The 144,179-nt window shown below is 42.1% G+C and overlaps 1 protein-coding gene across 2 annotated transcripts; it reads left to right on the forward strand.

Moving 5' to 3' along the window:
• Positions 1–24,328: 24,328 nt before the first annotated feature.
• On the forward strand, positions 24,329–94,790 carry FAM53A (family with sequence similarity 53 member A). Of its 2 annotated transcripts, none has more exons than XM_066185317.1 (5): positions 24,329–24,408; positions 45,081–45,325; positions 52,127–52,181; positions 55,956–56,758; positions 93,597–94,790. In XM_066185317.1, exons 2-5 carry the CDS (start codon positions 45,248–45,250, stop codon positions 93,918–93,920), a joined length of 1,260 nt encoding a protein of 419 aa, XP_066041414.1. In that variant the 5' UTR covers positions 24,329–24,408; positions 45,081–45,247; the 3' UTR covers positions 93,921–94,790. The 2 variants fall into 2 exon arrangements, with proteins under 2 accessions (XP_066041414.1, XP_066041415.1); XM_066185318.1 differs by having other exon boundaries at positions 55,959–56,758.
• The last annotated feature ends 49,389 nt before the right edge of the window (positions 94,791–144,179 follow it).

The raw sequence follows: 144,179 nt of genomic DNA on the forward strand, positions 1-144,179 counted from the left end.
TTTGTTTGGACTCTTCCCCCTTTCCCCCACCCCTCCCAAATCCCTGAGCACTCACTCCCACGCGCACAGAATATATAAACCATGCAGCAGGGGTATGAGGGTCCTGCTGCATGAGCTTTGCAATTACAGAGAGGAAGGTAAGAAGCTTTTGCTGTACTCCAGGTCACTGTTCTTGTAATTGGAACAAACTGTTAAATCATTGACTTAACCAACTTTTTCCAGAAAAACTTGGGCGTCCCGTGCAGCAGCAGTGCTCTGTTTGCTTTACCAGCAGCCTGCAGTCCAGGGGAAATTGGGAAGCAAAGGGGGACTCCTTGTTAGACCGAGGCTGAGGCTGCAGCACAGCTTATAGCCTTGCTCTGGTTTTTGGGGCGTCATCTGCTTCCACCTCTTCTGGTTCTTACCTCTGTGTTCTTTTATGGGAGGGTGTCTTGTGTAGCCTGAGGACAGTGACGTGAGAAGGGAGAGCGCTCTGCAACATGAGGACAAGAATTACAAGACCTACCAGGTGTTTCCAGTAAAAGAGAATTATGTGCAATGGAGAAGATGCTGGCTGCTGGAAAGCTCCTTGGGGAAGAAAGTAAATCCAGACATCCCCTTCTCACAGCAGTATCCCAGTCAACACACTTGCCCTGTGACGCTGCCAGTTTGCAAGTGATACAATGTGGCACGTCTGGCCAGCTCATGCATTGCCTAGCAGGGAGCAACATGCCTTTATTAATGTCAAATTCCTCACATTTTGGAAGGTGAGCATTTGTTTGATCACCATGGATATACAGGGCTGTGGTTAACTGTGGAATTGGCTCAAATTGTAGGTACTGTCAGGGATTTGACATATAAAAGCTGTGGAGTAAGGTGGTGGCTTAAGCAGGAGTCAGCTGGGCCTTTATCCAGGGTTTGGCTGTGGTTTAGTGCATCTCATCAGCTGAATGTTTCATATTGATAAACAACCCAGTGCTATTTTGTACTTTTTTTCTCATTTTGCTTGCAGAAGACAAACTATCTTTAAAAGGCAAAATACCCAGCTCCATAGTTCTGTAATATTCATATTACTTAAATACCTGATTTCTCCTCTTGTGTGCAGAAAAAGCAAAATTGTACCAAGCAGGGCCAAATAATGAAAAGAAGTGTATTTCCCTTCATCACTTACATGTGCATGACTGGAATAGCCCCACACAACACCAGTCTGGTGTAAAGGTTCTTCCACTCTGTAGATAAAAATAATTGTTCACAGAATAAGTCACGTTCTGTGACAGAGCCTAGATTCTTCTATAAAAAATGCACTTTTGCTGTTGCTGCAATAGCAACAGCCACAAATAGATCTATCCAGAACCAGTTGCACCAGCCAAGCCTCTTCCCCTTAATTAGTGGGCAGAATGTGGGTGAAATGAGATAAGGAGTGCATGGCAAATTGAAATAAAAATGATGCATTGTTCTGTATTTCTGAGGCTTCACTTTCTGCACATGTGCCCTTCGTGCCGTCATCCCATCTTTTCAGGGGAACAATATTCTCACTCCCTCAAAATGCTGATGATGGTCACTCAACCATGGTGAATGTACTTGAATCTTAAGATTTATGATCACAGTCCTGTTATCTACAGTGTCAGGATGATTATCCCAGCAGTCCTGCGGGATCAACCTAAAAATTGTCGGACAAGAAAATTATTTGTCAGAAATTACACCAAGAAGATGATTGGTTCTGAATTTGAAACAGACATAGTTATTTGCAGCTGCTCTGGTTGCCCCCCTCTCATCTTTCCCCTGCTGTCCAAACAAGATGGGATACAGGTTCTTGTTTTGTCAGCACGTGGCTGGAAGAAACTTTTTATATTCTCACTTATTTTTTTTATTTTACAGCTTGAGAATGCAATACCTGCATCAGATATTAAATACAAATAAAAAAAAATTTTTCTTCTGTGTCCAATGATTCAATCAATTGTATTGGGGTGGGCATATTTAATGGAGCAGACATGAAATACAGAGGGGTCCCTTGTGGCTAGGACTCTGAAGTGTCTCTTTGCCGTGCAAAGCTTACCACTGCCTGAGTTCTGATCTTTAACCAAAGAAAGGACAAGCCCAGTGACAACTACACTACCTGTTTCAATATAATTTCTTAAAGCCTCTGTCAACTTTCTGCAGTACTTTCTCAGAAAATAAAAACTGGTCTTCAGACCAATGGAGTACAAAAAACTATTCCTGGCAATAAGACGATCACTTTTTTACTTTTAATTTTATTAAAATTTCTTCTCTAAGCACTCTCCCCTCAACTAAGCCTAGACATCATACTAGAAATCAGCTTAACATCTATACCAATTTGACCAAAGCAGGAAGTTCTACTGACTTCAAGAACTGAAAGATACTTGTATCCCAATGCTCTTTAGATAACTGCTCTGATATAACATCTGCAGTTAATTGAAACCTCCCACTGACTTCAGATGGCTCCCAGATTAGGTGTTTGGGAAGGCCACAAACACCACCTGTGGCAGAGAAGTAATTCATGTGGTGTTATGGCAGGTTTTCTGCCTCTGTCTGACTTCTCATTCTAGGCTATAGCAGTGTGTTAACTGGGCTGGGCTGCTTTTCTGGTGAACTTACTGCGCATGGTTTGTGAACACAGGGCTTCACCAGGCACCCACCTGGCCCATCTGGGGGCTGAGATGAGAATTCTTGCATCTACAGTTGTGATTTGACTGACTTTAGCATCTCCCATGAACATCCAGGGGCAAGGTGAGGATCAGCACACTTCTCGGAAGCTCTGTGATATCTACGTGCACTTGCTCCTTCATCCTTCACAGTTACCTTGGATTGTCAAAGGAGTGCAGCAGAGCAGACTCCTCCTCTGTCCATGTTGCACAGACACTCAGGGCTGGGCTGTGCTGAAGGTCAGAGCCACTTGAAAACTGTTTACTTAAGTCACAACCCAACAGAATTTACAACCTGTTATTTGCTCTTGCATTCTTAGGGTCTGCACTGATCCTTCTAATCTGGCTATAATTTACAACCACATCTGTTTTGGGGAGTGGGGTGGGAGAGGTGAGTCAAATTCAACAGCTGCAACAAGGTCTAAATAATGCCCAACATCATTTAAGGCTGGAGGAGACCCCAAGACAACCACATGGACCCGCTATTTTTGTACCATCACTTGTAGTTGTCAGACCCCTCTTTAGGCCAAATAACTGGTGCATCAGCCAGTTGGTTCAGCTCAGTGAAGGTCACAAAAAGATCCAGAGCCTGTGCAAAAATGGGGGAGCAGGGGGCTGAGAGACTGCACTGGAGATGTACCAGAGATCTTCAGGAGTGGTGGAGCTGTGCCCAAAGGCAGAAGTGTTATTGCAAAAGCAGAGAGAACAGCAGGTCATGGGGAAGGAAAATCTCATTCTTCTGTCTGCTTCCAGCTGTGCTCTCCCTCCCTCTCGTGTGGGCCAGCTCTGGCACACCAAATCAACTGGCTGAGCAGGCAGAAAAGCACACAGGGAATAAAAGAGGCGTGTGCATCTCGAAGGGGTCTGAATGAGTGCGGCAAAGGGTGGGTATGAGGGAGGGGTGAGGACACAGGGGGAGCTGTACCCTCAGTCTGTGGGAGGGGAAGGTCCTGCAGCACGGACAAAGCCCAGGAGTCAATTCCCAGGGAGGGCAGATGAGTGAATCCAAGGGAGCATGCACCATCACTTAGACCAGAGATGTGAGGATCAGGCTGAGAACATGAAGGCAGCACATAGCCAGTGTCCCATCTGTGCTGGGCGCTGGAACAGAAAACAAGGACAGCACTACGTGCTGAGATTTCTCTGGTACACTATCCCACTTTCCAGCTATCCATGGCTTAAAGGCTTCCTGAGTTTAGACATCATGCCTTTGTGTTTCATGGCCCTTGGCATGCCTTCCTCCTGGAAATTTATTTTTCATGTCTTTGAACCCATGTAAGCTCCGGCATGATAATTGATAAAAGATCCTTGGATGAAAAGAGCCACAGTGATATGAAAAAACAGATCTTGCAAGATTTCTCCAGTACGATGAAAAATTCATGTAAACAACACAAATGTTTTTCATAGAATATGTGTGTATATATATATAAAAATGAAAACAAATCCAAAAATATTCAAATATTGGCAAAATCCATATACCTTTTGCAAAATCATTCCTCTGTTTTTCTCTTCACTGAAATAATGAGGATTTTGTTATATTTATGCTGCCCCTACTTGGCCTAAGGGGTTTTGCCCATATTAACAGTGACTCTGTCTCTCTTCCTGCCTTGAGCACTCACAGTGATGGAAATTTAAGAGTGGTGGCTGCTGCTAGAGGGGCGGTAGGTACCATGGTATGGTGCTACAGGTGTAGCTTTGAAGTGCCAGAACCAGCCAGCAGCCACCTACACCCCGACTCCCAGTGCTTACCAAGGCAGGGGAAAGTCAAATGATACCATCACCACCAGCAGAACTTCCACTAACTTCCCAAGCCTAGGGGTGTCCCCAGAGCCAAGACATTTTGGTGTGACCCACAACCAGTGGATGCTAAGAAGCTTTCTGTAGGCTTCCAGTGTCCCATTTGCACTTTCCTGATGGAAAATCTTCTGTGTTGCCCTCTGGAATTGTACTGCACCAACTGGCACCGTTTTGCAGACACACAGGTCTCTTAATATTTTCTTTTTGTCTTCTCTCTTCAGGAAGAGTGGACAACTGGGTAATAGCCAGGTGAATTTACCAGCTGTGTGACTTTGGAACATCAGGGAAGGAGGCTTCAGAAAAGAAATTTCTGCTGTATTTTACTTGAATAAATCAGAATAAATTGACAGGGACTCAAAGCCACCAGACCAAAACTTCACCCTAATGAAAAGGCAGATAGCTTCTACATTAGCTCAGGTAGTTTGGTGTCTTGTATGGTTTAGTTTTGATTATCTCAATGGATGGAGATACCACAATCTCTTTGGCCTCCTGTTTAACTGCTCTCATTAAGTAACTTCTTGGAAATTACTTAATTGATTGGAATTTTGCTGATGGAGATTGCATCTGCTGCCTCTCATCCTCCCCCTAGGCACACGTGAGAGGAGTCTGGCTTCATACTGACAATATTTATACTCATTCAATACTGACAACAGGTGATACAGTCCTTTCCACTTGCTGAAAAGAGGGCAGAACTGTGAAGCAAAAATGTTCTACTGCCATCCCTCTTTTCTTTTTGGGCTTGTTTTCATTGAATAGTGACTTTTTTGTGTGACTTTGGGGTGGTGTTCCTTACAATTCTTTCATTTTTTGGCTCCCACTGACATTGCAGGTTTTTTTCAGGTTTTTTACAGTTGCAGTTTTTTACACTCTACCTGGCTTCTCATATAGCCCCTGCTAACCATGGGATGAAAACACTTGTGTGGCTTTATTACCACCTGCAGGGACACTGGCCAAAAAGTGCAGACCTGCAACAGAGCCCCTGGGTTGGGTGGGAGGTGTGACACCCCCATAACACAGCCCAGCTCAAGGCTCACGGCCCGGGGTGCACGTTGGAAACTCATGAGGAATTTTTTTGGTGAATGTCTGAGCTTGTCCCTGCAGGGAGTGAGCAGCAGAGCTCTGCCAGTGAGAACTCCCTGGCATGATTTGCATTGTTCTGTTCCATGTGTTCCGTAAAACCAGAGCAAACCTGTCCATGGGCGCTCCTTACTTTGGTTTAGTTTCTCACCAGATTAAAGCAAACCGATAGGAGCCTGGGTTTAGCACGGGAGCATCCCTCCCTCTGCTCGCTCCGGGGTTTCTATTAGTTTAATGAATTGGTTTAAATTAACATCTACTTGAATGGGTGCAACTCTTTCATGTAGATTGAGGCCTGAGGCTATGAGATAAACAAGAGATGAGGTGAGAAGACCCTTAAATTATTCACAGCCCAGCAGAAACCCATATGAATGGATTGAGATCTATTTTTGTCTTTGTTCTCCTACCTTTTAAAAGATATCATAAAATGGCTGGAACAACTCTTAGAAGAAAGCCAGGGCCAGGGAGTGGGTGGCGAAGAATGCCAGGAGGTTATGGATGCAAGTTTTGGAGCTTGTACCTGTGAGTGCTTCATCCCAAACAAAGCCAGAGGAGCTGCCAGAGAACTACACATGTGCAGCACATGAATGGGTAAAAAGAGGAAATGCAGGGAAAGGCTGCAGGGCTAACTCCCAATTCCATTTAAAGTCAGTGGCAGAGCTCCACTGACTAAGATTGGCCGTCAGCCCTGATTTCACTTGTTCTGAGGGTTTGCTTGTGCAATTGTTAGTCTGTGCTGATGAACAATAATTGCTACAGGAAGGGAAAAGTGAAGAGGAGGCAGCAGAAAAGCCGTGGAATCTGTCCTGACCCTGCCTGGACACGGCATTTCGCTGCATGGTTTCACTCTGTGCATTGCTGGAGGGGAGCATCCTCCCTTTGCCATTGCCACATCAAAGCGCAGTTTGTGGTGCAGGATTTCAGCATCCGGGGTTGCAGACAGTAACAGCCTGAGCTGCCTGTGAAATGAGCTGGGATATGGGACTGCAGCCGGACAAAGGCCCACATTCCTTCTGGAGTTGTCTGAGGAAATGTGAAACCTCATCAGTCATACAGGGGGATTCAGGAAACTCTTGCTGTAATGAATGTGACATGCAGATTTTACAAACCAGTGCTTCCCCAAGAAGGTGGTTGACATCATCTGAGTGGGTGTAACAGGAGCCCAGCTGTCATTGTCAGGGGTCAGATGTAGTCTGGTGGCCAGGGAGGATTCTCCTGGATGAGATTGTCCTCTATCAATTGTCTTGTAACTCCATCATCTAGCTGGCTTTCTGCTTTGAGGGTTTTTCTCCATCTCTGGCTCTGACGGGCCACTGGCACAAATTCCATGGCCTGGGAGGCAGCACAGGACAACAGCAGCAGTTTCCCACTTTCAAATCTCCATCCCACATGTGGAGGAGCTGGCAAACTCCCATCTTTTATGAATGCCTGAGACTGCATAACTTCTAATCTTGGTTATCTGCTGCATTTTCTTCTCCATATCTTCCATTCCCCCCTCCAGCCAGCCAGCCTTAACATCTGGAGTTGAGTTGGGAAGATTACCAGCATGCAAAGGCTTGAGATTGCTCTAAACCAGACCACTGAGCAGGCTGTCCTGTACTAGTGCTTCCTTTTTTCTCAGAAAAATATCCCATCTAGTGTTTGCTGCAAACAGTAGGTAGCTACTTTTGGTCTCTAATGGGTCTCCTCATCCAGCCTTTATTTTCTAACTGGAATGAAAATAGCAGCATTGCTTTAATTTGCATTAATAATCTTAGCAGCTGAAACATTGGGCAGAACTTCTGCAAATGTTAGTTCAAAGTTTTCAGACTTTTGGTTCTTCAGATAAACACCCAAACCACGTTTTTCTCATGTTCTCTCTCACTCTCATTTCAAGCATTGAAAACATAATAAATATACAACAAATAAAAAATATAGAAAATATCATTAAAAAAAGAAAATATAATTAAAAACTGACTCTTTATTAAACCTACAACCTTCTGATTTACTCAGCAGAGATCCGCCCACTAAAGCAAATTTATCTTCGCATTTTGTATCAAACAGTTTAACAACTAATACTAAACAGCTGTACAGAAGTGTACCAGAGTTTAAAAATTATAGTTTTTATGAAGGAATTACTTAAAATCTTTACATTCTGGTATTTATTTTCTTTGTTTCTGTGATATAACTGTCCTATAACACTTCAGACTCCCAGGCCTGTGTTTCAGAGCTTCTGACAGTGAGGATGCTGTGCTTGGTTTATTTGGTTTACTTGGCAATATTAAGGACGTAGAGGAGTGAAAAAAAGACCTATTGATGATATTTCTGGGTAAATGAGAGGGCAGGGCAAGGAGGGACATTTAAGAGGGTAGAAAAATGAGACAGAATGGGCTCCCAACAGCCACAGAGGGCAGAGCAAGAAGGAGGATGACAGTCATTTGGAAAACTGCAAGCTGGGGAAACAGTGAGGTGCTGGACGCAGGTCCTGGGCATCCTTGCAGAGGCTGATAGCGTTTTAAAAAATGGGAAACATGCTTTCCTCATTGACTGGTTTTCACTTCCACCTCCTCCTGCTCTTGTGCAATAGGAATCGTTTTTCACTGAATGCACTGACCAAAAGTAAGGACTTTTCCTAGATGGATTGTTTTAAATCTTGTGATTTGGGCCTTTCTTACTCTTCTTGCTCTTAATGTATATAACCTCGTAAGGCTGACCCACCCAGTTAGGGAAACTGTTCTTCTATTATATACAACAGGACATTTTCAGAGAAACTTCAATAATTCCTAGTTATAAGAAAAAAAACCTAGAGCTCAGTTTGCCAAGGTGTACTTAGCTTCCATTTGCTCTCCAATGTGTTGTTTCTCTCTTTGTGCACCACTTCCAAACCTGAGCTAATCCATCAAAGGCTCATCTGTGTCTGTGGAGTCAAATATTCCAGTCCTTCAGATGAGATCTCTTTTTCCTCTGCAGTAGCGGGAAAATGCAAATCAAAACGGGAGGACCTAGAGCTCCTGTGGTCTCTTGCTTTGAAGTCTGGGTGGTTTTGCAACTTTTATTCCTTCACACACTGTTTTTCCTTGCCTGGTTACAGCTGAGGGGCAAAGGCCCAAGTGTATGCAAAGGAACTGGTGTTGACAGAGATAAAGGTTACAATCCATCGCCAGACAGATCCATCTCTGGACGGATGGGCAATGTCCCTCACACAGTAATCACACAAGGCATTAATATGCTAATGGATCTCTGTCATTTAGTAGCAGCATTGTAAAATATTTTTTTTTTACTTTTCCATTCGTCCAAGACTTACTTTGGTGCCATCAGCCATTCCTATCCATCTTCTGACCTTCCTGTTCCCTCTGCCTCAACAAACAGAAGAGACCAAGTTTTACACTGTGTTTTAGTGATTCAGATTCAGAGTTAAACTCATAACAGAGTTTATAGTTTAAGACTTTGCCCCCTGATAAGTCCTAGGAGGTGAAAGTGTTCCTTTCTGTGGTGACAGCTATGTTGCTAAATACAACAGAGCAGATGTTGTTTTCAGCCCTACAGAAAAGTGGCACAGCCATTTATGTACTGAAGGTTTGTGGTGCTGTGGTTTGTTCTGTACTGTCCATCCTGCCTTTTAGGAATGCCTGCTATTCCCCAAGCCATGCCAGGCATTCTCTGGGAAGGTACTGATGGGTACAGGGCACAGCTTTATGATGAAAGGCTCTGCCAGTTTAGCAGGGTGCACAGCTATTAGTCCAGAGCTTAAGTTAGATTTGGTTCTGGAATTAGACACACCTGATCTGTCTTCAGTAGAGATGACAGTTATTTTCTGTGTTGTGATTTTGGGTTGTTTTCATCACATGTAATGTTTTGTTAGTGATACAGACTGACCCAGAGCACACAGCAAAATTGCTCATCGCAGGTATTGTGACATTCTGTGGTCAGCTTGTGATGAAAGAGAGGTTTGATGGCGGGATTTTTTCAGGCTTGCTTAAACACCTCCAGCTGCTCAAAAAAACCCCTGCTGAAGTCGTGGGGAATGGAAGTTCTGAGGACTGAGCCTGAAGAAAATATTATTAAGCATTTTGCTGTGCAAGGGAAGAAAAAGGGAGGGGATGGGAAAAGTGAGACAAGGTTTGTCATTCAGAGGAAACACAGAATAGTCTCACCTTAAATCTTTAAATCTGCATCAATTATAATGCCTTGTTCACTTGCAAATTTCACTTTAAGATAAAGAATTATGGCTGGTTTGTTTGCCATTCCTATAGCCAGAGACAAGCTTCACTTACTCCCCTTTTCTTTTCAATGACTAAGACTGAAAGAGCTAAATTACATTTCCTCCCCCCTATGGAAACCTGATGAACCAGTGTGAACCTGCACCTGAGAAGCCCCGGGAACGCCGAGGATTTGGCCACACAGATCGGACAGTTGGATGCTTAATTGCGTTCCGGGCACAAAGCCTGCTTGCATGTGCGTCTTTTATGAAGTGCGTGGGAGGCCAGCACAAAAAAATTAGACCCCAAAAAAGGTGCCAGAAGAAGGAGAGCAGAGCAAAGGCCTTGCAGTGCCTGTCTCTGCTGTGCTGGAGAGCACCAAGCTGCCCGTGCAAGGAGCCCTCTGAAAACTGTAGCCTGAGCGTCAGCCGGGAGCTCATAAGACATAACAATTTGCTGCAGGTGCTGGTGGAGACCTGGATGAACAGTTATTTATGGAGCTGATAAATAAGGCTGGTGCCAGGAGACAAACCTGGAAAGAGAATCAAGCAGAGCACAGGCAGAGCAGTACGTGTACCTGAAGTGTGCTGGGAGCACTTACACCCTACAGTGGAGATGATCCTTCAGTAAAAGGGTTCACCCAGAGATGGAAGTGAAAACTGAATTTTGGTCTAGACAAGGAAGTGAAGAACAAGGACTCACTGCATAATTGGATGAGTTCAGGAAGTGCAAATTTTGTCAGATAAAAGGGCCATGATTTTTCAATTTGCTAAAGGATTAAAATAGCAGTGTATCATCCACTCCAGGTCTGTGTTTGCACTTTCCCAGGCTTTGCAAAAGTAGATGATACAGAGCCTTTTTCTGGATGGGAGCCTCTTTAATCTCTTGCATGAATTGCTGTGGATGCCTGTAGCTGGAGCAAGATCTCTGCCTCCCAGACAAAATAGCCCCTTGTGTCTGCCTCCTCCTACCACCTTGGCCACTTGGTGAAGACACATCATAGTGCTGGCACACAGATGCTTGTGCTTGTTTCAGTCACGACCAAGCATAGTGTGGTATAAACGGACATGTTAATATTTTGAGTTTCAGGACCTTTTCAATCACCTCCTCATTATATTTCGTAGTCGCAACGCAGCTGAAGCACAAAAAGCCAGTATAGTTTGTGTCCAATATATCTTACGGTGCTCACTCAGGATTTGTAACTCGGGGCTGTCCTTGGACTCTAAATCAGGACATGACTGAAGTGCATTGAATGATCCCATTAATATAAATAGCACTAAAGTTAAAAGCAGGGCTCCGTGAAAGGACTTTTGATACACTGGCTGCCGTCGCCCTCGAGTCAGCAGGTGGCATTATAGAACAATCAGGAATGCCCAAACCTTGGCCGCTTCCCGCCCGCAGCCCCAGACCTGAGCCCACGGGGGAATGAGCATGAAACCCGCCTGTTCAGCACAGCTGAAGCCGCACAATGAGCACTTGCCAATTAGGGCCGGGGCTATTGTCTGCGAAAGGTCAAGTGCTGCCCTTGCTGAAATCTTTCAACACCGGCTGCAGCGCGATTGGGACTTAATATATTTCATACAGCTGAAAACTTGCTCGGCCCGACGCAGGGCAGAGCCAGCCTTTTCTCTGCCCTTCCCCCGTATTCCCCAGGCCGGCAATACGTGCTGGGAAACCTCAGCGAGGGAGGAACCTGGCTTTTTAATCTGCTACCACCTCCCTCCCTGTAGGTATTGTGGAAGAATTGAGTTGTTGGCAGGGCGGTAGAAAAGGAGGTGGTTTGGCAACGTGGGCCAGGGGAGGGTGTTTGGGACTGGGTTTGTTTTACCATCTCCCAAGAGATTTTCTTTATAGCTCTGGTGGTACATGTTTTTACAGCTTACTACTTTTAGTATCTGTCACTTGAAAAGAATAGATGGTCTAGATACATGGGGGAAAAAAAAAAAAACAACATGTGCAAGCAGCAACACGTAACCAACAAAAAGAAAATTTTCCCAGGAAATACCCAAGTGATACAGATGTTGCAGGGTGCTTAAGGAACCGCGGGGTAGGGAAAGGCTCCGCGCTTCTGGCTGGCGTCTGGATCCAGAGGCTGCAGATGAGAGCCTTCAATCTCCCTTGGGTTGGATGCCAGATGATCCATCAGCGCAATGGCCATGCCGAGACATGGCACCTTCCAGCAGCTGTATCTGGCAAGGGTCTCTTCCCAGACTCCAAACCAGAAACTGGAACTCCATGTGTGCCTTTAGCCCCAGTGCTGTAATTAACTGCTGCATGGACCAGCATTGCCTGGTGGGGGTCCTGGTGACACGGGGGTTACAGTGGGCACGGAGGCAGAGGTGAGTCCTCTCCCTCCATTCCCAGTGGAAGATGAATTCCTGGTGTTGCTCTTTTGCCCCTTCAGCTGGGGACAGCCCTGTCTAAAGCAGATGGTGGCTTTGATTCCCAGGCCACAGTGATTAGTGACTGGTGTCTCCGCGGGCTCTGGTCTACAATTGTCCCCTTGGGGGTGCAAGTTCAACTTTTAAATCCCTGAGCAGGAGCTGACCTCTGTTTCCACCAGTGGCACAATTAGGATGGACTCAGGGTGGTCCTGGTGAGGACCTCAGCCTCCCTGTAATTGCTGGTGACAACAACCACAGGCCACGTTGGACACAGCCCACATTCTTGTGTTGTCACCACTGCGCACTGTGACTTTATGAGGACGTTTTCCAGGGGGCATTGGCCTGGAGCCAGGCCACAGCCCGAGTTACTGGTTAAACCCATGTTTCTAATGTGCTAATCCCCGAGTTTGAGCTACACGTACTGTGTGGCTGTGTGCGTGTGGTCTTGAAAACTCACCAGTCTACTTGCAAATTAAAAAACAAAACAAAACAAACAAACAAACAAACAAAAAAAAAACCCACCAAAAAACCCCGAAAACACTATAATATTTGCCCATCTGTTGCCGTGGTGATGGAGTGTGGGACAAAAGAAAGATATTCCGGTTGCCCCCGGGCCTGTGAACAAGCAGAATCAGAGTGGGTGAGAATGTGCTGTTAATTGTAACCAGAAATGCAGTAGGTCAGCCACCATCACCGCAAAGTGTTCTTCAAACCTCCTTTCATGTCCCACAACGACATCCTGTAAAAGCTGGTGAAAGCACTGACAGCGGGACTTCCATTGTACCAGGCGAGACTTGGCCCATAAATTAAGCAAACTGAAAACCTAGCCTTGCTCCCTCCAGGTATTCGTTTTCCTCACTCCATCGATAACCTGGCAGGAGCAGATCTTGAACTAAATGTTATCTCGGCGCTGCCAGGACTTGCCGGCAGCTGGAGGGGGAAGGCAGCGCTGCTGACTCCCGGAGATAACAGGTGGAATGCAACAGGCGCTGCTTTTGTCTGCCATAACTTGCACTTCAAGCTCTCGGATGCTGCTGGGTCCTTTGCTGTCCCAGCCTGCAGACTTTCCTGCCAGCCTCGACAAAAGCATGCAAAAGAAATCCGAGGCATTTCACAACTTCCACGTTCTGACAGCATTGAGAAAAATGCATAAAACCCCTATAGAACCCCTTCCCCCATGCATTTGTTGTGTTAAGGAGGCACATTGCTGCTTCTTGTGTACAGAACAGTGGGCTCAGAAATTAACTGTAATTGTTGGTTCTCATTCTGTACGTGCACAACATTTGGCACGAAAAGTGTCTGCATCTTCTGTAAATCCCTGTTCAATTACGTGGAAGTGTTGGGTTTAATTTAAACCATGGCGGCTCCCACCAAGCTTAAAAATAAAATAACATAAAAACAGAACCACCCAAATCAGTCATAGTATCTTGGTCATGTTTATGTTATATATATATATGTTTAAATTTGCTCCTATATAGATGGAAACCTGAAGCCCACTCTCAGAGCTACCTAATTTGTAAAGTTTCAAGAGGCTGTTGGATCCGTGTGTAGTTGGCTCTTCTGAGAAATTATTTTCCTCTCTCAACCTACATTCTTTTATTTGCAAGAACCCAGAAAGTAACGCAACCGTCAGACCAATTCCGCAACTACAAAAAAGCCAGTACCCTTCGTTCATGGCCATAAGGATGCCCAGGCACAATATTTTTAGAGGCAGTGTTAAATAGCTCTTGCTAGGTAAAATGGATTTTTCAGAATTGAAAGAACAGTGCCTTAAAAATCCACCCAAATTAAATGCAGTCTTATTGACATAGTTTTAAACACAAAGCTGGTCAATATAAAGATCACAGAATCTGGCTTACAGTCATCAGAGATGGAAAAATACCTATCAGACAAAGCTCTACAAGGGCAGAATCTGGTCCCTCCCTTAAAAGAGGACTGACTCTCATCTTTCATTGTTCTTTCTTCCATTAACTTGATCTTTGATCTCAGTTCCTATTAGAAATATCTGTAAACAGTCATCAAGTCCTAGGCCATTAACCAGATGTTTAACATTGTGAGATCCCTGCCCCTAACAGACCATCTGATAAAGAAGACAGATATAAGAGCAAATAACTAACAACAACAACAACAACAACAACAACAACAACAACAATAATAATAATAATAATCTTCATTAAAGAAGACACAGCATTTTCATTTCCTGAAGGATCTGTCTGTCACCTTTGAAGCACATCAGGCTGCTGGAAATGTGGTTCATATTTCAGAATCATCCCTTTCAGAATCATCAGGCTCAGGCATCTAAAGCCAAGCTAATGTTTTAGTTTAACAAATATGAGAGTTCTGTTCAACTATATTAATGTGGTACTCAATCCACCACCAAGTCCTAGACCAAAAAGACACTTGAACAGATATTACAGAAACTGACCTTGTAATGGGGTGTTGCAACTACTTTAGTTTAGCCTTTACAGGACTCAAATCCCTGAAGCTTCCAGCCCCACACAGGTGACATGCTGGGAGCTCCTGGACCATGACTAGTGCTGTGGAAAGACTGTTTTCAGGGAGAGCTGCCTGAAAAGTCTTCCCAGAAAAGATCCAGCTTAGCCCAGGCTGATCATGTTCAGGGAAAGCTGCAAAGTGCATTTTTCAATTCATAAAGTCTTCCCCTTTTATGATACATAAACCCACACTGGCAGTGCTCTTCACTGAGGAAGGAAGCAAGGAAAAAAGCCAACAGTTTAAGTTTTTATAGCCCAGTAATTTTGTACAGCATGGTAGGCAATACAGAATGGAAAGGTGTGTGGAACCATCAGGTCAGAGAATTAAATTCTATGTATTATATGGCCATGATTTATAAGGTGCGGGTAAGGCATCATTTCATCCCATCACAATCCTGAGCATTTAAAAGTTAAAGCCTATCACAGCAAAAATGAGGCAGAGAAGGAGATCTGCTTTAAATGTACTCCTAATTACTGCTAGAGAGCTTTTATGAAGAACAGACCACAGCACTTCCTATTGTTTTACATTTTGTCCTGCTTTAGAGCCTCAAGAGTGATGTCATAACAGGGGGAAACTTGTCACGGACACACATTAAACCCTGGACACAAGGAGAAGACCTTTGATAACAGATATTCAGATACATAGATGGGTAATTCAATAAGGGGAGAAAATGCTGAATTAAAGACATTTTTAGAGTTACTTATATGCGTGTCTTGGAAATTCTACCTCTGTTCAGAGAGGCACATGCTGAACTGCAATCAAATTACTATTACTATGTCCAGCTCTGCAATTTTAATCATTTATCCCATTTATAGGGGTCTTTTTGTCTTGAATTAGGCAAAATGTGAGCCCAACAGGAAATTAAGCAACTAAGCAAAATCAGGAAATTCGCTCAAGTGGCTTAGTCAGTGGAATGCCACTGCTATCTTCAAACTAAAACTCCAAAGAAGTTGAACTGCAGTTGGATTTATTTTCAAAGTGGCTAATGTGCTTTTAATTTGTACAAGGTTGGTAACCAAGAAAAAAATACATTGAAGCTTGCCTTTAATTTTTTTCACAGAAGGCCTCAGCATACAGACATACATAATGAGTTTAAAAATGTAAAAAAATCAGAACAGCTATTTTAATGATAAAACTTGAGATGCTTATTTTAAATAAGTACCCGCTGTCTTAAGAACATTAAAAAAGAACTGAAACAGAAAAAATACACTCAGAGATTACACTTCTTCCTCAAAACACATATTTGATGATAGCTCTTGAGGTGGGGAGAGAGGAATTCTTTCAGCTGTTTACACTGCCTCCCTGCATTTGGGATCTACAGATCTGTATACAGAATATTTTAAGTGATTTTTCTGGGAGAACAAGATACATTTTTTGCTTCACAGAAAACATTCCACTGCCCTGAACCCTCAAAATAATTTCTTGCTTGTAGATTACCATTATTATTCATCTACCCAATGTACCTAAGAACTCTAGTGATGGTCCAGGTCCCTGTTGTGCTGGGCAGTTCATCGATACAGAATAAGTGTATAATCCTTGCCAAGAAGCACACAGAAGCCAAGAGGTGTTTTTTTGTAGTTTAAAAAGAAGACAGAGATACCATGGCTGATCTTTATTATAATTCCGGTGGTCCTCATTGTGTCGATCTATTGCAGTTTGAAATCAGACATTTTCTTGTGATTTTAAATAATTATTGCTGCTTGCACAGCAATGCACTGCACTTACCTTTGCTTTAAACCAAGCCATGAGATGCTTCATTAGCTTCAAGAGGAAACCATGGAGCCTCGCCCTGTGGGTTTGGAGCTGGAGGGTTTCACTGCTGCTTTCTGAGCCCAGTACCTGTGCCACACTCCTCCTGCTCAGTTCCTTCTTTCTGGGAACAAATCTTTGTGGGGAGCCTTTGCTGGACTTGTAACAACTCCTGTTCGGTATTCAAATAACAGTTATAATTAAATCTTCTGCCTTTAACCAACAGTATCAGAGAGGAGGGAGGAAAAAAGAATAGATTTATACTAGATATAAGGAAGAACTTTTTTATTATGAAACACTGGCTCAGGTTATCCAGAGGGGGATGCCCTATTCCTGGACACATTGAAGGCCAGGTGGGCTGGAGCTCTGAGCAGTCTGATAAAGTTGAAGACATCCCTGATCATTGCAGGCGGGTTGAACTTTAGAGGCCTTTAGAGGTCCCTTCCATGCCAAGCCACTCTGTGCTTCTGTGATAACACGGAGCCACTGTTGCGTGTCATCTGTGCCTGTCTGTGCATATCTGTACACGATGTAACAGATTTAGAACTAGTTGGGCAACTTCAACTGAATTTGGTAGAGGTTGAGAGACCTTTTGGAGATTGCACAAAATTCATGGAAGTACCCAACTGAATAGAAAACACCCCACAAGTATTTCTGCTGAAGATGAGGCTTCTTAATCAGTTCGTGTGGTCTTAGACAACAGAGAACACATTAAAAGAAAGCACCCAAATTTATGAGGCTCTCTCCTACCCCAAGTGCAGAAAAAGTTTCAGCCAGGACTTGCACCTTAGTCAGTCAGCCTTGAAACACACTCAAAAGACACCAAGTTTTGTTAAAACAGATTTTAAAGTGTACTAGTTCCAATATTATCTCCTCCCTTCTTCAGAAACATCCTAGATGTCTCATAGTTCAAAACACAGAACAGTTCATGTGGGTGCTTAGAGGTGATGAGGAAACCCCTCTTTCTACAGGACTGATGGATGTCTCCTGTTCCCTTGCACAGGGTTGATTGGGGGTCAGGAAGACATTTCCCTCCCAGTCAGGGAAGAAGGGACATGAAGATTAATTTGTCTTTTTTCATGCCTTTCCTCTACAGCCAGCGGCCTGGCTGACCTCCTGAATCATTCAGGTCATCATAAAAAAGCCTCAGGCCACGGTGATCACTCTTGTTTTGTGCTTGTGAAACACAGGTTACCCTCCTGAGAATGAAAATGCTTTAGTTTAATTGAAACCTTTGGGCTTCCTATATGAGTACCTTTGTTAAATGTAAAGGCCTGAGGTAAGCAGAGGTCACACGGGTGCAGTTCAGAGTGTCTGAGGGGCCCGAGAGGCAGAACAGCCTTTGCTTTAGTGAAAGGTAGACAGAGGCACAAACAGGCTGTGAGGGGCTTTGAATGAAAAGACGGTTAGTTTGTGGTTGACACAACTAAAATAGCGCACAAAAACAGAGCCACCAGAGTTAGGAGGAGGAGGCTCATGTGGCTAAAGGACATGCCTGGACAGCCACTGCAACAGCAGTGGGTGGGTCTGGATGGGATGAGATTGTGTTAGTTGAGGGGAAAACTGAGAGAAAATGGAAAGTTCTGTTTGAGTCACAGTGGGCTCGATCTCTCACTTATGTGTCAGGGACAGGATTTTTGACAGGCTCTGATTTCACCCGGAGCAGAGCAGGCAGATCTGGGAGCATGAGTAGAAATGTGGTGCTTGAACTTCTTTCTGCATGGAAAATTATCCAGAAATATAAGATATAAGAGAAAACCCTTGAATACTTGAATATCCCCCATGATTAGTATGCACAGAGCTATGTGAAGAATTCATGGTTAAAATCTTGGGTACATATCACTCTGCTTGGCTGAAACACAAGGAAAATTCATCCCTATATTCCTGTTTTGATTTGAGGATTAAAATAGTCCCTGCTTTATCTAACCAAAGTCAATTTCGGAATGAGATTAAATGACATACAGATATTATTGGCTTGCAATCAATTTGTTCTCCAGTGAAGTTTCACATTTGAAAGATCTTTGTTTCCTGAGAGATTTTAAAAGATATTAAGGCCTGACACTGTGACACTGCCCACCTCACATCTACCACTTCACAGCCAAGTTTGATGCAGAATAAGAGAAAATAATACCTATGCAGGTATAACCAATTCTAACACTAACAAAATATTTATCCAGTGTGTTTCCACAGGGAAGTTAATTTGCTAATTGCTCTCTCAGATTCCTGGGTAAGTAAAAGCAGAAAAGTACCAGAACAGTGCTAACTACCATCTCCTTGAAATGAAAAACAAAATGGAAAAAAAACCCCACAAAAAACCCCCCCTGCACAACAACAACAACAAAACCCAAAAAATGACAACAGCAAAAAAAAACACAAACAAAAAAGAAAACAAAAACCCCAACCAAACAAAAAAACTACCAAACAAAAAAAAAAAAACCAAAAACACCACCAAAACACAGAAAACCCCAAAACAAAACAACAAAACAAAACCCAAAATGAAGTAAAACCAACCAAAACCAGCTCAAACCAAACAAAAAAACCCCCAATCTCAACTCATAAAAATGAGAAGCAGATGAAATGGCTCATACAAAAATACTGTATTAAGGATGGTGAACCATAATAAGTGTGATATGTTGTCCAGAGTGGGCTTTAACTAACAGGGCTTATTAATCAAATTTATTTGTTAGTTATATGTCTTCCCTATGCCTTGCATTGGAAATTGCTGGAGGAGTTTGCAGGAACTCTGCAAGCCCTGTCCTGGCAGAAAAACTGCAAACCTGAGAGCTCCAGCAGCAGGCTGCACGTACCTGATGCACCTGTGCTGCCCCTGGCTTTTTCAAGGAGACACAAACTGGGGAAAAGTTCTGGGTTGAGAAAAAGCTCAGTCAAGAGATGAACAAGCCATTTGGAAAAGCAGACAAGTGTTGGAAAGTCTAGGAAGGAAGTGCTGTATACAGCAAAAAGAACAAGGCACTTGGAAACGTATGTAGGAAGGACTAGAAACTTGAGTAGGCAGAAGATGCTTTGGCTGAACTCTTAATGGTTTAGAGTTCTCAGGAGTGGGGCTGTTCCTCAGGGACTGCAGTGAAAAGCTGAACAATGCTGTATTGGCTCAGCACATGGAGCTTGATTTGCCCTTTTTGAAATCTGGTGGCTAATTCATGCTCTGAAGAAGGAAGTATATCCCGGCCAGTTGGCTCAATTTAAGAAGAAACAGGCAAGTGTGTAGTTGGAATAACAGGTAATGGAGGTGAAAGGCTGAGTGTAGGAAAAGTCAGCTGTGTGCAGGGGGCACGGCATGGAGTCACCCTTTCATGAAATCCAATAAAAACTGATCTGGTCATGATTAACTCAACGTTTTCAAAATCCTTTTAAGAGTTCACAAGGAACATAATATCTAGCCAGCTCGTAGTGGTATGTGAGAGACCCCTGACTCTAATATCCCTGGATGTCAGCCCTCTGCTTGTTTCAGATTTTGATGCTGAACACTTCTCTGCTTCTCAGTTCCAGCTTATTTATTTAGCATTCTTATCGCTTTATCTCATTTATAGCAAGCTTGTGAATGTAAGTAAGGAAAAGTACTTTATACATTAACTTCACCTGTCTGAGCAGTCTGAGCAAGGTCCACATTAAACCCACCAACTGATACATGTAATTAGTGGCAGAACTTCCTCTTGTGCCCAGAGTGTGTGAAACCGCCCAACAGAGAGAATGGAGAAGTGTGAAAAGCAGCTTTGGTGGGGCTCAGCCATGCTTGAACATCCCCTCAAAACAGGAAGAACATCACAGTGAACTCAGTACCCAAGCAGTGTCTCCTGTACCTGCTCTGTGTCAGACTCCAGAGTCAGTCCAGTGTCTTTCTTCACCCCTTGCATGGGGACTCCCTGGGCTGGGAGATGGAATCCACATTGCCCTCTTGCTCCTCAGGGGGAGTGCAAAGCAACCCTGAGGGAAACAGGATCGGTTAAGGATTTTATTGGATCTGGACTCTTTCTGACAGGCCTTCATAAATGTGTCTTTTAAAACAGAGGCCCCTTTGCCACTATTTATATTTCATGGGGAAGCAGATGAATGGCCAACAGTGATTGCTACAAGAAGAGAAATAGCATGATTTGGGGTAAATTTACCTTAGACTTGCTATCCCATCTGAGACCTGCTATCCCAGCCTGCTTGTCGTGCTTCTGTAATTCACTGTTAAAAGAATACTGTTAAAGTATGCAGTAAATACACTAAGTTTTGGTGTTCTAATGTTGACCTAATCAGTGTCCACAGCAAAACACTTTGCAATCAGTTTGAAATAGTGTTGGAAATGCTCATCTGACCTTTACAAGCAGTTGTGCACATTACAGGGTGTCTGAACTATTTTTGCACTTCATGACCTTACATCAAATAGCTGCTGGGCTCCTTGTCTACAAACAGTATGAAAATAATAACAAAAAAAGACCTGAGTTGCACAGTCTCCTCTGCTTCCCTTCCTGATCTTAGGTGGTAATTTGCCTAGATAGGCAGCAGCTTAGTTGTAACACACACCCATAACATTCAGGTCTGTCTGTTGTTTTTGCCTGAGAGGCAATGCCAGAATGTCACTCATGTCTACCTGCCATGCTCTAAGGAGGGGAAAACATTCCCCTTCTTGAAAACCTGGATCCATGACCTGGATGTGGAGACAGGAGGTTAGAGGAGCTGCTATTTCTTTAGCATGGGGGTGAAGATGGGCCAAACTCATCCTGTACTGAAGACTTCCATATTCTTAATGCAGCAGTTTAGGTGCATAAAATAATGCTCAGAAGGACTTCTTAGAGGAGCAATGCCATCCATTGGTTCCCCAGGTGAAAACTTTGTCCTGAGGTTCATTCTGATTGCACCTAGTTCAGCTGGTATTTTATTGTACAGATAGCTTTGTGTCTCTCTTTAGTTTCTTTCCCCCTCTCTATTTTTTTTTCTCTTTTTAATTTAGAAACCTGCCTACATTTGTGTCTCACTGTTTTGTTGGAAACAGATGGCCCTTCCTGAAGACACACAGTTGAGTGAACAGACACGGACCACTTTACCATGTGGTAGCATGTTTGTAATTAGATATTTAAAGTGCTAGACAATTACTATCGAACCTTGTCATGAGGGAAATTTAGGTCTGTGTTTACCAAGATCCGAATTATAAACTGGATCCCTGCCAGGGCTTTACTCTTGGGTATAAAACGAAAGAAGACTCTGGTTGAATACTGAGTGACATTGATTAGAGCTACCACCTGCCCTGTCTCAGACATGATCACTCACTCCTCTCTCCCTCTCTGTCCTGTAGTTTTTGTTGACCATTGTATGTGGTTTCCCCATCTGATAAGTTTTGGGATCATAGGAGGCAGCACCTCTGTAACATCTCTAGCTAAAGGCTCATCTTCCCACGTGGTTTTGGACTACAGAGAGGTAAAAGCAGTTCCATCTGAAAAGAAGCCAGTATAGAGTATTGTCACATTGGGAAAAAAGCAGATAAAGTTGCAGAGGAGAACGGAAAGTGATAAATCAGGGGAGAAATTACAGGGGAGTATTACAGAAGAGGAGAAAGATGTTCAGGGATTTATCTAATGTGTAAGATACTTTAATTCCTGTAAAGTTTTGCCCTAGATGGAAATACCCAGCCTGTGGAAGCTGAGAGCAGCAGCACTGGCTGCTGGGGAAGTGCAGCTGTGCCCCTTTCACATGCCACCCCCAATGATGCAGCCACGGCTGTGACTGAACAGTTGCAATCAAGAAATTTCAATTTCAGATAGACAAAGTTCCCTCTGGTTTTACCTTGCTTGATACAGAAACAGTATAAGAGTCTGGAGGAAAGTATAATGGAAACACAAATGTTTGCAAACTGTGGATATGGCTGAAGGAAAACCACTTTTACGTCAAAGTCTCACACCTGAGCTGCTCTAGTCCAGTGGAATACTTATAATGGTTGTGAAAGACAAATTATATCATGACTTCATTTAAAACAAACAAACAAAAAAAAATGTTAATTCTAAATTTGGATAAGGATTTAGCAATGAAATGCTTCAGGGATAACTTGTTTTCAGTGGGGAATTCTGCGAACAAAAACTGATTACAGGATGGAGCCAAATCCCTGCCAAAGATACTGACAGGATCATGGAAGCAGATGAACTACAATTTCCCATGCACCAGAATCCACAATAAGGCCAGGAGCAAAATGAGCACAATCACAAAGCATTTCAAGAGCCAGGACTGAGCAATGGGAGAAAGCTGTGTACTTTCTTCTGTGTACCTGTAATCTCTTGCAAGATCTTTCTGAAGAGAGGTATGTGTTGAACTTACAGAGAACTAGAACATTGATTTAAATATTCATTTTATAACTAGGGGAAGGAATCTTGGAACACTATGTGAAAAAAGTACTGTGAGGTTGTACAGAGTGCAAAAGACGGGAGGACAGTGATGAAGACCAGCAGTAAAACCTGGTAACGTTGTTTAAAATAAAATTTGGTTTAATTTATTGGTCTCTTAAGGTTCAAATTTGAAAGCAAGCTAGCCAAAGTAAGCATTTCCCAGGAACACAGTTTTGGTTTGGACTCTGCATTGTTACGTTAACTCAGGTATCTCTTGCAGCATTGTCCTGTAATTCAGCAGAAACTCACAGGGAAACAAGGTAAATTCAGCTGAAAAACTCGTGGGTCGAAGGAAAGGTGAGGGAAATACAACTCCACGTGCAAACACAGAAGAACAGGTTGCAGAAGGCTGAAACGACAGATGGTTGTCACAGGGACAAGAACTTGATAACAGTTTACCATGAATAAGAAATACCTGCACCACAGTAATGTTAGGCCCGTGGGCAGCAGTAAATCAGGGTTTGGTTTCTCATGACGTTAAGGATTAGGATTATGCACCCACATAAAGCAGCCTCTGCCCTGACAAGTGCACGGTGTAATTGTTGTCCAAACACATCCCACTTCCTCGCTCCGGCTGACTCACGGCCGCCCTGAGAAACTCCCATAGGAACGGTTCTTGTGGGGCGAGCAGCAGATGCTGGGCGGCTTCCTGCCCTGCATTTTGGGGGCGATGAGGAATTCCCGGCGGCTGTGACTGGGAGCAGGGAGCGGGCAAGCAGAGGGCAGTGTAAGCACATGGACACAGCGCCGGGAAGCGCCGGCTCCAGGGAAGGGAACGGGAGCAGCGGGAGCTCTGGGAGGAGCGGCTCGGACCGGGGGGCTCTGGGGGCAGCCTCAGGTTTCCCGCTGCACCTCGGCCTGCTTGTGAAAGGCAAACACGTTATCATGACTTCATTCTTATTAAAAAAACAACAAAAAAACAACAACAACAACAACAAAAAAACCCACCCAAAAAAATCACCTAACTTTGGATAGGATTTAGTAATGAAATGCTTCAGGGATAACTTGTTTTCAATAGGGAATTCTGAGAGCAAGAACTGATTACAAGGATGGAGCCAAATCCCTGCCAAGGATACGGACAAGGATCGTGGAAGAAGATGAACTACAATTTCCCATACACCAGAATCCACAGCCGAGCCAGGAGCAAAATGAGCACTGACAGAAAGGGTGCCAAGAGCCAGAAGGAGAAGGAAGAGAAATCGGAAGAGGAGGAAAAGAAAGAGGAAGAGGAAAAAGAGGAAGAAGAAGACCAGAAGGAAGATCAGGAGGGAAGGGAGGAGGAGGGTGCGCATCCCCCTTGCGGATCCATCCGGGCACACGATGACGTCATCACTCCCGCGCGCGAAGCGCGTCTTCTCCGCCGCGTGCCCCTGGCCCCTCCGCACGCGCGCTTCCCAGCCAATGACAGCGGCGCGTCACCGCAAGGCCTCCTGGGGGCTGTAGTCCAACGCGCGCTCCCCACCCCACCCGGCACCACAGCTGCGCGTCCCTGCCGCGACCGGGACAGCGCCCGCCCCCCGCCCCTATGTGGGCGGGGCCAGGCCCCACCGCCGGCCAATGGCAGAGCGGGTCAAGGTTCGGCGGGCGGCCGGCGCGGCCAATGGGCGCGGGCGGGCGGTGGAGGGGGCGTGGCCGGCGGTGTTTTGTTCGGTTGCCATTGAGCAGCCCGGTCCATACGCGCGGGGGAGGCGGCACGGCCGCTCAGGTACCGGCGGCCGCCGTGGGGCGGGGGGGGGGGGCACGGAGCGGGGGGTAAGGAGCGCGGCCGGCAGGTACCATTCGGCGGGTAACAGGTAACAGCCGTGTAGGCAACAGCCGGACAGGTAATAAAAGCCCTGCAGGCAGCAGCCGGACAGGCGGCAGCCCCGCTGTCGGCCCGCAGGCAGTGCGGGGCAGAGGGGAGGCGGCCCGGCCATCCGCAGACCCCTTGGCGGAGCCCAGGAGGCCATGCGCACCGCGCAGCTCCGGGCGGGCGGGGCAGCGAGCGCGGCCCGGGGGACCCTGCGGGGCGGGGGTGTCACCCCGAGGCTGCGCTTCCCTGCGGCGGCACCTCCTGCCGCTGCAGGACTGCATGCTGCTCATCCCTCCGGTTACCTCGGCAGATAGGTGAAGCGGTGTGGATATTGTGCATTTTGTTGTTATTGTCCGTGCTCGGCCCGGGCCGCGCTCCCCCCGCACCACCGGAGCTGCTGCCGTGCGCCCGCTGGGAGCTGGAGGCGGCCGCCCTGCCGGGAGGCACAAAACCCATAACCCCCGAAAATGAAGTTATTAGCGTTAATAATAATCCGGGCCGGCTGCGCGGCGCTGCCGTGTTTCCCAGGGGCCTGGCCTGGCCCGGCCGTGCGGGGAAGGGAAGGTGCCCGGCCGCGGCGGGGCTCGGACATTCCTTTGTGCCGCTGCCCTGCAAACACATGTCTGCAGGCACGTACCCCGGCGATTTTGAGGCGATCCCCCCCCCGTCTGGCTCAAGGATAGCGTTACCTCTGTGGAGGTGCCTGTTTTTTCATGATAGCTGCCTTCCGTAATGATTCCTGGGTGGAAAGGGTGGTTATTTTTTTCCTTGCTCTCCCCTCAGCAATAGGAAAGTTGATTTCTAGTTTTTATGGCCCCGAAGTGTAAGGACCAGTTTGGCTCAGTGGGCAAGTGAATGGGCTCTTTGTGTTATCCCAGTTTTTCTAGGAGTAATAGCATGGCTTTGTTCTGGTTGTTTGGCTTATTAGATGTCTTCTGGCCTGCTGGAAGGCTGGCTAGAAATGTCTGGTTGAAATTCTGGGTGCTGTTTCGAGAGGTCGCATTAGGTCCTATGAGATAGGGCAGCCACCCGCTGTGGAGGCTTCTCAGGGTTGGTGTTCAGGGGTCTGAACTCCTGGGGTTGGGATGGTATCGTTCAGGCGTTTTCCCCTTTAGGGAAGGACATCCCCATCCCAACATTCAGGAGCTTTGGAGCAGCACCTCAGCTTTGGGGTTGTAGGGGACTGGGTGTTTCTGTCCCTGGCTTTCACCATGAACGCCAAGTCCTCTGCCTGGGGATGAGTTGAGCCAGCTGGTCAAATCCATTTTCTGTTTCGCTGTGCCTACATTAAAATCAGCTTCTGAGAACAGTTTTTAGAGGCATTGCTGCTGCATTGCCTCGCGTTCATTTGCCTGACTGATAGCAAACATTTTTTGTCATAAAAAATTGCCATTTTTGGCAAGAACCAGTAAGTTTGTATCTCTTGTGGCAAGCTGAAATGTTTCTGGGTGTGTTTTAATTGTGAATGGTCTGCTTGCTCCCAGTCGGGCTTATGAAATGTGGAGCACAATGTTTGCTGAATAGCAGAAACTTTCCTGATGAAGCATGTTACTTGATCTGGTTTTATTGGAGATGCAGTGTACCTGTTGAGGCCCAAAGTGCTTGTATCCTTACGGTTATTGAGCTTCCAAAAATGCCTGGAAGAATTGCGCTCGGAGGCAGGAGACTAAAACATACATTTTAAGTAGCTCTGCATAAGCTTGGTGGAACTGTGAACTAGAAAATGAGTTCACTGCTCAGTCATTTTGAATTTCCTTGAAATACAGTTCATATTAACATGTCTGCTGTTTTTAATGAGCGCTGTTTTTTTTTGCATCGGTAGCAAGATGCTACTCCTCATCATGTGGAAGTAAATGCTGCCTATTAGACACAAACTCAAAACAGCGATCTGCAAGATCAGCCCCCGATGATACGATACGCTTTTGGGATGTTCCTGTGGTGATCTGGCAGTCCTCTAGCGGCCTTTACCTGCCAGTGTGTAACCCATAGTTACTGTCTCTTTAACTGGGGGATAAAAGTTGGTTAAATAATTCTAAAGGGGTATTTTAAATTCAGGATGGTTAAGCTCCCCTGCTTCCATTCAAAAAGCTGTTTTTCTGCAGGGTACTATGATTCAGAAGAATGAGGAGGATGAAAGAAGAAATATTTATATTTGCAACCATTGTGTTAAGGTTTGGAAGTTTAGAAGAGGTGTAAAACTATATTTATGAAAATATGGTGGGCAGATAAACTGAAAGCCTGACTCTAGTGAGAAGACTGCAATTTATTGCATGGATTGCTGTATTTAAAACAAAACCTTGAAGGATTTATTCTTTCCTTTAGGAATTCCTTGAGAGTCTGGTAGCCATTACTGTGGCTCCCTTTTTTTAGTTCCTTCTTTTCCCTTCTCAGTGCTTTCTCCCCCTTCCTCTGTTGCCTCCCCCAATCTACATTCCTTTGTGTTAGCAGTGATGATGGCAGTTCTAGTCACCTCCTGTGGTTTGATAGATTATTCCCTTTAGAATCATGGTGTACTTAAAACTTTCCAAACACAATTCTTTCCTTGCTCCTCCACTGTTTTGTTGCTGGCTTTGATTTTTGTTCTAAAAATTTGTCTTCTGTGGTTCTGCTTTGAGTTGTCCTAAAAATTAGTCTCCTTAAGAAGTCTCCCTAAGCCTTTTGTGGACAATATTAATATTTGTTATGATTTACCTTTCTTTTTGTATATGTTGATGGTCATAATATAAACAGAAATTGTGTTTTTAGGCATCAGGGAACTTCTCTCTCCCCTGCAAGCTCACAAGTTCTGCGCTTTCTTTTTAGATGAAATTTTGCCTGCTTTAAGCTGTAATTTTTATTTTTGTGAAATAAACTTCTTGGACTTCTGTGGTTACTGCATTCTTGAGATCTGGTAGTCATGTTAGAACGATCTTGCAGGTTGTCTCTTTCAAAATGCAAGAGATTCCTGCCCATTGTGGAATTATCTGCAGCTTTAATTTTAGATATTGTAAGTAACATAACCTTACTGGGAGGGGTGAAACTACTCACAGAAACCTGTGGATGGCTTTATGAGCCCCACTGAAGGAAGGGTTAATCAGTGCAGGGAAGCCCAGTTCAATTCTAGGGAAGAAGTTCATGACTAGAAATACAGGTATGTGAAGTCAGTCTGGTGCTTTCTTGGTTGGTAAATTTTAATCTCTTGACTCTCCACACCTGTGAGGGAGCCCTGTATGTGGACAATGTGCCTTTTTGGTTGTCATAAAGTTTGTGTCCTTAATGAGATCTTGGCACTGAAGTATTGCAATCCAGTGATGAGTCTTTAAAAAAAAAAAAAAATCCAACACCTTCACTTTGTTCGTTTCTCTTAACTGTAAAGGCTGTTAGGGGAATTGAGACAGTCATATTTTCAGAAAATGGTTTCTTTAAGGATTTTATTCTCACTCAAGAGGAGGCCTGTAAAAAAAAAAGGAAGGTGTGGTGTATTTTTAACTCCTTTCTAGGCTGCTCTGCAGTTTTATTGTGATGATCCAACTGGATATTTTAGTACTGTTAAGTACAGAGAAACCTGAAATCAAGGTATCCATCAACTCTTAACATAGCCCTTTCTACATTTGGTGTTGGCTGTTGGCTTGCTGTTTTGGCTTTTTTCGTTGTTTTGAGGAATAATATCATTAGCAAGCTGACAAGAAGCTGCTCAGATAACTGCTAATGCTTTGCAGTGGGTGTAAATAACTTCTGAAGGCTATGTTTCTGCTAATTTTTAGGTTGAGGGGAGGAAGTAGGCAGGGTTGTTACTAAATACATTATCTGGGTTATGGCTCTCAGTTTACAGACAGCACTGTTTTTTTAAGCAAGTAGTTGAATATTATGCTTTAAGGTAATATGAAGTGTTTCAATTAGGATATTTACTGAATTATAAAAACAAAACTAATATAATTTGCTTTCTTCTGTTTGAACTTGAGTGTATTCTGGTAAAAGGCAGCTGCCACGTTTTGCAGGTTGGGTGTTAACAGCAAGATCAAGGGTTCTGATCACCTGATGTTCACATCATTGCTCTGAACCTTGTATGACAACTTTGTTTTAAGTTCCTGTGAGAGTTAAAGCGTAGGAAAGCACTGGGGAGAATTGTCAGTGATGTATCAGGCCCAGAGCTTGGGACAGCAGTGCCAGTGATGGCAACTGCTCTTCACTGTGTGTGGGTCTGTCTGTGCCGATAGAGCCAAGGGTGTGAAATCAAACTGTGTTTTGCCTGCAGCTTTCATTAGAAGTGTCATTTGCAAAATTGACAGTGTGTGTATGTACCAAGACCTACACGTCATTGTGGGGAGGGCATTTGAGCTGCAAGAAAGCTGTTTCTGCATTTGCTGAGCTTCAAAATTGGAGCACCTAGCTGGTACAGGAAATAGTTTTAGAAATAACTGCAGCACCACTGTCTAAACCTTTACTTTTGTGCTTTAGCCTGAGATCTATGATGCTGGAAGACAAGATCTGAATTCCATCTTTTAAAGGAATACCTGTTTCTCCTTAAGACTCCCCTCATCCAGCCAGCCTTGACAACCAACTTGCTGTTTATTTGTTAATTCAACTCTAGTTTTCTTGGGTTATGAAAAGTCATTTTTACCTTGCCCAGTTCTACATTAAAGTGAAGGTATTAAAAATTAAGGGAAATGTATACTGTCCTAATAAGACCTCATATAACAGGGCTGTGGCTTTTCTTCTACTGTCACCTCCCCTTCAGCCATCAGTAGGAATAATAGCAACTTCTGTTGGTGTTATATTAACTTTAGGTCCCTAATTTGCATCTCAAATAACATTGTGAACAGCATTAATGCCTTCAAGGGGTTTGGGAGGTTTTTTAATTTGTAGGGTAAATGTATTTTTTTAACCTAATTGGGCAGTTCAGATTATTATTGCAGCATGTTTAATTTTTGCTCTGCACAGCTTGTGTTGATGTCAGTGGCTCTAAATCATTCCTTCAGTCCTGTGCACATGTGTTATGTTTTACCTTCTTAATTGTGGCTTTAGATTTTGTCTTGGTAAAGTTTTCATCCATCTCATACAGTTTACTACTAGATGCCCTCTAATATTTTTGTTCTTTATTCTTCCCTCAAAAGTTTGTTTGCAATGAAAATTCTTCTTTTAAACATTCCTTTGTCTTTTAACTCCCTCTGCTTTCCCAATGAAAAATGCATTTCTCTGTCTTTCTTCAAGGTTTCTGTTGACCTGACCTCCTTTGGTTTTAGAGGGATGGAAGTTTATCATGTTTAAGGAAGGGGACGGGTGACAAAAGCTGTGTGTCATTTGGATCTGTCAAACCCTGTGGCCGTATCAGCTTCCACTGTCCAAAAGGAGTATGCAGAATATGGAAGAGGTTAAAATTTGGAGCCTCAGGTGTGATACAGGTTATGAAACAGAATTGTGGGAACATAGTTGAGGCAGGATGAATGGGTCTGGATCTGGAGTTCTGCCTTCTGCAGCTCAGCATTTCAATATGTAAATGACTGATGAGGTTGCAGGTGGATTTTGTATCATGTTATGTTTTCATAATGTAGGAAACTTCTGATCTGTGGACTGTTTGTGGGTGTGATTTATTGATTTTTTAAGTGCTGGTCTCTGTTTAGATACCTGAGACCTATTTGTATGTTTGAACAGTGTTTTTGATGAACTGGCAGTTAAAATTACAATATATAGTTTAAAAAGAAAAGGAACCTCTTTGCCCAGTTTAGTAGTAGTGGCAAAAAATTCATTGCTATCTGTTGGAATGGAGGGTAGCGGTGTGTGAGCATGCCTGAAGACTACTGCCCTGCTTCAGAGCGTAATTTGATGCAGTATTTAGTAAATGAGAGGAGAGAAGGGTAATGAAAACAGCATTCAAGAACTACTTACGTGAATTGACTAAAGTACAGCATGTATTTCTTATAGTGGGAAGGGGGAAAGGGACAAGTACCCAGCACTTCATCTTTTAATTTCGTAAAAACAATGAAACGAAACTACAGAGTTGAACCTTGATGAATTTGAGAAGTATGAGTAACTTGGAGGCTAAACTGAAGTGCTGCAGCCTGTTGTAAGGGGCTACCAGAGGTTAAGAGACAACAGGGGTGTTGCTGGTTTGGGGATTGTGGTGGCCCTGGAACATGAGCCAGCATGTTCCAGTGCCGGCCTGGTACTTGGCCTGTTCCCTTCTCAGGGTGCATAGCAGTCCCCTTGAGCTTGGCTGCAGATGTGGCTGCTGACTTCATCCTTTTCTTCCATTAGCACCCCATCCTGACCAGACCTTTCTGGTTCAATATTTGGATAAGAAATTGCTGAACTGTGGGGAGGGTAAGGTGGACTGCTGCTGCTCCTGTTTTCATGCTTCACAAATCAGAAGAATGTCATTTAATAAAGCAGGAAAGTACCTGGATAAATATGTGCAGTACCCTACAGAGGATGAAGAAGGATAGTATTTTGTCTTGTTTTATGCTTTTTAGGCCTATTTATGCTTGAGCTCTTAAGAGTTAATTCCTCTGTGCTTTAGTGACTTCAGATTTTGCAGTTTAAATGTGAACTCTGGCTATAACTAATGCTCTTTGCTTCAACTCCTCATCTGTAAAATGCACTTAATGCATATCTTAATTTTTGGTTTGCAGTATTTGGCTGCTGCCTGCAGCATTTTCCATCCTCAGGAAGTCCTAACCCAGCCTGGGGCAGTGGGTGTAAAAGGTGCAGGCACATGTTTGTGTGACAGTGCCTTGACACCGCATCAGTGAAAGCCATTACATCACCCTGCTGGGTTGTTGGAAGGCAAAGCACGCCTGTCTTTCTGAAGTAATAGGCTTCTGGCTTCTCTTGGTCAGAAGAAAGATGCAGCAGGATACTGCAATATTGCTGAAACTTGCATGCTGCCGCAGGACAGGATTGGAGGGGATTTTTTTTCAGTGTGAAGAAAGTATGGGGCAGCTGTAGCTTTTTTTTTGTAATAATCAAATAACCTAATTATGCAAATACTGACATTTTAATTTGAAAAATCAGAAAAGTAACATCTAGTTCATTGAAACTCAAGAAACATTGTGGGAGGATAAGCAAAGGGGGCTTGAAACTGAGCTTGTCATTAAAAAAGAAAAAATAGGGCTATGAAAGGTGTAGGCTGGTTGTGAGTCTCGTGCCCCATACTGGTATTGCACATCTAATGTGATTCATAACAGAAGCCTGAGCAGCTCTTCTTTCTACTTAGTCCAGTGCTTTGCTGTCCTCAGTACTAAAACTTGTTCTGAATATGAAACCAGACATCATCTTACTGCAGGTCAAGCTTATTGCCAAATTCCCTGGATGTAAGGGACAGCTATTCCTTCCCCTGTAGTAAGTAAACTTTAAAAAATATTTGTACTGTTCTTTGCAATGTTCCTGTTTCCTCATGTCTTGCCCTCCACCCTTGTGATACTTTTGTTCTAAATAAAACCTGTGTATTCAGGTCTTCCTGAGGGGTCGTGTTTTTTTCAGCTCTGATCATTCCTGTTGTTCTCTCAAGTTAGTTCACATTAGGCTTCAAGTGTGGTGCTCAAAACCCAAGTCTGTGCTGCAGCTGAGACTTTCTGTGCTGAGTACAGTTGAAAAATGGCTTCATGTGCCCTGGAGCTGATATTCCTGTTTATGCATCCCCATACATTGGACTTCTTTACACCAGCTTAACACTCATTTCAAGGTCAGTCTGTTGATCCCACCTAGCTCACAGCTTTCTTCTGAAGAACTTGCTTTCTGTTTGTTCATTTAATCCTGCCTGAGTGTGCCTTTCAGAACTCACTTGTGTCCTTTTACTTGCAGAACAGTTTTCCAGCTTGTCAAAGTTATGCAGGATTTTAAGGCTGTCTTGCAGTCCTTCCTGCTGTTCTCCTACATCTAACAAGCCTCCTCTGCCAGCAGCAGATCACGGGAAGCACAGAAATGGAACTGAGCTGGGTTCCTGCTCCGTGTGTTCTCCCACACACCACTGGCAGCTGCTCTCTGGCTGTGATTGTCCCCCAGGGACTGCCTTTGCTCACCTCCCAGCAGCACAAGTCTGTAACATTTAGGTGTGTGAGCTCACAGGTTCCTCCCTGTCCCTAAACCCTGTTACACTGATGTCCCAGTGAACCAGGTGGGTGCTGCCCACCTCTAGTGCTCACAAAAGGTTCCTATTCTTCCCAGAGGTTCTGCTTAAATATGGGGGAATTGGAGACTGATTGCATGGATTTAGACCTTTTTCTTAATGCAGACATAGAATGAAGACAGGCCTAACCTCAAACTGATGTCCAAACCTTTTTTTGTTAATTTGTTTTGTTTCTAAAAAGCCCCGGCCATGTCCTGTTTCTGTCTGTATTTAAATATATCACATAACAGCCTAAGTCTAGTACGTTGCAAATAATTCCAGGTGTTAGAGTGACTGAAGTCATCTGTAGTTAGAGTTCTTTGAAGCTGTCCATTCTTGAGATAAAATTGCTCTTTCATTGCAAGCCATGTGTCAAAGTATAAGCTCTACTACTTGGAACAGCTTTTCTTTAGAGTATTTTTCTTGGATTTGTATTTGTAAGTATTTTTTGACATCTCTGTAGGTGAAATTTTCTCTGTTTGAAATCTTAGTTCTTGTGTTATCTCCCCTGTCGAATTTGATGCACATAATGAATCTTGTGCTGCATAGGAATGGATTTATCTGAGCCCTGTCTCTGTTGGGGTTGTTTGACACAGTTCTGTAAGTGCTATTTGTTGTTTTTTCTCCAGCACCTCTTCCTCTAAACTTTCTTTACATCTCTGCCATTCAGTAATTCCCTTAGACTTGCTCTCATTGTTGCCTTATTTACAGTCCCTGCACGTGTAGCAGTTTATTCTCATCATACAGATGTATTTGAGTGTAGCTGGAAGTTTTATTGTGCCTGGCTATAAGCTGGAATAATTAATCTTCCAATCATTCTTTCCACTGGATGCTCTAAGGAGATGGAAAGAAATGCTTTGAAACCATGCTGCAGTGTTAAATTGAGCAGAGGTTTAGCAAGTCTGTTGATCCTCTCTTAAAGATATTGAATGTTTGTTAGATGGGATTGCCTCAAGTGACCGCTCTGAACCCCCAAAATGTTACCAGAACAGTAAGGCAGCATCAGCTGGTGTTGGGAAGTTGAAGGCAATGTGGATGGTGGAATTTGTACTTTAGGTTAATAGTTGTTTGTAAGTTATTACAGACCTTAAACAGGATTATGGGGGAGCTCTGTTCAGAAGAGCTCTTTCATGGTGTGTCCATGGTTGTGGCAGGTTTCTCTATATAAATTGTGATACTCCAATTTAACTAACGTAGTTGAGTGCAAAATGCCATGTATCCTTGAGATTAAACTTTATAGTCCTATTAAATATACAGTCTTAAACCTTGGAACTAGTTTGGGGGGACCTTCCCTTTGTTCTTTTCTCACTGGGGCTCAAGCTGATCAAATATTACCAAACCTATTTCTGAATTCTAAAGTAGCTGTTGAACTGAGCCACACTGCAATGAAGCAAATGCCTGTTGCACCTGCACAAAAGGCTGCAGCTGTCAGAAGCTTGTTTATCACTTCAGTACTTCTTGAGTCCAGGTGCTCAGCCAGTGACTTCCCCTAACAGAGTTATTTGTTTCAGATCTTCAGCAGAAAATATGTAACTGCTTTATGCAGATTATAGTGTGCTTAACCTTTGCATGTGTGAAGGTGCCAGGAACCCAGGTGTGATTTGAGGCTCATTTTAAAGGAATTTAGATGGAGTACACTTTTTGGCAGCATTGAAAGATCATTTGAAAGACCACATCTCTCTTACTGTTGGCTTCATCAGATGAATCTTTACTGTTTTGTGCTTCAGCTGGGTTACCAAAGTTGATCTTGTCAGAATGCTGTCCTCTGTAAAGATGACTGCCCAAGTGGGAGATCCCATTTCCCTTCCAAACTCTCTTGGTCTGGTCCTCCTTTGCACCGTTGCTGTCTGTGAATGTTACGTGCTGGACTTGCCAAGTGACTTACCTGCTGCTAAATTTCTGTCCCAGTCAGGGAGGATTAAAAGTGAAGGCCTTCCTCAACTCTGATTTTTTCTCTCCTGGTGTTTTTGTGCTCAAATAAAATAGTTGTTTTGGTTTATACTGACTGAACTATGTTCTATAGTATTTGTGTACTGATTGGCACCTTGTGCCTGTTTGCGTCCTGTACCAGGGACATGGTTTTACATTCAGGCTTCGTAGCCCATCCTCTGTGAGTAAACTGTAATTTGCAGTTCTGGGGACTTCTGTGAATCCCCTTTGACAAATAAATCTTTCCACAGAATTTGCTTGTAGAAGTTATGAGTTGGTCACTCACCATATCAGGTAGTGTTGAGAAAATACACAGAAAATACTGAGCTTTTCTATCAAGCAAAGGTGATCTTCCAGTATTTAAAGAAAAAGCAATGGTATTAATGTAGCTAAAATAGTTCACTTTTTTTCCTTCTCTGACATGGTGTAACTTTGTTTCGTGGAATTTCATTAGTTGATGTAATTGTTACAAATGCTTATCCTAAATACCTACTGCAGTGTGTACCCCTTGGTTAGTGTCTTGACCTCTAACACAGCATTTCCTGAATCCAGCTGTTCAGTGTGCTGCTCAAGGCTGACTGCATAGAGACACAAAGTATTTATCTGGTTTTTCAAATAGTCTAGTGAACTAGTAAGAGCTGCATAGCTCAAATGAACTAAATTTTATTGAAGTACCTTTAATAGGTCTGGCAAGAGGGATGTCCCTGGTGACACTTGAAGTAATGTCTGAACTGAATGCTGGAAGCACACACAGTATTGATGTGTACTGCCTTTGTCTTTGTATTTCATTCCATTATTTTAATGGGCTTTACTTTGTGGTCATACTTGGGTCATTTGTGGACTGAGAGCTCACATGTAGAGCAGATTATATGTAGGGCAGATCCCTTCAGAGACTTCACCATTCAAAAGCTTGTGGTATGTGAAAAACAGAAGTTGGAAACCAACTATTAAGTTGATAGGAACCGTAGTTTAGCAAAGTAAAGAGCAACAACAAGAAATTCTTCAAACTACCATTCAGTTTTGTTATTTGTAGTGTGATACCAAGACCTCTTTATTGAAAAGAAAATTTTTGCTGCTTGAAAGCTGTGTGGTACTTGGGTTTTATTTTCTGGCTTCTAATGGATCTGGTAACTAGCTGGGTGTTGTGGAACTTGGGATCTTTGTGTGCCACCTCTTGAGGTGGTATCTCCTGCCACATGAATTAGGGTTTCTTCAGTGACAAGTTGCAGATGGTGAGCCATGATAGAGAACAAATTTGGGCCATGAGATGGAACTTGGTTGTCAGCTACACACCATATTTCATATCTGTTCAGTGCATTTCCATGCTCTTTCCACACAGATAATGTAGCAGCAAGCTTTAACTACTTTATGCAAGCCTGCATAGAATTTTTCTGTTGTGTAAACTTAGTGTAATTTACTTTCTTTATGCTTTAGGGTTTTATATGAAAATATGTAAACATTGTACTCATGGACTGCTAAAGTAAGAGTATACACATCCAAATGCTTATTCAGTGTAGTTGCACAATGATCTTCTGCAGAGTTCCAATTTTGAGACAAAGACACTTTCCTTAAACTGCTAAATTGGGCATAATACTTTGTCATGAGAAGGAAATATTACTCATAGCATGAAAAATAAGTACAGCGAGCCTTGGAGAAACATGCTTCATGTTGCTGTAAGCATTGAGATGTATGGATATTTACAGAATACTGCTCAGAACTTGGGTTCTAAATTTAGTGCTATCTGCAGTTCACCAGCTGTACTATTTACTGAAAAATATTTGGACTACCATAGGTTCCTAATTTTTAATTTCCATATATGCATGTATGCAAGCTAATGAAGGGAGACTTTGCTGTGTGCAGATTATATAGCTCATTAGATCCCTGAAATGCCATGAAGTAGCATCTTAACAGAAGTGTTTTTCACCTGGCCTGAGGCCTCCAGCAAGAACATTTCACACTTGGGATCATAAAAACAAACCTACTAGTTGGGCTTTTTATTTCAAACAAGCCAACCAGATGCCTAAAACTCCTCAGAACGAACCTGAAGGCAAGCAGGAGGAGGTTTATTAGCTGTGTGTGTTTTGGGAGCAGGATGTATGGAAGAGATTTGTATAATCCCTCAGCTCCAAGCCCATAGGCTTTGGTAATAGAACGGTACTTCAGTGCTGGTATTATTCCATTCTATCACAGCGAAGCAGGATATGTATGGGGTAATCATTGCTGTCACTGCTATATAAGTTAAGGGTCAGTGCTATTTTTTTTCAGCCCTGGGTATTTTTAAAGTATGCATATGTACCTGTTTTGCTCCTCAGTTTTAAGAAACACTAAGAGAAAGTAGATGATGATACTCATTTTTAAAATTATTTTTATTTTTTTTTTCCTCTGGCTTTTCTAACTGGTGGAGTGAAGCAAATATCTGGGTAGTAGGGCCAGTTGATCTATTTTTTTTTTTATTCTTCAAGCCTTAGAATAAAAATAAACCAAAACAATCTCATGGGTCTTGTACAGTCTGGATCACTTACTTTAGTGGAAGTCTGGTAGATTTCTCCAAACACTAATATTATCAGTACAAATTACTATTTGAGTCTGAATTTTGTATTTTACTGGAGGCTTAGTCTATGAAGTAAATACTTCCATTGGTTTTAAATAGCATATTTATAAAAGCAGTATGTGGAGGTGAAAGTAATTTGTGTAGGACCTGGGCTTTGAGCTTGTAGTAATATACCCTGAAAGTTACAGTAAAGAAGTGGCGATTGCCCACTAGGTTCTGTTCTGAATTGCTTAAACAGGCAATAGCTCTTGATTTGAGTACTGTAGTCTTGAAACAATGACTGTTAGCTCATTTAATTCATAATTACAGCAAAAGCCAAGGGCTTGGTGTTCATGTGTTCAAGCCTCAGTAGATCAGACTTCTGTTCCTCAACATCACATTGTAGCCTTGGGCTTTCTGCAGTAGGGCTGAGGAGAAAGAGTCCAAATCTCACATTGCAGGGAGATGACCGGTCATGGGCCAGCGCTGATGGCGCATTCAAGTAGAGCTCCAAACAGAGTATATGTAAATATTCTTCAGCAAAATTAATGGAATCCTTTCCTGTCATTGTGGTGGATTATTTTAGGAAAGAGCGTAAGTAACATAAGCATCTTGGAACAGCATCTTTGTACTGCATCAGACACAAGGCACAGCTCTTCTGTTGTCCTGTCTGACAAAGATACTTTAAAAGATGCAGGGTGACTTGTCTGTGGTGTGAGTATTTGGTCTTCATTAGGTCTGAAAGACAGGTTTAAACCTGAGAGACTGACTTTGTATTGATATGAGTTGGCATTAAAAAATGCTTTAACCTCTGGCTGAGTTGAGTTCTTAGCCCTAGTTTTCTGTAGTGATATATATCCCCTGCTTTAATTAGGTATGACCTCAAAAAAGTCTCTTGAGCTTACTTCACCACTTCTGTTGCTTTGAGAAGTGTACTTTATAAACTGTGACAAAGGTTTAACATTGCCTATCTCCACCCTTCTTTTTCCTTTCTGGAAGGAGACTCTCTATTATCTTGTTTTAAAACCAAACTCCCAAACCACTGACAGTAACTTAAGGAATAAAAGGGGGTATATTTATTACAGACAAGAGCTCAGCATGTAAAGTATTTTGATTCTAATTCAAAATGTATTAAGTTATTTTAGGTCTTTGTTTTGTATGTGTTCCTCAGCCAAACTGGGTGAACTGTACAGCTAAGGACAGGGGTCAATACCATCAAAGGTAATACTGAAGTGTTATCTTTAACCTCTTTCCAGTGTATCACCTGTCTTTTAAGTAAAGTGGAATCCAAAGGCTGTGTGTGATGGTTGAGTCTTCCCTTCTTTCTCATAGGAGCTGTTGGATCGGAAGTGTGGGAGATGGAGTAGAGGTGAATGTGTAAGATGCAGCTTTATTTTAGTAGCAGTTTATATTTTGTCTCAGCTGCCTCAGTGACCAGTTGGTCGTAATGATGATGCTTTAGGGTCAAAAGAGTAAAATTCTGGGCTCAGTAGTGTTCTTCTGCATTTGAGGTAAGTGGACCTAATATTTATTCTCATCTATCTCTGGGGGCATTAACAACCCAAACCCTAATTTTAACCTTAGAGTGGTGATCTGTAGTTCTACCTTGCACAGTATAGATGATGTTTGTTCTTCAGCAGACAGTTTTGAGCTCTTGATATTCCTTGTGCTTCCAGAGCCTGTGGAATATCTGAAATTTGTCTCCAGTGGCTGTAAGTTGATGTAGAGGTTATCTTCTAGCCTATTTTTCTTGTCCCTTTTTGGAGTTTTGTGCTGGAGTTGACTCAGCCTGAATCCAAGTTTGAACAGCTCATAATGTTGAAGGTTTCCTTTTAATAAAAACTGGCTTATGAAAACACTGCATGGAGAAAGTGAAGAGGTTCTGTAACTCTGTCTTCAGTCCTTTTAGAGAAACTCTAAATTACAAATGTTGAAACTGGCTTCTTTGGTTGTTATGTTCAGAGTTCTAGAATGTGTAGGGTGTGGTGTTAAGGCTTCGTTTTGTCGCATCTGAACTCCAGGGAGAAACAACTGCGATTTAAACAGAATTTTTAGATGGTTGTGAAACAGTTTCTACAGAATGCAAACTAGTATTATAAACTCTCTTCTTTTTGTCCCTTTTGGTCAGAAACTGTTACTCTAATTCACTGCTAAAAACCTTTTTGTAAAGAACCTCAGAAAGTAAAGAAGTGCTAGTTAATGGCATTGAGAGGACTCCTGAAGTATAATATGTTGGAAATGGAGGTGTCCTCATTTAGTACCAATCCCCCAAAACGTTGAGTGATAACTTTATAGCTGTTGGAAGCTTTCTAATTAAAAAGTTTTTTGGTTTTTTTTAAACTTGATGTGGAATTTTGGAAGGTTTGCAGAATAGCCACACTGCAGATTAGTGCTGGAAAGGATAGAGTCCAAATAATTCTCTTTTAAGTGCCCGCTATCAACAACTTTTCTGGGCTAAAAGTTATTAATAATAGACTTATGTTGTAAGGAATGCTTAGCCTTTTTGTGAACTTCTTAGCACTGTAGTAAATAATATGTATTTTTAGAAATAGAATGTTCTCTTCCCTTTTGGTTATTGGAGTTCTGCATTGCAGAAAACTAGGCATTTTGTAGCTTGTCAGATGGCATAAAGTATTAGCCTGGCAGTCTCAGAAAAACTGGTCTTCTAACTTAGTGTTGCTTCAGGGGTAAATGGGATGGGACAGACAATGCCCTGTTAAAACTTGATCTGTTTTGTGTGATGTTTCAATTTTGAAGTACTTCTTGGATACTGCAGAAAGTGCCAGGAGGCTAAAAATCACATCACCTTTCATCTAGAGTCTAGTAGTGAAATCATCTAGATCTGGAGTTAGTACTGCTGCAGTGATTAGCTCCTTTGGCTTGCTGAAGCAGAGATAATATTTTAAAGGACCTACTTATCTGAATTGGAATTTTGACTCCAGCTAATCCTTCTGCTGGGAGCAAGCTAAGTGCATGTATGGGATTGTTGGTAATAAAGGTTCCATGTAGCACTCAGAGCAGAGAGTAGGAAAAAATGTGAAGTAACAGGGGAAACAATCCTCTGTGTTCTCACAGGTCACTTGAATGCCATAGGCAGAAAAATAATGGGATAGTGATCACCAAGAAACACCTACATTTGAGTTATGGGGAAATCATCTAAAAATCTTGTGATCACTTCTTTATCCAAGATAGAACTTCCAGAAACAGAGAAGAATTTGTTAGAAGTGTTTCAAACAAATGTAAATTTGCCCATTGAGATGAGCTGTTGCTGGAACATTTTGTCCTGCAGGATGCAGAGGAGGAGGAGTGGGTTGGAAATGAGTCTGGCTGCCTTACTTTCTTAGAGCCAGGGAGAGATTTTTTTTTTTGTTGGCTTTGTGTTCTTCATCAGGACTCTTCATCTCTTTGAAAGTAACTTGTCAAACTGAATGAGCCTCTGACATCCTTTAATTGACTGGGAGGTTGGATAATCTGTATTTTTAGTAGTCTTCCCCAAAAAAGACACTAGTGATGTCACTGAGAAGATACAGAATTCGTGACATGAGCACTTCTGTTCTATCTCCACTGTTAATTTTGGCAGAGATTTTACAAGTCATTACTACTTGTAGCTAAACTTTTAAAGAAATAATCCCTCTCTCCTTTAGTAGCACTATAGAGAGATAATAATGAATCTTTTCTCAGCCTTCAGAATGAATAGAAAAGAACTTTAAATCAGAGACAATGGTGATGTTGACTCCATCACAGCTCATTCTCCAGCTTTGAGGAATGCTAGCTTTGGCTTGCATTTAGAGTTTCATTTTTATATTCCATTTATTCCTTTTGATTAGTCTACCTTTCAACAACAACAAAAAAAATAACTTCTCTTCCTTCCCACCTCTCACCTCTGCGCCCCAGCTCAAGGAGATCGTAGGAAGATTAATTCTCTCCCAGGACAGAGACTGAGTAACATCTTTTGTTGTGTGTGTTTACCTTGGAGGCCTCAGCTTGCTCACTATCCTACCTAATCAGGCTCCACAAAGGATGGTGTGTTAAGGGAAAGATGGCCATAATCTTGTAGGACTCTATCCAACTTGGAGCTCCAAGGCCCATTGTGATTAGCTCAAGGCTTGGAGGATATTCCTGTTTGAACTGGCAACTCCTGGCTCTGGTGCTGTCTGTGGAGACTTGGTGACAGCAGAGGTGTGTTACCTGTGGGCTGTGCTTCCAGGCTCTGTGGAGACTGGGGCAGGGCTGGATTGTGCCAGGATCTTTGCCATGAAGCTGCTGAAAACATGCAAATTCAGCAAGCATCCTCATTGCCCTGACAGGGATGGTCAAACGGTTCATATTACTGGAAATCCAATTAGTGTGAAGTGCTGAGCAGTTTGAGAGGGATTCAGCCTGATAAGCATAAAGAGTACGATAAGGAGAGATTTAAAAATAAAGTTGGCTGCTTTTAACCAGCTCTAGAAAAACAGCATGGTGGAAAAAGTGCATAAAGTAAACAGCTTACTCTCTTCTCCCTGTGGATCCATTAAATGCATACCGTAGGAGAGAGTCTTGAAATAAACTATAAACTCAACCCTCAAAAACAGGAAAATTGAGGAGCTTCCCTATAGATGGTATGGAGGGACAAAAAGCTTATAAATACACAATAACAAAATTGAAAATGACCACAGTTGGGTGAAGTCATTCTGAAGAATCTTTTGTCTCCTGGCAGACAGTATTAATTATCGAAGATGAGGGAAACAATTCCTTGTAGAGCTTACATAGCTCAAATCAGAGTGAACCAAGAGTTTGGTCACTGAGTTAAGGTGCTGAGGCTGCTGTGAGGATTTCAGATCCCTTTGAGCTGGTAAGTTTGACCCGTCAGAGGAGTACAAATTGGGAAAGGAAGATGGGAGCAAAACACGTGCAAACCATGCTTCAGGAGTAAATGCCTAATTTCTAATTAAAGAAGGATCTGTGTGGTTCAGTGTAGGAAATGCTGATGTTAACTGGCTTTTTTATGTGGTGAATCTTTTTTTTTTCTGATGCTGTAGTTGGACAGGTACTTGGACAAGCAATGTCAGCATCCCACAATGTGCCCACACAAGCATTTGTGTCCAGTTCATGGCAAAGCAGGCTGGGGAGCTGATCCAGCTGGAAAACAGCATTTCCCAGAAACAAAAGGAAGTGTTTTGGTTTCATCCAGCTATAAAAAAATTCCTTGATCTAGTTCTCTGTGATGAGCAGAAACACTTGTGCTGGCACACTGCTGTGGGCCACAAATAGCCAGAGAAGAGAATGTGTTGGCAGTTGTGATGGCAGCTGAGGTACATCAAACTGCAACCTAGAATGGCTTTCAGTGGTAGGAGTGTGATGATGACATTTCAGTGGTAGGAGTGTGTTGGTGACATTTTGACCACTTTAAACATTCATTGTGTCATCCTTAACAAGAACTGCCCAGTAAGAACAGATTTCTAGTGTAAAACAGTTAATACCAATGTACTAATCAAACACATTTAAGAAAGGCGAGAAGGGAATTCACTTGTAAAGTGTGCTTCTGATCTGAACTACAACCCCTGCTATCAGGGTTGTGCTTCATATTGGGAAATGGAATTTACTAGTGCTAGTGGTGGGGAGCAGGAGGAAGTGGGAGCAGATAGATGAAGGCTGTTCAGACTAACAGCACCTTTTCATCCCAGCCCCATACTTAAAAATAAAATACTTGTCAGTGGAGCATGTGTCCATTTGAAAAATTATTATTGTGAGTGTGAGCTGCTAAAAGGAAACTTTTTGGGGTTTTCCACGTTGTGTGTGTTTCAAAACTGGTTGGGTTCCATGCTGTCAGAAAGGGCCTGAATGGTTGCAGTGCTTGAATATTCTTTTTGGTGGCTGGTAGGATTTATGAATGTGGATAACTACAATTCAGCATGGAAGTGCTATGCTCCCGTGGTTTCATTTGCTTTCCTTTTATCCTTTGATTCAGTTGGTTCATTAACTAAAGTCTTAAGATCATTCTGTATAGTCTCTCCTTATTTTAACTTGTATTAAGCTGATTTAAAATTGCAGTGAAACATTTGAAGATTCGAAGTACTAAGCAAAATGTAACTATAATTAACTGATTACAGATCAGTTTTTCTCCCATCTTTGGTAGTTTTATTGGATTTTGAGGTTTTTTTCCTTGAGGGAAATAAAACCCCACAAATTCTTCTGTTGCCTTTTCAAACCGAAGTAACCAAACATGTGCTGAACTTTTCAGCTGGTTCTTAGCAGTATCCTCTTACTCGTGGAAACATTCATCCTTAACATCAATCTGAAAGTCTTTGCACCAGTTATGAAGCTCCTCAGTATGATTTCAATCTGTAAAGGAGCAACATTTGACCTCCAGTCAGCCTTTCTTTCTTGTGACTTCTATTCCAGATTTGCTTTAAACTCCACCAGGTTTAAAAGGGACACAGCAATGTTTGATTGTGCTGCTCTAGATACTGCTGTGTTCACATGCTTGCCCTCAAACTTGGCTTCAGTGTTTCATGAACCACACTCAGCTTTGTCTGCTCAAACAGTGTATGTGCCAGCTTTACCAGGGAGTGTATGAGCTTGAGGGGTTTTTAGTATTTGACCTGATGTAATTTCAGAACAAGATGTAAGTATTTAAAGTTGTGTGCTTTCCTGGAAGATAGGGCACGTGAAGTAAGAACAGACCAGTTGAATTTCCAGCTATCTGGGTAGCCTTATTTGTGGTGCAAGAGCATTTCTAAGCATTCTGTCTTACAGAAAAAAAAAATAGGTAAAAGAACGTGGCCAAAAGTTGGGCAGAAGTGACATTGATGGAGCAGCTCTCAGGCTGAGGGAGGCTGGTGTGTAGCAGACTGCTGTAAAGGTGAAATAGTGCATGGTTAGCATATGAAAATCGTATTTGAGGATGTGCTTAAAGGCAGCAGGTTTAAAAGATAGTGTAACATCACCATTACTACTATTAATATCTTAGTTTTAGGTGGGTTTAATGTGACTCATAGCCTCAAGTTGCTTTTTTTTCCTTGCTACTACTGGTTATTTAAACAGCTAATTAGTAGTGTAGAAGAGGCAATATTTTTATGGAAACATAACTTGAATATAATTTTTCTGGGTTTTTTTAAACTGTAGATGTTAAAACTAGAAAATGTAAGTAAACTTATGGTCCTAGTAGTATCAATGTTCCTTCCCAAAGACTCATGTTTAAAAATGGAAATATCTCTGTGAAGATCTCTTCCCACTTTATATTCTATAAGTGGTCCCTGAATATGCTTGGCCAACTTAAATCATCAAGCATGGTTAATGCAGGTCACCAGAGAGAAAGAAAATATGCAGGGGATGTTTAGGATAAAAAGAGGTAGCTGATGAACCTAGTGCTTTTGATTTAGATGACTGCTCACAGAATAAAGATATCAAAGCTGTTGTCTGTGATACTTTTATGTGTATGGGAATCTGTCCTGGTTACCGGATCTGGTGCTTGCTGTCAGGTAACAATTATGTAACCTTTAAAGAAAAAGATGAAAAAACGCAGGGCAAGATATTAAAAGTAGCTGAGGGTTTGGGAAGTGGGTATGGTGTTTGTCACCCACTGCTTTTCTTTTTAAGAAGGGATTAGTGATGAAAAAATATGGTAGAATGCTTTAACATGCCAAATAATGTTAAATGTGCAGAGCAGTATGGTGGTTAAGTGCCTGTGTCATGTGCTGTTCTATTATACCTGGCTTAGGCTTCAGTAGTTTAAATGAGGGAAAGTTTCCCTCTGCCTTGGATTAAACTCCTAGGTAGAAGCAGTTCAGTGGCAGGAAACAGCCACGTAGCACTCTGATCTTCAGCATTAATGAGTTTCATCTCCTTTCTGAAATTTTTATCAGTGAAACCTCAAATAAGGGAGTATTCTTTCATGAGTAGGGATGTGTAATCTGAAATGCCAGGGCATCAACATTGCTCACAAAGTGATATAGTTGCATGAAGGAGCAGTCCAAACAAGAGTTGTGTTGTTACAATACTAACGATGATATATGCAAGAGTTTTTCTGACTTTTTCCTTTTTTCTAATCCAATTATACAGGAAACCAGACATGATACACTGACAGCATTTGGAAATAAACTTTGGCAGTAAGATGGAAGCATAAATCTCAAGATTCTAGACCGAAACAGAGATGGCTCATGAGTATTAAAAGAAGAGACTGAAGAGCCTCCAACACTTGTGTGAGCAGTGGAAAAGGAACAACTACCATGGTAACACTAATAACAGAAAAGCTGCAGAACCAGAGCTTGGATGATCTGACCTGTAAAACATACAATATTAATCTGGTAAGGACCTACCGAAGCAACATGATATAAATGTGTAATGCTAAGTAACTCACAACTCCAAAACAAATTCAAGAATGCAGATCAGCCAGAATTCAGCTATTTAAGTTAGAACTGGTTTGCAAGGTTGGGTGAGAGTTGTAAGGGGAAGAAGTGGATCTTCAGTGTTAAGTCCCTTTTTGAAGTGATGTTTTTTTACCTTGCTACTGCATTTTAAATAGAAAAAGCCAGTTTTCTTTGTGACATAATCTTCTAATGACTGAAAAGGATTATCCAAGTTGCTCAGGATTCCTTTTTTGCCAGCAAAATGCACACATATTTGTATGGGTTGAAGTTTTCTTCACCCCATATAGACCAGGTGCCTGATATCTTTATATCTGGCAAGAATATTTACTTATAAAAATCCCTACTGCCATGTAGGTAACTATCAGCACTGACCAGAAGGAGAGCAGGTCATCAAGTAAATACAGTTAAACTAAAAGTCAGGTTATTAGTAGACTGTTGTTGATGCTAGTAGAGTGGATCCTTGCTTTTTTGTCTCAGATACCTGGTGCTCTGAAAAACTCTGTTCTTTATGGTGTTTTTCTTGCTGTTTGAATCTCTGGGTACATTGTGTGGTTCAAGCATGCAAATCAGCATGAAGGAATCTATTCTCTTCACATTTCTCTTGTGAATGAAATACCAGCTCCTGAGTGAGTAATGTAGAACAGTCTCTTGTCAGTTCTAGGTGCCTACCTGAGAAGCCCAAAACCATGTTCTGTATGGAATGCAGTAATTTTGTTTTACTGACCTTAATTACAGCAGCACCCTTCTGTAGGTCAAACTTTAATGTTCCAGTGGGACGCAAAAAAGTTACTTTGACTAAATGTTAAGGTGTTGTTCAACTCTAGTTCTGTTTCTTTTTAAAATAATCAAATATTGGATCTGAAGTATGTCAGTTACTTTAAAATTCTTTCTGTTGTAACTTACTTAAACAACTGAACTGCTTCCTTATTTCATGAGCTCAGAGCAGGTGAAGCACACCTTGAATGTGGTGGAGTTTGTGCACAAGCACCTGCAATTCTCATGTATGCGGTTGCTTGACTGGTAAGGATATCTAGCAGTAGACATTATTCAAGCAGTTTTATTTTCAAAACTGTAGGAGGTCCATTTAGAGTTCTTCCAATAATCGGTTTTACTTTTATTTCACCTTCCCCTTATGTGCTATTCTTGAAAGGCAGATTTAACATGTTGAAATGATGTTAACTCTCAGGAGAAGTGTGTACTTAGCTTCCATTTATTCTGTCTGGTTTGATGAAGCACTTGGGACATGCAGTTTGTAGGAGAATCTGCTGTATCTGTGAACTGGCAAAGTCACCATTTGTGACTAAACTCTGGAGCCTACTTATGAGCCGATAATGGCTTATAACCAGTAGCAGTGTTTAGTTATAAACATGTAGCAGCACCTTGTAATTTCTAGTCTTTTTGGCAATAGTCACTGCTGTAGGTTTTGGACCACAGGCCTCTAATAGCAGAGAAGGACAAACTACTGCTTTTACATTGTGTGGAGTCTGTACAGGAGCGTGTTGGCATGCTGTAATGTGTTGTAGGTTGGTTCTTTTTTATTCCTGTCCTTATCTGGACTTACAATAAAGCATGAAAATGAACAAGTGGAGCGGAAAATGGCACGATGTCTCATCAGTTGTTTCCTCCTCACCCTTTTCCTGTTCCTCTCCTCCTTTCATCTTCAAGTAATTGCTTTTATAAGTGCTTTAGTTCTTACAGAAAGTAGGTTCTGAGGACAGGAATGGGTTCTGTTTGTACACAATGGCACCCTGAAAAAGTGTGGAAATTGCATAGTGAGGTGTGGAAATAGAGAAAGAAGTGTGCAAGTAGGTTGCTCCCTACTAAAAAGGGTTCATGGAAGCAAATAATGACTTCCTGACTAAAATAAGATGAAAAAAAAAAAGTGTGCGTTTTCCACTGGTGAAGGCAATTACTAAATTTCATTGAGAGAGAGGCTGCTGGTGATTGTCTGGTATCACTCCTAGCACATTTGGGCTTTTTGGCAAGAAGTTCAGGTTAATGCTGTAGTTTCTTCGAATAGCAGCAGCAGTTTGTAGCAATTCTGAAGTGATCTTGCCTGCACCTTTTGTTACTTGTGCTGGCACAAAGTTCTGTGACACCGTGTGGTGGACCTCATTGTGAGCTGATTGGGGATTAAGACCGGCTTTTCTTGCCTGGGTTAATATAGTTAAACCTTATCAGTTTTGTGATACGTTTTGCAGTGCATCTGCACAAGTGTCTTGGCACAAGTAGATAAAATAGCTGGGGAAAAGCTATTCTGTAATACAGCTCATGAATGAGGGTTATAAAAGAAAAAGAAATAGCTCTTTCAAAGCTATTTACTGTGCAGCCGAACTGGGCATAAAAATAACATGTACAGGACATAGTACACTTTTTCACTTGTGTAAGCTGGGTGCTGACCAAGTACCTCTCTTTTATGTTGTAAAATACTGGCTGCAGCTTTTTACTGCTCCGTTAAATGACATGCTAATTTTCCAAGCTGGTGTAATTCAGCCAGTGAGTGCATACTCAGTTATATTGTACAGCCTTGTCCTGCACCTGCCTTCAGGAAAATTACTGAATGGCCTGATGTGGAAGCAGGAAGGTTGTCCTAAGCTTTTTTTCCTCAATTTGGGTACTGTAGCTCACAAGGTAGTGTCCCTGGTTGCTCAACTCTGCCTCACAAAAGATGAGAAGTTCTGTGAGCACATTGTGGCTTTCATGGGTTGACAGCAGCACTAAATCAAATAGTTGGTCTCTATTCCTTTGAACTCTCAGAACTTTAATAGAGCTCAAAAGTCTTGGATTTTTCTCTATATTCTGACTAAACTTGTACCTTTTTCATATTTCTGAATAGAATTTCACGTTGGTTTGTGAAGTAACAGCATGTGAGCTGTAAGACTTCAAGATGTGGTATTAAGAAAGAAACAGAAACATGAGTGCTGCCAGTCAAGGACTTGTGGAAGGAACAAGTTTTACTGTTAAACCCCCTTCAAGGCATGTGGGGCTTCGCTACTTTTAATTTTTGAAGCTTATTTGTGTTGAAAGATGTAGAATTAGATTGACTTCCTCAGAGGAAAAGCCACTGGGCAGACTACTTAACTTAATCGCTTCTTTACATCCTGCGAAAAAGTCAAAGTGTTCCTTGTCACAGTTTCATATCCAGTCGTATTTGGAGGATATTTGGTAGAGAAATGGAGGTCTGGCATGGCCTATTCGAACTAAGTCGCATCTGTATGGTGGTGGTTATATTAGTATTTGAATGATAAACAATGGTTTCCCTGTGGTTTGGAAACGATGCTGATAAATTGGAGGAACTCAAATATACTTGGAAACTGGAAAAAATGCCTTGAAATTAAAGCCATTAATTTTTAAAGTATGAAGATGAAGTTGTCATTCTGAGAATAATGAGGAGGGATAGTACAGGCTGTGAAGTCCTTAATGCAGTACATTGGAGTGTAGAAGAATAGCCAGAATTATTTCTGTTACAGTTGGCTTCTGCTAGCAAAGAACACTTAAAATTAGTGATGTAAATTATAATTTGTTGTCAGCCTCCCTTGCACAGCTCTTCCACTTACTCAGTTCAGACTAGGTGTCTTTTTGAGCGAGTATTTTAACAAAAGAACAGCTGTTAAGATTCAAAAAACCAGCTGAAACTTGCAGCACTGTCCTAAATGTTGTACCACACATTTCCTTTCCTTTTGAACGTAGTCTCTCCAGCTGCACAAAAGAGATTCTATTTGTGAACAAGCATTTCAAAGTAGATCCATTTCTTGGCATGAGGCAAACAATTCTAACCTCAGGTGAAACTTGTAGTTTCATTGTTTTGCGTGTCTGTCTTAAAATATGCCATTATTTCCCTAATAAATTCTCTAGAGGCATGAGATCTTGGTGGATGTTTCAACATCTATTCAAAAAGCAGTAGTTGCAAGATGGATGTGTTTGCTCTTCAGGAAAATGTCCTTGTTGAATAATTTGGCCTTATTCTAAGGAAAATTTCCTTCACAGAGAGGGTAGCAGACTTCCCTGTCAAGGTTCTTAGCAATTGCAAGCTCTTTTCAAGCATAATCACAAAATAAAAGTATTCATTGAGGAAGCTTCAGGTAGATGGTAGCACAAAGGGAGTGAGTGGGGGAGGGTAGACTGGCCAGCCCAGGGGAGCTGATAAACTGGTTCAATGCCCTGTTACAGTAATATCCAGTGGGACTTGTGCCATGTGCTGTATAGATAAAAAAATCCTCCCTCCTGTAAAGAATTTACAGCCTGACAGGGTCTCCTCAAGTTTGGGCTTTCAGACCTGGTTAATGTACACCAGCAGACACTGTTTCCAAGTATTTTAGTTTCAGTTATAGAAAGCCAAGAATATATTGTATAGGAGATTTGTTACTTACTGTCCTCTTAGTCACTCAACCTTTATTTCAGTGCCTTGAGCTTTTGCTGGAAATAGTGCAGCTTACGCTCGCTTTCAGCATGTGATGTCACATGTCATGTTCTTATGGTTTTTGGTCTGAATTCTTCAAAGAATTAGCAAAAAATTTTTTTTGTGACTTAGCATGATTCTGTATAAAAGGATCCCAAGTTACAGAGGAAATATGTCTGCTTTGTCATGGAACTGAGCACTGACTTCTTCAGACCCTGGTCAGAAATGGCTGTAAGGACAAGGTTGCTGTCTGAGTTAGCGAACTTTGCAGTTCTCTGGAGGACAAATTGTCTGTGTGTGTGTGATCCTGCTTTTTCCGTGGTCCTCCTGAAAAATGGTTTCAGTGCTCCGCAGCTGTCAAAGTTAAACTATTTACCTTTGTTATCTCTACCTGATGGACAGGGCTTTTTAAGGTGGTAAAAATACATGTAATCAAATAACTTGGACATTCATTAAGAGAACCTTGTTCAAGATGCATTTGGCTGAAAACTGTAAAAACTAAGTGTCAAGTGCCACATAGGATTGTCCTTGAGGTTCTCTTCCTTGTAAGCACTGAATATCTTGGCCTGTGCAAATAGATAGATAGTTTTTTAAATATCCCTAACCATTATGCTCATATTAACTTATCTTGCTGCCCTTTTCTCCTGGCTCAGGATAAATCATCTGTGAGACTTTTTGACAGAATTTTGGTACAGAAACACTTTTTCCATAGGTGCTGTCTGATAGTTGAATAGGTTGGTATTGTCTTTCATTTGGGGAATGCTTGAAAGGAAGAATTTGTTGTAAGACCTTATCTTGAAGTCTCTAATTTGTGCATTTCCTCTTCAGGGACAGCTGAAATGTAACTACTGTTACCTTAATGTGCTCCTGTGTTTCACATGAAGCTGGTACCTGATTAAAGAAAACGTTGGATACTGGCTTTTTAAACGTAGCTCTGTAAAACTGGCAAGCTGCAGACTTCAAATAGTTTGAATTGGACTAATTAACAGCAGATCCAGTGGAGATTGAAAGTTGGGGTTCTGCTCTTTACATAAAGTATCTTCTTTAAAAGGAGTTTATAAATGCATCTACAGATGTGTTTACACAGTAAAATGAAGTGGTTTGTCTCATATGCAGATGCTGATAAAAAATAAGGTGAAAAATCTCATTGCTGTCCTATCCTTTCATCTGTTCTGTTACTTCTTACCTGTGATACAATAACACCAAGGGAATATTACCACAGCTCAGTGTTTGTCTCTGTGGGGCTCAAGGATATAAAGTTGTCACTAGCACTATATGCTGCTGTACACAAGAGAAAAAAAAAAGCTTTGTAGCCCAAGGATGTTTGTTTAAAAATTGACTTTGTATCTGGAAAGGAAGTGTATATACAATGCTATCTTCTTTGGCTATACACAAAGAACAATGTTCACATAAAGCGTGTTGCTGTTTTTAAAGCAGTCTTCCTCTCCATCCTGAGGTGGTGGTGGGGGAGTGAATAATGACCCTTGGGCTGATGGAGCTGGGAGCCACTTATTTATAGCTCCTTTATAGGAGGCTGGATGGCAAGCTCTGTGCTTTGTCTGAGAAACCTAGACCATTAAGAATGCCTTTGCAGTAATATTTTTTAGGTAAATTAGTTACAAACTTTTCTTACTGTGCAGGTGCTACTGATGAGGCTTCATTGAAGGCCTTTACAAAAACCTTGTGTGGCTGTTACGTTGTTTCTCACCAATAAGCTGAGGTTTAAAAAGCAGTCAGTCTGCTAAAGATGTTTTGATGATAGAAAAGATTTTTTCAATGGCTTTTCTATTTTGAAGAAATAAAAAAAAAAATCACTGCATTAATTATAAGAAAATGTAAAATACTAATAAAGCCTCATTGGAACTGTGTTCATGGTGGTGAACTTCAGGACCTTGTATATGTAAATTAGATAAAGCTATTCCTGTCCCTTAGTTGAAGATGAAGTGTTTTGCCTTCTAGCCTTAAGACTGAGAATGGAAACCCAACTACCAGACTGTAATTTCCTCTCTACTGAAATGAAAATTGGATCAAAGCTTTTTCATTAAGGATGAATTATCACTCCTAATTTTCCAGTTTATTCACATGGGCTAATGTTGTAACTCTTGAAACAGTTTGATACTTAGCAATATATCAGAAAACATTACAAATAATTCGGTGCCAGAGGCTTATTTATAAAGATCAGCTGTTCAGGAATTTCTTCAAGTTACATTGGAAAACCCCATCTTTTTAAAGGCATTGTTAAGTGCACATATAGAAAAACTAAAAACTGCATGCAGTTTCCTTGAAGTGAATGCTAACTCTTTCCACAGTTAAAACTTCTTTTTTCTGATTGATTTCAGTACTCATCTGAGAAGCTGAACAAAAGTGGCAGCTTGTTCCCTTTCGAAATCAATGGTAAGTTCTTCAGAAACCTTAGCTGCGTTTTACTGAGGTAATTGGTATAGCAAGCAGCCTTTCTTTTGTAAATAAGGTGAGGGGGATGGAGCATGCTGCTGTAGAGCCTGCTGGTTTAAGCTGGTCTTTGAACAATACTGGGAATAGCTGGTTGTTAGTTTTGTACTTGTGATCTGCTTTGCATAGTAAAAAGCCCTTGTAACACTTTTTTTTTGTTCAATATCTGCCTTGGTGTACAGAAGCACACTAATGCTGTTTTTCATGGTAAACGTCTTCAGATTTCTCAGCTAGTAGAAATCTTTGTGCACCTTATTATATTCTTTGCCACACGGACCATCCAGCATGATGCAAACAGTAAGTTGAAGTCCAGGTGCCCTCAAAGAAGGGTTGTTTGCTTTTATTCCCCCTTGGTCCTATTAGTACAAGTTTTACTAGCAAAAACAAAAGTTCCAGTTATTGATACGTGAACTGTACTGCCTTATTAAGGGCTGGACTTTCAATTTTGCATGTTATTTTTTCCCTGCGATGGGAGGACTTTGATTTGCTCAGTGGGATTCCTCATAAAATGTGAATCTTGGTTTGTGAGGTTTCAAAGGCAAATGGTGCTTTGTCTTAAATAGCATCACCAACTACGCAGGTATCCTGGTGGGGGTCTGTTATAGACCACCCAACCAGGATGAAAAGAGGCAGAGAAAATACTCTGTAAGCAGCAGGGAGAAGCCTCACAATTGCTAGTTCTTGTTGTTGTGGGGGACTTCAATTTACCAGATGTCTGCTGGAAATACAATACACCAAAGAGGAAGCAGCCTAGGAGGTTCCTGGACTGCATGGAAGAAAACTCCCTGATGCAGCTGATGAGTGAGCTCAGCCAGGGGAGATACCCTGCTGGTTTTGAACAGGAAAGGGTTGGTGGTGATGTGGTGGTCAGAGGCTGCCTTGGGTACAGTGACTGGGGTTTTTGATCCTTGGAGAAAGGAAGAGGCAGGGATTAGGAGAACTGCCACCTTGAACTTCTGGAGGGCAGACTTCAGCCTGTGTGGGAGGCTGGTTGGCAGAATCCCTTGGGAGGCAGTCCTGAATGACCGAGGAGTCCAGGAGAGCTGGATGTGCTTTAGGAAGGAAATGGTAAAGGTGCAGGAGCAGGCTATCCCATGTGCTGAGAGATGAGGCAGTGGGGAAGAAGATTGGCCTGATTGAACAGAGAGCTTTGGCTGGAGCTCAAGGCTTAAAAAAAAGCCAGAAGAGTTGACCTTTGGAGGGAGGGAAAGGCAACTCAGGAGGACTACAGGGATGTTGTCAGGTTATGCGGGGAGAAAATTAGAAGGTCCAGAGTCCAAGAAGACCCTAATCTAGCTACTGCCATAAAACACAATAAAAAAATGTTTCTATAAATGCATTAGCAACAAAAGGAGGGCTAAGGAGAATAATCTCCATCTTTTACTGAATGCAGGGAGGAATACAGGGACAAAGGATGATGAAAAGCTGAGGTGCTTGATGCCTTCTTTGCCACAGTCTTTAACAGTAAGACCAGTTGTTCTCTGGGTACTCAGCTCCCTGAAGTGGGAGACAGGGATGGGGAGCAGAATGAAGCCCCCACAATCCAAGGGGGAAATGGTCAGGGATCTGCTACATCACTTAGACCCACCCAGGTCTGTGGGGCTGGACGGGATCTACCCAAGAGGACTGAGGGAGTCATGGATGGGCTCACTGAGCCACTCTGTCATTTTCCAGCAGTCCTGGCTCCCTGGGGAGGTCCCAAGTGACTGGAGGTCACCAAATGTGACACCCATCTATGAGAAGGGCCTGAAGGAGGGTCTGGGAACTACAAGCCTGTCAGTCTGGACTTTATGAAAGGCAGGTCCTGCTTGACCAACCTGATCCTCCTTCTCTAACAAGCTGACCTGTCTTGTGCAGTGAGGGAAAGGCTTCTCCCAAACAACAGGTGACAGGACAAGAGGCCTCAAATTGCACCAGGAGAGGTCTAGACTGGAATGTTAGCAAAAAATTCTTCACTGGAAGGGTTGTCAAGTATTGAAACTGGCTGCCCAGGGCAGTGGTGGAGTCACCATCCCTGCAGGCATTTAAAAGACATGTAGATGTGGTTTAGTGGTGGACTTGGTGGAGTTAGGTTTTAATGGTTGGACTCTGATCTTAGAGCTGTTTTCCAGACTAAATGATTAGGTGGTTCTGCCATGTAAACAATTAAAACATAGGTTCAACTCTTGACTTTTTTTTTTCTACATTAAACTTTTAAATAAGCCTCCTAGCCTGGAAGAAAGCTTCCTAAGGATTTTAAAAAAATCAGGTGAGTCCCAGCTAGGAAATTGTCCTGCAGTAGATGCTATGAGTTTCAAACATTAGCTGGATCTTGTTGTGTTGGCTCTTTTACTTGCATTGAATTATGGATGGTCCCTGCCTTGAAGAGCTTGCATGCTTAAGGCAAAGCACAGTATGTGGTTGTACCCATCTGAAAGAATGGAGGAGGAAAGACAGAGGAATTCTAATAAAACATGTTTGAATAGGCCAGCTGTCTGCACAGTTAAATGATTTTGAGACAATAGGGTGTTCTTTAAATAAGATCCAAATAAACAGGATAATCCATGACATACTTTGGGCATGGAACATGTACAACTATTTGGGTTTGCAACTTTTAAAGCTACTCAGCAAATCTTTTAGCTGTTGATTACTCTAAAACTTAGTTTAGAAAGTCAACCATAAGAATATATTAGTATTCAGTGTTTAGGTTCTATCTAGCTTCTTAAAATAGGTGTATGGGAAAAAAATGGGTATTTTAAATGTTCTTTCTTTAAAGCCCGGATAAGTGAAACTTATTTGGCTAATTGGTTTAAATTAGCAAATTTTCTAACCAAGCATGAAGCACTGTTAGCTGGCCAACAGTTTTGCTGCTTTTCAATTTGCAAATCCAAAGTCTGCTGTAGTTCTTCTTACACTTCATTGTATAATGTGGAGGAACAGCTGTAAAATGTGCAGAATGTTCTCAAAGAAACACTTCACAAAAGAGTGAGAGGCTGTGCTGGCAGACTGCATTTAACCCAGCGTTGCCACTTCAGATGAGAAGTTGTGCGCTATGTCTGCATTCACAGTAAAATTTGCAGGAGGTTCTTAAGGGATACTTAATTTTATGCATTAAATTAAGATCTGGGTTTTTTTCTTCAGAGTGTAAGGGGAGAAGGCAACAGTCTTCAGTCTGATTTAATTTTATACCGATTCTAATTTAAAACAAAGCTTTTCTGAGCAGAGAATGTGAACACCCTTTGCAAGTTTTCTTTATTGAAGTGTTCTTAATAGAAAAGTGTAAGAGCTAAATGAAGAACAACAGTCTGAAGTGATTATCCTGCTCTTGCATAAAAAAAATAAAAATAAAAAGTTCCCTGATGGTTTCTCATGTTAATCTGTTTTGGTTGTTCACTGTTACATGGTGTAATTGTGGTATGTGCTGTACAGTAGGAAACTGTCCCTGTTGCTCACTAAAAAAAAAAAAAATTGTAATTATTCAGCATAAAGGAAAAAGTATTAATAAGGTACATATATATTGGAATACCTAGATTGCTTCCTGATGAAATACTTTGGTCTTTGTGGCTTTTTTGAAATTTCTACCTTTTTTTCAGCATGAAATTTTGATTGAGAGCTGAGTATTTATGGCTCATCCTTCTAAAGATGATTTAGATGGCTTTACATTAAACTAGGTTTAAAACAAATTGTTCTTTCCCTTTTCCATCTTTCACCTGCATCTTTTTTTTTCTTTGCTTTCAGAAGACAGTCCCTGGAAAGCTTTAAATGGGGGTTACCCGATCCAGCCTGACACAACCAGGAATTCAGCTTACCCTTTCCCAGTGTGCCCGTTCAGCACCAGCGCTGCCAGCAATGGCAGCGTGCCGTGGCAGCAGGAATCCTCCAGCACGTCCATGGTGTCAGGATGGATCAGTGAGTTAAACCTTAACGAGAACTCGGGTCAGCCCCTGGCACCGCCCACCAAGCGCCACTGCCGGTCCCTGTCGGAGCCGGACGAGCTGGCTCGCTGCCGGTCGCCCTGGAAGCCCGGCAGCTCCAAGGTTTGGACTCCTGTGTCAAAGAGACGCTGTAACAGCGGCGGCAGCGCGACCTTGCAGCGCTGCAACAGCCATGGAAGTGCCACCTTGCAGAGAAGCACAAGCATCAGCCTGCCACAAAACATCCTGTCCCTAAACAACGTCTTCACCATCACCAGCTTCAACACCTCTCCAGTACCCAGACCTTCCTCTGCCAGCAGCGGGTTTGTGGACAGCAGCGAGGGCAGCACGAGCTCCAGCACCCGCTGGAATTCCGGAGGCCCTTGTGACTTTAACCCAAGGCGCCGCCTCTCCCTCTCCCAGGAGCACATCACCGAGACAGGAAATCTCTTGCCTTCAGCCAACAGCACTCCCACCTCCACACCCGAGCTCAGCCGGCGGCAGGGCTTGCTGAGGTGCCGCTCGCAGCCCTGCGTCCTGAACGAAAAGAAAAGCCGGCTGAAGCGCAGACGGGAGGAGGATGTACGATGGAACAGGCCATCGTTAGACTTTTTTAAAATGACACGGGTGAGATTTTACTTTCCTCAGTGTGGGAAGGGAGCTCTTGCAGAAAGGCTGGCTCTAGATCAGCGGCATTAATGTGTGGTTGTTGCAGTTTTGCTTGTGCCCCGTATCCATCACCTTTGGCAGGAGAGCAGGTTGCTTGCACTATACCCTAAAGCAACTTACATTTCGCTTGTGAAACACAGTTCTTGAAGTCCATTCTACTTGGTATAGAGTGCTGAGGGCTCTGAAAAGATGCTTAAAGCAGAGGCCACAGAAAAATGGCTTCCTTTTTGAAAAGCAAGGAAGCCATGGGGAATGGAGTAGACACAGTCGCAAAGAATTTACACCACTGTGTTCCCAAATGCAATGATTTCTGAGTAATCTTAGTGCAGGTCTGTTTGATTAAGCCTCCCCTTAGTTTGAGTAATTCCATAAAGCTAAATAAGAGCAAGCAAACCCCTGTATAAATGGATTAACTAAAGAAGCTGCTAATAAGCAGTTGGAAAGAGATAGTGTTCTAATATGGCAACTCCAGGTACCCCAGCTCAATGGAGAGGTGCTTTACTCCAGAATTTTATTTAGAATTCTACTTCCCTCATGAGAGTAGAGGTGCTGATTCTATAAAAGAAACTAGAAAACTGCACTTCGTTCTTATACTTTGCATGTAATACAAATTCATGTAACAGAGCTCTTTTTTTTTTGAGCTTCTTTGTCCATAGAGTTGAGCGCTACAGTTCAAAATGTAAAACTGAATCTAACATTATGGTCAGAGAACACTTTGTGCTTGTGAATATAACCCTACTGCCTTCAACAGATACCAGACTTAGAAGGCTTGTGTGATAGTTCTGTTATGACTAGTGGTGAGGAGGCAGTTTGCAAAAGTAGCAGTACAATTGTGAGGAGGAGACATAGTTGTGCACCAGTGTCCCTGTATGTGATGCACTGTGCAAAATGAAAGCTGAATAGGGCACGGTGTTGGCTAGAACATGCAGTTTGTGGTACCCCAGTATTAGCAGGCTTTACATCAAAATACATGGGAAAAATACCAGGAAGACAGATACTGGAGCTGTCTGATGCTAACTAATTTATATCCACTTGGCTAAAAGTCTCTATGATGACAACTGTCCTTCCCTTCTACTTTTGTGAAGCAACGGCCTTCTATCTTAATGGATGTTCTTTAAAAATACATTTTTGGTGAAGCTGTGGGGTTAGAACGATCTGTTTAGTTATTGACGAGGTTGGTAACCAGCTCTGTTCTAGGTATGACTAGACAGTGTTCTGAGTTTTGGCTAAGATGCAAGTTTGCTAGTTAGCTAATCAGATCTTACCTGTTTCTCTGTGTTAATCGCTGCTGGGATTAGTTTGCTAATCTAGACCAGAAGTATTATTGGATTTGCCTTTCAACTGCCTGTGTGGTCTAATGCAGGTTTCTTTATGTAAAATTTAAAACCTGCCCCTTTATTGGCTAGACTGGATGCTTACATTCTTTGGGTTCTGGAGTGAAATGCAATATTTCAGGCTACTGAATAGCTTCAGTTGCTCAGATCTTACCCTTTTAAGTAATCCATACAGCAGAGTGTAGGGAGGAAACCTGTTATAGCCCATGTCTATAGGAAGTTTTTTGGTTGTTTAGATTTGCTGCAGAAATGTATAAGCCACTAATACCTAGCCAGTCTTGACTACTTTTTCCTGTAAGACTGTTTTGAAGTGATGATTTCATGGTAAGTAGTTAATTCTGCAGTATCAAGGCCTGATGTTTTCTTTCCAGCTATTTCAGTAGAATCTTCCTATTGAGATACTACTATGTTTTTAATCAAAGGCACAAACTATAACTTGGAAATATATCAATTTCCAAACATGCTAAACTTCAATGAAAACATCAGTTTAAAAACTAAGCAAATACTGGAAACATTTGAAGTAATAATTGAATTAGGTTTCCAAGAAATAACAGGTTTTTTTAGAATGTCAGCTTCCTTGCCCATTATATTGTTAGAAGTCTTTATATCTTAACTTCTCTAAGTGCCCCAAATCCTGGCAGATATATGTGCTTTGAAATTTATATTGTGGTATTAAGCAAAATTACTGCTGTGCAAAATATCGTGAGCTAATACTACAGAAGGCTTGTTTTGAAGTGTCATACAAGGTGTCCTATATCTGCATAGAGCTCAGTGAAGATCAGGGCTACCATCAGGGAGAGTTCAGTAAGACCTTCCTTTCATGTATCTTGATGGCTCCTTATTGTTTCCAAAAATACTTTCTCTCTGTGATTTCAAATTCACTTCCAAGTCAGTTAATGAAAGACCTCTGTTGAAAACAAACGCTTTTAAGGATTTTTGGTTTAAGCTTTACTTCAAATATTTTGATGTTCTCAAATCTTCCCAAAAAGCTCAACTTACCAACTAGTTGCTCAAAGCCAGGTCAGCAGTTACATAATAGTGCTTGTGGAGAACTTAACATGGGTCAGATATGATATATGATAGATTTGAAGGTGGTATATTGGAGCCACACCTGCTTGAAGATGAAGGTTTTGGGGCTGCAGACATTTCTACCAATGCTCTGGTGTCCTGAGAGGTTGACACAAACATCTGCCAAAGTTGTAGAAGGCTTCTCAGCAAAGAGTTCTCTCAAATCAGTATTTATCAGCACTAAACGGATTATTTACTTCAGCTTGAAGCTAGGGCTCTTACTTCTGAATGAAGATCTTGAATGGCTGTGGTCAGGTGAAGCTTTAGAGGCAGAAGGGGATGAAAAGTGTTTTCTAGTTTGATGTGTTTTATTTTCTTGTTTTTGTTTTGGTATTAGTTGTTTGTTTTGGGCTTTTTTTTCATTCCTGAACTGGTTTTTTGCTGGTTGAGTTCTGTAAACATACTTGCTGGTTGCTGCTTCAGTAGATAATAATTTGATAAATGTTAGTGCTAGAAAATCAAAAGTCTGATTCTGAAAGCAAAGTTTCCATTGTCATTGCTTTTTACATTCAGAATTCATTGATGAGAAAATTCAGGTTATTAATTTATTCATGCTGCTCTTAATTTCCATCCTTGTTCATGGCTTGCTCCTTCCACTGTTGCATCTTTAATATTCTGATTTGTGTCTTTCTTTAGAAGAGGTAAAGAAATTGGGCAGCCCTGAATACCATAAACTGTTTATTTCCATGTACTTTCACTTTGTTTTATTCTTCCACAGACCTTCACACTTCACTGCACTCCCCCTCTGGTTTAGGTTTTCATTCCCTCTTGGGAAGCAATATGCCATATCTTCAGTTCTCATGGAAAATGCTACATTAATATCCAGTAAAGTGAGTGATTCATGTATGTAGAAAGAGACTGAAGTGTTCAGGCAGATTGGTGTACACCCCTGCTTAGCTCACATAGTGCTAAATTCTGGAAGGATCTTTTTCTAGACTAGAATCTGAAAATACAAACTTGTGAAACATCAGACCTTCTAGGACATGAAGACAGCTGTAAAAACAAGTGGAAGAGACTGTAGGAAAAGATAACAAAATACGATAGCTGTTTTCAGCCCCGGAAGGCTCAAAATTACTTTCTCCATTCAGTTTTGTGTGCGAGAGGAGCTGTAGGAGTTGCAGCACAGCAGAACGTGGTGTCTGTGCCCGCTGAGCATTTGTTCACAGCCAGCCCAGTCAGAAGCTGGCTGCAGTGAGCAGTGTCAGCCTTCCTCCATGGCAGCAGACACCCCGTCACCCTGGTGTTTGGAGATGCCTGCGTGTGGCAAAGCCTCTCTGGGCTTGAGCTCTCCTGCAGCAGATCCACTCTGGCTCAGAGGCTGCCACAGAATGAGTCAAGGTGGTGTTTGGACTGCTAACTGCACTGTGAGGAGAGAAATGTTTCTTTACTGAAGTGGAAACTGCTGAGTTTTTTTCCAGTGTTCTGCTTCGTGAGTCACGTCAGTTGATCCTGAGGTGCGACAAGGAAAGAGCAGCCAAGAGGTTGCACATGTTTTTCTTGTGTGTAAGCGAGTTTTACTGTGACAGTGAGATTTAATTCTGTTTTAGATCAAACAAAACACTGTAGTTTGAAGTCTTTCTGGTGTTCAACATTCTTGTGTTACTCCTCCCCCATTGTGGTGGTATGAGGTTCCAGAAAGTAATAATCCTGGTATCATACTTAAAAATCCCAAACTATTTGTGTTTTCTGTGAAGTGGTGCTTGATCTGTTTAAATAGTTAATATCAAATACCTGGCTCTATTCGCATAAGTAATAGTTTCAACTACTGAATCCTGGGGCATCTCGTGCATTAATTAACATTAGACTGATAAGGCAACGCAATGAAGAGTTTTAAGGGTCTCTAAGCAGTCAAATAACTCAGGGACTGAAGTTGTAATTTCCTAGTACAGGGTGCTTCTTTTCTTAGAAATGCTTTAAAGTCATCTGGATTTTATGCTACTGGATTTTCTTGGTACTGAGAGAGATCCTAAGTGCCACACCAGGTCAAGCCAAAGCTGCAGCTGGCACCCTGCCCAACCACAACAGCTGCTTTGAGGGATGCAGGAACAATGAATGTGCAATGTGATACTTCCTCCAGCATGGCCTGGCTCCTGCCAGTGTGCATCTTGGGGGCTTCAGAGTGTGCATCAGTGGTTCAAACTCTGACAACTAGTGCTAGAGCTGTTTTCTGTTGATAATCAGCTTTTTAAACCCTGTATCTTGGACCTCCACTAGTGTCACACAGCAGTTAATTTTTGTAAACAGTTCTTCATCACCTGCAACACCTGAATGCTTGATCAAGTCTTTCTTGAAGTTTCAGCTCTTCAACAGGCAAAACAATTGGATGACTTTGATCCTTAAAGTAAACTGAGCTGCAATTGCCTTATGACTGTTGCCTTTATGATGCAGCTTGCAGTGATGTAATGGCTCTATATAGTAACAAGGGCTTCTCACAGGGTGAGTGTGAACAAATGAGTCAAATATGTTCAAATTTGACCAAACCAGCAAAATTAGTATCAGTTACATGTGAGAATAAGCAGCAGGACTAATTGGTAGTGATTTCCACAGCAGTTTAAAAACATATACAAAGCAGGAGGTGAATGTTGGGCGTGAATATGTGTCCCTGAAGGGTGGGAGGAGGAGGCAGTACTTAATAAAGGGCAGAGCACATCAGCAGTGTTATAACTGAACTTGTGTCAGGCGGCTGCTGCTTTTATTACAGGGGCCTTCCTGGTAACTCCTGCTCTCAATTGTGCAATCTCTGCATCCACTTGTTTCAATTTGTGTGGGCCAGTTTGTAGAAGCCAGTGTGAGTAGATGCAAGGGTGAGCTGTAATACTAATTATTTTATTTAGGTATATATGCCAGGGTAACAAAACGTGTGGTTGCAGTCTGAGAACTACCAGGCAATGGCCGGTTTTTGCCCTTTGAGATTACTATAATGGTTAGTATGGGGACAGGTTTATGAATTAGCCATACTGTGACCTCACCAAGTTTAAGCAGAGTAAATGTGGAAGCATTCTTCTTGAGTCTTTGAATTCTTGTTGTGATTAGTGCACTGAAGGAGCTGCTCCCTTTTGTTAAGCTGTCTCCCAGGTTGCTGTTTTAGCATGGGCACAATGAAGAAGTGATACAAGTCCCTCTCTAAGCTCACAGGGTGCCTGCCCTATGAGTCAGGGCTGCACTGGCTAAAGTAGGTTAAGTGCTGGCTCATGAAGTTCATTCAGATTGTGTTCTGGAAATAGTAAACATGTTGCTTTAAATGGCTTGATATGCTTATGTAAAGCTTGTCTCTTGCAGTCTCCTGTCTAAATGCGAACAAACAGGTTATTTAGGGTAGATGTAATTTCTGCTTGTGAAGTCAGCAAAGGCTGTTGTGTGCCCTGCACACGAGTGGAGTGTGATTTGGGGAAGGTCTTTGACACAACTGCAGCATGTAATCACTTAAGCTCTTGTGATTCACTTGCAAGATGCACTACAGCATCTCTTGGTGTGTCTGAATGTAGGTCTGGTTTTTCTACCTGTGTATGACATGTTGCAATTAGTGGTGCATTGATGGTGCAGCACTGCTCAGATAAAATAGATGGTAGATGGCCTTGCACTGTATGTGGGTATCTTGTGCTGCAGGGCACCCTCAATGCCCTTGGGATTTGGAGTATGGTTTGTGGAAAATACGATACAGATGAGTAATATGTACAGAAGGATTGAGCTGGGGCTGATTGGGATCAATAAAATGGTAGCAAATATAGATGTTTAACACTAGTAGTTTCCCTTTGTATAAGATTAAGTCTGAAAAGAAAAGCTAAGAATGAAGTAATTGAGCCAGGAACAGAATTTTAGTTCTTTTTTGAAGATTTGATACCTATTACCAGGGGAACCTTTAACTTAACATTTGAAAAATAGAACTAATTCTGGCCTACCTTTACTTTGAAAAACACTTCAGGGACTTGTTGGGCTTTTTTTTCTTCCTGTGATGGTAATTGCTGTAAGTGATCATAAATCAAGAAAGCAAAAGATAACTTGATTTGTATTTCAAATATCAACATTGTGTCAAAATTGCCCAGCTAAATAAAACAGTGATTTAAATCCATTTTGTGTAGTTCTAGGCATGAACATAATTTATAGCTGGATATAAGTTGTGAGCAATGGATCTCAAGGAGAATTTTTCTACTCTTTGCCCATGCAATGTCCCCCTATGTGCAAGAGACTAAATACTTGAATATTCCAGTGTGGTTTTTCTTTGAGTAATCTTGTCTTGGAGGACAAATGTCTGAATGAAAATGAGTACAGTAAGATACTTGCAGGTTTTCTAAGCTTCAGTAGAGTTAAGATAAACTCCTGCTATGCCTGCAGGATTTTAAACAATGAAGCACAAGTTGACTTCAGTCTGCTACAGGTTGGTCAAGCTATATTTGTTGGTTGTAAATCAGTTAAGAGGCCAGAGTGTTGCTAAGGTCGGGAAGAAATTCTCTTTGGAGAGGAACAGATATGTCAAAGGTAGGAGCAGTTTCTTGAGATGCCTCCTCCTGTGGCGTTTACTTTTTGAGCAAACTTCAGTGATGGCTGGTGGCAGTCCCAGCACCACTGTTACTGCTGGAAGAGCACAGGTGTTCCTGAGCTCTGCACCTCTCTGGACAACAGATGTCTAACAGATCTCCAAGTATTTGGACTTAGACTGTTTGTTAAATTTGCCTCTCTGAAGTTAAGCAATATGCTTCTGCTGTGTAGTGTGATTAAACCCCCCATATTCTCAAATTAAATAAAAAATAGTGTGCAGCAGTTTGAATCAAATTTTGTGTGAGTAGCTATTTACGTTTGGCTCTCAATCTGTAAAAAAACAACTGTGGAAATCATGGCTGAGGAAAGATGTCCTAAACCATCCTGTCTTATTCTCTGTTGATGCATGATTACTTCCCACAATATGTGTTTTTCTAGTATTTGGCCCACTGTAGCCTTTAAAATGCCTCCAGGGATGTGGTTGCCTTAGCAGATAAAAGAGTCTTTTGTGGGAAGCAGGGGCAATTTTGCCTAAGCTATAAAAGTTATTCAGACTCACTTAAGATAGTCTCATGTATTTTTGGATCTCTTTCCTACTGCCATGATAATATGTCATGGAAATAGAACTTTAATCTTCCTGGTCTTCTAGTTAATAAAAACTAGTGAGATGTCTTAGTCTCTGTTTGAAAACAACTTCTGCAGGAGCAAGAGGAGGAATAGCAGATATTAAATGTGGTACCTAGAGCCTGGGAGCCTGTATCCAACTGCACTTCTCTGCTTTGTGAAAAATTTATGAATGACTCTGCTTTTTTGGCCTGGAAGTTTTTTTCCCATGATTTAGAGACTTACACATGAGCAGGAGTTTTTGCTCTGAGAAATATTAGCCAGGGATGAGAGCTTCTTGCAGAACTTCAAGGACTTCAGTAGTGCCGTCTGAGGTGTTCAGCTAGATCTCCATTTCCAGTCAAACATTCAGACTATTCCAGTCAAACATTTAGACTTTCCCTAATAATTAGGTCTCTTACTTTAAACCTCTTCAAAGTACTCCAGTAAAATAGGTTAATGTAATGACTATTTTATAGAAAGTGATGAACCTTTTTCAATCATCTTAAGCCTTATTTACCCTATTTTGTAAGGTGTGATACAGTTGTTACTTCCTATGTTGAAGTACTTAGGTTAGAAATACTCAAATGCTGGTTTCAGAACTAAAAAAAAATATTCTTTAATGTGTGTGCTCCAAATCTTTAAAAGAAACCCCCAACAACCAAAACAACACCCCCCCAACTTTATTTTATGCCATTATAAATCAGTACAGCATTCTTCTAAGCTCCTTGATCATATGTAGCAGCTAGTGCTTGTCTCTTGCTGTGTCCATTGTTTGAGCAGGAATTTGTTTAAATAACAGTAGTATTTTCAGGGGGATATGAAACTATTTTTAGAGTATGCATTTGTGGCATAAGTAGTTGACTTAGGCTTAAAGACAGCTTTTGAACCTTGTCAAAAAACTATTTTCCACTGGGCGTTATGTTACTATCTGACAATCAGTTTTGAGTTGAATTTTGTCATTTCAGGCATAGTTGTATGGCTCTTTCATCCTTCTAATCCTAAATAGATGAACTACACATCTGTTGTGTGAAAGTAACGTAGGAGGTCTCTAAATTTTTCTATTTCAAGAGTGACTTTGTTAACATCAGTTAAAAAGCTTATCTATAATTACAGTTCGTATTAACACCGTGGTGTTGTGAAACTGATGTTCATTTTCCATCCCTTCCCAGATGGTTTTTAATGTGAAGCGTGTGAAAATCTTTTATTTTTGAAACTGGGTATTATGCTTAATAACTAGCAAAGCAAGGTAGCAAAATCAAGCTTTAATTTTTTAAAATTAGTTCAGGCACTGTACCAGGTGTAAACAAAAGTACTCTTGTACAAAGAGCTGAGAATTTTCACCAAAATGTGCACAGCAGCAGTGCCTAAGGACAACACTTGTGCCATGACTGACTTTAAAGGGCCTTTGGGGAGCAAACATTAGGAGCTTTCTCTGCTACTGGGGAGGTGCAGAGACTAAGTGTAGTTTTTAGTTCTTTAATATGTTGTCACAAATTTTTGTGGAAGTGAGAACAGTTTCTTAAAAATGAAGAATAGTATCTAATCTAATACATTTTCTTCAGAAGGAGGTGAGCACTGTATAAACTTTCCAACATCTGCCTATAAGAAAGGCAGGACAGGTCATAACTTAATTTGACAATGAATCTTGTAGGGCATAAGATCCCAGATGGTGTCAATGGTGTGTAGCTACTGACCTGACTTGTCTGAGCTTTTCATGTAAAACTTGTGGGCTCTATCCAAGTAACATGTAACTTAGCTTGAAGTGGATTTAATTGTCAGAGACACTGCCCTGTGGAATTCATTTTCCTTTTGAACAGTCTGTGTGAACCTTTATGGCTGCAGAACACGTATAGATGGTGTAAGCTCTAAGGGCTTCCTGGCAGAGCAGTGCTGGCTTTAGAGTGTAGTTATTGCAAGAGAGATGTAGGAGACTGTAGCAGCAGACTGGGCAGAGGAGTTTGGGTCCTCTATGCTTGATGGTATAGTATCAATGAAACAGAGAGATACTTGAATTTCACAGTATTTTTGATTTTCCTTAAAAGATTTTTTTTTTACTCAAGTAGAAGCCTCTCTGATAGCAATTAATGTTTGCTCTATCAGTTTCTTGAACTTAACAGTTTAGATAATTCTGCAGTTGAATGAAGCTGGAGAAAAGGGCATGTGTAATTAAATACGAAATGAGATGTTGAAACTACTGCTTCTCAACTTCCTCCCCATTATTTTTGAATCTGGGATGTAATTGAGATTCCTCCTGCTCCATCCAATAAAGTGTTTATTGGGAAGTTAAATTAATTTTTCCAGTAAGTTGTATAGGTGAAAAAAAGTAACTTAAACTGTACCTTTTTTTTACTTCTTTACAGACCCTCCATCACTGGATGTTTTAGTTTTCTTGTGTTTTATGTCGATGAAGATGTGCTAACTGTGAAACACTTCACAACCTCTGTTGTGTAATTTTGAGTTTGGGCTCTCCAACTACTTGAAGTTCTGTTGTTTAAGCATGTCCTTAGGCAAATGGCAGTGTGCAAGGCACTGGTATACAATATTATCTTCCCTGAAGCTCTGCTTTCCTGTGGTCACTCTGCAGCATGTTAGTGTCATGCATGCTTTGAAATTACAGAGGGTTTGGTTATAGAGGCCACTTTAGCATTTGTTTTTCCCTTCCTCACTCCCCTCCCCTTGCCACCCCTGTGGTTTGAGTTTTCTATGAGGAGGACTCAAAGGAAGGGAAGCTGAATTCCTTTTCCTTGTTTTCATCTTTCAAATACAATGGTGATTACAATGTCTCTATGAAACAGGCATTATATTTTGGTAATGATGTTTTGTCTCAAAGTGAGTGAGTCATCTTCTGACTGCCAGGCTTGAGAATATGACAGTCCTTAAGAACTTTCCATATGAGGAAGCAGTAACAGATTTGTGGGATGGCTAATGAATCATGGATAATTAGTGTCCTGGTCCTGCAAAGCTTTAGCATCTGACAGGTATTTTTACTTTTAGTGGGATGGTTTAGAGAAACATTCTCTACCCAGTTTATGATTTGATCTAATATGTGAAACCTTTAAATGCCAACTTTTTACATCGTGGTACAAAACCAGTATGAATTGATCTCACAGGGTTACCTTCTGGACTTCTTTTATTTGCTTAGTTCTTGTATATTTTAGGGCATTACAGATTAAGCTAGAATCTATTCAAAATGAAATTGTAGTCTATTAAAAAGTAATTATTATTATTATAGTAAGGGGGACAAGTGATGTATTTTGCCTGTATTGGTGTGCATGTAGTGCTAGCTTCATGCTGATTTAGATGAGAAGGATCCTTGATATATCAAAGACTGTGTTTTTAGCATAGTTCAAAGTATTACAAATAATTACTTCAGTAAGCTAGATGTTTCCAGTTGCCAGTATTTGGCTTGTTCTGAGAGTAGCCTGGGGCAGTTAATCATCAGAGCTCACACTTGTGTGAGAGTCCTGCCCATAGCATTTGGCATCTGCTGAACTTGAGTGGTCTCCAAATCCCTGCTATTTCCGAGCATCTGATGTTGTTCCTATATAGCTCTGTGCTTGGTACAAAACTAGTGAAATTCCTTTGGTTATTGACGATTTTTTGACACTAGAGCTTGTTAGTCTTTGTGCCTTGTCCAAGGAGCAGCCGTTTTTGAGAAGGAAGGCCTTTCAAAACAAGTGTTGTAGAGCAGGAAAGCTTTTCCGAAGAGCTCCAGGGCATATCTCAGGCTTCTTGTGTAGTCTCTGATTTACGGGAGCAATTGTTCATACTGATGACAGATCCTTCAGGCAGAACCAGCAGGTCCTCTCCCATTACCTTCAGCTTCTACCAGGCTTGAATTCAAACATGCTTTTAATTTTTCCAATCCTGTTTTAGTAAATAGGCCCAGTTAACTGAGACTTGATTGATTTTGGTACCAATGTAAGTACCCGAGGATTAATCTGCAGTTTGCCAAGTTGTTGGAGATGATGCCAGACTTCAATGTGATGCTTTTACCTCTTCCTGCCATGAACAAGATGAATATCTAGGTAACTTAAAAAAGGGTAGGGAAGGGGGTTGGGAATTGCTGTCCATCTAGGGCTCCATTTCAAATGCATCTGGACCTGGCTAATGCAGATCTTGTGGAATTCCCCCCTTCATTATGATGAAAAAGCTCCTTTACTTGTAGCTGCGATTTCTAATTAATAGAGTCCTTAATTTGTTAGAAAAAGCTTTTTAGGTTGAGCAGTGTTAGAGGGGAGCTTTTTTTTTTTTCCAGTCTCGCTCCTTAAAGTGATCTTGCTGTCACAAACAGATTTAAATTTTCTGTGCTAAAGCATAACTGATAACTACATTCCAAACTGGAGTTACACGGGTCTTGAAGTTTGTCAAGAAGTGGCCTTGTGGGTTTTTTCTAACCACAGCAGAGTCTTTTCTTGACCTAGTTATTTTTCAACGGCAGATGACTGTTTTTCTTACCTTGAACATTGTTGCCTGAAGGAGTTAGTCTGATGGTTTGACACAGGGTTTGGAGAACCTCTGGTCTCTGCCTGATACTGTTGAATTTGGATGCTATTCTGCCCAGCTGTGTTCTTAAAAAAAAAGTAAGTTTCTTGAACTTGAAAAGCTCCTTCAGTAACAGGCCTTGAAAAAGGAAACCTTTGTCTGCACATAAGGCTTTTTCCTCTAGGATGAATCTTACATGATACAAACCTAAAGTACAGAGCCGTTCTACTGGGAGTCAATATTTTTTTCAGATGGCATTTAAGCATCTTTACAAAATATATGTCTGTGTTTACTGGGAATAGCATGATGTCTGCTGGCTAATTTTATATGTCAAAAAACTTTTTTCCTCCTAAGTGTTGCCAGCTTCTTTCCCTGTTACTGTATCTGTGTGTTCCTGCATGTGCTTATGTTTTATAAGAATGTTATGGACTATTACTTGCTGCTGTAAGCTGGCTTTCTTTTGGAGGGAGGATAGCAGAACTGAATGTTGGAAGCAGGAGAGATTCTTTCTCTATTACTGTGTGAGAACAGGACATGTGCAGAATTGAGTTTACATAGCTTGCCACCCCTCGGGTTCTGCTTCATGTACATTGCTGTTCTGTGAGTCCCTTTGGCTTTGCTGTGAGTTATTTTTGCAGCTCTGCTCTGCTGCTTTCTGTTTAGGGATTTTTTCAAGTTCTTTGGTTTGGTGTCAAAATCCTGTTTAGATCCTTGTAGAGAATAACTTCAGAAAACCAGCTGTCCTTCCTGGTGTGAGCATCGCTAAGTCCTGCTCCACCTTCATTGTGGCAGTAAGGAATATTCAAAGGCTTGTAGCAGAAGGATCCAGTGGAACTGAGTTCTTTGATCCTCTTGTGTGGTGCCATGACCTACAGTTAGTCCTATATAAATACACTGAACTATTCTTAGGCTACTGTAGAAGCTGCCTTATACAAAACATTCCCTGACTAGGTAGGCTTGGGATCTAGTGACCCTGATGTTTGCTGGATGTTGTTTGTATGATGTTGTCGTATCTGAGAGCCAGGGCTGAGAGTGTCCAGCACCTGTGAAGCCATGTGAACTCACTCAAACATCTCCCTGTCCACTCTTTGCTCCCAGACACACAGGACATCCCTCTGCTAATGTGATCAATTCTTTTTGTGGCTTGTACTTGTATTTTTTTAGTGAATCTGCTTCTGCAATCAATGACTATGGTTTTGAATGTTTTACATTACCATATTAAATTGAAATCCACTTAGCATAGTTCTGGATTTTTCTGTCTTAATACGTATTCTGAAAAATATGAAGACCTTTGGGGAACCATGAGACAAGTTGCATGTGTGGCAGTCAGCAGCTAGATGATGGTGGCAGAAGGGTGAAAACTGCCCTAAAGGTCTTTTCCCAAGCAGAATTTGGCAATATCTTTTTTTTTTTTTTAATTGCCACTGTCAGTAGTTTGATAGTCTGGAAGTTAGTGCCTTAAAGCTACGGTTTAAAAAAAGCATACTAGTGTACTTGAGGAGGGGATGCCAGAGTTTGAGGGGGAAGGAAGGAATGTCCTCTGCAACCTTTTTAGTGTATGCTCTAGGTCTGTGAATAGCTCTCAATGCCTGTCTCTTCCAATTATTAATTTCCTGAGCAGCAGTGTTTGTAAAGCTGATGTTCTTGAGATGGCTTTTGGCTTCAAATGTCTGTTTAGGCATAAATGCTATTTTTTTCTTCAGGTATGAGTCTACTGATACGTGCTAGATCTTCTACTGTAGGAGTTGCATGCACCTGTGAAATAACTTCAGTTAAGATTCCTGTTCTCCTGAGTAGTGATGAAACCAACTGCCGGTTGCACAAAGCAAAAATCAATATACTGCCACATTCACCACAACTAATAGCGGTGATTTGAGGTGTTTCTCTGTCCTACAGTAACTTGTGGGAGTAGCAGGAACTGTGACCTAAATAGGAAGGAGATTCAAACTAGTGCTACAACATACTGTCTGCAGAGTGTAACAAGTGACAGGTTTGGGACACTTTGAGTTTCTCCTCTGTTTATCTAAAAACAAAACAACCTTTTTTGCTTTGATATCTTACAGGAGATGTTGCAAGCAATACTGCTTGGCTGATTTAGCTGCTGTCATACTGTGGTGGTTTTTTTCTTCTGTTGTGGTGAAATCTTTCCCTTGCTGTGGAACAGACTTCATCATGTCTTCCATGGGGGATCATTTGATCTATATTCATTCAGACTGAGGGCCATGTCCAGTTTTGTAATGGTTTGTAATGTATATCAGTGGTTTTACCTTTGGGTTACAGCAAAAATTACTTGATCCTTGAAGTTCATGTTTGGAAACTGCAAACCAAAGGATTACAGAGAGGAAATGAAGGAGGGGCAGGATGTTGAAATGCGTTTTTAGCGAACAGTTGTATTTGTAATAACCTCTAATCTGTAAGAACAAACCTCAGTGGAACTGTTAGTGAACTATGAGTGCTGCTGTTAACTCCCTCTGCTTTAAACCTCCTTTACTTTCTACACGTCAATTCCAAAGCAGTCATATTTGAATTCTTTAATGTGACTCATACCTACTTCGAGTTTTTTTTTTCTTTTCTCTGTCTGAAAAGGTTTTGTGTATGCAGTGTAAAGCTACTTTCACCCTTCACTGGCCAGCTTGTGGTCAAAATATTTTTCTGTGATCTATTTGAATATGTCCTGAGATTTATGATAAATTTGTTCTTGTGTAACACTCCCCACCCTGCTAGTTTCTCTTCCTTAACCTTCCTCGTTAGGCTTACATACTGTGGAAGCAAGAATTTCCAAGAAGTACTAACTGTCAGATGTATAGCTAAGCTGAAGTCTTGTTGAAAGAGATTGCACAGGTTCCTGGGCTTCAATATCCTGTAAAATTCAAGTGAATATCACAGAAGTTCCTGTGGTTTGTTTTGTTTTACTTACAGGATTAGCACATGAGCACCATCTAACTTGGATTTTAATTGGAACTGGATTTTGTTGTTCATTCCCAACATGGTTGGTTTATGTTAGAAAACTGCCATGAAGAAGAAGGTTGTAAGTGGTTTCTTAAACTTACTCATGGCTGATTATATCACATGTCCTTATCAAGTGTGTTTGTGCCCTGGAGCCGATTCTTTAGCTCTTCCTTCCAGCTGATCCCTCTGCAGTGTGCCTGTTTTAGAGAAAGTTGCTACTGATTGTCTCTTTTGCCATGCTGAGTAAGCCAGGCTCTGCTGAAGCAGACTGTGAGCCTTGCCTACCTCTGACTACTATTTTTTTCCTATTTACTTTTGTTCTCTCTCCTTTTACGGCTGTTTTGTGTTGGTGAGTGCAGTCACTTGTTCTTCTTGTCCTGCTCTGACCCTTCCAACTGATTAATTCCTCGTGATGCAGTTTGATGGTGTGACCTTGTGCTTTTCTATAAATGTGTCCATGATATCATTTCAATCAAGTTCATGAGTATTCCAGCCTTTCCTTATGTGGCTGATGTCACTCAGCTTTACCTCATGAAGTATGTTAATATAATGTAGTCTTTGGGGCATATTTTTCCCATTTTTAGTCTTCAGATGCATTGTCACAAAGACATATTGCCACCTCCATCTTTGGGCAGTTGTTTTTTGTGTTGTTTAGATTTCTGCTCTATATGAGGGCCTCAATATTGCTGCCTGTGTCTTGCAGAACTCAAGCGATGATTTAGCTGGTCATGGAGGACAATGGTACAATAGGGAGCAGGTTTGTGTGCCACACTTGAGATAAACATCCCAGTGCTCTGAAGTACATGAAACTAGGAGAGATAGAGTTCTTAGAAAACTGTCTGATCGTGATGAAGAAACAATTATTCTCTTCTGGTCTTTCAATCTTGTCTTTCCTGGAGTAAGCAACTGAGGTTCAATGCTTTGTTTATTTTTTTTGTAGGCAGTTCAGCTTTGTTGCTGTTAGGGCCTTTAGTGCAGACTATAACTTGACTTTTTTATTCCAAGTGCCATGTCATAGCATGGTTTTGGATAACTCACCCTTTTCCTTTTGGGACAAGGCGTAACTTCCAAGACTAGTTGTGTCATGCTGCTGTTCTGGGCTCCCTTGGACTGAAGTCTGGTCACTCAGCTCCCTTGCCTGTCTTACTTGTGGAAAGGTCTTTTAATCTGCTTTATGTCAGTGAGGGTAAGTAGAATATGACATTAATTGCTTTGCTGAGTGGGGTGTGTGATCTCCTCTGCTCTAAGGGCATGAAGATGGGCCAGGGAAGAGGTTTTTCTCTGGAACTATGTGCTGGTTTAGGGTCTGTTTGGATGGTAGAAAATGGGCATATGCAATGAAACCAAACTAGTAATTCAGATACAGTTCAGAGGCTTTTGAAAACTTTCTCAGGTCTCCACCCAAGAAGCTTCCTGTGAGATCAGTGCATACAAGAAGATAAGACAGTACTAGGTTTAAACTGGATTAGTGGAGAAGACTCATCTTCTGTGGGGTTTTTGATGTTCAGAAAGACTTCTTAACTTCAGTGTGGTATATAAACATATAAAATAACTTACTTCAAACTTGTATCTGTAAGACTACTTGAGTGTAATGACTGCTGGGGATTTTTGGTGAAGGAAGAAAATTGGCTTACAACAAATGCAGCTGCAGTCCTGATGTGAAATGAGCTTTTGTTGCAAAAATTACAAGGATGAGGACTTGTGTGTGTGTAGGGGAGGATTTCCATTTTGACATGAGAATGGTTTAAGTTTGAAAAAGCGAAAGGAATCTTGTCTGTTTTAGAAGAATTACGCAGGAATAGACAATGCCAAGAAGCCTCTAAAATCTGAGGACTTTTTTTTGGTATGGTTGAAGGGAGAGAGCAACAGGAAGATCACTCAGTGCTGGGAGGCAGTTCTCTGGTGTGGATTTAGAGTGTTTCTGGAATCTTTGTGGGGATTCACCAGTATTCAAGTGGTCAGGTGTATGAGGTTTTTAATGCATTTTGAAGCAAAGGATTAAAGAATTTTTGTTCAATGAAAAAAATTATTTATGGCAGAAGTTACAACTAGTATAGTTAGTTTACAGTTACTTTGACATGAGTCTAAAGAAAATCAGGAGTAAATGAGACTAAATTTCTTTTAACTCTTGCTAGTTTCTTCATATCTGGATATTTGGAGTTGTCCAATTTTCTATGCAAGCAGAAATGAAAAAATGAATTATTTTAACATGCTTTTAGGTCTTTGGTTGTCTTAGTTTCTGAATAATTCTCAAATTTGATTCACTTTTATTTATATAATTTATTCATTTTTGTGTAGCAGAAGGAGCTGGTTTCACATTTGCTCTTGAGATCAAGATTGAAAGTGTCAGTTTGGAGTGAAAAACGCTGCTTGTATTTGGGCAATGCAGGATGAAGTTCGGACCGGTGATGTTTTGATATCAGGAGGTGTTGCAGCCTTTTTTTTTTTTTTTTTTTTTTTTGTAGGTGATTTGCTGTTGTCATGGTTATAGTTTCTCTGCGCTGTTCCCAGTGTCGGAGATCCCACCACAGATTTTGAGGTTGCTTTGCCACGTGAACACATCTGCTGTGTTGTGTATGTGACTTTCAGGAAAATACTTTGATCAGACATCAGCTGTCTGGTTTAAAAATGCAATTAAATAGTTCAAGTAAATATTTGCATTAACTGGGAAATAAGGTGGTACCTAGGAGCTTAGGTCTGTTGTAATAATGAAGTGATAAAGAACAAAATGCAGCTCCTGAACAGGTCTTAACTCTGAAGTGCAGTAGAAGGTAATCAGGGACGAAATAAAACTTCTAGTGGAAGTCATCAACTGGATAAGTAGTAGATAGGTCCCTTTGTTAAGCTTAATTTTGCTACATCAAAAGATGTATCTTGCTGACAGGGTGTTTTTGATAAACCTGTAGTGGCTAAAATCCTCTGGCTTCAACAATAAAATGGCAGAAATGTGAAGTGCTTGTCTCAGCCCAAACCTTTTGGTGTCTGAGCTGCAGCGCCCTGTGTGAAACAGAAGCCTGGGTAGTTTTCCATTAGTCGTTCTTGTTGCAGTACTGGTGTGACACACTTCTCCGCCCAACAGCCTTTTTTAAGAATCTTGAACTTGCAGTAGTTAAAAAATAACTTGGTTCATTCAGTGCTCTGTGAAATGACTGTTCCATCGATCCGGATGTTTGCTTAACAGCTCTTCCATTTTAACTGTCTTCCTATGCTTTTGAGAAAATAGCAAATGCATCCTCAGTTCTTAAATGCAACTACTTCTGCTTGCTTCCAGTATTGCTGAGCAGTGTGCTGATAACTCAGTTATTAATGTGGCAACCTTGTAAACTTCAACCAAGTGACTAAGTACTCAAGTACTCAAATTAGATATAGAAACTGATAAACTGATGTAAACTAAACTGATTTCAACAACTACTTTGGCAAGTGTAACTGAAACATTTTAGAGCTAATCTTGGCAGTTCTTTTTTTTTTTTTTTCCTTTGATCCAAAAGGATATCCTTTCTTCTAGGTATTATAAAGAAGAATGATGGGGGAGCAAAAATGCGGAGTATTTAGGAAACTGGGAGAGGATCAACTCATTGAACTTTTTTGCAGATGTTTGTACAAATGTCTTTCTCTGACATAGGACCATTGCTACCAGCTGTATGAAATGCAGTGTACTCAACTGTACTTATGTTAAATTGAACTGTGCTTTATTAATGCAAGGTATACAGGATAGTTTGACAAGGGCTATCTTCAGTCTGTCAAACATATTTCTCCTGTAGTAGGGAAACACCCTCTGGTTTTAATTTGAAAACAGGACTAACATTTTTTCATGTGAATTATTTTGCAGAATAACCAAAGGAATCCTGGACTTGTAAATATTTTTTTCCTAATCATACCATCAATTTGACAACTCATTACTTTAAGGGGACAAGTTGTAGGAAGGCCCCATGAATGAGTTAAGGCTTGCCCATGTAGCAGTTACCAAGTGAATAGAGTAACCAAGTTACCAAGTGTGAGGTTTGAAGGACAATGACTGTTGTAGAATAGCTGAATGCAGACACTCTTCTTTTAGTGTAGTGCCTTTTCCCAATTGTTTCTTTGTATGTGCAAACCCTTAATTTCTGTTTTCCTCTAAAACAGGAGCATATCTTGGTATTCTGGAGGTTGCAAAAATGGGCCCTCTTGCTCAGTCAGTAGAATGTTTTGAACATGAAATATCTCCAGCATGAAAGTGTTTTTATGATGTGTTTCAGTGGGATAAAATATTGAGTTATATTTTGGAGGCCTATTGAAAATTTTTAGCATTCACTATTTGCAGTACCCTAGTGTTCCGGGTATCATTGCATAGTCTGCCTTGATCAGAAATATCAGTGTGTTGAAATTCTTGCAGATTTTTTTTGTATGTAAGTATTTCATTTTCAAAAGAACAAGATGTTCTAGTGCAATAGGAGAACAACATCCTGTGCCTGTCAGTGAAAGGGGAAGGAGAAGTGGTAGATCTCACTCTTGGTAGATCTTTAGGTCTGCATTAGAGCCAAGCCCTGGCTCAAGTGTGTCCCTTCTGGGGTCACTGGTGCCTGCTGTAGGTCGAGAGTCTCTCCTCCTTCCACCTTACCAGGAAGGATGCATGTAGCAGGGGGCTGCAATATCACACTTAGAACATTTCTAGCTCCTTACTAAAGATAAACTGCCTTCCCTCAGCCAAGCCTGAGTAGTAAAACCAGAAGGCACGTAGCCTAAGTGGTCCTTTTTTCCATGCAAGAGGTAGTCTAGTTTGTCACAACTCACAAATTCTGTATATGATTGCTTGGGCCTCTAAAGGTTTTACAAATGCAGAGTTTAAAGAGCCTTTAAGACCAGAGGTTGAGTAATTTAAGCTCTGCAAAGATGTTGGCCTTCTGGGAAAGGGTTTTGCATATTCCCAGGGTTCTTCAGGTGTGGCTTTTGATACTGTATGAGACTTTTTTACTTTGTCTGATTATATTTTTACTATCTCAGTTTTCAGTTCTGTTTTACATTGATCAGTGTGTGCTTTGCCTGTCTTCTAGACTTAATTCATATTACCAGTAAAGAGCAGGAGAACTTTGTGGTCTTGGCAGTATTGGAACAAGAATACTGTGGTTTAAGTTGCTTAGCAGTATTGAAAGTTTTCTGAACTTCAGCTGGTCTTGGGTAACTCTATTTCAACCAGTGTGTTGAAAATCACCCCTTTTAAAAGATGTATGTTACAAGAATATCTAAGTTTGAACTAGTAGGTTAAAATAAGTGATATGAAGCAGTGTTATGATGTACAAATAGTATGAAAGATCTTAAAACATATGACAGGTGCTTGTGGCTTAACTGTCATGTCCTATCTTGTAGAGCTTCAAGGTTGCTTGTAACTGCTGTAGTGTGTGCTGAGAGTGGCAGGATTCAGATGTACTTGAAGCATAGTCGACATAGAGCCTCACTGAAATTCTTCATTAGTGCACAAAACGAAAATAGATCCAGAAGCTGAGACTCTTGATGTGCTCCAAACCCCTCAAATACAAACCTAGTGTGGGGGTTTTTGTTCGCTTCTCTCCTTTCAGCATTTAATTAGAATTTGCTTTTGCATAATAGCTTGCCTAGCAGGTTTGGGGTTTTTTTGAGAAAGTTACTGTTGAGAACCATACTTGTTTTTAAGGATACTTTTCCTGAATCAAAATACATACTTGAAGGTTTCAGGGATTTCAGAGTGGTTGTACTGTCCTGGAGTCCTCAATGCACAGACCATTGTGTTAGGCATTTTATATTATTTTGGTTGTGTAACTCTTGTAACTTGAGCCTGTGTTACTATAGAACCAAAACTTTTTTTTTAAAGTTGAATTTCCAAGGGTTGTTAAACTTGCGTGTCCCAGAGCAATAAACTTACCTTTTTCAATTTTGCAAAGTTCACATAGTTTGCACAGTAAGGTGTGTTTTCAGGGCGTGCAAGTGTGCAGTTGGGTTGGTAAATGGCCCTTAAGCTTGTTAAATAGAAATACTTTGTCAGGTGAGCGGGAATGTAATAATGGAGTTTAATATGAACAGAAATACTTAACTTTGCAGTGGAGTGTGTTTCACTTCCAGACTCACCTCAGACTTATAACTAAATATATGCTCCGTGTTGAAAAATACTATTCTCTGGTATTCGTATTTTAAAAGAACCGATTTCTTTCTGCTCTCCTAGGGAGAGGACACCTGGTGGAGAGTTTGAATAACCGTAAGAAGAAATAAGAATTTTCTGTCCTTTCTGTTACTGAGCCCTAAGGTCCTTTAACAGCAGAAGTCACGGACCCTGAGTAGTTAGGTAGTAATTAATAATCTTGAACGGCTTCAGTATACTGGAAAGAACTTAATTGATTCCCATCTTTTGAGGCATCAATAAAGGGCTTCAAGATCCAAACTGTCTGGTTGTTTTCAACTCCTTTGGACAAAACCCTGGTTTAACTTCAGCTTATTTTACCTGTGTTCTGTGGTGGTTGAGCTCTGCAGAAGGTGTCCTCCTCCCTTCAGGAGTGGGCAGCAAAAAGAATTCAGTTTTAAGAGAAATGGGCCCTCAAGTCAATGGGGCACCTGCATGTCAAGTGTAATGTTATTGTGTCTTGTAGTGATACAGTCTGATTCAAAAACAATTAGATTAAACTTTAGGATATGATTAATCTGGTAAAAGTTATTCTCTGTTTGATGGGGCAGGAGGAATCCTTTGTAAGGCATACTTGGAATACCTGAAGTATGGATCCACTTCTTAAATCTTAACAACTAAAGAGTTGGATTCCCACCTTTAGCTTGAGTAAAGTATAACACAAACTCATGCAGATGGTCTCCAGACATTTGTAGTGGACATTAGCCAGCATGTGCTTGTGTAAATACAGCAATTGTAGAAAATGGTGAACTGTTGAATATTATCAGGGAATTTTGTGTACATATCACAATAAAATGTTTCTGCCTTGAGGAACAAGAGTGATACTACTCCAAATCAGGAGCAGTTAACACTGAATAAGTTAATGTTAGTGACCTTGTAGGCTAGTATTGATATGTTTATTCTGACTAGTGTCAGGAGACAAAGATTTGTTTGTGGCTGCTTACAGAGCACACACACAATTAATTTATATATTAAAAGGCCTTTCTGTACTTTAGTCCCTGTGCTCTGCCATTGGAGACCTTGAGATGGAAACATGTTGCTAAATAGTGATCATCATGAGGACTGAAGTAATACTGTTCAAAATGCTAGGTAGTGGTAACAAACTTACTGAGGTTTTTAAAAAAAAATTGTACGACTTTTTTTTAAAAAGTCACGTTTTGTTCAAACTACCTCAGTGCTTTTGGAGCATTATTTTTAAAGTTGGAGGTTCAAGATAGATATGATCAGACTTTACTTATAGATTATTAGCTACTTAAGTAGGATAAAATACCAGTCTCCTAATGGTTCCTGTCTTTTGCCAATGTATAATTTGATACAGTTAGAATCAGCTGTAGATTAATTTCACATAGGCTTACCATGTAAGAATATTGACTGAGAAACAGTTTGTGTTAGCATTATGGATCCCAGTTGCTTAGATCCCTTAGTCACTGGGGTGGAGGGGAGAGATCTCTGAATGGACTAGGATATAAATGGAGTTTGTACAGATTCTGCTGACTTGCCACAGTTCTTTTCACTGGCACCCAGCCACCCCTCAAATGGGTAAGGACTTGAGAGTTAATCACGAAGCCATTTCTTTGTGATCACTGATTTTTAAGGACAGATAACTGTTGTCTTTCCAGAGCCATCTGGTGTGTAAGGGGAGGGTGGATGGGCAGATACTCGCGAGCCTGATCCTGGATCTTTTTGCCATCATCTTCTCCAGTTGCCTTCTGAGCCTGAGATTCATCTGTCCCTGTAGTCCTGTCTGAATGCAGAATCATACTAAATATGCGTATGTACTAGCTAATAAGGTGTCAGCTTTGTAAAAGGAATCAGGTAGGTCCAAATCTTCACAAAAGTGTATGTTTATGTGCAAACAAGTGAGTATCCTTGCCCCCATGAAAGTTGGATTTTTTGCTCTAAGGCTTGCAACAAGCTGCATTTTTGAAGATTTCCAGATCCTCTGATTATATTCCTGGTTAATCACCAGTATTAGTTTGCTCTCATGTTGTAATATATTTGCAGGTTATGCAACAGCCTTAGGGAATTGAACTACAAGTTGTAATCTTAGTTTTTACTCTTAAACATACTTGGCAATAAATCTTAAATTTATTGCGACAGTTACTGTATGTGCTGGCTTTTGTCCATGTGCTTTGTGTGGCCACTCAAAGTACTGCAGACTGATTCTGTCCTTTGAACAGCTTTTATTGAGCTCTCTCAGTTGAGGCAGACTGTCCTTTGAGAGGTGTCCTCTCCAAGCAGCACTGATTTGGAGTTTTTTTCCCCTGGAGAGGGACAGACCACTTGGCACATCAGTGGGGAGCTTTGGCAGATGAGACACAGTGGTTGCTGCTGAGGCTTGTGGAGATGCTCCTCACCAGGAGCAGACTTCACCATCCTGGCTCTGATCCTGGGAATGGCCTGTCCATGTATTGTGCTGCCAAGGATGTACCTGGCAGTTCATTGCACTTGGTGTTGGAGGTGCTGTGTCCTGTGTCCTCCACTAAAAAAGAAAAAAAAAAAGGCAAAAATAAAGGAGTGAAGTAGAAGGAAACATCCCAGGGGGTGCTGGGTGGGCAGCACTGTTACATTTCCTTCACACTGAAATTATTGTTGCATAATTTGCCAGTGCCAAACGAATGTTCTATTAATAATATTGATTGCTTGAAAGTTTCAAAGCCCTCAAGACTTTGTTGGAACCCATTATAGTGGCTGTACATTTGTTGTGCCGTTGCAGAATTTAATTTTGACCTATGTACTACATGCTGGGAGTTATTTTGGTTTTGTGCTGCACATAGTCTGCTTCCTAGGAATGCTTTGACCTGTGCTGCAAGGCCCAGGAAGCCAGCTTGCAACCCTTATTGCTGCTGCCCTTTGTAACAAGTAAGAACTCTGTGAGCTCATATTTTACATGAGTTTTCTGCCTTGCTCTAAAGTAAAATTTCTTAGTCTGACACAGTTAACAGTGAAACTGTGGAATATTTGTACTACTCCTTGGGTAAAAACAAAGCTTTTGTCAGCCAGGAGGGTAAAATGAATATATTGGTGCTATCAAGTGCATTCCTGAGAACTTAATCAGCATGAACTCCCCAAAGTCTTGCTTCTCTCAGAGTTCAAGGAACCAGCAATCCCTTCATTCTGTCCCTTGTCATGCTGCAGAGACTTCCAGTGTTGTGTCACTTACTAAAAGCAGAATATCAATGTAAACTCAGAGGTAATTTGAGGTTTGGGGGGAGCTTTTGAGGGGGTAACAACTGCAGCTTGAAACTCATCTCTGAAACAGGGTGCTTGCAGCAGCTGCTTATGATTTGTCTCCCACTCTAACAGCAGCCTGGCATGGCAGAATGTACTTGTGACAAAAAAAAAAAATCTATGTGTTTAATGAGGGTAAAACTTGGCAACTATGTCCCAGAAAAGCACTGCCAGGAGTTGTGAACCTCTTTTCAGATGGCTTAATGCAGTTAATGATCAGTTGTTTCTTTCCAGATAGTAACCTCCTTTGTGTGAAACACATTGCCCCTTACATTAAAAAAATCTGCTCAGTTCTGTGAAGACAACATATAGTGTTACATCAGCCCGAGACTGTCCTTAGTCAGCAGGTTTGATTTCCAGAACATGATTAGGAGGATTGCTGCACAATAAATATTCTGAGTGATCCTAACTTGTGCTTAGATTTAGACTCTGTGGCTTCTTTTAAATGGGCAAGGAAAAGGGAGCTGGATAAAAGTATGCTCTTGCCTAAGCAAAGGAACAAACTAGAAAAACAGATGGTGCTAAAAATAGTTTATTACCAAGGTCTAAATATGGCTCTGTGATTCCCCCCCCCCCCCCCCTTATAAATAATGCAGCTATAAATCCTGCTAGGTATCAATAAATATTGAATTAACTCCAAACTGCTGAGTGTTACAGAACCTTTTGGCAGCTTTCCAAGCTTGGTGTTGCCCTTCATTCACAGGATCAACATTTAATTCCATAACAGGGGAGACCTGAAGAATTCATCCTCTTTGAATGGAAACATAGCTTGAATGAGTAGCTACAGGCTCAGGCATCCCATTGCAAGGGGAGGGGAGCCGTGCTTGATGAGTTTCTGCTAGGTCGCAGCCAGGATGAATCTCCTCCTTTCTTTTCTGCAACGCATGAACAATCAAAGGCTCCTTTTTTATCTATTGTTGCCATGGAGGGTGTCCATTTAAAGTTCGAATTCCAGCAGGCTTGGGAAGAAGGAAAGGAGATATAGGAGTAGGTTGGGCTGGGAGATGATAGGCAAGCTTCAAAAGTGAGCTGAAGACAAGCCAGCACTTTGTCCTGTGACAGGACAGAGCAGGCTGGGGGTACTTGGTTTTGAATGGATGCCTGGAAGTTTTTTGGAGCAGTGAATGAAACGCTGCTGAGGTAGCAGGCACAGAGAGCATCTGGCGTTTTGCTTTCTTTGCCTCTGCAGAGTGGGTCACAATGTGAAATTAGCCCCGAAATGGCATTTAATGAAGTGAGCCCTTGTGCTGGAGGTTCTCTGTGCTCTGACAGTGAGGGAGTATAAGCCCTGAGGATAGTGAAGAAAAGGAAATCTCATTAAGGATGGAGGTTTTCCCCCCTCTTTTGTGAATGGATTCTGTAACAAATGTCTTGCAGATACCAGAGCTGCTCATCGCTGGGTTGCTTTGCCATACCTGCAGTCAGCTCTGCGTGTATGTTTATGGCACTTTCCTGTAAGCAATGTGCCGAGAAGAGGAGGAGGCAGCTGAATATCTGCTGCAGAGTTGCTTTTCCCTTCTTGCAAGTTCCTGTATACAATAAGTATTCATTGCTGAAAGAGCTAATGAGTACCAGACCAGCTGCATTTGACATTATGAGAAAAGAAAGGGGCCATCTATTGACTCACATGCCAGGTTTCAGCCAGCTGTGGATTTTTTTTAATTATTACTTATCCCATCAGAAAATTGGATTATACTAAAATTATTGGTGATGTTGTTTGGAAAACAATACAATACTGAGTTAAGAGCTATGGTTCAGTGTTAAATATAGTGTACTTTATAGTTAATATGCCTAAGCTGCACCAGAGGGTTTAAAGAGATGTGAGAGCACTTTTCTCAGGTTTTACCATCTGGGTTTTGGCAGGTGGCAGGGGATTAAGTTATTTCTTTTCCTTTGCTCTAAATTGCAGGAGGTGATGTTTAGCAGAAGTGGTGAGTAGTGTTTTGTCATTGATACGGAACTTTTTCCAGATTTTTGGCCAAATATAAAATCCCAGTGTAATCTTCTAACACTTATTAGAAAAAGAAGTTGTACATCTTTGAATTTAACTCAGGGCAATATTCAAAATTCAAAATATTCAGTATTTTTGTAATAACATGTTAATCAGACTAATAGATAGTACATCTTTGTGGTACCTGAATGCAAGGATTTAACTCAGAAACTAGACTTTGTTGTTCCATACTCTGTTGCGAAACTTCCCTTGCTTTTTGACAGTTACTTTCTGACTTGATGCATCATCATCTAAAAGAGACCTTAAACCAAGTTGATTCATCTGAGGCTTTTCTCTGCAGAGAGGTTTATTAGAATTACTTGGAAAACTCTTAAATTTAATTGTCACTTGGTCCATTGTTTGTCTTGCATTGCATTGATCAGTTCCTGCTGCATGTATGCACTGGTGCATTGGTGTGATAAAAGCAGAACAGATATCTCAAGCCTGTGAAAATGAACTGATTGGCATTTCTCTACCTCACTTAGTGATGTCAATTTTTCCATTAGGATGGGAAATATTGACTTGTTTATATATTTTTTCAAGTACAGACAATTTGAGAAGTTTTTTCTGTTCTTAAGTTGCTGTTAGATGCAACTTCTAATGGAATATAGTTAAAAAGGAGATGTTTTCTGCATAAGCAATCTGGGAGGTGATGGTTTAGTGTTAAGGTGAGCTGCAGATAATCAAATAGCTCGTCTGTTTCTATATTTGAAAGTACTCACTTATTTTTGTCCTGATGACATGTGCTTTGCAAGAAAACTTGTGTTAGCAGAAAGGAATTGTAAATAAATGAGTCTTCTGATGAGTTTCCTGATTTCAGTTTTCATTATATTGATACCCATGTGACTAAAACTCAGAAGGCCTTCATGGTACGGTAGGAAGTTTGCATGCTGGGGAAGCATAAACAACCTCATTTTTAAAACAAAGCACATGTAATAATTGGATGTACAGGTTTTTTTGAATGTTGTAGATTTTTCATGCAAACTCTGGATTTACTGCACAGTAGAAGAAAACTGAGGCCATACGGTGAGAGGTTGAGCTCAGTTTTAGTGTTACCTCAGTGTTTTAGGAATGAGTGTTGACTCAGCCTTACACAAGTTGTGTGTACTTTGCTTCTCCTCTGACTTGATGTGTTTAAAACATGTATTACACTGAAGGATAAAGGACCCACATATATGGTTTCCTGACTTTTTAGGAAAACATACTGAGCATCAACTGCTGACATGTTGTCAGCTTTGGTATTTGAACCAATAAACAAGCTTGTCTGAATTTTATTTATCAAACAGGAGCTGTAGTATAAGCTGACTCAGTATTAAAAATATATAGCAGTCTTGTCACTTAATGTCAGGAACACTTCCTGAACCACATGATTTCAAAAATGTTCAAATAGTCCAAAATCAGATACTGAACTAGAAAAATGCAGTCCTTGCACCATTCACCTTCAATCTCTGGTACTAATTCTGTTCCTCTCAAACAAACACATTGTGTTCAATTTAACTTGTCTCTGGAAATAATTAGTGGTAAAGGTCCACCCACAGTTTGAATTAATGCTCGTGGAAGAATTCACTGTTAAATTGTGGGGTTTGCATTGAGCTGAGCAAAAGATTCATAGCAGCACTTGTGCTTTGTCTTTGTGTAGGTGCCCATGTGTCCCTCTGTGCACTTGCATAACAAGATCTTAGGGCTTTGTTTTGGACAAGTATTTCTGTAGTGGAAAATCCGTTTGAAGAAGGGGGAACTGTTCCCAAGCTGATGGGGTAGTTTTCCCTTTTTTTCCCCCCATCCCCCTCCCCTGGCAGAAGTGAACTTTATGGCCCAATTATAGAATCCCTTAAAATGCTAGTTATGATGGAGTTCCAGCATAACCCAATAATATAGGTGAGTCTGACATCTGTCAGTAACTAATGAGGGTAGCATTGGAATTTGGAGTTTACTTCTCTAATTTCTCCAAAGTTTGACCCATCATATCAACTTAATATTGGACCCAAGGATAAAAATAAAAGAAAAAAGGAACATGCAGGAATTTTAAGAGAAGTCGGTATATGGATGTACACTGCAGCAGTCGGTGCATATGTGATTCAGTTGTTAAAGTAATTGTTTGCAGCTCATAGAAAAGTCATGAAGGAATAAGACCTTGGCTAAACTTCTCAGGAATAGAACTTGTCTATAAAAATAGATGACACATAAATGGCAGGAAATGAAGCCAATATGGTCATGTTTTGAAGCCACAAGGGTCAAATCCTATCCTGTGTTACTCCTGTGCATAATCAGTCAACTTAAACCTTGTTACTTGAGAGCAGAGTTTGGCATGGCAAAGCAAACTTTGAAATGTCACTTTTCATTTGAAGTTTTGTGGGAGCACAGGTACAGCCTTTTCTGGTCTAAATGTATCTAGTTAGAAACTGAGAAACTTGTTAAAACTCCTGGGGTGGGAGGTAACTTTTTTGTTTATTTTGTTTCAGAGCTGATTGTAGTCTGTTAGTTCCTCTGTCAGAGGAATAATACATCAGAAGGCTTTGACTACCCAGGGTGGTCTTTGTTTTTGGATCCTGAATGCTGAACACTGAGAGATGGTACTGCAAGCAATCATAGTCTTGTTAAGCAGTTTTCTTGTGCTGCTCCTTTTGTGTCTTGTGTTTCTGTTCAGGGATGTGTGTGTAGCTCATGTTAATGATGTGTGCGTGCCTTCTTTATTTCCCAGTCTAAAATGTGGAAAAATAGATGCATCTTTCATCTGTATTAATTTGATTTGATTTAAACTAAATGTTTGTAAAATTATTTTGTCATATTACTAAGGAAGATGGTAATACACAGTTTAAGTTGTTTCTTGCTTCCGCAGCCTGTTTTCTTTTTGAAAGGAAAGGTAATAGTTCTTGAATAGGAAAAGAGGGAATGAGTCTGGCAAAGCATGAATCACTTCTGCTGGGAGAGCATGTGCTTACATTGTTTCCCTCTGTGTACTTCTACTACAAAACCAGATGTGCTTATCATCCCTGTATGCACACAAGTGGTGCAGCTGTTTGTTCATCACACTATTGCTCATTAGTGCTCTTGGCTGATTGGATTTGCCAGACCAAAGCCTCTTGAGCTTATGCAGCTCAAGCATAGTAGAGGCCCAATTCCATATTGTCCAGCTCTTCAGTCTATCCATAAGGTGAATAAATTCACTGTCCATAATAGAGATGTGCTTAGGGTCAAGCAGTGAGCAGGAAAATAATCAGGATGTAGGTGGGCAAAGACAGTGGTTTACCTTAAGGCTGAAGGATTTCTGTGGAACTGCAAAGACCCCTGACTGCAGCTGTTCCTGAAGCAAGACCAGAGCAAGAACCCATCCTCCAGGCCCTTTCCCTGCTCTTTCAGTGCCCTTTGGAATAATTTTTTTTTTTTTTCTGTGGTGCTTCTTTGCCTTTGAAGAAAGCTGTTTTAATGCATGGGTGCATTTCATACAAACACTGCTGCTGTATCTAGGAATTGTCCTATTTGGCTTAAACCTCCTTCTCCGTGGCCCAAGCCTTTTGTGCTGTGTTATGCAGCTGAACAAAGCAATGTCACTGTGTTCCACTTTGGCACTGTATTGATTATTAGTCACTTCAGAAGGGTTAAATCCTCCGTGTGAGCCCCCTCTGTTGTAGCTAATGGCATAATTCATAGCATCTGTAGGTGGCTGCTGGACTGGTCCTAAGAATAGCTGAAACTTTCTCTAGTTAATTACATGCAGGTGAAATAGGTAGGCCTGATGTTTGTAGAGTGTAATTCCACATTCTTACAATAAAAACTTGCATGATTTATACTTAGGGAAGGTAAAAGGTTGCAGTTCACAAATCCACTGAATTAGAATATCTAAGAGGCTAACATCTTGATTAAAATACTGTAAACTTTTAAATACGTGGTTTAATGTTGGTCTGGGCTTTATAAAGGGGAAAATTGCTATATATGTTCACCCTCTCCATGTTAGCACTAGTGTTGAATCATGTTCTTGACTGTATTACAATAAGTACTGCATTAACTTGCTTAGCTTTCAATTTTTCTTTAAAAGCAAACAAAAGTTAACCCCTGAGATGAATGGTCTTGAATTTGTAGGAGCTGCTAAACCCCAGCACTGAGTTTCCCTGACTAAATTGCCCCATCTGACACAAAATTTAATTTTTAAAGGAATAGTGACAAAATGACAGTAGTGGTTTGGCTGCTTAAATTCATTTCAAACACTTTTACGCTGACAAATTTTTCTTTAATCTGCTAAATTTCTTAGTTTCTTACATTACTTAATGTTGGAACTTCACTGTCTGTATGTACTCTGTAAGGAGGAGAAGGGTGAGCTGATCGCTCTGAGGGTGGCTGGGGATGCTCACAGTTGTTCAGATCATCTTTGCAAACCACTCAATGGAAAAGATACTTTGTTTGAGAGGTTATTTAGTTTGAGTGTGAATTTTACTATGGTCTGTGCAGTGCCCATGGTGGATGATTTTTAAGTCTGAGTTTGGGGCAAGGGGGAGTAGATATTTGGGTTGAACTCAATCCATGGTATTTGTAATCTCTGATGTATTTGGGATCTGCCACGCCTCCAGCTTGGCTGTTTGGGTTGTGGTGTGATAGCAGTGATGTTAACTGGTTACAGGTTTCCTAACTAGGGGAGTAGGCTGCTTTACAGCTCTGGAGGCTGCAGTGCCAGAGTTCTGAGATGCCCTCCCCAGTGCTGGGGACCCTGTGTGGGTGCAGTGATGTTTAGTCGGGGAACTGGACCTCAAATTCCCCTCCTGTCCCCCAGTCTTTGTGCATTTTATTTTCTTTCACTTGGACTCTTTAACTGTTCTGGTAGTTTCTCTCAGTTACTTCACATAACGAGCAGTCTTGTATTCTGGCGTATCTGAGCATAATCAGATAAATTCAACGTTTTGCCTAAATATTTCTTTAAGTCTTATTATTTTTTTTTTCAACTAATGGCATCAAATAGCCAAATTAAATCACAGATTCTTGCAGCTTATAAACAAAACTTATGAGGACACTGTGGCATAATTTAGAATATGAGCATAAATATCTAGGCCAATAAATAGATCAACTTTCATGGTAGACTACACCAGAAAACTGCACACTTAAATCTAGAACAGTCTGGCTAGTGGGAGATGAAAGCCTGTTACATCATGATGCTGTTTAGCATCTGATGTGAAATGAGTTGATGGCAGTTTCCTTCCCTTCCTGGGCACCTACATCTAAAAAATTGAAATAATCTTAGAAGACTTAGCAGAGACAAAGCACTGAACAATCGTCGTTTTGAGATGTAGACGTATTGTTGTGTATTGCTGTCAGCTTGTATTGATTTTTAACTGGGTCTTTGGCACTGCAAATAGAGTTTTACCTTATTTGACTAGAAGAATTGCAGCAGTAATTCTTTCTCTGCTGGAAGAAATGGTTATTATAGTTCAATGTCTAATTACGTGGCAGAATGTTAGAGGCTGTTTGCTCTTTCTCATTCATATCCAATATTCCAGTCCTTTTCTGATTACTAGTTATGGATGATGACATAACCATTGCCTTTTTAATATATAAAAGTACATGTCAAATTTCCAGGAAAACGAGGGATAACTTAGCAGAGCTAAAAAAAAGAGAATAACATCTTTGGTTCCAAAGAAATTTGAACAGAGATTCGATTTTGCCCATGAAGGTGTCTGGAATTTTCTTGGGATTTGATGGTTCCCACATAATACATAAATAGAAATGTTTTTGTTCGCTACTTGTTTTTTAACCTGGTGCAAGATAAATAATTACAGCTCTTTTGACTTACTTCAAATGCATAACTTGAAAATCTGCAGTGGTTCTGGACCCTGAAGTATTTTCCAAGACACTTGAATTATAAAATGTAATGTTTCTACACCTTTTCATTTCTTGTTTGAGCAGGGAGAGATCATTTCCCACTTAACTTTGGCTTTTAACTTCTAGTGCATCAGCAAGTTTCAAGCACATAACATCATGGAGAATACTATATTGTTTTCCTCCTGTCAGCACCACTTTGTACCAGTGAAGCAGTGTTTCTACTCAGCTACAAGTTTCTTGAAAGGAAAGGTTAGCTGCAAACACTGGAGTGTTCACAAAATGCTCAGTGCAATTCAAGACAGAAAAGTCAGAGTCAAATGTTGAGAGATTTACTCTACAGAAAGATTAGTAGTTTGTTACATAAACATAGCATTTTTTTCTCACTATTTTTGACTTCATGCATAGTGGAAGATGAAGGGTATAGGACTGTGATGGAATGTTTTTTAATCTATGCAACTAGTTGACATTTCTAATCATTCACAGTAGACACTACATATCTCCAACTTGAGTTGTCACAGGGGAAGGTATTAATCTAAGTAACCAGGTACATGAAGTGAAAATTCAGTTTACAGGGAGGGACGCCCTTCACATCTCTGTGTGGTTGGATGTGATGTCAGCCAGGTGATGGTTTGTTCTCAGTGTGACTGAGAGCTGCTCAGCATCAGGCTTTTGTGTCAGTTCTTATGAAGTCCTTCCTTAAGCCTCCTCCTTAGCTTCACTGGATGGAGTCTCTTCAGATAACAAATTTGTACCATGGTTGAGTTTTGTGGTTGCTGTGACCCAGCTGTGACCTCTTTGGGGACAGGTTGGTGTCTGAGACACGAATGCATTGTGCTGTTTGTGGTGCTTCCCATCTGAAGTTTAACTATGAGTTACCATCAGTAAAGGCATTTTTTGAGCCAGTCTCACTAATCTACAGGAAATGTAATTCAAGGAAGTGAAGTAAGGACCCATAAGTAAGGGAAGGACTTGTAAGAGTAAGGAAGCTCTCAAAGGGAGAAGTGCAGCCCATCTAACTTACCCCATCTCCATGGAAGGAACAAAAGAGTCACATGTTGCTCCACGTTTGGGCTCTGCTACTTCAGTGTTTTGCTCTTGGATTAGATGCTGATACTCCAGGAAATTGCAGATTCACCTCATCATGAAGACCACTGCACCATCAACATATTTCATATTACTGGTAGAGAGACTTTAACAGTCAAGAAATCCTGTGTGCCAGTCTTAAAGCAGCATCTCTTGTGCCATCATAGGCAAGTCTCATGATGGGACAGGAAGAAAGCCAAACAACCAGTCTGATTAGTCTGATGAATTCCCTCTCTTCCTAAGCCTGTGACTTGAGGGAGCAGCCCATCCCGAGGTGATAACTGGTGCTGAGAAAGCAATAGGATGGGCTGAGGGCTCCTGGTGGTTTCAGGCTTCCTTTGCTCCTCAGTGTGTGCCAGCTGCTGCAGCTGCACCTCTTCAGAGCAGCTGGATCTTCACCCCCACTCAAAGCTGAGGGGTGGACTTGGAGGGTGATGGGGGCTTGGGGGAGAAGCATGAGAACTGCTGCTCCCATTATACACTAGGTTTTCATGCACATAAGTGTCTTATTTTTTCCCTTGACTACTGTAGCAAATGCTCTAGTCTTGTTAGTAAAACAAAAACAACCTTTTTATTGCTTCTTATATTTGGAAAGTGATGTATTACAGGTTTCTGAACTGAAGGTTTAATAAAGAGCACAGACATTAGTTTCCTTTCAAGCTGCTCTGGGCCTTTCTTGTTTGCTTTGTATGGCAAGGGTCTAGAGAGATTTCTTTTATTTCCTTCCCCACCATTGTTTTTGGTACAGAGTTGGGGTTTTTTTTCTTAATATTCAGACATTTTATCGCCTCACTTCTTTTAAAACTGAGGTTCTTTTTTTTTTTTCCCCTTTTTTTCCATCACACAAAAGAATACTTCTAGCTGATTGAGTTCTATCCATTGCCAACTGTGGACTCTTTTGTCTTGCTAGTCCAGCATCTTTTATAAAATGAGGACCATTGAGCAAGTACTCGCAGGCTCCCCACTGAGCCCAATTGTTCTTGAAAGGTGTGGTACTGTACCAGTGTAACATGGAAAGCTGCAGTTCAGAGGGCCTGAATGCATTGCAATTTCTACCTTTTGCTTTGTGAAAGGAGCTGGATTGTGCTGCGAGATAATAAATCCACCTATTTTTAGTTTGGTGAGGTTGTGACAAGTGGGTGAACAAAGAACCAGTTGAATGCACTTGCTGTTGTGTTGAAACCGGCTAAAAGTTCCCATTCAAGTGGTTTCAGCACAGTACAGCTAACAGGCAATTTTCCATTTATGTACACAAACCTTCTAGAAAGACAGCTGTGTGGTTGGATTAATTTCTAGCAGTAAATTGAATAAAAGATATTTTGAAGGGGGACTCAGGAATTCCTTTCTAAAGCATTGAAAGAAGAACTTTCAAAGCTTCCCTTTATTTGGTTCCTTTCCCTCCCAGTACCTACTATAAGTTTAAAGAACTGAAAATATTGTCCCCTATATGTGGAGATAGGACACACATTGTTGTGTTTTTTCAAAGCAATGAGATAAACTTAGGATTAAATATACTTAATGTTTTTTACTTTAAATATATAGTGGTTTGCTTTTAAGTAAATATGAGAGAAATTTGAACCTGTTAGTCATAGAAAGAAACTCAAATGTTCTCAAATATTTCTAGCTGTGAGCTATAAAGAAGCATTTTGAAAACAGGAATGTATATTACACCAAAGCTGTTTTCACAGGAGAGTGAAATTTGAAAATAGCAGTCTTTTTGATCATGCAAGGTTATTTATCTTGTTGGTGTTAGTCACATGCAAAATTGGATATGGGTTTTAACCACGGCTGACAAAGACTTTGAATTCCTCCTGACAGAACTATGACCAGCAGTAATTTTTTTCCTGAGAGCTCATCTTCGGATGCAGGCCTTGGTGTTACATAAATCAGCTCCTAGATGAGATCTTGTTTGTCTGCGCAAACATACGAGATTATCCCTTCTAGATCTTTCTGGCTGAAAATGTATGACTTGTTAGCTAATTATCTAATGTGTGTTGTGAGATATGAAAGCTGTTTGAGCAGGGGAAGAGCAAAACAAACCTCTGATCAGTAGAGAAGTGTGTTGCATTGGTGTGTTTAATGTGGTGCAGGCTCAGGGAATGCTGCTGCATTGCTTTCTCTATGGAGGGGTGCCAGTAACGGGGCTCCCATCCCATCCCAGGGCTGATCACCCTCAGCCTGCCTGTGCTGTGACTGAGCCCCGAACCTTGAGTGCTGTGCTTTTTACCTTCACCTGAGCTTTTCCTCCAGTGAACTTTCCATGTAGATTTGATCTATGTACATCCAAGGAAGTGTGTGATCTTGCAGCATGGCAGTGGCATTGTCTGCCATGTGTTCCATATGCAACATCAACCTGAGGGATCAGGCTAATCCCCGCACCCCAGTGAGCTTTCCTCTTTTAACCAGCTGTATACAGACAAGGGTAATTCAAATTTCTTCTGGATTTGTGAAGTTTTGTTTAAAATTACCCTAAGATACTGGTAAGCCCCCTTGTGTGGGTGCCTGATGTGCATTGGTAAAGTAGGAACCATTACACTGTTCTCTGGAAGAGCATCTGGAATACAGCATACTAGGAATGTTGCGATGTTCCCATTTCAAATAAACAAATATAAAATACTTAAGAAATGACAAATTGGGGGAGGAAGCTGGAAATGGGTGTGAAGGTTGATCTTGTTCCTTGTGGATCTCCTTGTAATACAATGATTGCCGTGTATGAGGCTGGAGTCACTTAACCAGTGAGAGACTGAAAATGAGTGTGACATTCTGTCTTGCACCACCTCTCAGGGGGGCCTTGGCTCTTTCACCTTCATCTCACTAGGTGCTTGCATGAGGCACAATTTGGAAGTTGCTCACTTTTTAAAATTTAAGTTCTGCTCTCTGTGTATTTGTTTTTTTCTTAAGTGCTCTTTCTGGATTCTAGCCAAGGATCCCTTATATCCCCATGAGGAGCTTAGGCATTTTTCCTTTCTCTCTGGTACAGAGGTAGTGCATTTACTGAGTTTTTCTTTTGCTGTTGTGCAAATAAAGATGAGTGCCCCTCTAGCTTTAATATCCTTTGAATTTAAACAGAACTGTTCCTGAGCTCTTGTTCAGACAGTACCCATCTGAAAGACAAACTAAGCTGACTCTGGAGCAAGATGCTTCCAGTAGAGGCTTGGGTTTCTTCTGTTTGAGATTACCCAAATGTGCCAGTTGTCCTGGCAGTCTCACTGAGGTGACGCCTGAGGATTCATTCTCTGCAGGGGAAATTAATTGTTGACCAGGCTGCAGTGCAGCTGTCTGACCTAAATGCTGGTGTCACCAAATGCTCTGGATTTGCCAGAAACCCAGTACAGCAAACTCTTTCCTCATGTAGTTGGCCAAGGGTACATTTTTGGGTCTTCCTGCATAAAAATGGGGACTGTTTTTCTCACAAATGGGAATCTAGGCAAAATATCCATGCAAAGCCTGACTTTGTATTAATTAAATACTATTCTTCCTCTTTCTTCATGCCTCTCATTTCCAGGATTACTTTAAACACGTGGCACTCTTGAGTACATATGTTCAAACCATTCAAGAATTTCAAGAATTTATTCTGTTCCTCCTGTCCAGTCATGGTTAATATAGTCATGGTTTCTCTCTTTTTTTTTTTTATTGCAGACTTTAAAAAATTCCAAAAGTCTTTGCTCCCTTGACTATGAAGATGATGATGATGACACACAAATGAAGACAATTGTGTCATCCCCATGTGACTCAAATGATCTTATGAACATCATCACCCCCGGCTCCAGCCCGATGAAAGAGCAGCTGGATGAAGGGAGGCACCACGGGTCATGCCAACGTAGCTTCAAAACAAGGGATTATAAGAAAGCAGACGCAGTGTGTGAAAGCGACGAGGACACGAGTGATTGTGAGAGCACTGAAGAAGGAATCTTCCCTCTAGACTGTGGGGACTTGGACCTAGAGCAGATCGAAAACAACTGAGGCTCCAAGTTGTGTGCTAGAATCAGAATTGTTCTAAATTAAAGTGATAGAGGATTACCTTTGCCATGCATAATCCATGTCCCTGAATCTCTGTATTGCCTATCTTTGGGCCTGTGTTAGAAGAAATGTTTCAGGTGGGGGAAAAAAACGTGAACCATTGTTACCTGTTTAGTCTTATTGGTCAATACGTGGATGACAACAACAAAAAAGTAGGAGGTTAAATGTTATTTTGAACATTAAGGAATAATTTTGATTAAAAATTTCCTAACAAATATTTTGCATTTTTATGGCTTTTACAGTTCTGGAGAAAAAGCATCTCTATTTTGAAACGAATTTTCAGAAGGGCATTCTATAAACCTAAATCTGTCTACAGTGATTCTGGTGCGGGTCTATGTTGCTTTTGTTAAAGAGCTTAATGTGAAAAGTGAATTGCATTATGAAATTGGTAATAAACCTTCAGATAGAACTCTTAAATATCTGGTTGACAACTGGTCCAAAATACTTAACTGCCATCTTTGACAGTGTCTGGTTAAAAAACAACTTCATAACATGTACAAATGTTCTTTTCATACATTCAGGACTTTTTGATCAAAATATGGTAGTGACCTTAAAGGTTAACATTTTTCATTATTTTACTACTTGAATTGTTTTCTAGCCTGAAGCAATGCTAATTAAGGTGGGCTAAAACTGCAAGTAGCTGCCCACCTACTTGGTCATTATGTTTTCTGTGTTTCAAAAGAATGTACAACAAGAGCACTTGAACTTTTAGACAGGGACTTTGTAATGATCAATTCCCCAGGAGGTGATCCCTTCAGCAATACTAGAAGGAAAATAGTCCTTGAATTAAATAAAATGACATTTTGCTTTGCACTTGTGTCTGTTCATGGATTTTACTGGTGAAAAATGTGGTAGATTTTGTAGTGTGGTACTTACGCGTGGAATTTGGTGGATGGGAAGGGCAGATTTCTGGTCATCTGAAACAAAAGTGACATCAGGTTTGTCTGGAGAGCTGCAGAATAACTCATCCTGGATCCCAAAAGTGTCTCAATGATTACATACACTGGAATCATCTCAAATGTCATACTGCACTCATTGCAGACTATTGCAACACATACTTTATTTAGTTCAGTTACAATAAGAAACTTCCTCAGCGAGGGAGAAATTGATCTCAAAATGGTGTTAAATGGGGTAGGAAAAGGAAAGTGAGATAAAGGCATTTGAATCCATCACGTTAGTGTGCTTAAATGAGCCAGCTTCTACTGGAACTTGTGCCATAAACTCAAAATCCAGCAACCAGTCAGCTAATGGAATATGATTAAATATGAAAAAAATTACCATGAGGGATGTGCCAAAGGCTGTGGCATGGTATGACACAGGATCCAGCCATGTGTGTGGTTTGGGTCAGCCTTTGATCATAACGGGATTAGCCCTTAATTACTGAACAAGTGCACGTAACTCAGAATCTAAACAAATTTTTCAAAGGGTATTCCGTAAGATGCCCTAAACACTTTTCTTTTTCCTTTTATGGCTCCCACTGCAAGTGGCAATGATCAGTGCTATTGATACTGGCATGTGTGCGTAGTAAGGTGCAAGAACGCTGCAGAGACTTGCCAATTCTTGGTGTGTTACTGCATATTGTGTGGGAGCAGTGAAGCCACTCACTGTTGGTGGAAATCATTCTCCTTTTTTCTAGATGAGTAAATAAAGGAGTTGCTGTTGGAGGCAAGACTTGAGTTCCTTCAGAAGCTCCTGTTGGGAATGTCTCAGCCTGCAGATGCGTGCTGTGGGGCAGCACAGACCAGACAGGTGCTGGCACATACAGCCATTTGAAATAATCTTGTATGATGGAAGATCCCTATTCTTGGTGCTTCCTCCAGAAACAGGGAGTGAGGTGCAGCCTGTTCCCCTCGTGGGTAGATGGGAAAAGTGCTGCAGTGTGGTGATGAGACACTGGGTAATGGAACAACCCAGCTCACTCCTGGGCTGCAGCTGCTGGCTGCAGAACTGCTTTTCCTCTCAGTGTATTCTTAATTGAGCAATAGAGGTAAGTAAAAGTGAATCTAGCTTTAATGCAGGATTGTAGCAAAGGCCAATTGGACAACTGGGATCACTTAAAAGCTAATTTACCTATTTGCAAGCACTAGTTAAAAGTGTGATGGCATGGAATGAGAAAGCTAATGTGGCAATCCATTTAGCTCTTCCTCCCCTAAGGAAGACAAGCTGCTGGAAGAAGTAAAAGAAGAAAATGCCTCAGAGGACACAGATAGTAGGAGGAGGTTAAGATGTGCATTGTCAATGAAAAAATAACAAGAGCTGAAGCCGTCAATAAGATGGTGATAAAGCAAAGGCAAGGGTAGACAACCAGATAATATTTGTTCAAGCTTTGAAATACAGCCTGCCTGTGGTGTTGATGAGTTGCTTTTGTAGGTGTGCTATTTTCAGTCAACACAAAGCCACATTCCTACTCGGATCCTTAGAGCAGGGAAGGGTTTCCCAAGGGAAGTTATGGATACATTTGCTCCTGGTAACACAGGACTCAGTTTCCCCGCTAAGCCAGCTGTTAAAACTCTAAATAGCCCTTTCATGGAAACAAACAGAAAGGAGTGGGTTTGGATACTGAAGAATGAATTTCATGACAGTAGGAAGTAGTAATTATCTAGTTTAGGCTCATGTTAGTCAGTGACAGGAAAATAAGCAGTTGAACAGCTGTGCAGTGACACTGGCAAATGAAGAAATCTGCTGGAAGGAATCTGTGCACTTTGTCTGCAGATTCCAATGTAATCCCCCCTGAGAACCAACAGCAAAAGGAATTGTTTGAAACTTCCTTCAGATGGGGCAGGCTTGGACTTTGCATCTGCCCCATGAGATCCGAAGTCCTGCTCTAAATCAAAATCACAGATGATGAACATTGGCACCTTTGCACTTGCTTATGGGGTGGTGTAGTGGCTGTTGGGCAAACAGAGCATGGTTTGCAAGAAGGGAAAGTGTGGTTTCAGAGACTGAATTGTGCTTGGAAGCAGCTGAGTGGGCTGTAAGCAGCTCTGCTCTGGGAGTGGTTTCCTTCCATCTTGCACCCAGTGTCAGAACGGAAGACTGTGCTGTGTGGGGCTGAGGGAGTTGCTCTAGGTCACTTATCTTTCATTTTTATGACAACCTGGATAACAAAGTAGTATGCACGTTAAATCTACAGTCAACAGGAAGCTGGACAGATGTGAAAGATAAGATAGCATTAGAATTCAAAATAATCTTGGCGACTTGTAGAAATGGTTGCAGCAGGGAGGAGATGGTGGGGAAAGACAAGATCCTTTTTAGCAAGGTACTAAATTTAGCCAGGGTAAAACAGCTGCACAGATTCTGAGTTGTGACAGCTTGTAAGCACTGCTTCAGATAAAGCCGGTCCTGCTGGTGGTAGCAGGCTGGGATTCACAAATGGTGGTGCATTTGGTGAGATTCAAGATAATCCTGTACTTTGGAAATGCAACTTGAGACACTGCACATAGGGCAGGAAGTGCAGTGGAGAATGGCATGACACCTTGAAAATGTGGGAAAAGGCACTTGTGAGGATGCAGTGGAAGGACTGAGCTTGAAATCATTTGGTAGATGGGGCTTAAATTGTAGCTAGGATGAGTGGTAGTTTCTTCTTAGGCCAAATATAAAAAAAAAAGAGTAGGGAGTCACTGAACAGATGTGTGGGGAGCCAGTAGTAGCCATTCCACAAATGGAGATCTGTTAAGAGCAAGCATCTGTCAGCAGCAATAGCTGTGTTACAGCTTGCTTTGGGGCAGGGGACATGGCTGGCTGACTTTCCACAGTCCTTTTCCTCTGGATCCTGTCCCATTTTCCTTTGGATCTGTGTGGCTTGCATCTCCAAGCAAGCCTTGAAGTTTCAAACTAAATAACTGTTGGAGGAAGAGAAGCTGAAAATAAGGTGGCAAGGAGAGCACTCTGGAGCAGAAAGGAAGGAGCTCCCATGCATGGTTCAGCTGGAATCTGTGGATCCGGCTCAGAGCTGACATTGTTGGAATATAGGCCTCTGTGGTGTAATGTTGGGCAAAATCATCTCTCAGAAAAGCACAAATATGTATTTTTGTGTATGCAGGTCCATTTTGAGGGGTGGTGCCTAGTGAATTTACCTTTGCTTTCAAATCACAGGTGAAGTTGCTGCTTACCTGTTGGTGTAAAGATGGTCTCTGCAGTTCCTCTGAAAACCCACAGGTTTGTTGGAAAGCCCTCAGTGGAGGTCGGCAGATGCCAGAATAATTTTTCTCAATCTGTTCACTGTGTTTATTTTGCAAACGACATATTGTTTGTTTTTAAAAGTACCTGAGTCTAGATCTGTGTGCTTGCACAGTGGGCTCTCACAGCAGGGCTCATCCTTTCATTAGGAATCATCCAGTGCTGCTCAGCAGATCACTTGGGATGTTTCCTTCAAGGTCTTGTCATTAGAAGAGGACACAGCTGTGCTGGTGGCATGTGTTACAGAGGCTCACCTTACCTGGACCTGGTCCAGGAGCTGCAAGCTGACACTTCCACCACATCTCTGCACCTTTTCATTACCATTATAAAGGGATGAGCATCAAATAGTTGGGATCAGTGGCCCTGCTTGCTGTGGCTGCTTGTCCTTGCACCCGTTGGTGGGGCTTGTTAGCTGTTTAAAGGACATAAAATGCAGTTTCAGTGGAGCATTGCTGCCATATGCTGAGCAGCCCATTTCAATGTGTTTTCAAAGTGAGTTTGGACATCAGTTGTTTTGGAGTTTGTGTGTAGTTAACATCATCCAGCTTACTGCTCCCACCACCATCTGGTCATCACAATAGTCACTGGCATGCTGAAATACTGGGTATTTACTAGGAGAAAATGAGGCTGCTTTCACTATCTGCAGCTTCTTGGACTCCTCAGCAGTACTGCCTTTATGGATTTTTGCTGTTGTAAAATGCATTTGAGATCTACATTGTGAATGCTTTGAGCCAGGGAAGTATGGCATGAACTCCACGGAAACAAGTTTAAAACTTCCTTAGAGCAGCATTTCATCTCTTAAACTCTTTAAAACCCAAACCATAAGTTTAAATGTTTCATGATGCCTCAGTTTGGACAAAGAGCTGTGGTCTCCTCATTCAGGTGAGCTTGTGTGATGTGAGCAGTGATGTGAACTGGAAGTGAGGGCTATTCTGTAGACTACTCAAAACTTGTGTCCCACTTTCCCAGACTTGGCTGAACTTCTCCCTGCAGCAGCGTGGAGTGAGGATGTACTCCCAGAGCACTCAGGTATGGGCTGGGATGATGTTCAGCTCTTTTTTTTTTTTTTTTTTTTTCCTTGCTTCATCTTACAGCTACTCTGAGGTTTTGGGACACTGAATAGGTTTCTGGAAGTGTGTGAGCTCATGATGAGGTGGGTACAGCAAAGGAAAGGTCAGTTGTAGCCCTTGCTTGTGATTTTTCTGCATGTCTCTGCTTTGTTCCCCCAAAGCTCTTTCCATGCACTGAGACGTGTTCCCAGGGAAAACAGAGCATGTTGTTACATGAATGGGCAATCTTGCATAGTGCAGAAAGGTGCATGAGAGCAAACTGTGAGTCTGTAGGCAGCCTTGACTCGACTGTTTGCTAATTCTGAGGGACTTCTCAATGTTCATCTACCTCTGGCACGGTTTTGAAAGCATTATGTGATATAAACCCTCCACTGAAACAAGACAGGAAAATATGCTAATTGTCCAGATTCGGCCATCAGCATCGTCATGACCCTTGTAAGTCCTATGAGGAGCAACTGAGAGAGCTGGAGGGAAAAAGCCTGGAGAAAAAGAGGCTAAAGAGAGACCTTGTCACTCCACAACTCCCTGTAAGGAGGTTGGAGCCAGGTGGGGACCACCCTCTTCTCCCAGACAACCAGTGAGAGGATGAGAGGACAGAGCCTCAAGCTGCTCCAGGGGAGGTTCAGTTTGGCTATCAGGAAAAATTTCTTCATAAGAAGAGTTGTTAAGCCTTGGAACAGACTGCCCAGGGAGGTGGTGGAGTCACTGTCCCTGGAGGTGTCCAAGAGATGACTGAACATGGCAGTCAGTGCTGTGGTCCAGCTGACAAGGTGGTGGTTGGTCAGAAGGTTGGACTCAATGATCTTGGAAGTTTTTCCAATCCAAATGACTGTGTGTCATTCTATGTGGCCCACATCAGAGCCAGTCTCTATGCAAACATACAGCCTAAGATTGCTGCATTTATTTTCTGATAGAATGGATCCACCAGAGAGGAAATAAGATACATGTTTTGCAGATGTCTTCATAGCTTTTTACTTGCCAAGAAACCAGTATGCATGCCTAGGGAGCATAGGATTTACTCTGGAATTTAGTCTGGCTATTACAAGATGATCTAGTTCTGGTTTTCCCCTCTGACTCATAAGCATCCCTAATGTCTCCTCCCCATCATTCTGTTCTATGCTCTGAACTGCTAAATTACATCCATGATCCTCTCTCAGTTTGGAAAATTATGCCCAGAGCTGGTTTGTTGGATGGATTTGGGTGTTGTGTGGGCTTCCTGGGCAGTGAGAAAGGGCTGGGACAGCAAGGTGTGTGCCCATCCCATGTGAAATGTTTAGAGAGCTGAGATGCTGAAATTTCTGGTCTCAAATAAGAGTTTACAAACTGCTGTGTTTCTCCACCTTAAAGGAAGGGTCAAAATTGAATGAAACTTTATAGGAATTGCAAATGCTGATTTGTGACACAAGTGTTGTGATGATCACAGGAATGTGAGTCCCTATGGATGCTAAGGCTTCTTATCTAGATGGCTGGTGGGTTGTTTTGTTTTTGGTGTTGAACCAGTTTAGCTTTTTTTTTCAACAAATGGAAGGAATTAATCCTGTCATGGAAGAATTTCAGCCTGAACACCTTTAAGTCATTGGAAACAACTCTAAAATCAGGACCGTGTAACAAAAAATATTGTTGATCTGGGAGTTCCTCTCCATCATATAAGGCAGGGTGAGTGTGTCTGACTTGCCTGTCTGATGTGGATGTTCTGCTTTAAAATGTCATTACATTGGAGTCTGTCTAGGTAGGTGAGAAAACGGTGACAGAAACAAAGAGGGAAAACACACAGAATTCAACAGAAATAGCAAAATTTTAATGGGAAAAAAAGTCCAGGATAGGCAATCATAAATTTAAACCAAAAGGGTTGTGGCACAATGTTTGAACCGTAGCAAATGCAAGTTATTCTACCCAGCATACTTTTGGTCTGAAACACACATTCATTCTAAAGGAAGGAATTTCTTTAAGTCAGCCTTACTCAGCGCTAGTGGGAATGGCTGGGACAGTCTTTAGGCACTGATCTCTCTGAGTTCTTGCCAAGAGAATTTTCCTAAAACTATTGCCCTTGAGGAAAAGAATGTGAATTTAGTCCATAGGCAGGAAAGCATGGGGCTGTTCATCTTATTTCTGCATACACAAAGCTGTCTAGACCTTGAACTTCTGAAGACACATGTATCTTGCACAGCAAGAGCTGTTCAGAATGGTAGCAGCGTCTCTCAGACAGAAAAAGAGCAACTTCAAAACGTTTGAGGTTTTTTTCTAATTTGTGTAGCACTCCATTTTCACAGATTCCAGTATTCAGAGTTACACCTGTTCCTAAATCCACTTGCAAATGGTAACATCCAACCTCATTTCCACGCTCCCAGATTCCCTCACAGTGAGGGCTCTGTCCCAGTGGATCTGTCTCCATTCTCCTCACCGGGATATTTGTATACCCGAACAAACTGAATTGCTGGCGAGGGGCTGAGCCGGGAGCACCTCGAGTTCCCGGCACAGGAGATGCCCGGGCGCGAGAAAAAGCTTGAATATGCAAACGGAGTGAGCCAGACATGGGGACAAAAGGGTGATATAATCCATTTTGCCAATGGCCAGCTGTTCGGCTGCGGGGCTGCCCCGCTCCTCCCATGGATAGTTATGCAAATTGAGAAGGGCACAGGAAGGCAGCTGGACCACGGCTGAGGCTGGAAGCTGGGCTTTGTATCATGAGCCTGCTCCTTAGCCAGGCCGCTGTGTGTGCCCGCGGTGCTTTGGATTGAGCTTTGCCATTTGCCCGCTGAGAGTTTACCTTTGGCGTGCCCCAAAATTCCTCTTGTTCAGGGGAGGAATGCTGGATTCCCAAGGTGGGTGCACTGGCTTTTGTAAAGCAGGCTGGGTGACTCCCCTCTGCCTGTGGCCCTGCTCCTCCTTCCCACCCACATCTCTTCCATGCAATGAGAAAAGCTTTGTCTGAAACTGGGCTCAGGAGTATGAAAAATTGTGATGCTTCAGCAAACATCCAGGCTCTGCCCCAGCGAGTTGGCTTGTCCCGTGTTGTAACCCCTATTTTAATCCCTCTGACCATGTGCTGGGGTTCCTGGGGTGCTGTGCCCACCTCTCCTCATCGCCCTGGTGTCAGATTTGTTCTGCAGGGAGGTGGAAAGCTCCAGGTTTGGGAGACATCTGTTTGGGTGGTGCCATCTGAGCTCAGCTCCCACAGGGTATGTGGGAGTTCCAGCTGCATCCCTGCCTGGCTGTGAAGTGGGGTCTCAGGCTTGGACATCAATGTTGGGGAGCCAGGGCTGGGTGGCCTCAGCCAGGGAGTGGGGCAGCCCAGGGACAGGGCTGGACAGGACAAGACATCAGCCCCCAAGACTGTCGTGGCTCCACAGTGTCCGTGGTGAGGAGCTGTGGTCTGGCACCCCACAGCATCATTGGGACAGGGACTGGTGGCCTTGGGCTGGGCTGGAACAGGGTCAGAATGCCTCACAGACCTCTTACAAAGGGCTGAACCCCTTCCCTCCTCCCTACCTTGTGGCTCCCTGTCAGTCATTGTGTTTCTTGTCCCTTGGCAAACACACATCGGTGCCTGGAACCTCTCCCCACTTAAGTCATAAAACAAAATCTCTCCAGAGCTGACCACTGTGAGTGGATGAGCTGCACCAGCACCTCTCCCGTTGTCACTGCTTGTGAGTGGTTGCCCAACACACTTTCCTATAGAATTGTTCCTGGAAAGCCCTTCATGTGTCTACACTGACATCAAAATCCCCATCATGGGGATGACAAGGGCAGGGATGCTCTGCCCTCTGTGCAGCCAGGGCACCAGGCACACGGATGCAGGGAATTCAGCACTCTCCTTTTGGGCAGAGATGGGAGAAAGGACAGGAAAACAGTATCAGCAGTCCATCTGGCTGAAGGCCAAGCACCAAACGGTGTTGAAATCCACTCCTGCAAACTTTGAATTGCAATTTGGCATGTAAATTTTTGGGTTCTTGAATGATAAATTGCATTGCTTGGAGAGGGGGAATCAGGAAGGACAGACAGGCAGTGGGGGCTCACGGGGGGCTGGGGCAAAGCTGCTCATTGTGGTGAGATGCCAGCGGGGAAAGAAGGTTGTCTTGGATTGGCAGGTCAGTACATGGGTTTCCAAAGCCAAAGGAAAAGAGGCAGTCACAGGGAGAAAGTCCACCTCTAAAGACATTGAGCTAGGTTTGAGCAGTGCAACCCACAGAGAAATTTACTGGACTTGGCAGCAGTATCGGCTGCGTGTATCAACACTTTCAGTTGTGCAGTGAACCTTGTTCTCCCACAGTCTTCCTATCCTAAATATTAACTTGATGCATCTTTCAGATCCTCATTATGCTGTGCTAGGGAGAAAACCAATGAGGTGGTGGAAAAGAATGAAGAAAAATCTCACCATCATCTGTAAAGGGTAGGTGCTTTCCCCAGAAACACTCTCTTTGACTGGTCAAAACCTTGCTTGAAACCTGACTCATTCTCCATGTCTCACTCTCTGACCAGAAAGTTGGTGCTTCTACCAATGATAATCCTTGCAAATAGTTTTTACAGTCTAATTTTAATGCATTTTGTGAGTAGTCCATCTGAAAACACAACAGATTACTGTGGAGATAGTCCAGACTACTGGGAAAATAATGTGTCTACTGCCTGGTAGATTGCTGAAAGTTTCTGGTAAAATGTCTTTCAGAATCACAATTCGTTCCCTTTTTTAGTCTCTCCTTTGTAAGTGGAATGAAAGGTCTGATTAGTGGAGAAAACTGTCATTTCCTTAATGAGGTTAAGTGATTAGATGAAGGAAATTCATGACCACAGTATGTCCTGGCCTAGAAGCTCCATGCAGCAGTCCATGCTTTGCAGACTGGGAGCAATTCAGCCTCCTGGCCATCATTTGTTTTTTTTGCAGCACGGATAGAAATATGCTTATTTTACTGACCACAGGACTGTCAGGATGATTCTTGGCTGTGGGCGTCCAGGGAAAACCTCCTCCAAGAGGCTGTGCTTTCCTGGTTGTGCCTGCTTAGTCACTGCTATGCCGAGGCACACAGTTTTCGATATTTTCTTGTACACCCAGAGGACTGTGTTCAAGGCTTGTGCTTGATCGAATTGTTGGGGCTATACCATAAAATTCCTGACAGAGCTGCAGCAGAGCTGGGGGCAGACTCAAGGGTGCTTCGGTCTCCCCTGTGCTGCCCCTTTGCTGAGTGGTGCTGGAGAGCAGGTCCTCAGGACTTTTAACATCTGACATTTTTCTCTCCCCTGCTTTTCCCAGCAGGACCCATGTGCTACAGCACCCTTGGCATCCTGGTGGCAGCTACTTCCTCTAACTGTAACGCAGGGCTTCCCTAATGGATATTCTTCATCGTTTTGTAGCCTGACTAATTTTTTTTTTTTTTTAATTTTCCCGCTCTGACTGGAGGCTGACAAGGTCTGTCTCCTTTCTTGCCCGCTCAGCCCCGTGGATTTCAGTTGGAGCAGTTTAACGAACGTCAGCCTGGCCTCATTGTGCTGCATTGTTTTTGTGGGTGTCTGCACCTTTCAAACCAGCCCCAATTAGAAGAGCGGGGGAGAAGAGGGGGGAAAAGAAAGGAAGTAAATAGAGGCAAAATGATTCAGCTTTCAGCAAATGTGCAGCCTGTTTGTCAGACAGATGGAGCCACGTAGTGGATGGCTTTGCTGCAGCCTGGCCCCCGAGCAGGTGGGTATTTTGGAAACGAGGAGCGGTTTGTCCCGATAATTCGCGGCCGCGCAGCTCACACAGGACATATGTTGATTACAACTTGCCTCGGCTCCTGCTGTTGCAGGCATCAGAATGTGTCCACCCCTCCCCACCGGGCTTTAAAGAGAAATTGCTGGAATAAAAACAAAGAGAAAAAGTTACAGACACTTGTTGCATTGGAGTGGGAAGGACAAATGAGGGTTCAGAGCCACCCAGGCACGATTTCACTGAAGTACTAATTGCCAAGTGCCTTTCATTAAGAGACCATCGTGGTTGTCGCAGCAGCATTTTGAACATATATGCAGATGGGCAGATGGCCCTTTGCTGTAGTACAGGCAGACGCATCTAGTGTTACAGATGGATTATTATGTTGATTCATCACTAAAAGAAAAACTTATCTCACAACAGGGCACTCGTTGGAGCACAGTTCCTTCTTGAGCTTATGTTTCTTCTCAGCATCGCCAGCTTTTACTGCTTGAAACACAGTTTTCAATCAGCAAGGCTAGTGTTTCCCCTTCTGCGCAGCATAAAAGAAAAAGAAAAAAGTTTAAGGGCCTGTCGAAGAGCAAAATGGTCCTTTGGGAAACCCAGAATGTGTTGTATAACTTTAACTGCTGCTGGGCAGGGAGGGCACCTTTCCTAAGTGGTATCAACTCTTCATCTTTCTAACTTGTGCTGAACTGTGGTCATTTTTAGGCCATTGTCATCAGGAACAGAAACATCATGTTGTCCTTGTGGGAGAGGAATCAGTTTAAAGTTGAAGTTAACTTGCCCAGAAGATGATGGTTTAGCCTCAAGCACCACCACAGCTATTGGATTGGTAGATACAGGTCTAAATTCATGATCTGCCACTATGGTGGGATGAAAATAGAACTTCCACAATGGATGCTGAGAAGATGCAAAGGCTGTGTGGTGTCTTGCCTCGTTATTTTGAATGATGACACCTTGTGCAGTATGGGGGCAGAGGAAATGTGAGGCCTGCTTGCCTCAGGTCCAAGGGGAACAAGACAATGAAAGAGGTGGATGGGTGAGTTATGTCAGACCGTGGCTTTCCTTGGGAAATCAGTCTTCTTGCTGCTCCCATGGTGATCATCCTGGACTGCATATTTTGTCTTCTCTGAGGTAGTTCTTTTCCTGTGGACATCCTCTGTGGGACACTGGAGAGTCAAGTACAGCCTCTCATGTCTCTTGTCACCAGCTACATTGCAGTTGTGACAAGAATATTGCTCTTGTTTCACCCTGTTTAAAAAAAAATAAAAATGGAGGGGAAAAAAAAATCTCATTTTCTGCTTGACCTTGATATCTGGATGCCGAATTTTTTATCCATTAGAGAAACTCATTTCCTGCTCCTTATCTACCCAGCTTTTGTAACTTGGTGCTGTCACCCTGAGCAGAGCTCTACCAGAAGTTTGGCCAACAAGAGAAAAGCAAACAAAAGATGAACTCAGAGATATGAAATCTGGAGCTGCACCTGCTGCAAACAAGGTTATTCTGAAGCTGGCTGTCATTGCACACTTCAGTAATGAAGCATCAGCAGAAGGTCCCACTAATACAAGCAGAAATCGCCCCACAACTGAGATATGCATCCCTACGGTTGTGTCTCTTTGGAGTAGCTGTCTGTCCTGAGATCCCAACTTTTCCCTTTATGAGGTGTGGTTTAACACACCCACCACCCTAGGGAGGTATGGGGAATTGAAAATCCTCTGATCACACTGGCATTTCTCCAAATAAATGGGGAATTTTTGTGCCAAACCCTGAAAATTAGCCTCCAGGGACAGCTTAAATTTACCAGTTGTTACTTGGGCAGATGTGCCTCCCACCCAGGCCTGATGCAGGATTTCAGATTTCCAGATGTGTCTAGACAGTCGTTAGACATATGAGTGTCTGTTTTGCAGGCTGCCTCAATGATATCTACTCAAGGTTTGGGTCCAAACAATCCCCCTGAGTACCTGCACATGGGGCTTGGTGCTGCTCTGTGGGGCTGGGAGCTTCTGGGGACTCCAACATGTGATGAAAGTCTGCAGATAAGGGAAATCTCCTATAAATAAGCAGGACACTTATCTGTGGTTGCAGAAGAGACAATCATGGAAGGCAGCAGAATTTAGGATAGACACACATGTAAAATACCAGGAAAAAATGGTTATATAACATGAAGAAATATTGCACAATGCAGGGAAGGGGATATAGTCCTTAAAACAGAAAATGACCTTTTGGTTTTAGTTTCTGAATGACATCAGCTGAGATTATGCAATGGTCGACCTGTCTGTAAAACAGGGCAGTTGATATTTACCTGCACTCCCACCACACGAGCTGACAATTCATGTTTGCAAGGCAGTTGGAGGACTTTGGATGAGTGACTGTGCAGGTACAAAGACAGACTTCAGAGCCTTCTCACCGAGGAGCAGCAGCCAGTGCCCTCACGTGCCAGTGCACAACCACACGTGCCCACCAACAGCTTTCCCCAAGCAGTGCTGTGTTTAAAAACGTGCCCAAAACACAGGCCACTGTTAATTACTTCACCTCACCCTACAATGCCTTGTGCCTGGTGACTCCGTGGCCACCCTACAGATGTATTTGTCATATTCAAAGAAGGAAATGGTTTTTGTACTGGGCATACAAATCCAGGTTAACCACCTGCTGTGGGTCTTCCTGGCCTTGGTTTCATCCTATCAGAGCATGAAAATATATCTGCTTGAATGTGTCACCTGTACCTAACAACATTAACCTCAGTGGTCCCTACCTCCTACAGCTGTCTGTTGCTGCCAGTGTGACATTATTTCCCAAGCTCCATGGGAGGCTAAAAAGTGAAGTGACTGTCTGCATAGGAAACTGTTTAGGGCAAGGTTTGCTAGAAGGTCTCTGCCTTCAGCAGCTCCCACTCCCACTTTTATGACCTGATTTTTCAAAGAGCCTCTTGGATCTAGGCAAAAATCCAGGCCATTTATTTGCCATGTCTACCTGGGACTTGAAATACACTTTGAAAATCTGGCCCAAATATTTCTTCTATAACTAAAAAGAGGAAAAATTCTATTTCTTAAAGTTATAATTGTCAAGGAAATGCTGGTGTCTTTGTTATCTCAGCCCTTGAGACTTCTCATGTCTATATTTTGCTGAGAGGCGCTATCCTCCCATATGGCTCAGGAAAACAAGGCAGGGAATCATAGGATAGTAGTGATAACATCTTCTGTGGAGTTTATAGTGCCCTTATTGCTTTGCACTGTGATTTGGTTGACTGTTTTGAAAAAGATAGAGTGAATAAACCAAGGGGAAACAAGCAGCCCATCAGTTTGAGGAAAAAGGCAAGAAAATGAACTCTTGCTAGGAGCTTGTTAGCTTGTTTCTGTAGGAAGGAGAACACCCAGCTCTCTGCAAAGGATGGGTTTGAGCTGGCAACAAGCTGGGATGTCCCTTTGAAGGTGGAAGACAGCATGAGGTTTTGGGTTCTGCTGCCTTTGAAACCATATTTGTGCCAGCAAGAACTGGAGCTTCTCTGAAAAAAAAAAAAAAAAAAAAAAAAAAAAAGGCAGGCTGGTGTTTCACAGAGAGAGCCGATAAAAGCAAGTGGTTTGTAGCTAAACCAGGAGATAAACAGGTGTCTTAAAATGCCTTCTACGTATCCAGGCCAGGATGAGAAAGGGGAGCTCTTTTCTCTGCTGACTGTAAAATCAGGAAACAACATCTGCAAAGTACAAGTTATGTTAATGTTTGGTAAGGTCCCATCCACTCTGGCTGAGGTCTCTTTTTTTCTAGGTGATTCACATCATCTACAGCCTCCATCCTGCTCTCCTACTTGCAGAATTCCAGTTTCCAAGCTGTCAGCCCCACTGCATAAAGGAAGACGCTGGCTCAGTTTGTTAAGACCATGCCGAACATTTAGAGGATAGAATGAAAAAGTAAAGGTGAAATGTGCAGCCCAGGGCTCCCAGTTCTTTCTTGTGTGCTCCTGGGAATGGAATTTTTGTCCATTGGACTTGAGCTGCTCTAAAAAGCGCAGAACAAAAGCTGATCTTAAAAGTGATCCGCAAAGGAATAAATGGCAGGCTCACTCTTTGTTATTCATGTATGGTGCTCAAAGAGCACTTGAAATGGTTGGGATTTTCTGCTGAACATTTTCTTTTTTTTAAATTCTGCTTAGGTTTCGTGGGGTTTGGGTATTTGGTTTAGCAGTGGTTCAAGCATATGTCCCTCATGAAAAACATTATGGCTGGCTGGGAAACCCATACATTAGTAACATGAAGGGGCACATGAGAGTGAAATGGGCAGAAATGGGAAAAGCTGGGTGGTTGGAGGGGTGATATTCTCCAAGAGGCAGCCTGGCTTTTGTCTCTCACTTAATTTTATTCCTGCCTGTCCTGTGCTCTGTGCCACACGATTTACTCACTGAATCATGCTCAGCAGCTGTATTCACAAGCTGGCATAAATTTATTTTCATCTGCTGGCCAATTACACCAACTGCCTCAACTGTTGTTTATTTTCTTCTGTTGCATCCTCTTGAGTTACTGTTAACAGTGTCCCTTTTGAGTAGAGATGGGCTTTTTGGCACACGGGCCTGTCGACCTGCCAAACTAATGGTCCATATCTGTTATTTAACTAGTTGTAAAGGCTCCAGTTTCAGGACAGCTTGCAGTTGCTGTGGCCACCTGTAGCACACTGGCAGGGGTGGAGGCCATTGCCCACGTGGGACGTATCACCCCAGCTCAAGTGTGTCCCTTGGCACTGACCTGCACTCAGGGGGACACTTCTGGGGTTTGCCTTGGGGAACAGCTGCCCCTGTGTGGCTGAGTGTCACCTCCCTGGGGCTGGGTGGCACCAGCTGGGCCAGGGGAGCTGGAGGTCCTCAGCTCACAGCTGCTCTGGAGGCTGCTCCTCTGGCCAGAGAGGGACTTGACCATGGAGAGGCTGTGGGAGGGAAGAGCCCCGCAAGGCAACAGCCCCTGAATGCCCAGGACTGGGGAAGAGGTTCAATTAAAGGAGGAATCAGTCATCCTGTAAAGCTGATTAGGGTAAGGACACCTTTCATGCAGTGCACCTGTAACTCTGTCCCATTTTGAGAGGCTTGTCTGTGTACCAGTGAGACCAGCAAGGATGAGCTCCTACCTTCCAGGATGCTTTGGGCATTGGGCACACAGTACTTGTGCCCTGCAGGATCTCCTCTGATTCTTTGTCTAAGCTTTGTAGGGTCTGCACTTGTGCTCATAAGCTAGGCCTCACAACCACATTTGCCTTTTTCTAGGGAAAAGTGGCTCTTGTGTTTGCAAACTGAGGCCTGGCTCCTATTAAAAAAAAATCACCTTAAACCAGAGCCCTACAAGCATTACTGCAGGAAAAATGCTGCCTCCTTGCCAATGCAATCTGGACAGGGCAATGTCCTTCCATAACCATTTGGCCACATGCCTGAGGTTTGCAGGCTAGAAGTGTTCACAGATGAGCATGATAAGCAAATTCATCAGCCTCGAGGGGTGAAATCTTCATTCTCTTCGAGTCACTTTCATGAGATACGCTGTGTGATCCCATGGCAGAAGGGCCTTGTTTCTAGATGTGCTGTTGGCTCCTCGGCAGCCATGACTCTGCCGGACACAGGGGTTGCCTGTATCCTTTTAAGAGCCAGAGTTTCAGCGGGTGTTTGCCTTTTCTTGGAGGGCTATGGCAAAAAGGTGTGCTCTGAAAGCCTCCTCTGGGGGGTTTGGCTTTCTGCTGCCCGGAGAGTGGCAGGCCACTCCAGCAAAGACAGGCCTCGCGCTGCCAAGTTCAGAGTCATTTCCTTCTCCCCAGTGCTCGAGGGTGTCTGGAGCAGAGGTTGCGCTGGAGGCTCATCTGCAGCCCTCAGCAAACTTTCCAATAAACAGGAAAGACCCGCAGGGAGGCCGACGAGACGGAAATCAGTCCCGCTCTGACCTTTTGTTCTCTCCCTCCCCTTTTGTCTTAAAACTAACAAGGCGTCGCTTGATTTGTTGCTCCGAGAGCTGCCAGATGGAAGTGGAACTCCTTCCTTGGGAGCGCGTGGCGGGGCTCAGCGAGGCCTGAGGCGAGCAGGGAGGCCTGAGGGGCTCAGCTCACTGCCTGGCTGTGGCTGGGCCCCATTTCCAGCTGGGGACATGCCACCTGCCAGCCCACACCCTGACTCAGAAGAGGACAGGCAGGCAGTACCCCCACAGCCGCTGTCTGCAACGGGGTTTTGGGCTACAAGGGTGCAGGGCATTGTCTCAGGCCACTGTCACTTTTTGATTTGTTTTCTTCTGTAATGTTGCTGGTGTGAAGGGGAGGGAAGCCTTTTGTTTGTGAAATGTTCTCTCCAGCCTTTCACTGCAGTCTCCCAGAGTACCAGAAGGTGGTCAGGAAATCTTCACCTGTGCTAATGAGGCTTGTCCTGCTCTGAGGGTACAAAGAGCTACGGCAGGAAAGTAGATCTCAAAGCAGATTTCTTCAAAATTGAGCAAAAAGAGCTGGTCCTCTTCTGTGTGATCTATTCCAGCCCTTCCAGATTTAACTGGCCTCTGAAAATATAAATGGATGAGAAAATTCTCTGATACAGAATTTGTCCCGAAGACTGGAGGCGTGGTATAGTGATAAGGATACACAACTTGAGATGTGTATCCTTAATTTGTGAACAAGAAGTGGGAGTGAGGGCACTGCTGCATGCCTGGATTACCAGGTCTCATTTCTCTTTACCTGGCCCCCCTCTATCCCCACAACTCTTTCCTTTGATCCCCTGTGTTTGAGACATCTTCCAAGCACCATGGGGCTTTGAGTCTTTTTCCAGGTGGAAGAGTTCTTTTCTCATGCCCTAGGTAAGTTCCTTCCAGCAAGCCGTGTCACACAATGCAGCTTCCAGCAGCTGTTCTCAGGTTCTGTAATGCTTCAGCTGATTTTCTGTAACTCACCTTCAGCACTTGGCTCTGCACCTACAGAGACTCCTGACTCCTGTTTGTCAGCTGGAGTCCCATTGAAACCATGATGGGAGTTTCCTCCCAAGACCCCTTCTTTTCCTTCTGCCCAAGACTCCAAAAGAGTGTGTGAGGATTTGGATCCATTACACACCTGCAAGGCGCTTGGCTGCAGAGAGCCACAACATGAGGTTATTATAGTCTGGTGGCTCAGTGGGGGTGAGGTGGTTAATGACTAACTTGTAAAACTGCTTGGTGCATGGGTGAACTGAGTAGGTGTTTTCAGAAACAGCTGAGCCAGTTTCCCCTGTCAGGATGGGCTTGGGTGCTGGCCAACTTTCCTGTCACACTCTCTGCTTGCAAAACTTTGTGGGGTTGAGTTTTGATTTCTGAAACCTGTCAGGCACAACTAAAATGCAAAAGTGGCGTTGCTTGGTTTTGCAGGACTCCGTAACAACATCCTTTAAGAAGCAGAACAACAATCTGTAAGAAGTAGAAGTCAAAATATTACTGCCAAAAATAATACTGCACCCATGACTCATACATTGGTTATACTAGGAGTAGAAGCCCAAATCCATCTGGATGATGGTTATAACAAGAGCTCAAGGATCTGTATGTAGTGTCTGGAAAACTGGGTTTGAGAATGGGTGGGAGCTCTAAGCCCAACTATTTTGACATCCTACCTCTTAATAACCTATGTTGTAAATCTCCCAGTATATTTAAGCACTTTGTATGGAAATCTTTCTAGAAAGGGTTGTCCATCAGACACAAATTTGTTCAGCTGTCAGAAAAACATTTGGCAGTTCAGGTCCCTGCCTCTTATGGCAACAAGTTCTTCATGATCCAAGAGGCAGACAGCTTCTCTTTCACTGGGCTCATTACCTGGGAACAGTTACAGGCAAGTCAAATTTTGTGCACCAGCCCCAATCTGGCTCATGGACCGTAGTGTCCTGTCCACTGGTCTTGGTGCCCAGACCTTGTCCTCCAGGCTGTTGAACCTGCCACAGCCCCTGACACTGACTTTTCTGCACAGAGCAGAGATTTCTAAAGCAATTAGTTCTCTCACAAAACGGAAAATAGGAGTTTCCACCCACTGCTGCTATTTATAAGTAAACAGCAGTGGCCTTAAACTGGAAGCCCTGCTGTTCCTGCTGCCACTTGAAGACTACATGGTTGATACAATCCCATCATGGAGCCTGTGGGTGTGAAAGATGCATCTTATGTTGAGCCATTTCTCTTTTATTCTTATCACACTTGAACATCTGTGAGTCAGAGGTCTGTCTCTTGCTTTCTTCCCTTCTGTCACTCTCCTGCAACCTGAAATGGGGGGGTTCTGGTGGACCTTGTCACAAAAATGAAATTTGGCCATGAAAAATGAAATATTTAAGTGGTGTCAGGCTGCTAACTGCCCTGTCTTCTGGACACCCTATGGGTGGCACCTGGGTGCACAGGTATGAATTTTGCAGTTATGCTTTTTGCAAGGAACCTATGCCAGGGTCAGGGGAAAGTCAGCCTTCAGATGGAGCAGCCAGTTTCGGGTGTCACTGCATGTGGGGACACACCCCACCATCAGCTCTTTGCAGGCTGCAGAGCTCATGCAGTCACCTGACAGACAAATGCCACTCCAGGTCTCTGATCAGCATTTCCCTCCACAAAATTTGAGGGTGTGTAGTGGACTTTTAATTTTGTTCTCTGCCCTCCACTGATAGACCCTTTCACTCTCTTTTTTCAAAGCTTCTGGCCTGGAATTTTCAGACAATTATTCACAATTATGTCAGTTCTTTTTCTGTGTATGGATAGGATGATTTCTCCCACATAAATTAATCTCTGTTTACTGATACTGACTTTTAAGTGTGGCTTCATTGACTGGCTACTCACTGTCATCTTTCTACAATTACTCACATTCAGGCTTAGATCAGAAAATCTTGGGTAACTTTTAATACTTGATCATTTCACCCATCACTCATTCTCTTTCCAGATGACTATGATTGCACTAAATACCTGAAATTCCAGCACAAGTTACAAGGTGTTGTGGGATTTTCCAGAAACTCTTCTTCTGTTACATATGTTGGAATATGCAAATATATGCAAAAATATGGACCCGTATGCGTATGTGTGCGTTCATGCCATCCCTTATTCTTCTTTTAACTCCCTATGTTTTAATCTGACTTTATGATAGTCCGTGACAATAAATTATTTGGAGAATTTACCAATTATCAGTGTTTTACAAAACCCAGCTGCAGTGAATCCAGCTGCTCTGTCCCCCATGGCTGCCAATCCTTCCAAAATATCTGATAGAGTTTTGAGGTACAACTTGGGAAAAACTACATTGTCTTCCACTGCTTGACTGATCCATTGAACAATCTATTGACAGAATCACAGACACACTGGTTGGGAGGGACTTCTGGTGATCTCCAATCCAACCTGTATCCAAAGCAGGCCAGAAGAGGTGAGGCCAGCACAGCCTTTGTGCTACCTATTCTGGAAAATCTCCAAGGGTGGAGTTTATACCCCCTCTCCAGCTACAGGTCCCAAAGCTGCCAGTCTGAGCCTTCTGAGCTGCAGCTGGGAATCTCCTCTGCTCCCCTTTGTTGCTGCCTCTTGCCCTACCCTCTACCACTGCCAAGAGTTTGTTTCCATTACTTATGACTCTTCTTTCAGTAGTTTCAGTCTGGGGATTCTCCATCCTTGAAGATACTTAAAAGTGGAGCACACAGTTCTGAAGGTGACCCTATTTTAAGCAAGGGTTGGCGTAGGGGTCTCCAGAGGTGCCTTCCATCCTAAATTATACCATGATTTTGCAATTAGGCTGAACTCTAATAGGTTCCTCCACAAGAGACATGAGTCCAAGGTGACATATTAGGAGGTGTCATCTACTGAAGCATAATTCTGGCAATCCAGGTACTGTTGGAAATTTTCCGGGCAAGTAGACTTGAGAATCCTTGGCATGCTGGAGTGAGTAGTGTGAACAAGCAGTTCCTCCATGTGTTCTGATAGTGTTTTTGAGATGTGCCTGTCTTGAGCAAGAGGCTGTAAATTGATATTTTGCCAGTCTCTTATCTTGGATTGTCAGTCTATTTCTGGATCAGGTACTTTTTATAATAAAATGGTGTCTGGAAGACAAAGCTCATGTCAGCACTTACCAGCAGGGCATTCTCCTAAGATAAAAAGCTGAAAGGCAGCATGGTAGGAGCACAGAATCCTAACAGAGCCAGCAGCAAAACACTTAAATGCTGAAATAATTCAGCACCTGCTTGGAGCAAGAACTATCCATATGAAAGACACTGATCTGACACAGGCTTTCAGGCTGGAAGGGACTGTGGTGTTCTTTCAGTCTGACCTCCCCCACAGTTCAACCATACAACATTATTTTGTATCAAGCTTAGAGTTCCCAAAGGAACTTGTATTAAAACTCTTGAATGAAGGACTGAAGGACCCCATTTTCGGGAGATCATGGTAAGGTTAGCCTCACAGCTGGAAAAAATACTCTCTATTTTAGTGCTTTAACTGATCTTCCACCCTCTGGGGTTTGTGTTGGTGGTTTGTTTTGGTTTGCTGATTTTTGTTTTGGGTTTTTTTCTGGATTAACCATTCTTCTACTGTCAGGGTAAGTTTGGTTTCCAATAAATATTTTGACCAACTTTCTTACCTTTTTAATACCATCCATAGAACCCAGAAGAACAATTTCTGGCCGGGCTGTGGACATTGCAGATAACCTTGACCTTTGCTTGTTTCTACTAACAGCAATCCTCTGTAAAACAGAGATAATACCACTTCCCTCCCTCTCACAGGTGTTGGCTGTTCAAAAAAAGAGACCATTAACATTTCTCAAATGCTACAGTGGGAAGCCAATATTAAAGCAGTCAAAGATCAGAGGCTGGATATTGCATTGCCAAACGTGGTTTCGTGCAGCAATCTTACCTAGTGGAGACTAAATTCTCTGATAGCACTAGAAGATATGAGCTGTATTTTCACTTATGGATATTGTTGTTCTGAATGAAAAGGCATCATCTAAAAATGGTGTACATCAATAACTGGGTACACTTGAAAAAGAGAAGGTATTTGGTGAGGGTAGGGGTTAATTGTTTCACTTGTAAGGGACCTTGGGATAAGGCATTGCAGACCTCGTTAGGAGTACTTCTCATAGGAAAAGGCTTTTAAAAATGTAAAAACAGAAGCTGGTCTATTTGAGTCAGTTCATCTGTTTACTCTAGAAGGGGCTTTTACTTGTAATGGAGCCAGTCATCTCAGCTATCAGCCACACCATTTACAGTCAAAGGCTAGACCAAAATAGCTCCTAGGTCCTTCTGATTTTCTATTTTTGTCAATGATCTACTTAAATGCTGACTACATCCCACTTAGGACACTCGGATCAATCTAATTGGCTAAGCATCACTGAGCTGCACGGTGGCGGGGGGGTGGATCACCTCTCTATATTTAAAATGAATGTATAGGAGGTGTCCTTGTGGTGAGTGGCTGTGGGCAGGCCTGGCACTGCAGAGTCGTACTTGGGACTGGGAAGGATGCTCCACTTCAGAACAAGGCTGGTGTCTCCCACGCTGTTGCTCTGTGGTGCAAAGTGCTACACAGGGGAGGGTCAAGAAAAAGTGGATGCTCTGCCACTGCCGCCTCCCATGCCGGGGTCACCCTGTCCAGAGAAGTCACCAGGGATGGATTCTGCTTTCCTGGTGATGGGGGATGACTCAGTGGTGTGGGAGTGCTCTCAGCCGTGTGTCAGGGAGCAGTCTCTGCTCTCAGCTTAGCTATGGCCCTTGCCTGAAGGCCTGAGGAGGTGCTCCCTTGTTGTCCACCTTTTTTGGTTATTCACAAGGGATGTAGGTGGCTTTATTTATCTGGTGCCCCAAACACAGTGCACAGCTGGTATTTGGGCTTGAGCAGCAGCCCAGAAATCCATCTACATTTCCATACACAGGGACTGAAAGGCTAATGCCCTTTCCTTTCTGCTACCCTGTTGACAAGTTATGATCAGCGGAGCTGTCTCCAAGTCTGCATTGCAGAAATCATTTATCCTCTCTGGCAAAACCAGATATTGAATCAGAAATATGAGCCTTCTTCCAGATTATCCTGGGATAAAGGCTTTGGTCATGTGTCTTGTGTAGCTCCTGTAGATCACTTGTAGGTTGACACAGAGTGGTTCAGCATTAACCAGCATTAATCAGTAATTGTTTAGCTGATTAGTTTCAGCTAAGCAGAAATGCAGAAGAAGTTGAGTCCAGCTATCAGTGTGATTCTCTGCACACTTGCCTGTGTAGTGCCAAAGTGTCTCACTTCTGATTTTAAAAGCAGGAGGAGATTTTTTTTAAATCCTCCTAGAGCCCTCCATTGTTGTTTATGAGACTACGTAGATTCTAAAGGAAAATTATAGGAAAGCAAATATTCTCTTTATTTTTTAATGTAAGCAGCTAAAACAGATGAGTCCTCATGTCATCTTTGGGGAAGAGATTGGGCCAGGTGTGTATTTGGGAGGTTTTGGGCACATCAGGGGGATTGTGCTCAGTGTCACTGAATGCTCATAGTCTTGGTTTTGTTTGGAGAGCACATGCAGATTTTGCGGAGTTACTTAATAAAAACCAAATCCCAGCACGACAGGACCAGACACATGGAAGTCCTGGTAGTTTGATCACAGGTCCCATGCCAGGTCATAACTGACAGTGGCAAAACAAACAAGTTCTTTAATGTTGTTCTGTATTACTTTAATTAATTAAACACTGGTAAACCCAACTCATAGCCTAGGTCTTTCCTGGGTTAGTGATTACAAAAACTGCTTTGGCAGGATTATAAGTAGCTAGGATTTTTTGTCGGCCTTGCCTTGCTTTGCCTTGCCTTTTCTTATTTTTTTACCAGTAAAAAAGGTTTCATAAATTATTATTTCCTTTCAGAAATTTTTGAAGAAAAAATAAAAGAGTCTGGCATTTCCACCCACCCATCCTGGATTTCATTCAGAAGTGCTGTGTTCAAGATAATATTTTGTCTTTGCCAAATGGAGAAAATTTTGGATACCATTGTGGAATATAGGTGTGTTTTGTCTCTTCCTTCTGCTGAGGACATGCTCTATGTTTTTATTAATGGTGTTCTTCCTGTTTTGGGCTTTTCTGGTATCCTATTAACAAGATACCACACAATATTTTAACTGGCAGTGTAAGTTATAGGCAGTATGTAAACAAATTTTTTCTTAAAAGCTCTGCCTCTGATACCTGACAAAAGAAGTGTATTAAATGGGTAATAACCCCCAGCTCGTACAGTGTGCAAACTAAACCCTTACTTTGCAGCAGTAACTTTCCTGGTGTTATCCTACACGTCATTCCAGTGCTATTAGTGCAGGATGAAAAGGAATGGAAATTTTGGTTTTATTTGATTATATGGTATGGGGAAAACTCGTGTGGCATTGCTGGTTGAATTTAAGAGCACAGGCTCAGCTGATGGGTTGTTTCATTGCTCTTCACTGACCTGTCCTGCAGCTGAGGACACAGGAAGTCTGAGCAGACATTTCCTCTGTCTCTCTCAGAAAAAGGAAAACCATTTGCAAAGGAGATCTGCACTCAGAAAAAAAATAAAGTTTGTGAAGTTATCCTCTCCTTGGGAACAGCTTTGGTTTAAGTGAAAGCCTTACTTTTAGTGGAGAAGGTACTCCATGGTTACTCAGGGTACCTGAGAGCTGGACAACCTGCAGACCCTTAACAATTCCTGGAGATTATGAGTGCACCTCATCAGCAAATTTATTGCATTTTCCTGTCCTTTCCCATGCAGTGGTGGTTGGGTGCTCCAGCATACTGTCTGCTCCAGAGGTCGTGGGGTGTTCTGGAGGGGTGGGTGGTCACCAGGTGAACAGGTTGAAAATAAATAAATAAATGAATGCCTGGGGGATGTATCAAATTCAGGTCGCCTTGTGTGACAGGGAAGAGCATGGCAGGCAGAACGGACGGGAACAGATTTTGTTTAAATTTAGCTGCAGTGTTGTGGTTGGAAAAGGCTGATGAGAACTTGGCACTTAACTCCTCACCTCATACTGCTCCCCCCAGTAGGGTTGTCAGCCTCCAAACACAGCATTGCTGGTGCAGAGCCTGGGCAAACACCATTTAAATAACCTCTTCCCTTCTGCAGATTGTTTTGCTGTTTCTTCATCCTCAGTATCCCCTTGAGCATCCACTATAGAGGCCAACATTTTAGCAAGTGGAGGGGTGTAAGTCCCACACCAGAAGGATCATGAACTGCTGTGAACCTCCCACCATCTGCAATTTTGGTCATGTTTCATGACTCCCCTCCCACCCTGTGGTCCAGGTAGGAAATGCACCAGGTAAGACAGGCTGACCTCCCATCTCTTGAAGACAATTGCACCATGAAGCCACTCTGGAATGCACAAGAGCTGATCCCACCTTCCTGTTCTCCTTGCTCTCTCCCAGCCCTCTCACTACAGAGGACAGGTGGGATCTGGGCTTGTGGTTGACAGCTGTTTATCTCCTCAGCTCCACTTCCCATGCCAAACCCCTCTGTTTGTCTTCTGGGATATGATGCCTCCAAGTATCCCCAGTGCAACCTTAGGTCAGGAAAAGCTGGCATAAGGTTTTGGCATCTGATGACTCGAGGTCCCCCATGACTATCCCCTCTGCAGGCCTGTGAACTTCCTTAACTCAGAGCAAGTAAGGGGGGTCACTGGAAACTGTGCTGCCATCAGCTTCCTGTCTGCAGGGAAATTGTGGATTCCCCAAACTGGTATTTTGCCAGGAAGTTACAGGAAAAACGTTACCTTCCCCAAAACTAGGAGAATGCCATGCTGATCAGCATCCCAGGGAGCATGGAAGCAAGCAAAGAGAAAAACCTTATTCCCTATCCTTCCCATCCCAAAGGAAATAGTCCTCTGAGTTTTCCTATGCTGGCACACCATAAGCCCCGGTAATGTAATATTTTTCTAGCCACATACTGAGCCTCTGAATTTCCACAGTGAAAATGCCAGTGCTGGCCCTGTCACCATCTGCAACCCTGCTAAACATGGCTGTTGTCCCCACTCCTGGGATGGGGACAAGGGTATCTATTTTGTGTAGTCCTACAGAAAGCACATCAGCTCCAGTGGAAACAAGCAATGGATTTCACTGAAGAGGAGTGCTGCAGACTCATCTCATCGTGGCTGTTTTCCATGCTACTATATTTGCTTTAATTTTGGTGACAGAATTAAGGACCCCCCAAACGAGTATTTAAATCCTCCTTTCTTTTTCAGTTTAATTGGACAAATAAAGGTCTTTTCAAAAAGTTGTGTGCCCCTGTTTTGTGAAGAAACAACCTGGTTTTTATCCCCTGTCCTTCCAGGTTACATCCTGGTTAACATGCCCAATGTTTGTTTTCTGCCCCAGGGATTCAATTGCAGAGTGTGTTAAACACCTGAAGAAAGAACCCCCGCTTGGGTCTGTGCTGCTCAGCTCAGGTCAGCAGGGCTTGCAATAGAGTTGAAACTTGAAATGGACCTTGGATGTGTTGCAGGTATCTTTAGACTTTCTTCCAGGAAAGGAAGGGAACGCTTGGTCTCTCCTTTCTGTGCCAAGATGAAATCAAAATGGTGCACTGAAAAATGAATAATTGCTTCTGGTCTGAAGTTTTTGGAAGCCTAATGCTGAAAATACGAAGGTTTAGGAGAGTGTTTTTGTTCACACTGTAATGGCCAGGAACTGTGTCCTCACTGAGGCTGCAGGACTGAACACCAGTGAACTGTGCATTATAGGAGCTGGGGGGAGCTGAGGGTGTTACTACACTCCTGTTTTTTAAGTCCCTTTTCCCTCTCTCCCTCCCTGTACAAGAGACAAGCTCAGCTGTCTGCCTGGGGAGAAGATCTCTGTTAAAGCATGCTCACTGACAAATGAAAGCCCCCTGCACTGAGATTATGAGGAACTTTCTGGTCGTGGGAACCTTTAGACAAGGATATATGAGCCTCCCCCTCCTGCCCTGGCAGTGACCCCGGCTCCAATCCCAGTCCTGCAACACGACCACAACTGGGGCAGCTCGTGACTGCTCTTGGCCACGGACCCCAGGGCCCCAGAATGTGAAATGTGAGGACAGAGATCTAGGCATGACCTCACCTGATGGACATAAGGTGGGAAAAGCTGCTGAAGCATCCTCGTGTGGTGACCTTTGAGGTGCAGCATCACAAAGAAATGCCATGGCATGGCGCTGAGAGCTGCTGGTCATCAGGAAGGAGTCTAAGAAAAGGTGATCACCTTTCCAAAACAGAGCATGTTGCAGCTGCCTGTGGCACTGTTTTGCAAAAGTGATGGCTTATGTGTGTGAGGAGAAAAAACTATTGAAAATAATAGCATAATTGGCTGTCTGGCAGGCTAAAACTTCAGCAGAAGCTGTGATTATACTTGTCACTATCTGTTAACCTTCAAAACAGGTGTTGTGCATTTGAGGTGCCAAAACCGGTGCTCAGGCTGCAATCTGTGTGTGTGACAGGAGCATGGGCTGGAGGAAGGGCTGGGGGCCCTGCCAAATGGGCACAGGGATAGAAGGGGAAGGTCCTGGGCAGGCAGAGCGTGTGACACAAATGGATTTGGCTGGCTTTGAAAGGGGAGCATGTCCCAGCAGTGCTGGGACCCAGCAGGACTTGTCTGCAGCTGATGGCAGACGGTGCTTCAGTGGGGACCCCAGCAAAGGGGCTTTCTTTGGTAGGCTGATTTAACAGTTTAAGGGTTTGGGCTAGGTCCATTAAAGTTCTCAGATTACTGAAATCTGTAATAATCAGCTGGAGGAACCTTGACTCCTGCCATGATTTTGAATTTTTACTTGGTTTTAGGAATTAGGACGATAATGCTTTGTTGTACTCTTGGTCCAGATCAATGTCTTGCTTTAATGTTTGTTCTTGTAAGAGTCATAAAACCAGTTTACATTTTGTGCTTAATATTTTTTTAATAAACAAATTAAAATGCACTATTTCAGCAAAATGAAAGAAAAAAGAAAAAGAAGTGTTTTCTTTTTTCTTCCATGGAGTATTTTCATTATGAACGTCGTTATGACAAGTGTGTTGGGGTCTTGCAAGGCTGCATTGCTAAATAAGTCAACAAGCATTGTAATGCTTGGCATGCGTGGAAGGTGAGTGAACAACATTAAAATGGGAAGATTAGGTAGGGCTCTGTAGAATACCTAAAGAATCTGAAATACAAGACTTCGAAGAAAAATGTTAGGGATGAAGATCAGGAGATTGTAAGGTGCTAATCACTGGCATTTGGCATGGCTTGCAAAGCAAAAAGACTGTCAGCACACTTAAAAATCTCATCTTGTCTAACTAAATGTAATTAAAATTCAAACTCAATCAGGGATGAAAATGTGCTGATACCACACATACGAGCAAGATAACTTTGTGCCTGTGTTCCGCCATGAGGAGTCTTTTTAAAGCAATCCATGTCAGGTTATCTGAGTGCCTTTAAAATTACACCTGTATCATGCCCTTGTCCCAGATAAGAACAACTCAGAAACATTCTCATGTGAATGTGCGTGACAGTCATCAAGCAAAAATAGCTGATTGTTGACACAACAACAAGTTTACTCTAATTGTTGATGAAACTTCAGAGCTGGTATTTTTTATTTCTGCTACTGTTTATTCAACAGATGTGGGTTTGGGTGTGAAGTCAGCAGGTGTGGAAAATCTGTTTCTACCATCAGAGTTGGTGCTGCGGGGCATTGTCTCAGTTTGGGGTCCTTTTTTATACTGTATTTTGGAATATTGCAAATCATAGTGTGATAACCGAGTACCCATAAACAATCTCCTGGCAGCATATCTTGATGATCAGAGATGTGGTGCAAATGTGCCTCCTTCCCTCAGGCGTTCTCATGCCACGCACCTCCCACCCTGCTCCTGGAAGTGGGGGAGTTCACACCAAAGGTTATGGCTCAGGGTGACCTGAGCAAAAACTGCTGTCATTTCCAAGCTCTCTGCTGCAGGACAGAGGTGGCTGTGCTTTGTCTGTCTGAGCAGGACAGTCTTGGTACAAGGGAGTTGCAATCCTAGCAAGCCCGACTCCAATGATGTTATTTCCCAGCTGGAGGTGGAATGACACACACAGCATTAGGGAGAAGGCTGTTCTTTTCCTTCCTTCAAGAGAGTCAATGGGCACGTCTAGAAGTAAGGAGGAATAAATTCTCATAGAGAGCCAAAGGCAGACTGATATCAATGCAAAGCTTTGGTTTTACTAATTCTTGAATGGTGCTTGCAAAAAACTTGGTGTAGCTGCACCCATGAGACATCAAGATTTGAGAGTACAGAGCTGTGAAGCAGAGGAGTTTATAAAAGCTGAGGAACTATGGGGTCTTTAAAAGAACATTTCCTTTAAAGCAGCAAGAAATGCCTTCTCTGTGGCCCTAGGGATAAATTCTATTAGAGAGAAACATAGATTGAAGTATTGCCTTGGAAAAGAGGGCTTTGTTTTCCTGCTGCAAAACGTTGGATCAATTTCTTTGAAAAAATTAAATGTTAAAGGGACTCGTGTAGAATTTAACCTGCTGATAAGAGTGAGTGCATTCTACAGGAAAATAGCTCTCCAGATCTCTCAGACTGTGTCAATTCCATTTCTGCTGACCACAATGGAAGTTTGGGCACTTTGCTGTGCTCCCATGTCCTAATCTTGGATCTCAATCCCACCCCTTTAGTCACAGACAGTTTTAAAGCAGGTGCGATGGTTCAGAGATTGAAAGTGAGTTTCATCTCCATATGGTGAAAGGGCTGTTGGGGAATGCAGAAACCATGGCAGAAAGCGATCGGCAGCATGAGCCACAGTCACTCCCTGAACTCAGTAACCTGCCATTGCACGCTCCATCTGGGAGTGGGGACTATTTCAGAAAGTTCAGGACAAAAAGGGAATTTATCTCTTCACCTCAAGGAATTGATATGCCTTATTTCAGCAAAGAAATGACAGATCTAAAAGGAAAAAAAAAAGAGGAAGCGTTTCAGTTATTTTTGGAGACCATGCTTCATGCCTCTTTCTGACTTGGGTGGAAATCAGATAGGATTGATTGACTGTTTCTCTTCCACTTCTTTCACAAATTCTTTATTTTTTTATATCAACGGTTAATTACTGAAGTCTATGTAACAATAGAGAGAAGTGTATTTTGTATCAGCTCTGGGTGTCTACAGGTGTTTTGGATTGCACTGCCTTAAACTCTTAAACCGTTCTTAAAATAGAATACTGACAAAAAACTATTACTTCATCATCACAACTAAATAAAAACTTTACAGATTACAGCTGGTAATATTAAATTAAAAATTTGGTCAAATTGTACAATCGCTAATTTAGACCTCCTTCATCCTTCTAAGATTGATAACAACTATTTTTCAAAGAAAGTGACTCTGTATTTTGTGTCACATTTTTCTAAACCCCAAATATTTCTTATTTGGTGAATATGCAGATTATTTCCTATCTTTTCTGGAGATGAGAGCAAGTGAAATCAACAGGTCTTATCTCTGTCTTTGGCAGTGATTATAACATCATCTTTTAGAAGCTCTGTTTTCCATAAATTGCAAAATATTTAGAGTACCTCCTTGAAATCTTTAGTAGTTAAGTCTTGTAAAAATTTTCTGTTATTACAACCCTTAGTGAGAGCCAGGCGGACAGATTTATACTTATTTGATCATTTCCTTCACCCTGTCCAAACATTGCAATAGTATTTGCTTTCTCTCATGTTTCGGCCACTGCTGGGCCTGAGTTACTAAAAGCAGCATCCAGAGGAACTTCCTAACCTGCACCTTTAGTAGTCCTGGTGCCACGTATCTGGTTGTTAAAAAGTTCCCTAGTAGTGACTGTTTTCCTTCCATTTTGATTATGGCCTAAGTAGAAAATATTCATTCTTTCCTTATGATAGGAACATGTCCTGCTTTACTCCTGGGAAGGGAAGATACACATTCATTAAACACTTCTGATTTTCTGCATTATTACTGTCTATTCTGGTGCTCTTACTATTCATGGGCTTTTAGTATTAGTAGGGTTACTCTTGGTCCCAATGGACTCAAACATCTGCTCCTTACTGCTGTTTTTTTGGTACATATATATTTCCCTGCATCCTTTTGCTTCCTTATTAATTTTGTATGGCTCCAGGACGTATTTTCAGTGTTTACAACATCTGTCTTCCAAACATCCATCCATTATTATTTTGCATCCTTTTCTATTCTAGAGTTTTGGAACTGTGCTTGCTTCCTTACTTACAGTTTTAGTCTGATTTGGTGTTATTATTTGGTTCTTTTTACATCTAGCTAAATAATTTTAAACTATTCATTGCATGCATCACATTTAGTCTTCAGTCCTTCCTTACAACTGGCTTGTACTTGTTTCAGCTTTGTGAACCTGGCTGTGTTGAAATACCATGTGTTTTTAACTGACTCAGACAGGGATCCAACATAATCATTTCCACCTTAGTTACCGTTAGCTTTTATTCCTTGGTTAGAAAATTGTCATCCATGATTTGTAGAAATTCCAGAGGATTACTACTGCCAGCAGGAGATTTTGGTATATATCATCCTGAGTCAATTTTCCCATGACAGTCCTGCACCCATGGTAGATGAATAGCTTTGGAGCTGCCCCACCTAATTTTGAGGGTGGTTTCGCATTGAGGCAGGCAGCTATTATAACCTCATTTTGTGCTTTACCCATCTGGACGTGATCAACAAGCAGTCAAAATCATTTGCTCCTGAGCTATCAGTGCTACAGAAGAAATTAATGCCAGCCTTGGTCTCTTTTGCTCACCTGATGCTCCTCTGGAAGGTTACAGTCACTGCCTCCTCCTCACTCAAAAAAGTAGATAATCTCCCTGGGTTTCGTTAGCAGGAATTAAAAATAACAGTTTGACAAAGAATTTTGAGAAATATTTCACAATGTTGATGAGTATTTTAAATTGTTTTTCCAAGGTTATACTTACGCACATAAAACCTGTGTTTCCCCACCCTCTCGCTAAATTTAGTTATTCTCACTAACTTGACCCATAAAATGCTTTATCTTTTAATAAAACTTTTGTTTGAAAATTTGTGAATGAGGGAGATATAAGTCAATTGTTTTCACTAGGCTTCTTTCTGAACTGTGCTCTTAAAACTTGGTAAAGATGGAAGCAGTGATAAGAACTTCAGAGGCTGAGTTCTAGTGGGTGTGATGATTATGCTCACCAGCAAAGGCAAGAAGATACTCTGTAATCAGAAAGAACTGAAAAAATTAAAGTGATCCAGAACAGGATCCTTTTGCATTCTTCTTTTGCTGATTTGTAAGCCCAGCTCTCACCACTTTTTGGGTTCAACAGACCACACACAGAAGAATTCACAGCACTTAGGGTCAATTTTCAGCATTGGAAACTGCTGGTGCAGAAGGGGATACACAGGACAGGGATGACATCCTTGGGAGCAGGAGGCCCCATGGAGACACTGCTGTCTTCAAGATAGTAACTCTCAAGCCCCATGCCCAGGGGCTAAATGTTACTGAAAGACAAATATTGACTTCTGACAGAGTTTGGAGAAATTCATGTGGGTATTTCCAAGAGTTTATGAATTAACCAGAAATGGAGATAAGTGCTAGGCTATCTATTTCATCAGCTAAGAAACTGTTGACTGAAGCCTAGCGTGAGCCAAGTACCTACATGCACTGTGTTTCAAAGAATTAATCATATCTTCAGATGTGGAGCTTGCTGGTTTAATTTCTGTCCTTTATTTTTTTTTTCTTTCAGTAGCTAAATGGGTCCAATGATAATTTTTTCTTTTTTTAATAGATGAAAGAGAAGCAGGATTCAAAACAGATAATGAATTTCTTCTAACTCCTCTGGAGACTGAAGAGCCATAATTCTGATTGATCAGATATGGGCAGCCTCAGAGAGGTACCAGATGTGGTCCAGATTTTAAATAGATGCTGCTACTGTCAAAATGCATTCACTCCCTCCTGGTGTAACAAAGTGAAGTCCATCTGTCTGGAGTCGTGCACTTTTTTTAGTAGTAATAACAGTTAACATCAACAATAAGCTTTGTCTCATTAGTATCACATAATCCCTACTACCAAGTCCCCAGTTTCTGGTCCCCATATTATCTGCCATGGAAAAAATAAAGACCACAGCAGGAGCTAAGAAGGTCAGCGCATTCTCAGGGTAATCAGCTGTAGTAAATTCAATTCTGACAAGACAAGGCTTGCAAATGTCTGGGGAATTAAGGGATCATCTATAATTTCATATGTTGAGTGGGAAAGTGTCCTTCCAAACATTTATTAATTACAGATGAGGGTGCATATGATGATCATCCTTGGAGAAATGTCTGCTGAAGCAAAGCAAGAAAAATAGATTTAACTGTTTGCTGCTATTTCTAAAGAAAAACTACTGGTCTTCTCACTTGGCCTTGCAATGGTTTCAGTCAGTATTCTGTCTCTCCCAGTGTTTGTTGCTCTGTCTTAGCAACAGATGCTTATGAAACCTTTTGCATAAAGCGTTCCCACTGTAATCAATGGAGGAACTTATCTTGGCTTTAGTCTGGCTCAGTGCCCTCACTCCAGGGTTTGCACTGCTTAAGTAGTAACAAGTAAAGAACAACAGACAAAAGAGCTTCACATTTAGAACTAAACTTTTCTCTTGAAGATCTTGGAGCACTTTGGAAAACTTAATTACTCCTCTTTGAGGTCTGTGTTGTTCTTTCTGTTTTACAGATGAGGAAATTAAAGCACAGGGAGGTCAGAAGCTAACATTTTCCAACTTGGGCAACTGAAGGTAAGCACTTACATCCACACCTTCCTTCCTCAAGAGGAAGTCCTCAGCACTTTCACACTCTTTTTGCATCTGTTTTTTGAAAGTGTGGGCTATATCTCAGCCAAGAACTCTCAAAAAGTCACCAGAATTACTGAAAAGGCCATTAAATTGTAATAAAAATAAGAGATGTAAAATGTGTAGCTCATTTCCCTTAGTGCAACCAAGAATGAGGAGGAGCAATGAAAACAAAATGCACTGGGGACTAAATATCCAAGGAGGAAAAGAACTGTTCAAGTAAAAGTATAAACATGAGAACAGGTTGATCTCAGTTGAACACAAATAAGCATGGATTGAAAATTAGGAGATGATTTGTAATAATCAGAGAAGTGAGGTCTGGGAACAAGTGAGGAGAAGAATGTTACTCAGGTTGAGATGAAGTTGGAACAGAATCTAAGAGAGATTAAGAGATCCTGTACCAGCATTTCCAAGGGACTAGACTTGATGGTCCAGCATGTGGTTCCATGTTGTGTTCACTGTATTGCAAACCAAGTTCTTAACCCACACATAAACTCCAGGACAAACTGGTCTTCCTCCTTTCAGGGGCCCCTGGGTGCTCCTTTAGGATGCAGGTTTTTTGGGTAGGAAAATGCCATTTGTGCCACAGGAAAAAAAAAAGAATACCTGGTGACATCAAATACTGCTCTCCCTTTAGACCTGAAGTGCCTCGTATGCCAGATTGCAGCTATTGTATGAAGAATTTTCAGTTCCTTTTTGTGCCTGGCGGCTGATTGAAAGTTCATATTATTTATGGCAGAAAACAGCAGTGTACTTTTGAGCCTGAGGAAGCTGGGAAAGTGCACTGGGTGTCAATCAATTAAGCTATTCAACTTATTTATGAAACAGGACAAAACAATGTCTAGGATATGAATTCCCATCTCAATGGGATCCCCCCTGATATAAAATGTCAGAGCTGAAAAAGGGTCAGCTCATGACCCTTGAATATTCTTTTAAACTATTTGCAAATCAATACCTCTTCCCTGGGTTTGTGCAGGGACCATCGTTCTCTTTTATTATAAGTCACAGGGCATAGACTGGTTATCAGGGAGTATGGAGACAGATCACTGCACTAAAGCAGCAGCTGGCTTTGGAGTCTGGGCCTGACTCATTTCTGGGGGGGGTTCACTACACTATACTATGGTAGAGTAAAGGATTTAAAAGTGAGCATAATTATGAGGTTTGCTGACTCTCAGGCTCCTTAATATCTTCTGGAAGAGCAAAGAGGTCCTTTGCCATGCATGCAGTTGGGCTTGTCTCCCTCTTACTAGTGCCTATATCAGCCAGGAACATCATCTGCCATTTTCTCTTCCAAGTTTTTTGTGTCAGGAGAATGCTGTGTCCCTGGGTTTTGGGGTTGCAGTCCCAAATTCACCCTCTCTCTCTTAGCAATAACCTGCTGTACAGGTAGGGCGTGAACGGACAGATGGCCTGATCCTCAGCTGAGCATCTGGCCTATTAAGCTCTCTAAAAAGGCATCATCTTTACAAATCCCAGTCTTAATCTCATTGCCCACTGTGTGACCCATGGGGGTTTCAGATCAGTGCCAAAGAGGGGAAGAGGAGGAGAAGGAGGGCAGCTGGAGGATCTGTGGAGCCAGGGGAAGAGAGGTGCCTGAAGGGCAAGTCTCTGAGCTGAGTGCTGGGGATGTGACCACTGCGCACCGTGAGGAGCTGGAGAAGGTCAGCAGTCCTGGCTACCTTGAGCTCTCCTGCAAGAAGGACGTGCACAAAATGAAACCTTGAAATAATGGCCCAGGCCTTTGAATAGGTTTGTCTAAGGCATCTGCCACTGAATCTTCTCATGGCATCTTTTTTATCCATGCAAAAACATGGCATCATCCCAATGCCTTTCAGCATTGGGCCAGCTCAAGCCAAGACATGTGAACTGAGGATAAAACAACAGAGGGAATGCCCAGTTGCCTGCTGGGGTTTATCAATGAGAGTGTTTTGTCAAAGGGAGATGAAGAAGACAGCAGTTTGTAATGAAGGGAGCTGTTCATGCCAAGGACCCCATCTCCTAACAGCATGCTGCTCCTCATGAGTAATCAGTGTACACAGTTTTTGTCTAGAAGGCCAGCAGTGTGGTATATCCTGTGAAAAAGGGACCCTTCCTTTCACTCTGTCGATTAAAAAACAAACCTTGAGGTAAAAATTTGATAGTGTTAATACCATGTGAAAAAAGGAAGAATTTCCAAGTTGAACTTGCATAGTACTGAGTGACCTGGAAATGGTCAGCTGTGGACTAGTTTCGAGGGTAGATCAGGTCCAAATAGAAAATAATTTAGAACACACTTGGACTGCGTTAATTCTTTTAGAATTAAAGACATTAAATTGACCATTTGAGTTCCCTGAGATTTTCCCCTCAAAAATTCAGAATTAATTCCTTAAAAAATGAATAGCCACAAATGCATTAAGCGCTTTATGGTAACTAAGCATAGAGATGGTCCCCTTCTGTTTTTCAGATCTAAAATATTTTAATGTATTTTTGAAAGATTGAATCATTTTTATTCAATCCATTTTAATACCTGAAAAACTGAGTAATTCTGATATTTTGAGTTTGTGCTGCTGGAAAAAATGTATCAGTGAAAGTCTCCCCTGTGTCTGTAAGAGAAAATTTGGACACAACTTAATCTGCAGCTTTGTTTGCACTCAGTAATTCTGATGCAGGCCTGTAATGATGGGTGATAGGAAACATGAAACAAAAGCCCCCAAAAAATCTGAATCTCTCATTGTTCAGATTTTTTTAAACAAGATTTTCCTTTAATTAGTGAATCTTGTAGAAGTCACTATTCACTTGGGTCTAAGATGTGCAGTGAAATCCTATATCAACTCAAAAGGGCCAAAAGGAAAATGAACCTCTAGGCATGAGCAGGTGTGTAATACAAGTTGTTTTTTTTTTTTTTTCCATTTATTGCAGACAGCCACTCTTCAAATTTAAGTCAATCATTTCAAATCTTTGTTTCAGGCTTTCGTCTAGAAATGTGATTTTTGGACATTCTTAACTTTAAATGCATATAGAGTTCTCTAAAATACTATTCAAAAGGACAATTCACAGATACAGCTTAACTCTGATATGCCTGGGAAGGTGATACAAGCATATTTCCCCCAAATATTCAAACAAAATTGTTCATGATCTAAATGAGAAACAAACTGTTCATTAGCTATCAATTCACAATTAGGATAAAGATAGCAAGTACAAGAATAAGAAAGAAATATCTAAGTTCTATTTATAGGCATGTAAGCAATATCTTTAATATGACATCCACTGGAAAACTTTCTGGATAGTTCTATCATTGAAAGGTGAAACAAAATTGGGTGAAAACAACTCAAAAGCTGGAATATGAATACAGAAAAGGAAATTTCCAGTCAGCCCAAGGTTTGTTATTAATAGATGCTTGCCACACAATACTTCTTAGAAATAGATTAGGAGTTGAAAGTTCACCATGATGTAGCTATTAAAAAAAAAAAAAAAGAAGAAGAAAAGAAAGAAAAAGCTGATGAATTGCAGTTGTTTCCATCTAAATAAAGAGTAACTAACCAAGGAACCATCTGTCGGTGTATGATTACCAACTTTCTTTTTGTCTTTCAAAGCAGCCTGAGAAATCAAGGGCACTGGGAGTAGAGGGGAGAGCACACACATGCTGCAGGCTTGCCAGCAGCCAGCCCAGAGGGTCTGATCTGATCCTTGCCTTTTTCTCTTGGTGCACTGATTTCACACTGCTGGTTTTCATCTGGCATGCCTCTATGTTTCAAATACATGCTACACACTGATAGGGCTATTCTGCAGTAAATGTGGGTAATTTTGGTACAGTTGAGATCTGAAAAGTAAAACTTTTCTAAGAGAGGAAAACCTGAAAGTCTCTTCTCTCAGTTTGTGAAATCAACAGAATAATATTAATTCATTTTTTCCCCCCGTTATTGAACATCAAGAAGCCTCGGATACCCTGAGAAAGCGTATCCTTAATGGTTTTCTTAAGCCTGAATGCCCTGCTAGCAGTAAGAAAGACAAAGCAATAAGATCTAAGGCCTTTTAGTCTCTAAAAACAGTGTAGGTTTTCATGCTGGAAAAATGAGGGATTTATTCCCTTTTTTTCGGTCACATGAATTCAGGGTCAATGTACAATTTCTCTTTTTGTTTCTATTCCAATGACCACCTATTTTGGGGTGCTTTATTCCCCAAAACCCCATCTGACTGATCAAACTCACCGCATCTGGCTCTTTGTTGCTTTGCAATGTCTGCAGCCACGGGCCCACAGCCCTCACAAAACCCTGCACCCACAAACCACCCTTCCTTTGTGAAGGAAGCGTGATGGACACCAAGAGATTTGCCAATGAAAGCCTGCTTCCATCCTACCCCAAATTAAATTTTTTATCTTATATTTTTACAAATCCCCTGCCCATGACACCATGCCTTGCCCTCCCTCAACTCCTCCAGCTGTTCTCACGCCCCCAGTACCCTTGCCTCAGGCTCAGCCCGCTCAGCTTCTCTCCCTGCTGCATTTCCCCTTGTCCCCAGCCCTTAATCCATGCTTCCTACCTCTGACCCAGTAGCTGGGAGCAGGTGGAATGGCAGGTGATAATATAAATATTTATGTCAGGAAGTCTGCGCTTGGAAATGTTTCCTGGTGGAGCTGTCACACTCAGAAAAAATTGTATAAAAAGATCCAATCCCAAAATACATGTGCAAATCCACAAAGAGGCATATTTCCTTTGCATGGCCATCCAAACAAAGAGTCCTTCTGAATAATCAATAGCAAACCTCAGGAGCATGAAATTCAACAGACCTGAAGTTGCCAGGATCAGCTACTCAGTGGATTTCTACAATGGGAAGCCAGACAACAATTACTATACTACAACTACATGAGCAAAACAACTATTTACATGTACATCTTGTCAGTTCAATATGTTGGTTTCTGACTCTTGTCAAGTGTAAGTGGGAACGTTCCTACCAAAATTTCTATTTCTTTTTACATAATGTACTGATTTACATGTTAGTGTTGCAGCAGCCAGTCCAGCATCAAAGTGCCAGCGAATATCCTATAGCCACAGATTTAAGCAAGTAAAACAATTTGCAAGCAGCTCTAATAAGCACCATCCCACTGCATGCCTGGAAATTCTTTCAGACTCATTAAACAGTCAGCAAATAAGACACATTTGTCTCCCATTAAAGAGTAAATTGGAAATACTGAGGGGAAACCTATGCATGGCTGTGATTTGTTAGAGAGTGTATTAGCAGGAGCAGCCACAGTATGTTTAGCAGTTGGGTATGAGTTAAAGCAGGAATTGGAGTGAGAGGAACTATTTTAAATTGTCTCTATTAATAATCTGAAAGCACATTTAAAACCATCAGCAGTCACAGCCATCTTTGACTCTTCCAAGAGGAAGTTGCCATTTGTTGCAGAGCCGCTGTTGCTTTTATTTGACACTCAATATGTGTTTTCCCCACAGTATTGGATATCTTGGGCTCTATCCAGGACACATTTGGAAAGGAACTGATCCCTGTAGTTCCTATGCAACGATGAGATTTACTACTTAGGTCGATGTGTATCTTCGGTGAGTCAAATAAACATGAGGAGCATTAATTAGGGCTGCTTGCTGAATTTAGATTGCATTCACAGAACCTGATACGGTAGCTGGTGGGGCCAGGCTGGTTCAACCAAGGTCTCACTGGGTGAGACAGGCAGCAACCAGGCCCTGGATCAGCTGTGGGCTGAAAAACAACCAGCCCTGCTGATCTTACCCCAGGCTCAAGGCTGACTTTGGGAAACTCTTTGGAGTTTATCTGAATTTAAGGAATTAAGGCATAAAACCCCAACCTTTTCTGGATAATGAGAGGTTTGAGATCATTTAGGGACATATCAGCAGGAGAGTGGTGCCATGTTATTAAAACTGACGCTTCAACACACCACGGTACTCAGACATATATGTGATAAGTGACTGTTATAAAAACTCATCTTTAAAATATTTTAGAATCAGGCTTTCATCTATGAAAGCTGGAAGAGGGGTCCATGAGTGTTGTTGATTTCTGTTTTCAGCCCTGTATTAACTGTGGTCTCTAGTAACAGAGACAGGGCTCTCTGGAGCTATCTGCCTCCAGGTGCCCTGAAATAGAACACCCTGTTTCAGAAATCACAACAGCTTTCCCTTCCCTCATCTTCTGAGTCCTGAGTCCTTGCAATCTCAGAGAGGAAAAGTTTTGAGGGGGCACTTGGATTGAGGTACTTCCCAAAGAATCCACATGGCCAGTACAGCTAGCATGTATCAATACAATTACAAGCATTTTGCAAATTATTTGAACCTTGTATTGTGCAGGAAAGCTGCCTGGAGAGACTAAGTCAAGTATTAGCAGAATCACTGTAGTTTTCACTAAACCCAGACTGGACAGAGAAAGTCTTTGGTGTCCTACCTAGAGGGCTGCTTTGTGTCCTGCTTGTACTGGGGCTGTGATCAGTTCTTTATCTGCTTTTTTTTTTTGCCTTTTTTTTTTTGCCTTTTTTTTTTTTTAGTTATTCCCTTAACAGTGTTTCCAAGGGCCACCCTCGCTGAGGCTGCATGAAAGGGGCCTAAGGCATTTCAGCTGCTGCTGGGTACAACAGAATACTGCAGGGACTTCAGCGTGGGAGCTGCTGAGCATTGAGGAGGGAACAGGTAAGGCTACAACCCCCTCATGTCTTCAGCAAGTCAAATATGGGTGAGACTCTCTTGCTCCAACATCCCCCTTCTGCAGCACACACTGACTGAACACATACAAAGCTCCCGGTGCTGTTTGAGTTATCCGTACCATGGGGCCTTCCATGTCAAATGATTCTGCCACAGGAGATACCTATTTTAAAGTTTAGAACATTTTTTTTTTACAACCCCTGTTGTTGTGGTAGCTCCCTGCAGATTTTACAGAGGTGGTTTGGGGAAGTGTTGGTTCCTGTGTGAGTGGGGAGGAGGAGCGGGGCAAGGTAGACCCACATCCTTTTAACTTTACTGCAGAGAATCTGCACAGCCAAATGCACATCTCTGCTGCAGAAGAAAACCAAGTATCTAGCTGACATTAAGGTATCCATAACACATGAACACTGGAGGGCAAATGTGGCTTTTCCTCACTGATTTGGGTAGAGACTTTTCTGCAATGCCCTGATCATCTCTTTCTGGATGCTCCCTTGTCCTTTGCTGGCGGGATTGAGGCCCACCATTTCCCATCCTTGGCTGTCACAACATGTCAGCAACACGGGATATGGAGGATCTCCTTTGGCATATCCCTGATATATAGAATCATAGAAACATTGAGTTTGGAAAAGACCCTAAGTTCATCAAGTCCAGCTGTTAACCCAATACCACCTTGTTCACCACCAAACCATGTCCCCAGCTGCCACATCCATGCACATTTGAACATTCCAGGGATGGTGACTTCACCCTAGGCAGCCTATTTCAATGCATGACCACCCTTGCAGAGAAAAAATTTTTCCTAATATTCAATCTAAACTTCTCCCGGTGTAACCTGAGGACATTTGCTTTGGTCCTGTCACTTGTTATGGGGAAGAAGAGCCTGAGCCCCATCTCACTGCAACCTCCTTTCAGGGAGTTGTAGGGAGTGGTAAGTTCCTGAGCCTCCTTTTCTCCAGGCTAAACACCTCCAGTTCCCTCAGACCCTTTATGTAAAATTTCTCCCATTCTCCAGCTCAGTTTCCCTTCTCTGGATTTACTCCAGAACCTCAATACCTTTTTACTGTTAGGGGCTCAAAACTGAATCCAAGATTCAAGGTGTGACCTCACCAGTACTGAGTGCAGGAGACAATCATTGCCCTCATCTTCTAAATGGGGCACATCCCCTTTCCTGTGGGTGCTGGAAGGATTTGGAACAACTTAAGTGCTGTGTGCTTGATAAAGCCTTGCTGTTTGAGTGAGATCCCACATCTTGACAAGGTTTTCTCAGCAGGGCCAGGGGCGAGGTGATGCCCTCATGGGCAGCAAGCATTGAGCCAGGGGGAATTGCTCGCAGTAGAAGATCCACCTCTACCCACTGTGGACGGCCGGAGGGTAGGGTAAGTATAGGAGAGTCCCAGGAGAATCATCTTAAAAAGGAGAATGAGGTCACATTACTGAGGATGAGATCAAGGAATAAAATAAGCATGTAGGGCAAAAAGGTTTCCGTGCTAAATGAATTACAACCAGTGTGGAGTGTTAGGATACAAGGAGAAAGGTGCTATAAATACAGTAAAGTAAGAGAAAGACAGCAGCAGGCCTAAGCCCATTATCTAATGAGAAACAGGAGTGGTACAGATGACCTAGAGAAGGCAAACATATTTAATGCCTTTTGCTTCACTTTTCTCCAAAAAAAAACCCCAAACACTTCACAGTGATATAAAGCTGGCAAGATACAAAACAGAAGATAAAAAGAGCAGACAAGGGACATTGGGATTAAACTGAATATATTCACCAGAGGGTACAAAAGAAAGAGACCAGTTGAGAGAGGGGATTCTGCTCTTCTTCTCTGGTAAAACTCCAACTGCAGAGCTGCATGCAGCTCTGGAATCCCCAGCATAAGAAGGACATGGACCTGCTGAAGTGACTCCAGAAGAGACCATGAGAATGCTCAGAGGGTTGTAGCACCTCTCTCGTGAAAATAGGGTGGAGGAGAGGAGAGAAGAGGAGAAAAGAGGAGAAGAGAGAAGAGGCTTCAGGGAGACCTTAGAGCAGCCTGCCAGTACCTAAAGGGCCACAAGAGAAATGAAGAGGGACTTTACAAGGGTGTGTGTTGATAGGACAAGGGAGAACGGCTTAAATTGAAAGATGGCAGATACAGATTTAGTTTAGCTGTTAGGAAGAAATTCTTTACTGTGAGTGTGGTGAGGCAGAGGCACAGGCTGCCCAGAGAAGTTTTGGATGTTACATCCCTGGAGATGTTCAGGGCCAGGTTGGGTGGAGCTTTGAACTACCTTATGCAGAGAAAGGTGTTCCTGCCCATGGCAGGGAGGTTGGAACTGGGTAATATTTAATGTCCCTTCCATCCCCAAAAATGTGGAATAAATTGCATCCCTATTACATGGAAGAACAATGAGATCTTTTCTGCTCGGACCATAAACTGTTTGGGTTTGCAAACAGGACCATCATGGGATATTTAAATGCCCTCAACTGCAATAAATAGGGATGGGAGTCCCCACCCGCAAGTTGCTGGATGCACTCGTGTGAAGGATGTTGGTGTGGGATGCCTCCAATCTGCTACTGTGAGCTGTACAGGGAAGGAGAGGAGGATGAGCCAACTAGATTTACCTTGCTTTTATGTATGGTAAGTGTTCCAAAAAAGTAAAAGAAGGCTGGAAGTCATGGATGACTTGGTGAGAGGGATTTTGCTGGTAAGTTTGGGTGAGATAAAAGCAAGGAGAGAGAGGCTTGTTAAGACTTTTGAAGACAAAGGAAAAGGAGATTTTTTCAGGATTCCCACTTGCTAGTACTTCTGTTGGTACCTAATGATCCTACCACCAGCCTTCAATTTCCAGTTTGAAAAAAGTTCAAAACGTTCTCAGATTTTCCTTCCCAGGGCAGAGTGTAGTTTGGGATTCTGTATGGGAGATGCACACCACAGAACGACAAGAATCTTCCCATTCAATCCTGTGTAGCATCAATGTGTACATGACACGTCGTGCACATGACAGCAAATATGAATTTCATGTGTTGCAAAAGCTTTGGTGTATGATCAGAACCTGATGTATTCAGCTTATGGGTTGGTGTTACTCTTCTATTTATGTGATCTAAGAAAAGGAAAAGAGAGAGGCAAGCATTCAAGGGCAGTGACCCTTTCTTTACTCAAACCTGAACAGAAGGAGGATTTTTACTTCCAAGAACTCATTTCTTCTTTCTTCTTGCCACACAATAAGGACTGAAAGAATAGGTCCTTCAAGCTAACAAGGTTGATCATCAAGGAAACTTCTTTGCTTTCTGAATCCTATGGCTATGGAAAAGATTTAGTGCTTTACTGAACCAACCTTTGGAAGCAGAAGTTATGAAAGCTCAATTTAAAGGCTGATTTTAAAAATGGCTATGCAAAGACATTTTCTGCTCTTCCCCTAAACAACGCAGCATGGACCTCTGTATGCCTCCATCTCCTGAAGAGCAAAATAATGCCCAGTATTTCCCATATGATTGCAGCAGATGCCTTCTGCAGTCAATGGTGGGCCCAAGGTTAATGTTTAACATTGAGAGGGGGTAGAAATACAATGGCAGTAAATTATGGTCATTATGATGGTAGGTTAAAAGCAGTGTTGCTGCAGAGAGGGCCTGCTGGGAATGCTCTGCTGGGGGGGTGTTAAGTAGAACAGCCTGCCGGAAAGGACAGCATGAAGGAATATAAATAACTGCACAGAGGAGGATGGGATGTGCTCCAGAGGAAAAAGCAGTGTGAGGGTAGAGCTGGGCTTTGAATGATGTTAATGTGAAGGTTTTATGCCCACTTGTACTTTACACGTGTAACATGGTGGTGAGAGCAAGGAAAAAAGCTGTTTGGAGATCTCCTGGTCTGTCCTTTCCCATCTCTGTGTGAGGTCTGCTGGTCCCTGCTTTCCCATCTCTGGGTAAGGTGGCCCTGCTGTAGCACTGATGTACTTTGTCCTGTCTTGAAAATGTAGAGAATAGTGCTAAAAATCAGGCAAGAATACTTGTGTGACGTTGTGTTCTAGTCATCAAATTCAGCTCTTCCTAAGTTTCTTTATGGATTAGCTGCCTTCATGATACCCTTGACAGAAAAGGTGAATCCAGAATGCCACAGTCATCTGCTTGGATACCAGTGGAAAAGCAACCAGAGGCCAAAAGAAACAAATTCAGGAAGAGTATAGTTGAGAACAACTTTAAATAAATTTTCTTTCTGTTCCCAGCCTAATTTCTTGCTGTCCAGGAGTACCACTGCCATGTGAATCACATAGCTGGGCTCTTGGTGCTTCTGCAAATAGCAACCTGGTCATCTACCACTTTTGCTCAGCTACAGGAGTGCAAATCAGTGGCATCAGTGGCCTCTTGTCTGGAGCAACAGTGCTGCCAAACGATGAAACAGTGAGTGCAAAATGCTTGATGTAGTTGCAGTTGCTTTTGCAGATCCAGGAGATTCGTCTCTGATGTCTTTGGAGAGTCAACAGCATATAACTGATGCGAGAAGAAAACAAGTTCTGTCAGACTTGCTGGTTGTATTTATTTGCTAGTTTTAATGTTAAAAGTGTGGTCTGTGCTAAAATCCTGACTCCTGGTGATCCCACTGGAAGAAACAAGTTGAAGTGGGTTGACATCAGGCTGTTGCAGCATCCACCCTCACTGCAGCACACAGTATTCCACCCCCACTATACTGCCAAGTGCAGTGACGGGCTGTACCCAGACAAGGCAGCACACTGGCATGCCAGGGATGTGCCCAGGACACCAGGCAGTGTCTGGTGTGAGCCAAACTTTGTAGTGACCCCCTTCCCCAGGGTTGGTGTGCCCCAGCTATTTGCTTCCTCTTCTCCTGGGCCGTATTTCACAGGTTCGTCTTCCCCCTTACATGCAGTGTCTCTGCCCCATGGAGAGAAAATGATGAAGCTGACCTCAGATAGAAGCCATCTCCCCACTGATGACCTGTGACCACTGACCCCAGCTGAGTTTCCCATACTTCTGGGCCTTCTGAAGAGCCCAGCTCCTCCCACAGCTGCTCACATGGCAACGGAGCAAAGCAGAGGGTCTGCAGGGGCCGTCAGCGCTGCATGAAGATAGATACTAATGACTTTGGATAGGCACTGAGCAGCAGATTTGGGGGGGGGGGGGGCTGCAGTGATAGCCCTCCCAAAGGTCAGTGGTACATGGGGCTTGACCCCACATTCCTGGTGCATCCCTGACCCCCGCTGCAGTCAATCAGACCTATTCTGTGGCACCATTAACTGAGAAGATTTATGTGCTTCAGGCAGTGGGAGGAGAGCTTGATTTCATTTCCAGCATAGTTTTTTGCTTTCCTGCCCACATTCACATTAATGATAACAGACGTGGATTCAGCTCGAGTAGCCAGGGAAACTGCTCAAGCCTGACTCTGTTCCCAAGCAGATGTGAACCACTGGCTTATTCTTTAACAAAGTTGTTGACAACTAATGGTCTAATGGCAGGGGCATTCAATTGATTTTGGCTAACATTCTAAAACTGCAGACTCAGCTCAACAATTTATAACCCCAGTGGTGGTTTATTGCTTCGGCAGAGTTAAGTGGATTGAGTGGCCATAAACTTCCACCAGTTCCTTGTTACCATGATCCATGTTTAATGCTGTTATTGATTTGATCTATCATTTTCTGAAAACAAAAGTTCTCTTATAAAAAAGAAAAAAAAGAGAAAAAGCCCCTGCAGCACTGGATGTGATAGAGAAAGGTGTTCTATTGCATGAACATGCAGTTTAGCTTCAGGGAATTCTGGTTCTCTTCACACCTGGCCTATTTTTGGGTAATGCTGAGTTGTTACTTAGCTTATTGAGCTCAGCATGTTATGTAGTTTGTTGAACTTCATTCCTCCTGTGGAAGAAACAAGAGGTATTGAGCACTGGATGAGCATGAGCCTGCACTTTTAATCCAGGAATTATTTGGAGAGAGTTGAATCTGCCTGAAAGACGTGAAACAAGGGTGTGAGCATGAGAACAGGCTGTCATGTGAGAGGTGCAGCAAGAGTCATTCCAGGGCACCCTGTAGTTCAAATCCCTCTGCTGAACCTGGACTGATCCAAAGGCAACCCTTCTTTCAGCAGACTTCCAGTTAAGTCCTTCATTCTAGAAAAGGTGGGATCTTTAGCACCACTAAGAGGAACAAAAGGAGAAAACCTCCCTGGCAAAAGACAAGTCACCCTACTTTGCTGCCTGAGTTCTTCCCTTCTGCATAATAAAAATGATAAAACCCATCTGCTTCAACATGTTGTGAAGATTAATGGATTAAACAGGTCTGATCCTGCATGCATTGAAGGTTGCCTTTTGCCAAGTGTGTTGGACATGGCAACTCTTCTTGCTGGTGGTAAAGATCCAGTCATTCATTCTTAATTATTATTCTGAACAGTGAGGTTCTTCTCAGTATCTCCCAGGATTCACCCCATGGTCCCTAGGACTGGGCACATAAAAAGAACCAGGACAAATGTAGGTCATCCTTTCTGCCATGTGAAAACTGTTGGTACTTCAAACCTTTTGTTGTGTGAATCATTTTCACCACTCTACACCAGCTGTAAGGTCTTTGGCAAAGGACATTGCTGTGTCCACACTTTCAGAACATCTCCTGGGGAGGCTGATCCTTCCTCAGTGCCTCCCAAAACAACAAATTATTCTGCCCAGAACAGCCCACGTGACTCCCAACAGGATGCAGACAAGGAGGAAGGACAGGTGGGTCAGCACAAGGATAGAAAGGTCACAGGTCACACACACAGAGTGTGACACTTCACACCCTGAAACCAAAAGAAACAACACAAGGAGAAACAGGGTGGGCTGTGAATGAACTGAATCAGAAGAAGTGATCTTCAGCTGTGGTAAGTGAAGAAATGTTGTGAAATCTGTGCCTCTGTGCAACAACTTTCCTGGCTAGCCCTGCCCCAGCAATGACTCCAGAAATCTGGCTCCCTGGGAGCTGGAGCTCTTGTTGCAGTCAGCTCTGGCTCCTGCTGCAGAGCCCAAGATGAGTGTTCACACCTCCCAGAGCAAGGGATTATCTAGAGACACACCAAGCAGTCACTGCAACACTAACTCGTATCTGCTGGAAAATGGCAGCATGGCTATTTTTGGGGTGACTTGTATAACATTCCAAGTTTTGGTGTATTTTAATTTTAATGTGCTTGGCATCACTGAGGCAAGATGTTTTGGACTAACAATTATGTAACTCAAGTGCTGAAGTGAAGGGCCTGCTAAAGTAAGCGAGAACTTAGCTTTGAAGTTTATTGGAAAAAGACCCAAGTCTATAGGATCTAGGGAAATTGTCCTGCAAAACTGGTTTACTGTGAGAAGAAACAATAAAATCAATGAGGCTTTTCAGAGATCTTGGCAAATCTTTTATTATCTTCTTTTAAAATGCACATTTCTGGGGAAAAGAGAGAATAAATACAAACTAATGGGTCCTTTTCTATTTTGGATATAAAGCGTAATCCTAGTCATGCTCATGTTCAGAAATATGTAGGAGAACTGGCACAAAGAAAAGCAAAAAGGACAGAGAAGAATGGAACAATTTTCATGTGTAGGCTGTGAGCCTTCAAATTGGAAGTGAGGTGGCTGAAGGCCATGAAGACACATAAAATCCTCAACAGTGTGGAGAAGGTGAATACAACCCAAAAAGTCAAGGGCACCCTGTCAAATTATCAGGTTTAAAAATAAGTTCTACCAAAGCTCTAATTTTTCACCCGGTGGAATTGTGAAAATCATTGCTAGGGATGATGTGGAGGCCAAAATTATAAATGAGTTCAAAAAGGCATTTTCAAGGAGGAAGAGTCCAAGAAGAGTTATTAAATACAATGTTCTTCCAGCTTGGTAAATCCCTGGATGACTGCACTTTTGGGGGGTACATCATGGAAATACTTGACCTACATATGTTGTATTTGCTTTCTCTCAGGCACTGATAGGACTAGGCGGGGCATTGCCCTCACTTGAGGTGATCTCTTGTAGTGTAATTCTGCAGTTTTGCCCAGAAATATCAGTGTAGAATGAGAAATGCACGATTGTATATATTTTAGTCTAAAGTTAATGCCCTGATTTTCACTACCTTAGACCAGCTTCTGCTTTACACAGACACTCGGAGCCCATTTCACAACTTCAGCAGAAGCAGGGCTCCCATATCTCATTAGCACTGCCCTTCTCTGCCTCCCAAAAAGACATGCAAAATTAAGATCCCTTTTCCAGTACACCCTCTAGAAATATGAGCAATTTCTTCTTTGAAAGAACCAGGTGTGATTGTCAGTGCCTCTTCTGAACTATGACCTAGAGTTATCCAGGGGATTTTCAGATCTGCTGCTCCATCCTGCTACTCTCTCCTTGGGTTTTTAGGTCAGGGAGCTCAACTCTGAACACATGCCTACCTCTTTCCTTGAAGATCTGAAACCTTTAATGACTAGGCCAGATCTTCATCTTGTGCAACTGGCAGAGTTCCACTGCCTGCAGGAAAGCTACAGTGCTTTATAAAGTATTTCCAAGTACCTTTGCATCCACCTCAACCATTTCCTGGAGTTACTATTTGCAAATGTAGCCAACATATGTTGAAAAAGTGATATTAAACAGCTTCAGGTTAGCATATTTACCAGTGAGAACCTCATTTTGCATGGGGGAAGCAGGTATCCTTCAAAATTATTTTCTTCTTCTGCCAGTTATCTTAAACCTGGAGTGAGAGATGATTTTTCTTCAGCTGTTTCAGATGTTTGCTCTCTGACCTTTTGAAGTTATACTTCTTTATCTTCCTCAGTGTTATATTCTCTTGGAGCTGATTCTGATACCTAAGGCACTTGCAAAGTTTTTTCTTTCTCCTTACCTTTTTTGACAAAGTCTAGGCAGACTGTTGAAACTGAGCCTCTTAGAAGCTAAGGATTTAGCAAGGTTCAAGTAGGAATTGGACATTTTATATTGATAGCGAGTGCAGAGTGAACTATAACTCCAGAACTAACAAAACTAGAGGCTTGGAAATATTATCAGACCTCATTCTTCAGGGTTTAAGTGTTTCAGGATAAAGATTTAGGATGAAATTGTCCTGGCAGGCAGATTATCCCACAGCTGCATGAATTTTCTCTGAAGGATCTGATGCTGGCTTACATGTTAAAAATGTCTTGCATGGATGTGCATTAGGTCTGATCCAGGGTGTCCCTGTTGACTACTGCCCAATCCACTATTTTAAGCCTTTCTGTAGCAGTTTTTGGAAAACCACAGCGGGACTTTCTTATAATCCGAGACAGACCTCTCTTTAAGAGAAATTGCTTCAAGATTTTGTAGTTGGGATTTTTTCTTTTTTTTTTTTCTTCCCCAACTTTTAAGGTTACTAAAAATCTGCTAGAACAGACACCAGGAAATTTATTATGATGTGATCTCAGTAAAAAACCTTTTCATACCTGGAACTATAATAGTTTGCTCATCTTTTGTAAAAGCCAGTACAGACTGGCCTGAGCTGGTTAAAACTGGGACCCAAACACTAGACACTGTGGGTCTGAAATGTAAAGAATACCTGACAATATGAAGAGAAGATCAAACAATATTTTTTTCAAGTTAGAAGACGTCCTTTGTATCCAGTTCTGCTTTTAAGATGCTCACCCTTATTTTCTCACATTTCAGATGAAATGAAGATTAACAAAAGGTATTGCAGAGTCTCTGTGACCGCAAATTTGGCTGAATGGTTGAGATAGACAGCATTGGCAATGGTCTAGGCAAAAGGATCACCTGATTTCTACTCATAGGACTCTTAGTCCTTAGAAAAACTGGTGCCATTACTTCCAAGGAAAAACAATGTCAAATAGACTCACCCGCCTTTTATATTTAAAAATATTTTAAATATATTTTATAACATTTATATATATTATAAAATGTTTAATAAATTAAGAAGTGTGGCAGGAGCAGTGGATGTGAAAGAGTTGTATTTTTGATATTCTCATTAACTGGCTTTGTAATCCTCAGGGAAATCTGTTCAAACCTCTGT

The sequence above is a fragment of the Chamaea fasciata genome, unplaced genomic scaffold (genome assembly GCF_029207755.1).
Source record: "Chamaea fasciata isolate MVZ Bird 193981 ecotype frontalis unplaced genomic scaffold, bChaFas1.0.hap1 SCAF_6, whole genome shotgun sequence".
Classification (NCBI taxonomy): Eukaryota; Metazoa; Chordata; class Aves; order Passeriformes; family Sylviidae; genus Chamaea; species Chamaea fasciata.

Coding starts and splice junctions, on each gene's coding strand:
- FAM53A (XM_066185317.1), top strand. CDS start 45,248: ATGGTAACACTAATAACAGAAAAGCTGCAGAACCAGAGCTTGGATGAT. Junction 45,326..52,126: donor AAACATACAATATTAATCTG/GTAAGGACCTAC, acceptor GATTGATTTCAG/TACTCATCTGAGAAGCTGAA. Junction 52,182..55,955: donor GTTCCCTTTCGAAATCAATG/GTAAGTTCTTCA, acceptor CTTTGCTTTCAG/AAGACAGTCCCTGGAAAGCT.